The sequence below is a fragment of the Stegodyphus dumicola genome, chromosome 10 (genome assembly GCF_044657685.1).
Source record: "Stegodyphus dumicola isolate Sdum_Otavi_A_Nest chromosome 10, ASM4465768v1".
Lineage (NCBI taxonomy): Eukaryota > Metazoa > Arthropoda > Arachnida > Araneae > Eresidae > Stegodyphus > Stegodyphus dumicola.
This window is the reverse complement of record NC_140777.1, coordinates 117,939,779-118,074,920: the sequence shown is the minus strand read 5'-3', so window position 1 is coordinate 118,074,920 and position 135,142 is coordinate 117,939,779. Positions and strand designations below refer to the sequence as shown.

General features: G+C 33.8%; 2 protein-coding genes and 1 long non-coding RNA gene across 3 annotated transcripts in view; 2 read left to right on the top strand and 1 right to left on the bottom strand.

Moving 5' to 3' along the window:
- The window catches only part of LOC118182975 (techylectin-like protein), a 25,137-nt gene extending 11,264 nt beyond the window's left edge, over nt 1–13,873 (top strand). The window contains exons 3-6 of the mRNA XM_035352369.2: nt 1,044–1,207; nt 8,973–9,078; nt 10,006–10,170; nt 13,118–13,873. Of these exons, the coding sequence (XP_035208260.1) occupies nt 1,044–1,207; nt 8,973–9,078; nt 10,006–10,170; nt 13,118–13,371 (689 nt within the window). The 3' untranslated portion in view covers nt 13,372–13,873. The remainder of the gene's footprint in view (nt 1–1,043; nt 1,208–8,972; nt 9,079–10,005; nt 10,171–13,117) is intronic.
- Nucleotides 13,874–65,326: 51,453 nt separating this feature from the next.
- LOC146995080 (uncharacterized) lies at nt 65,327–73,417 on the bottom strand. The gene is made up of 2 exons (XR_015043522.1): nt 73,267–73,417; nt 65,327–66,323 (listed from the first exon to the last, which is right to left on the bottom strand). It is a non-coding gene; the product is annotated as an uncharacterized LOC146995080 (long non-coding RNA).
- A 473-nt stretch (nt 73,418–73,890) lies between these two features.
- Nucleotides 73,891–129,047, top strand: LOC118179443 (transmembrane protein 64). The gene is made up of 3 exons (XM_035348618.2): nt 73,891–74,943; nt 83,520–83,681; nt 115,398–129,047. The coding sequence occupies exons 1-3, from the start codon at nt 74,314–74,316 to the stop codon at nt 115,614–115,616; spliced, it is 1,011 nt and encodes a 336-aa protein (XP_035204509.1). The 5' UTR covers nt 73,891–74,313; the 3' UTR covers nt 115,617–129,047.
- The last annotated feature ends 6,095 nt before the right edge of the window (nt 129,048–135,142 follow it).

Sequence of the window (135,142 nt, the reverse complement as noted above, 5' to 3'; positions counted from 1 at the left end):
TAAGGAGGGTTCCCCTGTCGCTTAATTACACATGCCTCCGACTTCAGCAGACACTGCGACACAGTGCAAGGCATGCCCTGTGTCAACAATTTGTTTTCTGTGATGAATCTCGCTGTAATCTGGAGTACAATGATGGAAAAGTACACGCCAGACATTACAGAGGGGAACGTCTACTCCCATAGTGATTTATCCAGCGTCATACCGCACAAAAGCCTGGCATCATGGTCTGGAGAGCCATTGGGTATAAATATCGATCCCATCTAATGCAGGCTGCGGGCAATCTCAACAGTGTTTTCTACATAAGGAAAGTTGTGGAGCCAGAGGACCTTCCCATTCTTCGATGCATTCTGGGCGCTATATTTCAATAGGATAATAGGCGTGCGCATGTTTCTCAGACTACACAAGCCTTCTTATAGAACAACAGTTAACTTCTTCCATGGCCTGTTTATCCTCCAGATATGCCACCCATTGATCATGTTTAGTAATTCAGCGGTCGGCTACTCGCTGTTACAAGGAAGGACAGACACTAAGATTAAATTTTGGCGTCAGGTTGAAGATATATGGCATCCCATTCCCCAGGATTCCATTCAGAACCATGATTCAATGCCACGACGTGTATAGGATCTGATGGCTCAGCGTGGCGGACACACAAAGTACTGATTTCCGATGTTTGTTTTTGTTTTTTGTCTTGTAAATTTCATCGTTTGTTTGTGGAATTACGTATATGGAATAAATTTCCTTCATTTCCGGTAATTCCTTCACGGTGTTGCATTTTTCGCAATCATTAGTGTATTAATAATAACTGGCCTCCAGATTTTCATCAGTTTATTTGCGACAGAAGTGCCTGTGACTGTTTTTGTACGTTCATTGTAAATTATAGTAATCCTTCATAATTTTTCTAAAACTATTTTCTTTAGTGTTTATATTTTTAGATTGTGCGTTATACTTACTTCTGTCAACCCCATGTAATATTTTGTGCTACATGGGGAAATGTTTGTGTTTTTAATAAAAAATTTATAAATGAATGTTTTACCTTTGAATAGATCCGTGTCCTAAGCCTCCCGAGAGACCAATGGATTGTGCTGAAGTTCTATTGAATGGACATAATACTAGTGGAGTGTATACCCTTTGGCCTAAGAGTAGAATTTTGAGTTGCGAATCGGTGAAAGCGTACTGCGACATGGACACTGATGGGGGTGGCTGGACGGTAAGGTATTCTGAATGCTAAATTTTTACCTAAAGTAAATCATCTACTGACCATAACCTACCATAGATGAAATTCTCTGAAACTGACTAAAAGTTTCGAATGAATAAATAAAAAAGCCATTGGGAACTATAGTAGTACCATTTAAAATGAACCTTCTCTAATCCAGAGTTTCTTAATCTTTCAGATAAGTGAAACCCTTTATAATGTTTACTTAACAGTGGAACTTCTGGTTTGCTTCAATTATCAGGCTTTAATGCAACATTTCGTAGGTTATTTGCAACAGAAATGAAAATTATTTCAAATAATACTTATTTGCTTCAAAGAGTAATATCAAAATTAGCCTAAAAGTTTTTAAAATAATTTAAAGTATTCAAACAGGACTTTTAAATTTTAATTTGAAGGAGATGAGTAGTACTGCTTTGTATTACCGCAGATATACCTAATATTAGGCTTTATGTATAAAAGTTGAATTATTGCCGCATAATAATGCTGTCCTGGTTCAGCATCACCTTTGTTGCAGTATTTAATTTTTATCGGCCTGCTGAGAATCTCGTTTCTCACATATACGTAGTTGCAAATGATAAAAGTGCCAGCGCGACCTTCTGTAATACTAGTTGATTTTCATCTTTTAGAGTGCGCCAGAATATCAATAACAACGGTTATTTAAATTGCTAAGAGTGAATGTCATATCTTTTCAGTAATAGTTTTGTATTCTTCTGCTGACATATTCGAAGGTCATTCATTGACGATAAATGGGATTTTAATCTGCAATTCATTTTAATATTTAATCTGCTGTGCATTTGGAAAATACTGATTAAAAGCTTCACTCAAACCTTTGAAATGCTAATTTCGTCAATAGATATCTTCCCTATTTCAACCGTCTCTTCTTCTAAAAAGCCTTTTATATTATTGGGAAGCAATCCAAATCGTTGAAGCACACACAGATTTTTCTAAAATTCTGTTTTGCTCTTGAAAGAAGAATTGAAAGCAGAAAATGCATTTACGTTTTTGCCTTGAATAAGAAATATAACAATATATAAAAAGAATAATTTTAGTCCGTATAAGCCTCTGTATTTCTTCTGAAAAACTCAGAAACGTTTTGGAATGATCACTGTTTTTTTTTTTTTTTTTTTTTTTTTTTTTTTTCCGAAAAAGACCTACTAAAGCTTCCCATGCAAAAGAACGCCGAGGAGACACATTTCCAGTTTATAAGAGAACTACTGTAGTGAGTGCTTTATGACGGAATTAGTAGTGCAGATACAATGCTAAATACTTGCATACCCTATCAAAATCTACGCATAGTTAAAACTTCGAGCCTAATGAATGCTTCACTTTAGGAATTTCATTTCAGATGGACATGGTCAATTGTATAGTATCTGGATTAATAATTCTAAAATTTTAATCTTAGTAAAATTTCCCATGCAAGTTTGATTGAACATATATGATACAGCATCAAGCATATACGATACTAATTAAGCATATATGATATTGATTAAGCATATATGATATTGATTAAGCATATATGATATTGATTGAGCATAATCTGAGTCGGCACTGAGACTCAGATTTTGGACATTATTTGTTTTATTTTATATTTGCTTTTTTTCTGGCCAGTCCCATTTTTTGATCATATGGCCGGCTTGGGCCGGATAGGAGGATCGGAGTTGTGCCCTTATAATGATAAGGATATAGCATTAGAATGTTTCAATATCATTTACTTTTTCTATCGTTTTTATTTATTTCCTTATTTCCTTTAATCAAAGTCAAGTGCTGCAATGCCATAAAAAGATTTTATTAATTATGATTTACAGTTCTTAAACTACTAATGCATTTATAAATTGCATTCGTTAGCTTTTGGCGTTACCATTTCATTTAACTTACTATCATAAAATGATACTCTAACTGGCGTGTGTGAGTATCGTAAAATGACGGCTGTGTTTGGCATAACATAACATTTCATAACATGAAGCTACACCAGCACCTCTGCAGTATCATAGGTGACTGAAGAATCCCTGAGCCCAGCTAATGTTAAGGGAACGACACCCATCAGGAAACTCACAAGAAACCAGCGCCAGGCGTCAGCCACCAATTCGCACCAAATTCCAAGGCGCCAACCCGTGAACCACCAGGAGCCCATGGAACACCCGTACGAGTACCGGATTCCAGCATCACTCAGCATCATTTTACTGAAACTTGAATTCTATACTCATTTGTATATACTTTAATCACATATTTGCTATTTTGAAGTATTTGCTTTGTTATATTGCTATTTTAAGTGCCTTTATATAGATCTGTTCCCGTGTTCTGAAGTTATTGAATTACTTTGCATATTTTATTTTCTAGATATTTTGCTTTTAAAGTACCTTTTTTGAGTACCTGCATATTTGTTGATGGATGTATAATGCGGTGATCCTTTGCCAGATTACAACTGTATATTTAATTATCAGGTCCCCCCCTTTTCCCAAAAAACGTATCTTTGAACTGGGAATTTCCCTGGCATAAAAAAATGAGGGAAAGGGGCCGTGCCGTGTTATAGAAGTTAATATAAAGGTTATAGAAATTTGCTAGCTTGTTTATTTTGAGGATTATTTCACGAAGACGAATGCCTTGTTAAGAGTGGTTTATTGCCGTATTTTATATCCAAGTTCTTGAATTTTTTAAGGGAGATTTTTTACCATGGTATCTTAAAAATTTCACTTCTTGGGTTTGTAATTGAATATTCAGCAAGAGAATCTTTATTAAGAGACATTTACATTAATAAGAGAACCTGCTGCTATGATTGGCATATGCCAGCGAAGTAAAAGGACTGCTCTAATTTCCTTTAACCGAGTATTATTAATAGATCATATAGAAGCTCTGATTTAGAAATTCCTTTGGCAGGTGTAGGAGAAACCATGAATGATGTATAGAATAAAATAGGTGACAAGATGAAAATAAGATATAAAGAAATGTTACCAGTTATTAACTACCTATAGGCAAAATAGAGAAAAATTAACTTCCTGAGACCACCAGCTCTGAATAAAGTCAATATTCATCAGACAGCAAATAAGCATGGGTAATAGAATTCACTTTTCTAATACCAGAACATTTGCATAAATCTATTTAAAATCGTAAATGGTTATCTTGATAAGGTTTTACTAATCAAATAATAAATTTTAGTCCTAATAGCAATTGAAATTTAGATCCAGGTCATGCGTTATGTACTGAAATAAGCATAAATTTCAAAGCATTACGAAGGTTTTAAAACAGTATTTACTTAGAAGAGAGATATTTTTGAAATACACATAAATGCCTTTAATTCTCATGAAGAGAAAAATTGTAAAATATTATTTTTTAAACAAAGTTATAAAGGGATTAAGGATAAATAAATTAGATCGTAATCTAGGGTAAAACGTCGTTGATTTACACTGAGAAGTTTAAATTAGGCTTAGAAAAGACAGTAGTTTTCATTTTATCTTCCAATTCTTCTACGTATTACGTTCGACCAGAAAAGTAATATTGATGCTTTAATGAAATTTTCAAACTTAAGAAATTCAGTCTTTTATTTAAATTCCTCTAATGTATGTTGCGTAATTAGACATAAATTAGTTACCGATATTTGTAAATAACAAATTAAAAACTAATTTAAACGCTAGGAAGATGTGAGTTAATTCAAAGTTGAAATGCATTAACGGCTTCACGAGTCTATGCGCTTTCATCAAAACAGTACCTTTACAATATTAAAAATCGGATGTGTACAGCACATGACTTCCTTGAACGGAATATCAAATTATACGCACTTTTTCTTGCATTTAATTTAATGACGATAAGAGTGATAAGTTTAATGACGATAAGTTCTTGCATGACTATAAGAGTTTCCTAGCATGGTAATCTGTCTAAGGAGAAACGGAGGCAACGAAAAGCAAGAAGGAGAGCCTTGAAGCCTGAAATCAGAGAAGCGATCTAAGAAATGAATAAGCTAGGATCTTATTTGAAGAAGACGAGAAGAATCAAATTATTACAGCACGGCTGATGTTACAAATAATAATGCAAGTTGAACAATAAAACACAAATAATGCAGAAACAATGTGAAAATATGTACACTATTATGCAATTTGAACAAAATTCATCCCGTGAAGCAATGTTTAAATAGTTAAATTTGGATCGCTGTCAGTGAAAAGGTGAGCATCCAGAGGTTTAGTAAGCCTGTCTGCATGCAGGTTTTCGTAGTTGAAAATTTGTGAGTAGTTTATGTAGTCACTAGTGGAAACATTGTTGAAAAACCAATCATTCTTTCTTCGTAGGTAAGTTTCAAGTTCTTCAGTTTTGAGGATCTTGTGTAGAAGATCATTTCTGATGAGATAATGTCATCTGTAATAATTCTAAGAAATTTTTATTTTGTATGATTTGTAGTTGGTGAATTTGATGGTCAGTGGCTGTATTCCAAGTTGGCGGCGCATAGAAGGTCTAATACAAGCATTGTAAATATGTTTCTTAATCTTGAGACTAAATTTAGAAAATCATTTTATAACTCAGAACGCACAAAATTTACATCATCTGAAGAATTATCTAATCGTTGCCACATGTTCTATTCAAATACTGTGATAAATCTAAAAGGATGTATAAAAGAAATTAAACAAACAAAAAGAAAAAAAAAAGAATCAGTTTTTCTCAGACGATTCAGTATTTCTCATTCAATTAATTCAGTCCTCACTTCGCTACAAGGCTAAAATAAACTATATAAGAACTCAAAATATCTATATTAAAAATTACGAAATAAATCTTAAACACTTATTTCCGCGAATAAATTCCAGAATGGATTAAGCATGACTTATTTCGCAATAATAAAAGAAGGCGTTATCTTTGTTGTTACGAAACTTAGTTTCTCTAGATTGGCAACAAATCCACTATTCTGCCAAGTTTTAAATGTAAACAAACATGGCTGCCATGGCAAAAATAATTAGCACCCCCTTTGGTCTTTTCGAATTTCCGTTTTTAAATTTCGGACTGTGCGGAGCAGCTCAAACCTTTCAAAGGTTTATGAACGAAATTCTTGGAGATCTAAAATTCGCCTACGTCTACTTAGATGATATTTTGATATTTAGTGATACGGAAGATGAGCATAAATCTCACCTACGTACTGTTTTTGAAAGATTAACTTCATATGGATTGACAATTAACGCTTCGAAATGTGTTTTCGGCGTTCCGGAAATATCTTTTTTAGGCCATATAATCAATAAAGATGGTACCAAGCCTCTGACGAACAAAGTGGAACCGATACTTAACTACCCACTTCCTAAAACGGTAAAAGATTTGCAGAGATTTTTAGGATTTTTAAATTTTTACCGTCGATTTTTACCCAACGTAGCCCAGAATCAAATACATTTAACTTCGTATTTAAAAGGGGCTAAGAAAAATGATAAGACAATCCTGAATTTGTCTGAGGAAGCGCGGAGTGAATTTCAAAAGTGCAAACAGCTAATCGCTAATGCTGTTCTTTTGGCACACCCGAAGAAAGATGCCCAGTTGGTTTTACAGGTTGATGCGTCAGACTTCGCGATCGGTGGAACGCTATCACAAATAGTTGGTAGAAATTTACAGCCTCTCGCATTTTTCTCACGAAAGCTTTCGCAGGCGGAAAGGAACTATAGTGCGTATGATCGAGAGCTATTGGCAGCTTATGCTGCTATTAGGCATTTTAAGCATATGTTGGAAGCACGGAACTTTTCTTTAATCACCGATCACAAACCGCTCACGTATGCATTCCGAAGAGTTTGGATAAGTGTTCACCTCGTCAGGCTAGGCAGTTAGACTTTATCTCACAATTCACCACTGAAATTCGCCATATAAAAGGTTCGGAGAATATCGCTGCCGACGTACTTTCGCGTATAGAAGCAATAAGCATGCCTAACCCTATCGACTATGAGGAAATCGGTAAAATGCAAGAAATCGACCCAGAATTACAAACATTGCTTAAAGAGTCAAAAGTTCTACATCTCAAAAAACTTACCTTACCGAATTGTAGCTTACCGATATATTGCGATGTGTCAACAGGTAACGCCCGCCCTTACATTCCTCCGGCATTCCGTGAGAAAGTTTTTGCCACCTTGCACAATTTGTCTCACCCCGGCATTCGCGCATCAACAAAGTTAGTATGTTCACGGTTTGTTTGGTCTTCCATCCGCAAAGATTGCGCGAAATGGGCACGGCAGTGCATTCCGTGCCAGAAAGCAAAAGTAAGCAGGCATACTAGAACCCCGTTAATGAAGTTTCCAGACCAATCACAGAGGTTTGATCACGTCCACCTTGACCTTGTTGGTCCCCTACCTCCTTCTCAAAATAATTATTACTGTCTAACTATGATAGATAGATTTACTAGATGGCCCGAAGCAGTACCCTTACCAGACATAACAGCACGCACAGTAGCACAGGCTTTCTATGACCACTGGATTACTCGATTTGGTTGTCCGACTGTTATTACTACCGACCAAGGGCGACAGTTTGAAAGCGGCTTATTTCGAGCCCTTTCCCAATTATTGGGAATCAAGAGGATCAGGACGTCTCCGTACCACCCACAGGCGAATGGACTGATCGAGGAATTCCACCGTCCTTTGAAAGCTGCCTTAAAAGCGCACGATACCAGTGACTGGGTGGCTGCCCTTCCAACGCTGCTGATGGGTTTCCGCGCCGCTCTCAAAGAGGACATAGGAGCAACCACTTTTGAACTGGTGTATGGAAAGACTATCCGTCTCCCAGGAGAATTTTTCAATCCGACGCCTCCGGATGCGTCCCCCAAACAGTTTGTGGAGGATTTAAAATCTCACTTTGCCAGTGTCCGCCCGACCACGACTTCTAGCCACGGCCAGCGAACATGTTTCATTCATCCACGCCTTCACAAGTCCACATATGTGTTTGTTCGACACGACGGAGTTAGAAAACCACTTCAAACTCCTTATGATGGACCATTTAAGGTGCTAGAAAGACGAGATAAAACGTTTGATCTCGAAATAAAAGGGACTAAGCAAACGATCTCCATAGATAGACTGAAACCCGCTTTTGTAACCATGGACTCTTCTCAAGTTGCTTCCAAGAGTGTGAAAAAATCTTCGGACAATTGTATCACCCGTTCTGGACGATTAATCCGACCCCCGCATCGGTATGTCACATTTCGTTGACACTGCGGAGGGAGTATGCAGCGGCAGCGCCAAACAGGCGATACGGACTTAAAAACTGTACAGAAAAGCGCCAATTGGCGAAACAGTAAACCCGTTTGGCAAACCTACAGGCTGACGGAGAGAGAAGATTTTCCCCCGGCAGTCAAGTGGAACTACTTCAAAAATGTGTGCGTCTCTGTTTTCGCCGAGATATGTAATCTTGTGTACTCGCATCTGTACTGTGCTCTGAATTTCTTAAGCCGTTATAATGTACCCGGCAACTGTTACTTTTCCTTATTAAATTTGATTATTAATTGTTACATGTCTATCTTAACTAAGATTTCGGCTTTCCTAGTTAATGTTAGGGATATTTTCGTATGCACGTGTTACTCACACGTACATCAAAGGGAATGTAACTAGCCATTTTACACATTTTAATTCATCCGCGTCTTTTTTAGATACTTTTTCCTAAAACTTACATCCCCTGAAGCAACAGAAAAAAAGTTCGACGATGAAAGAAAAATAAATTTTTTCATCATTATTGAAACTTAGTAGGTGTCAGTATATATATATATATATATATTGTTGTTGTTGTTGTAAATAATAATTAGATATTTTATTTTGTTATTCAGGTAATTCAAAGAAGAGGAAATTTTTCGAGGCCTGTGGACTATTTTTACAAGAACTGGAATGAATACAAAAGAGGATTCGGAAAATTGAATGAAGATTTTTGGTTTGGTAATATAGAAATTAATACATTTTAAAAGAGTATTTTAATAATTTCGTACCTGAACGTTTTTTATCCTGTTTTCGTTCTCGCAAATGTATATTTTTTCGAATTATTTATTATGCTTTTTAAACACCATTAATCTGTTTTTGATATATATTATGTTTTTTTAAACACCATCGAACTGTTTTTGATGTTTATTACGTTTTCTAAACCGCATTAAACTGTTTTTGATGTTTATTATGTTTATGAAACTTCATTAAATTATTTTTGTTATTCATTATATTTTTTAAACCTCATAAAATGATTACTAATTTCAACTTTAAATGCGATAAATAATAATATTTTCTTGTTGATAATTTAAAGTTATTTCATAACTCAAAATATTTTACTGTTGGTACCTCTATTAACGGAAGAAGGGAAAAAGAAAATATAAGCAAAAATCTGACGATTTTCATAACTTCGCCCCAAATTCAGAAATTAAGATAAAAATTTTTAAACAAGTTTCGCTGAAAAGCTTTCTTTTCAGCTCGATTCGATAGTGCAGACAGTGAAATTCTGACATTCTTAGCTTGTTCTTTAAACGAAGATATGTGCGAAAAATCGCTTAAATATAAAATAAAAAAATCGAAATCGAATTTTCAAAACTTCGCTTCACCACATTGCACTGTCATGGATGAACAGTATGTGCACAAAATTTGAACTCAATAGCTTATGAGAAAATATGTTAAAAACGATGACAAAATTATACTCACAGTGAAACATCATGACTGAACTAAATAAAAGCTTATATTTACACTTACTTAGTTATGCACAACTTGAAACTATAATACAGTATTTATTTAACGATTAGTAAATTATGTAGTAATTATATATGTTTAAATTCTACAAGAATAATTCCAAACGCAATACTAATTGCAATATATCTTTCATTTCAGGAAATGATAATATTTTTGCTTTTACTAATCAAAAGCTGTACTCTGTTCGCTTTGAGCTCTTGTATTACAATGACACCCGAGCATATGCAGCATATGATAAGTTCTGGATTGACGACGAAGATCAAGGTTATCGCTTACATATCAACGGATATTATGGAAATGCTGGTAAGCCTAGTTTAATTTGATAAACGAATATAGAATCAAAATTCGCTTGAATCTAATTTCATAGATTTGGATTTCACGATAGATTTGGAAGATATAGAATAGTCCATAGTAAAGTTAATAACAGAAAGAAAATCTACACACATTTAACCGTCTGCCAAATACCATAATCTATATCTTTGGAAATGCGAATAAATAATGATTTAAACATTCAAAATTGAACATATAATGTTATATTTAAAAATTAAACCCTTATAATTCCAAAAGTTTTAGTTCAAATTACAAAATTTTATCAATTTCAAAATTGCAAGTTAAATAGTAATTGCATAAACTAAGAAAATGATTAAATTAGTTGCGTTAATTATTAAATAAACGCTTACCTTTGCCCTTCTTAGGTACTGTGGTGTAGCTGGAAATATGTCTGGTTAGCAATCGGGAGGTCTGGAGCTCCTGTTTCGTCGAGATTACTGATTTTTATTATTTCCCCCAGTTTCCCAACAACCTGTTGTAATAACTACTTCTTTTTTTATAAAGAATCTCAACGTTTTGTTACGTTTTGGAATTTTATACCTGTTTCAGAATTCCGCTTCCAACTGCTTTTATTTTTTCAAGAAATTTGAATTAATATTTTTCTCTATTTCACTATGTACAGTCATAGATGGCTCTTTTTTCCAATGACCATTTTACTGTTATAATCAGGCAACTTCTACGGAATCTATGTTTTCTTAACTCTGTTGTCTTCTTTTCCTTCTTTTATACTAATAGTAGCAATATTAGAATCTATGTTTTCGGTGAAAGCTAGGTATATTTACCAGTTATAAATCTTCTAATCACATACTCATTTACCAATTACCTTCAAGACCTAAAACATTTTTCTGAATGTCACATAAACTGAATTTGTATGATGTGTTTGTATTATTATTCACATCATACTCAATATTCTTATAAGAAACCGTGCATGTGAAAAGCACTGTTTAATTACAGTCTATACACAAACTATCAAATGTTGAAAAGATACGATGATGAGCTATATTACTTTCATACCGTTGAGTACCGGTGAGTAATATTACTTTGAATGCAAGAAAATAACTGTTGCTCTCATTAACAAATAACATTGCAAAGCAATTAATAACAAGTAGCATTTCAAAGAAATGTTCTCATACCAAATATTCAGCATTATGTTAATGGCGGATATACAAATTGAACCTCATCTAATAAATCGCTGTTGAATATATCTGATGGTAGCCGACAGTTATAAAATATAAAAACCATTCTAACCCAGAAGGTAAGAACATTTTCAAAAATGCAAGTTAGTGATATAACGCCTTGCTATAATTTAGAATGTAGTCGCAGTTCATGGAAAAAAGAGCGGTTTGAACGAAACACTGGCAAAATTTCACATCACCAAAATACACTTCGTCTGATTTAGTCAAAGAAGTTCTAAAACTTAAATCAACAAGGAGCTATAAGTTCTACCATGAGTTTATACTATTTTATACAAAATATCAATATATCTTATGAGTTTTGTCAAAAGATACTGATATCTGCCATATAAGACATGGCTATGGCCTTTGCTTTAGGCGCATTGTTATTTGTAATTACATAGAAATATTTTACAAAACTATTGGAAAAGAATAAAATACTTGTATGATAATTTTCCAAAATTTATCAAGAATAGAAATATCAGTATAGCAACAATAATTCTCGAAATTGCCTTGTAGAGTTGCGCGCCTCCAACTTGCACGTAGCCAAGAGGTGACTGTTGAAACTGGAAAATAGACAGAGTCTTGCTAAGGGTTTAAGTCCCTTTTTATTCAACTTAAGAAATTACAATTGCGTGCTCTTGACGCTCACAAACTACGCCGACCCGGCGGTAAAATAAAAATAAGAACCTGAAAAGAAATAATAACAAGACTCTAACTACGAGGCTCTCTAAAAGTAACTAACCTCACCGCGTTTTACAATACCGCTGCTAATTCAGCAAACTTTGAATATCACGTTGAACGATTAACAATTCTCCGAGGCAAGCACACAGGTCGAAACGCGGGGTTCTTTAATTTCTGGCTAACTACCTCCGCGATCGTGAAGTACGAACAACACACCTCGAACTCGTTTCCTTTCTATTTAACTCAGAATACTTCCGCTGATAATTTGAATCCTTGCGCGTTCTACTAAAATTTACATACTCTGGCATTGGCAGTTCCAGGGGAAAGTAAGGCTTGACAGGAAAGATAGTTTAAACTTAAAATAAATGTTAGTTAAAATAAATATAAACCCTACAGCCTGATGGCACCCTTGTTTCCTAGCAGAAATATTAACGCAATAATTTGTATTATGATATTACTCGGGGCCATTACAAATAAATGTATTGTTTGCAAAGTCACTATATGTAAAAAAATATTATTTATAAAGAATTTGCACTTGATTATATGTATTACAGATTATATGTAGAAATTCTTTGGTATTTTGTTTGCATACCGAATAACTTGGAACTATATTTATGATAATATTACGCTGATTATGGGGATATTAGATGCTTTAAAATCTCTGGAATTTCTTTAAGAAGCTTTAAACTGTATCTTCGTTTTTACATATTAAACTAAGTTTGTTTCAAATTGTAATTATATTTAAATATAATTTACTTACCTTTAAGAATGCACAATTAATTTCTAACTAATACGAGTAAATGAATAAATTATTTTTGTTCTGTAGTTTAAATTACAAATTGTTCCTAAGCAAAATTAAAGTCAGAAAATTCGCCACCAAATCGCTGTAAGAAAATATTAATCATGTTAACAGAGTCTTCATTTATTATGAAATTATTGCTGCTTAAAATTTCTGCTTATACTTTATTAGATAAAAGATTTTCATTTTAAGTTGCACTAATTAGTTAATATAGAGATAAGTTTTTTCCAGCTTCACACTAAGTTATTTCATGTTCTCTTTCTAGGAGATGAAATGGCCGATAACAATAATAACAAGTTTAGCACTAAAGACCGAAATAATGATAACTCTACACTACTGTATATTTGCGCAGAATACATGAAAGGAGCTTGGTGGTACAATGTATGCGGAACTGTCAATCTTAATGGTCTTTACTTAGGAGATTGCACAAATCATACTGGGATTTTTTGGGATTCGAGAACAGAGGGTTTAAAATCAACCAAAATCATGATAAGACCATACGACTTTTTAACGACGTAAGCACATTTTTAAACGTGAAAGTGTCGCATAATTTTATGAAAAGCCCTACTGGACGTCAAGAAATGTTTTAATTATTTTAAGTTACGAGAGACAGGAATTTTACCTCAAATATCTAACTTGCAGAGCTGATTATCTTAACACAGAGCCTGATATATAATCAACTGACACAAAATTCTCTTTAATTATTACTTATTGTAGATATTTCGGAGCTACAGTTGGATACATGGAACTGCAGATCTATTATTTACCTTAAGTATAATTACGATTAGTTTGTCTGGCAGAAACTTGCCATACAGTTTTGTATTTTAGAATTTAAGAGAAGAAAAAGTGGACTTTCATAAATTTCATTGTTTTTTGTATAATTTTTATCACCATGATTTACATATTTTCATAAAATTTGTTTTTTTCTCAGAATTTATGAAATATTTTTATATTTTTATTTTTAAAAATATTGCATATTGAGTAAAACATAAGCACCTAATAAAATGAATATTAAATGAAATGTATTCTCTATTTATCTATTACCACTTTGCTTGAAACCTTTGCAGATGTCGATGTCGATTTTACACCTGTCACTACGTATTTAATTATGTGTTGCAAAAGATATCCTAGAGCTGTTTATGTTTTAATTCGCCGAAGCTGTGGAACTATAACTTCAGTTCAAAAGCTCGCATCTTTCCTTTCTAACTCGTTTTGTCATATGTTTGGAATAAATTCTTTTGCTGATAAAGCAACTTTTAGAACTTAATATTGCTTTCAATAATGTTCTTTAATAACGAATGTTTAATACAATAAACTTTTGAAATACCCTCTTATTTAAACACATAGGGTATGTAATAATCTATTACTTTCACAGCATCTTAAATTGTAATTCATTCATGATCTTCAGTGGCGCAATATGTCCTGTTTGTGCCTTGGACTTTATTAAGAGATTTGTGACTGATTCTGTCGTGTCACTAGCCTTAAAATTCATATATTTTAAATATTTATTAAATATTTTTACATTATTGAAAAAGTATTACCTATTCCCTCAAAGCAGCCTACTAGCGACTCATCCTGAATTTCAACAAAGACCGTGCTGCTTACACCAAATTAAAATACATTTATAGTAAATATTATAAAGCGACCAATTACTTCTTATGGGCTTTGGAATTAGAGATTCATGGGAAAGAACAAGAGCTTCTATAAGATCCAACCTCTATATCCCACGTATTTTATTTGGCCTTGTTATTATAGACAATACATCCATTATGAACTGACACATTCAGGAATCTCTTAAAATTCTTTGTACACCATTTTGTATGCCATTTTCTTTCAAAGAGATAAGGCATTTTGATCCTTCACATCTACCCCACCTATAACAAGATTATATTCCACTATACACTTTGGTTTAGCTGTAGCTACACCCTTCTTTTTTTTGTAACAAGCGAAGAATCATGAAACGTAAAAATAAAGATAACGTCTTTGTTGTCTTTCCACTTAGCACCATTTCGTCACTATTACACGGAATTATACGTATACGTCGAAATGCATCTAAAAGCATTATGAGGGTACGTACAACTGGAAAGACAACTAACCACTATATTCACAGCACACCACTATATTCGGCTGCAATTAACTCCCTTCTTTTCCGTTGCTACCCGTTTGCTATTCATTCTTAAAGTACGTGCAATATTCACGGAGAAATAAATCTTAATGTTGGAAAATTGTAACAATAATCCATCCGCAGTGTGTAGGTTTTCCTAACAAGAGGTTCCATCAGTTTCATAACTATTTCCGTACTTTTCAAATCATCTGTGACATCATTACTGATAACCCTTACCTGTAACCCTTACCCTTGTTATATGATGAAATCCCATAAGTAGCCTGACGATGATTCACTACGTTCAAAAGTTTTGATACCAAATTTCGCTGCCTTGTTTGGAACATATTGCGTGAAACCTAACCTATTCCTCCACAAAGTAAGTGAATCATCTATTGCTATATTTTCCGGAGGCAAAAATGCACTTTTGAAATGTTCTCTCAGCATTTCAGCAAAGCCATGGAGTTTGATAAGTTTTTTAGGCTCTGGAAATGAATATTGTTTCTTGTTATCAACAAAATGTAAGATTTTGCATTATAAGTTCAAACCTGTCCATTGATATCGTTTTAGGAAATACTGGCGTCTCAATAAATGCTAAAATAACTCTTAATAGTTGGTTCTTGAATTATACTCGTAAGCACAAATATTTCCAGAATAAGATATATTTCTTACACGTCAACTGGTTGCCATTTGCGCATTCGTGAATGTGATATCAGTATGCAACGTTTACTAATATAAGTGTAGGCATTGAAGTTAGTTTCACTAACGATAATTTCTACAATTGCTTTCTCAAAAAACAAAAAAGGGCGTCAAGAACATTATTGAGTGCTATTTGGGACTGCACACTACATAAAATACAAGATTATTTGCTTTGAAATAGCCATCTTCTTCTTTCTAGTTCCAGGTTTAATTCGACGATGCAAGAGGTGAGGATGTAATGCTATCTAATTCTCTTTCCACTAACAGTATCTACTTCCTATTGTACGTAGTTTACTTCACGTTCAATTGTAGTTTGAAATAAATACATTCAGCCTTCAGTGTCATTTTCCTCTAAAAACGCATGAATTTCGCCCGTTTCGATGCCAATTCTCAGATTTTCTTTGTACGTAATAAAGTATTGCAATCACACATAATTTCATGTAACTGGAAGAAAAACCAACAGATGGCAGAACAGTGAAATCTACTCTTGAGTTTTCTGTTATGTGTAAAAATAATAGTTCACAAAATATGCATCATTTCGTCACTATTACACGGAATTATACGTATACGTCGAAACGCATCTAAAAGCATTATGAGGGTACGTACAAGTGTACGTCGGACCGGCTTGAAGTGTTAAGGTAAGGCCGTTTACCCAAGCAATATTTAAGACCATAATAAATGCAGTTTCCATTGTTATATGAGTCTCTTTCTTAAACTTTGACATAGCCTTAGTTTGGTTATTTAATTTTGCTTTTAAAGACAATATTTTAATTCATCTTAACTTGAAACTAGCAGAAAATTGTTGGCTGAAAGTATAGTGACTTGATTCATAATGCCGTTTAAGATGATTGGCTTTAAATTTTGACAGTGTTACTTGACCTAAAAGACACACTGGTTTCCAATTTTTCTCCACAAAAGAAAATTCTTCTTCCGGCTCCGCTTTAAATCTCCTGTACGTCTTCATATTTGCATTTTCCAGATAGCGTGATTGTTTACTTTAAATGGTAATTATAAAAAATAAGAATAACTTATGGGCGGCGGAAAACTCATTTAAAAATATACCGTGAGTTACGGTTCCTCACGGAATTAAAAGAAATACTAGTAAACCACACCCCTAGTAATCTACACCATCTGCTGCGAATTAACCAGAATGAATTGCAACAAATCTCAGCACAAGTCTGAAAATTTTTACAAAGAACGTGGGGAGAAAGTTTAAAACGTAACAGCAAATGTTTTTATGCTTGAAGAAATATTGTGTCAGATATGTATTTAAAGATTGTTACAGAAAGGGTCTGCCAAATTTCTGCATCATTAGTTGCGGTAAAAACTAAACTGGGGTCTTACATAATGCATCAGAAACATTTACTTACATTTAATGAATCTGACACAAGTTAAAAATAATTTAGAAATTCATTCGACGTCCGAATAAGAAATTCATGGCAACTGGAAATTTTGGGAATTTCTAATAAATCATGACTTCAGAAAATTTCGGGAATCTGTAAAATTTTGAGAACAACAGATGTACGGCTTACTTGCTGTGGAACGGAAATGCAGGGGAATTATGAGATGATTTTGAGGTAGTGTAAAAGTGATTTTATTCGCTGGGCGCAGATTTAAGAAGAATCCAAAATTTCATGAGCATAACGAAACTGTGATAGATGAGTATTTTATAAGAAAGTATCGCGGAAGGTACGAAGTATTTAAAACCTGTAAGTATATTTTACCACATCAGCTGTAACAATTTTCCAATTGGAAAATTGTAACAATAATTACGTTTTAAATTTTTCATCTTGCCTGCTTCCAAAAAAATACCTAATGTCTCCACAGTGGCGCCCTAACTAAAAGGGTGTTGGATGATAATTCTCCTCACACAGGATTTAGCAAAATGGGTCCCCTAAAAACCCCAGTTGCCCTTTAAAAGGGGGAGCATATAAGGTATTTCTCCCGTCTTCCTACGTCCCTTCGTGTGTAGTGGCTCTGCACGCTGGGCCGGTATTCCAGAGGACCGTGGTTCGATTCCCGGTGAAGGCGGTTGCTTATTTTTCCTCTTGCCTGCTTCCAAAAAAATACGTAATATCTCTACACCTTTGTAATTTTGATTTTCTTAGATAAAGTTTATTCTCATTCATTAGATATTTCCCGTGCAATTAAGATTCCAACTTCGCCCTGTTTGTGACCTCAGGAAATGGTCTTAATAGTGCAGCTTTAGATACCTCGATTTTATAATTGTCACTATCCGGTTCACCTAGTAGATATTTACTTTTCAATGTCCTTGCAGAAATTCAACGCTTCATCATCGGTTGCTATAGCAAATGTTGAAATTTGTACCGTGTATAATAAAAACTTTTGAACCAGGTACAATAAAAAATAGCCACTTGAACTTTCTGTGAAATTTAAGACTGATCTTCTACCGTCGAAACTGATAGTTGGCTTCATCGACGCTCGCATACTATCTAAAATAAACACAAATCCTTCCACAAGACTTACTGGTGTTGAAGAAATATTTGCCTAAGGGTTCATTGGTGTTTTAGAAAGCTCGCTTTTGAAATACTATATACTGATTTGCTAGCTCAAGAAAAATAAAGAATATTTTGACACTCATTTTTTGTGATTTTTGAAGTAATTAATAATGTCTAATTGACACAAGAAACACCATGCATCCTAAAACTGAAACTATTAGGCATTATTACTAAATATAGCATTCAAGTGAATTTAAGTAATTAGCTATTAATCCATTTCATTATGATTTATAAATAATTTTTCTTACAAATGCACAGCGAGCATTCAGTAAGTTCTAGGTATGCTTATGCTGTAATACTTATGTTAAATGACTACAAAATATTTCCATCATTCATTTAAAATGAAATAAAGGAAGGAATATATTCAACATTTACTCTTCTTTGCTTGTTGAGACGTTGCTAAATATTGACAACCAGTTATGCGACTTAACATTGAAATTATCAGTGCCGATATAGCAAAAGAAGGCATAGTAGGAAAAAGAATTAATAAACGCATATGTGAAGACTATGGTAATAGCGTATCTTCCTGTGTCATCATCCAAAGGTGAGCCCTGGTCAATAATGATCGCAGAATAGGTCGACATGTAACTGAAGACATGTGAGCGTAATTGAAAGAAAATGCTTGTGTGTAGCGTGTTCAGTCAATCGTTTGGTTGTTGAACCCATCAATTACGAAACACATAAAATATTTCTGTAGAAGCAGAAAAGTTAACATTATGGGTAAAAGGAAGTTAATCAGTATTTTCAAAAAGAAAATTAAAAGACTAAAACTCCTTCCTCCCCCCTATATACACATTCTAATAAACTTACATTCCAAATTTCCGGGAATTATGATATATGTAATTGAATTTAAAATGCTTAAGTTAATTAATTTGTAAAATAGGAAGTATGAAGTATCTTATTTAGTTCATTTAACTTTCTCAATGTAATGTGTAAATTTCTTTTGCTACTCTTATATCTAAATTTTTAGTTTTGGTTTACATTGGTTTAGCAAAACTTCCATTCAGACATAAGCTTGTATTTTAACTCTTATTTTTTACGTAACTCAGGCAAACAAAATTAGAAATTATTAAACTCTGCTCCAAATTTCTACACTGTATGAAGGAATATTTAACTTGATGCAATTGTAATTTTGTAACTTATTAAGAAGATTTAACATTAAGAGATCTCATAACTTATAGCTGGTCATTAGAGAGGACGGTGCAGATGTTTTTGGGCAGGGCTACTTTTGGTTTTTCGCCTTTTCGCTTAATAATTACTAATATCAGGTAAAATTTTCGTTACATTAGGTCACAGTACATGTGTTATTACAATCAACATCATAATCAATAATTTGCCGATGCTGATACAAGTGCATTGAATTTCTACATCCATTTTTTTCCTCAAGAAGTATCTGAAAAATATTTCTATGCGCAAATGGTAATCGAAATGTAAGTTTTTGGACACAAATGTAACTTATATATTCTACAGACGGCTTTGAATAGTTTCTAAACTGATTCATTGCCTAACAAAACATCAAACCTACGTTATGTATTTAGCCCAATTCCGCAAATGGGAGATATTTAAGTGCATCTGTTACATCACGTAAATAACCGTTAATACCATATATTGCCTTTACGCTACTAAGCCTTGAAGTAGAAAATATTTGTATGATTTTGTTTTAAAATATAAAATTCGGAGCAAAAAATTAAAACTTCAGATTAATTACGTACCTGATTTCTCTGATTAATCTACAGTTGTACTTTAAAGTGTGGTGTGTATTACTCTGATATTGGCTCAATAATGTACATCTTCATTCAAGGCCCTCTGTCTCAGATCTGTACTTAGAGACCCACATTTACATCACACATTAGAATTAGAATTATCAAAACTTCCATACACTATCCTAAGGATGAGTCATGCATTTTCCAATTACTTTTCATGCAAACAGTATTTTGAATTATAACACTATTCTGTCTTCATTAGAAAAAGAAGTTTTTAAAATAATAAGCTAATATTTCATTAAAAAGAGTAATTACAAATGCATTGAACTCGCAAACAATGTGGATATATGAGACAAAAACTGCCACAGATAATAGAAATTACATCATGCATTTGAAAGAGGAACATGTTCACGTCTTTACTTTCCTCTTGTTTGTGCAAAAAGTGTATATTCGGTGTTCAGATATGTTGAAAAAATAACGTACACTTATTGAAAATTCAGGAAATGAAATATTAGCTTATTATTTTAAAAACGCCCTTTGCTAATGAAGATAGAATAGTGTTAAAATTCAATATATCGTCTGCGTGAATGTAAGATATTACTGGATTACTTTACAAATATAAAGGATAAAATCCACAGTTCTTGAAAGCAAAATAAAAATAAAATCCACAGTCCTTAAAAGTAAAATAAAAATAAAATCTACAGTTCTTGAAAGAATAAAACTTACAGTGCTTGAAAAAATAAAATGCACAGTTCTTGAAAGAAACCTCATTATTCAGTGAAATTCTTTCTGTGTATTTTTCGTGATCTAAGGTATTATGTTCTCTAACCATTAGTTACATTGGAACAAATTTTTATCTATTCTGTTATATATCATGAAAAATAGCATTTGAAGAATGAATGTAAATTATTTTGCACACAAAATCTTTTCAAGAATAAATTTAGCAATGAAATTTTTTCATTGTTTTGAATTTCTGCATGCGGCATAAACAAATATTCAGTAAATATAAAACCATAAATACAGCGTTTTGGTTCAAATAAGAACGCTGGTATCCAAGTACATTTTGCGTTATTTGTAACACCTAGTTGCAAAGAACAATGAATCTGTAACTTACTTATACTGAAACATCTTGATGCTCAGATTTCAAGAATGCAATGGAGTTTATTGTAAAGTAATGTTACTTAGATATACCACTTCTTTATATCCATTTCAAATACGTGATTATGATACATTTATTATTTAAAACAATTCTGTAGCTATGATAATTTGCTCAATCTAAATGTTTCATTTAAAGTATGCAATCCACTTGTACTTAGAAGGTGAAAATGAAACTGATGTACGTAGGGGAGTCAACTGAAAACCATAAAAGTAGAAATAAAAATCCGCATATGGCGCCAGTGAGCTGTAAGTTGGCATGCCTGTTTGCGATAGTATGCCGGATGTCTCCTAGGTGGCAGCAGCCGGCAGATGCACAAACACCAGCGCAACAACAGTTCTAAAATGGCAGCACCACTAGCCACATGCACCAGCGAGGAGCAGCGTTCTGTGATTCGGTTTTTGCGAAGTGAAGGTGTGAAACCGATTGACATTTTTAGGCGAATGAAGGTTCAGTATGGAGATGCGTGCTTGTCACAGCCACAAATCTATGAATGGTGCCGGAAATTTGCAAATGGTGTTACGCCCGTGGCCGATGCTCCACGCCCCGGCCAGGCTCGGCGCGTAGTGACTCCAGAGACCATTTCAGCCGTTGAAGCCATCGTTTTGGAAAACCGCCGTGTGACAATAGATGAAATTGCAGCATGTGTTCACATGAGTCATGGATCGGCACATCATATTGTGCATGATGTTCTCCAGTTTCATATGGTGTCTGCAAGATGGGTGCCCCGACAACTGACGCCTGAACTGAAACAGCGAAGTGTTGATACGTGCGAAGACCTTTTGTGGCGTGCTGAACGTGACGGTAATGCCTTCCTGTCAGGAATCGTCACTGGTGATGAAACATGGGTGCATTACCATCAGCCTGAAACAAAGCGAGCGAGCAAGGAGTGGCGTCACTCCTCATCACCGAAACCCAAAAAGTTTCGGACACAGCCGTCTGCAGGGAAGGTTATGCTGACCCTCTTTTGGGACGAAAAGGGCATCATCTTGGAACACTACACGCCGCGAGGAACCTCTGTGGCGAGTGCTACGTACTCGGACTTCCTAAAAAATCATCTCCGGCCTGTCATCAAAACGAAACGACGTGGATTGCTGTCAGCCGGTGTGCTGCAGCAACACGACAATGCACGGCCCCATACGGCGCGTGCAACGGTTGCGACCATCACAGACCTGAAATTTGAATGCCCCCACATCCCCCTTACTCGCCAGACCTCGCACCGAGCGATTTCCATCTCTTTGGTCCGCTCAAAGAAGCAATGGGTGGCAGGAAGTTCCACTCCGATGAAGAGGTACGCAACGCGGTGCACGAGTGGTTGCGACGTCGCCCAAAAGACTTTTTTTCTGCAGGTATTCAGGCTCTTTCGAAGCGCTGGCGGACTTGCATTGAACGAGTAGGGGACTATGTTGAAAAGTGATTTACATCTGTACCCTGTGTGACCAATAAATAATATTAAAAAAAATAATTATGGTTTTCATTTGACAACCCCTCGTAGTTAATAAGAGATAATGATATCAGGTATTATTTAATACCTTTCTGCTATTACTTAGACTTGTTTGTAAAGTGTTAGATAACTTTTAATCAGTTATCAGGTGAAGTTTTGTTAGCATTATTGAACAATAAGAATTAGTTTGTCTGGCTCATGAAATATCTAACACATGCTTATATGTATGACATTTTCTTTAATATGTAGCTACACACATTAAAAAAATTCTGATGTGTACACCACATGACTTCCTTGTATGGGATATTAAATTATACGCATTTTTTCTTGCATTTCGTTTAAACTTACTGGATTGAATTAAATCTACTTCGCCGACAGCGCATAAACCACAATAGAATAAATGCATTCTTTAAAATTCACTCTATTTTTTTATCATAGCGACACTCTGGCGCTAGGTTCACTTAACAGTATTATATTTCGTTCATATTATAACACAGAATGTACAAAATTTATATCATTTAAAGAATTATCTAATTGTTGCCACATGTTCTATTCAAATACTATAATAAAGCTAGAACGATGTATAAAAGAAATTAAGCAAGCAAAACAAAAAAGAAACTGTTTCTCAACAGACGATTGAGTACTTCTTATTCAATTAATTCAGTTCTCACTTCGAGACAAGGCAAAAATACATAAAAACTCAAAATATCTGTATTAAAAATTACGAAGTAAATCTTAAACACTTACTTCCTCGAAAAAATTCCAGAAAGGATTAAGCATGATTTAATTCGCAATAATAAATGAAGGCATTATCGTTATCTTTGTTGTTGCGAAGCTACGTTTCTCTAGATCGGCAACAAATCCACTATTCTGCTGTTTCAAATGTAAACAAGCAATGGCCGCCATCAAAAAAATTATTAGGCTTAGCGGCACTTGAACAACTTTAAAATTGTTGATAATTCTAAAATTATTGCATACAGATTTACTAAAGGCATAAAAACCTTAACCGGAAGATAAGAACAACATAATTCAATCATTTTTAAAGCAAAAAATGTACAATTTACAAACATATAAGAGTAAAGAAACTGAGATCACTGAGCCGCGTAACAGAGTGGATATATATATAAATATATTTATATACTTTTGGTGCGGCCGATTGCAGCCAAAATACGAGATGCACATCTATATGTTATAGCAGTTCTATATACAAAATTTCAACGTTCTGAGGCTACTCGTTTTTGAGTTATGCGAGATATGTACGTACGTACATACGTTCGTACAGACGCCACAATAAAATTCTCTTCAAAATTCATTTTAAAGCAGTTTTATATTTATTTTGGAGGAAACGATTTTTTTATTCTGTCCTTACGTACAGATATCACGCAAAAACATCGTTAAATTGCATTCGATAGTGGTCAAAATAGATATTTTCTTTGAAATATGCTGCCTGAAACTTTTCGCGATTACTTAATTATTTCTTATGAAAACAATTGCCTGTGCTAGATTAAACACTAAACTAAATCTCCACTTATCCTTTTGCTTTCAAACAGTATTGTGTTTATTCTTCAGAAGATCTAAATAAAACTGAAGTGTTACTTATTGTGATTTTTGCATAATTACGCCTATTATAGAAAAGAGTTGTTACTTCAGAAAAAATGTCACCATCTTGTGACCAGCGTTCAACATTCTAGATCATTCTCGTCTTCTAGAATTTCAACATTCTCTTAGCAATCAATGCAGATTTCTTCGCATAAATCTTCCACTGGTCCATTTGATTCCAGGGTTCGTTAAACTTTTACACTTATTTTACTGAAGCTTTCTTCAAAGTCCTGAAAATCGCTTCGCATATTAGTGTCAAAAACCAATTACTGCTTCTACAAAAATCAACTCTAAATTAATACTCAACATTTATTAATGAGGTTAGAAAAACCTATCGAAAAGAAAGATACTAAATTATTCTCTTGCTTTAATCAGAACCGTATCCTTGCTCCACCTTGTTTAGTTACTGCATGTCCGGATTGTATTTCGACACTTCCAGCTTGACACATGCTTCTGAATATGAAGTTATCAGGTGACTTTCTGTGTGAGTTCCAGAAATATTTCATGATTGTAGAGAAAACCTACTCACATGTGTAGCTGGATCCGAAAGCAGAAAGGAGAGTAAATTCTACCTTCTTCAAACACGCAAAAGTCGCTGGCATATTTGCTTAGCACTTAAGGATAGCTGCACAACTTTATTAACTATCCTATTCAAGATGTTTGCGTAACTGTAACAATTTTGTTGTCCACAAATCGGATACCTTACATTCTGTATGGTCCATCTCAAAATCATCAGCGTCATTCGTTAAAAAATGGATAGATGAATTTCATCAGAAGTAAAATTCATCAAGACAGGTTTGACGGGGTAAGAAATGAAAGTTCCGTCTTCGCTTTGTAACTTTGTTTTGTATGTCTCTACCTATTGAAAGACCTCATCTGTATTACATTTCAGGTTCTGTGTTACATTTTAGCTGAGTGAACGTGTACTGTCGGGAAATACTTGCAATTTCTATTGATGGTATTCCCCATAAATATATCTAATTTTGATATGAATCCACGACAACATTCGTAAAGTTCGAATACTCTGTAGGCCTTTACCTTGGAAACACTTGTTCAATCTATTGAGATGGGTTGTAATATCAACAAGAAACTCACAGGAAACCTTCGTCATTCATTTCTGCAAAATTTGATTATTTTTCGTCAAGGAACACCTTGATTGCATGAAACAAATACGTCCAGCACCTAAACACGGCTAAGTCAGTGAACATTTCTATGTAAACAAAGGTGACCATGTTTTCTCTGCATTTTTTTTCCAATAAGGAAATGAAGTATCTGTGAATCAACGCAGAGCGAAATACAGTGGAATTCACTAGCCTAACAACAGTTACCTTCACAGCATTCAATTGACGTTCAAAGAGCTAAAGAGCTTTGAACACTAATTCTGTTGATAGCAATGTAATTTCAAAATCTGACGACCTGATCTCCAAGAAGCTTGGTAAAACCTTTAGTCGAGTCAACTAACGCAGGAGCACCATCAGTGATAGCACAAAATATTTTTTAACCTCACCATTTTACTTAAGTTACTTATTATGTCAAAGTAACTTATAAACGCAAAAGTTATATATTATGTCAAAGTAACTTATAACGCGAAAGATATGTCCATGAAGTGAGATCAAGCGGCACAATTCAAATCGTTCACGTCAGTGGTTTCATCAACAGCAACACACTGAAAACAGAAACGTTTTGTACACAGCTTGTTCGCTTTTCAGATATATCTTTTGTCACCTCATACATCTTTCCACTGATTTGGCAGAATGAAGGATTTCCCAAATACGAAACAGGTTTGTTTGTTTATTTGGTAAATCATTGCTTTTTTTTTTTTTTTTTTTTTTTTTTTTTTTTTTTTCTTTTAACAAATTCTCTGTCTGTGAACGGTTTCTCCTTTAAAGCCCAGCAGGAAGCAGTTTTATAGGCTACATTCAGTGGCTTTGTTTTTTGTATTAACTACCCGACTAAATTCACCAGTTTTATTTCTAATACCTGGAAATAACCAGGTATTGTGTTTTTAATTAATGATGGTTAATGGTTTCGGTTTTTTCCCTTAGAATTTGTATACGACGCCTCATGTAAGTTTTGAAAGTGTTTTTCCACATTTTATCATCACACACTGCGCGATCTTTTTTACATAAATCCATATGAATCAGCCGTATAAACTTGTGTTGTACAAATCACTCATCCAGGGAGGCTTGAAAAGAACAAACATCTCATTTGAGATTTCAGTGGACATTGCTCTTAAACTGATACAAGGACAAAGGATAAGAAAACACACTCGCTAGAATACTGAAAATCAGATTCCCTCTGTCGTTGCGTGCATGCGACGCGCTGCGTCAGAGTCTGTGACTTCTTTGAAAAACAAGCGCAGCAAAAAAAAAGGGCTGTAAGCAGCATGTAATAATTTGCACCGTTTGAAATTTAAAGCTGTGTAGTTCCTGTTGGTATGAAGCTTGTATTAATGTCCTAAAGAACCTAGTAGATTTGAAGCAAGTTATCGCTAAGTCTGAAACAAAGCATAAAGTCAAAGAAAGGTTAAAAATTACCTTCTTTTTGAGTCTTAATTTAAGAGAAAAGCATAGTTAGTGTTAAAAACGAATTTCCGGCCTGACCTTTCTAAGGGAGAATTTCAAATTTCTTCAAATTAATAAATATTCCCAGGTATATTAAGTTTTTATGGGGGGAGGGAGATCGTTTCGCTTGCCTGGCATGCATGGCTGAAAATGGCCCAGCTTTAATATATCTACTACAAACTACTCTATGGCTCTGCTTTAATATATCTACTACAAACGAAAAAGGAAAATGTGATCAAAATCTAACTGCCACTTAGGAGTTAGCATGTCGAGAAGTAAACTACAACTTTTTCCTTCTGTATGGCCATACTGTTGTTTCATAAATGCAAATGTTATCGCCATTAACAACTCACAATATACGACGTGTACTTTATTGGCACGTTTCCTGTGTCATTTTTTTTTTTTTTTTGGACTTCTTCAAGTTCCGGTTAGTTATTAACTACAGATATGCAGAAGATAGATAATGAAGACTGATGCAGGTATTGCGTACATTCTTTTTCAACATATTGTTGCAAAATTTTCTGACGTTTCACCTATATATTATTGTGAATTTTGTCTCTTGAAAAGAGTTCATTTTGGGCGCAAACACACCGAAACTGATGGTCTCTGGAGAGTAACACAAGAAGAATAGAAGTCAATATCCCTGAAAATTTACGAAAAGACTTTCTGTGATGGAAATCACGATGCAGATTTATAGTCAAAAAAAGGCTATCAGATCAAACATCTAAAAATATATTCTTTACATTTTAAACATTAACTAAATGGCTCTGAAATCGTTCTAGAAATGTGTAAACATCGTCTGTATGTTTAAAATATTTTTAAATTTCGTCTCTGATTCGCATAATGTGATTATTGGCATAATTATTGACAAATGAAAATACATTTTACATTTTAAACGCTAATTAAGTGTCTCTGAAATCGTTCTAGAAATGGGTAAACACCTTCTGTAAGTTTAAAATATTTTTAAATTTTCTCCCTAATTGGCACAGAAAGTAATCTAGATCAATAAAGTTTCTCTTCAGTGGCTCCGCAAACTTTGTGTGTAAGATTGTCAAAATATTTATGTTTAACTGATTAAAGCATGAATATTTTGGTATTCGAAGTTTTTCTTCGCAGGCACCACAGCGAAAAATATTTTTAGAGAATCGAGTCACCTAAATATTTAAAACTATTTTCATAAAATTACCTAGCTTAAGTTAAGAGTTTTTATAACTGGAAATATGTCTCTAGGAATGTAGCCATTTTTACTGGTGTGTATTTAATTATGGCAAAGCACACGAGGGCTATCTGCCTAAGAGGAGGGATGCCTTTCGTGGAGGACTTTCTAAGGGAAACTGGCTCGTATACACGTTACACATGGGGAAAACCACGAAAACGCCCATGCAGCCAGCCCGTTCGCGGGATTCGAACCTCGGACCGAACTACCAGTGTTCAGCGACTTTACCGCTCGGCCGCTGGTGGGCCTGTAGCCATTTTTACATATATCCTTATATTTTACACACAGTAAGTGATATACTGTCTTTCTGAATCATAATTATTAATAAGCACCCAATTCTTGCATTTTTAGGTACGAATTATTTTTGAATTTCGCTTTTTTTATCTCCTTTGAACCTTCGAATAGGCTGCCAATTGTTCAGTATTTTACGCAACCGAGTATCACGAATGGTACCCAATTCTCTTGGTTTACCATATATTTGATATTTCTCTCTTCGCCTCTCTCCTTGACAGTGATCATTTAATTGCCTCATTGTTTATAAGAAATTCCTCCCTGTTCCTCTACTATTAATTTCAGCCGCTGTTTGTGATCTTCAATACTTGAGAAGAATAACTTCTTTCAGATGAATGATAACCAAATAATGATGTTCAATGAGAAATTTAACACTAATAAGTACAAATTAAAACATAATCAATATCATCACTTTCAATGGTTTCAATGGTGTTTGGATACTCCATCTATATGCGGAGTCGGGATCTATAATATGCATTATAAAGGAATGTTCATCATAACTTAAATTGCGCCGCAGCCCTGTAGCGGTACTTCTCAGTGTTTGAGATAAATCATAATTTTAGCCGGAGCCTTAACTATGTTAACTACAATCTCAGCAAACAAATATTTTAGTAATAAATATCCCTTAAAATCTATTCTAACTTAATGCAGGCCTGTCTTTCCCTCGGGCACAAATCTTGGACAGAGATTGAGACTTCTCAAGGGGGAAAAAAAAAAACCACCCACATACTAGGCTTGTTTTCAAGGAAATTCAATGAATTTATGAGAGCGGGTTAATTTTCCTTTCCTAAAAGGGCTAAAAGGCATCACCATCACCATCGGTAAAAAGTGCGAACGGCTGTCTCATTGTTCCAATGTGGGCAGGAACCCAATAGGCTTTTACCCTGAAATCTGTTTGCCATAGCAACGAGATTATTTGAATATGGTTAAACACAGGTGAGACTAAAGAGAGGAATGATTTTGTGGAGGATTGATTTTCTATATGGTTTATATAAACGATACACATTGGGAAGACCACGGAAACACCCATACAGTCAGTTCGCTCGGATTCAAGCCCGGGTCAAACTACTAGTATTTCGCAGTCTTAACCGTCCGCTTATTGGTAGACTGTCATAGCAATTAGAGGATTCTGTATGACTTTGATTATTGGATTTTTTTTACCGTTTACCTTGAATTTTCGCTGCAGGCTAGAAGCAGAACCTGTATATATGCTTTAAAATTGGCCATTCATAGACGTATAGCAAAGTGCTGCTCTCAAAGCAACCAATTCAGCTTGAAAGACGGAGTTGTGTGGAACTATCTTGTCCAGGCTCTGACAAGTTTATCGCCATTAATTATGCAATAACCGCTGTCGATTCCATGCTTCCTTTTGGAGTCACAATATACAATATACACAATAATCCCCAACGCCACCCGCGAGTTACAAGCAGCAATGATATTAAATTCTACGTGAAAGTAAAACAGCTGTGAGACACAGGATTCATAATCTGTGTGGACACAAGCTTTATGACGAAGACACGAGTTTTCAATCTGCACCACGTGCAACGGTAAAAGTTTTGCCACAACCCTGAAGGCATTAGTAGGCGATGTCCGGTATCCTCAATGAATGCTTACAAGACGAGGTCTTTAGACCGAGGTAAAAATGTTCTGCATCCTAACGCCCCATAGCTAACGGTACATACGTACCGTGTAACGCCATTCGCTCGGCAACTGCTCTGGACCAAATTAAGGATCCGCGAGGCACACACCTTTCCCCCACTCAGGGTGTATTCTGAGCATCCAGTTAGATATCTTCTGTATTCTTTCCTTCAGGTGAAGAAACTAAGACAGAATATTGTCAAAAATCACTCCATGATATTTCATCTTCCGCACTATCTGGATATTTTTATGACAAAGACTGTCGCATGGTGCTCATACATGATGTGTGCCATGACAAAATAACATTCCTTTTATTTTGGCGTAGGGAGGTAACGCGGTTGTGGTCTTAAGTACAGCAGGCTATCCTATTCAGAGCATCTGAATACGCTTCCCCGGTACTTTACTATACGGATAGAGATGATAATCTGCTGAGAATTATTCTTCTGACCCTCTTTAAAAATCAACCAAATTCTGGTCAATGACGATAGTTACTCGATTTGATGATTACATTTTCAATTTTTAAAAGTTTTTCAATTTATTTATAATTCATATCTGATGTTTCATTTTTAAAAAAATTTTCAAGATTCATTTTTAAATATGCTTATAAGTTACTTCATTCCACTAAAATTCTCTTTCTTTTATCAAAGGAGATAATATACTAAATAATCTATTAGTAAATAAATTATTATCTTACTAGCCCCTACGCTGCCAGCCTTCGTCTGGCTTTTAAATGTACCGTAAAAATGCCTAAAGGGAACACCAAACATTAAATTTAAAATCTGCACAAAATTTTACTGTGTAGAACAATCTTATTAAAAAAAGTCAATAAAAATGTATCACATATAAATATATTACAATGAAATAAGCAATATCCTTTAATACTAATATTAATTATCCTAACAAATAAATTAACCAACCTCCCGTTGCAAAATCTTAAGAATTCAAATGGTATAAAGGAAGTTAAGAAATTTGTTTCCTAAAAAACCATGCAAAACTTTTTATATAATTAAAATATAATATAAAAATTTACAATGAAATAAGCAATAAATTTGATATTTTCAAGAGAAAACAGTCAGCAGTCCAGTATCCAAAGCAATGAATGAAAAACGTTTGCCAAAACCACATTTCTAAAAGAATGAAACTATTGAAAATGATGCGATTTCATCAAAAAAGATAAAATAAAAAAAAATCTGATTCGAATTTTGAAAAAATCGCTTCAATATGCACTGGCTTTTGTCTAGATGCACATGTATCAAACTTCGTAGCCCTGAGTCTATTAGTTTACGCGTAGCACAAACAAAAGACACACACAGTTGACAGTTGAGAGCAGAGTCTGAAAACCCGTGCGACTTACTTAGATTATTCGGGTCTAGTCCAGGCTCCGCAACTATCCGGCCAGCACCTCATGGGCCCCATAAGTGCATACATTGATCTTGCATCATAAAACATGCTTACATAGTTCATACTATATGCTTACGTAGTTGCATAGTTCATGACAGACATAGTTCATAGTACATGCTTATATACTAGTAGTTCATAATGCATGGATCCTGTTTCATAATATATGCTTACATAGTTCATACATACCCATGTTCACATAGTTCATAATACATTGAGCCCGTTACATAATACAGGTTTACATAGTTCATAATAATTTTCATTAGCCATAATACATACATGTTTCGTAATATATACAGTACTTACGCAATGTTGATTTCCACTAAATCTGCAGGGGGGGGAGAGAAAGAGAAGACAGATTGACTGGGATCTATTCCGCACTGCACAAGTCTGTTCCCAATTCCTCCAGTTGATGTATTATCTTGCACATTTTGCTGCGAAATGTTTGATCAGATAACGCTGAGACACTGCCTGTTTCGGAAGCTGCACATGCCACTGTGCGGTTAGAGGGCATTGGGTGAAGAAATGGTCTGGTTTACTTATGGTTCCACAGACAGATCTGTCGGTATTTGCAATTCCTCGCTCATAGTAATAGGAAGGGAAAGGCCTGTCCCCGTCACAAATCTCGTTATTTGTGAGGATAACTCAAGGCGATCGAGCGAAACTTTATGGTAGTATTCATAGGTCCTCCTGCTTTGTTCGGTAGTGTCCCATTTCCATTGCCACTGGTGCTGAGCTGCTGTCCTTGTCTTTTTTTTAAAGTGAGACCACGGGAGTTTGGTTATAACGCTTTGAGCATCGATATTGTGTGCTGTTCCTTTTGCTAGCCTGTCGGCTTCTTCATTACCTTGAATGCCGGTATGCGCCTTTATCCACGATATGAGGGTATTTGTTGTCGGCGAACGCTCTTTCAGCATATCCTGAATATCCGCTATGATAGGAGAAGGATGTCTAGGATTTCGTAAGTCATATATGACCGACAGGCTGTCTGTAAGAATATTAATAGTGGATCCTACTGGGAGGCTTGTTAACTCGATAGCTTTGCGAATCGAAATTGTTTCAGCCTGCAAAACTAAATTAATCTGCCCTATATGACCTTTCCATGTTATCAGCGTTTCCTTGTTCTTAGTTACTTTGAGGCCACAGCCTACTTTTGCACCATCCGTATAAATATAGTAATGATCCTTTATGTCAGAGACATTTTTCCGTGATGTGGGGGCCGAGACTCCTTTTCCGTAGTTAGACGAATGAATGACATTTACTGCCTTTTTTCTTCATGGGGGATGTACTGAGAGGTGGTGTATGTTATAATTCCTTTTCCAGGGTGTGAAGGACATGATGTGACACACACACACAGACATAATCTTTCTTTTATTATATGTAGAGATTACTTTGCAGCTTTTACACAAATATTAGGCAATTTATTACGATTAGCGCTCCTGCCATCCACTTCAAACACTTTTTTTTGCCACAGATTAGCCGCCATTTCGTCACAGATTAGCCGCCATTTCGTTTTAAAAGTTTAAATTGCCTGAAAACGTCAATGTAAACACAGAACTACTTTGATGAAGTAACAGAAGCAAGAGAAATGAGGATGAGAGCAAGAAGCAGGCGTGAGCAAAGGTAAAAATGAGATGTGGACAAGCAACAGAAGTGAACAAGAGTGAAAACTCTTGGAAAATGAGAAGTTCCTGACATGATAGAGATCTGTTTCCCATCAAAGAAACCCAACCTACTTTGCCAAACGCAAGCTTCCATAAAATGCCACGTTTTCCGAATTGGCAAGAAAATACTACCGTTTCGCAATTTCTTGCGTGTTACATTCCGTTTGCATTGAAGCAGCTATCAAGGATTAGGTCGCATCATGAACTTCTTCAGTAAAGAATACGCTAACATTTTCTGACAATCACATACAAATACTAAAAGTTTCACACGTGTTACGTGTTTTCCACTCGAGTTTGTGAGCACAAAAGTATTATATTTTTATTGCTCATTGATATCACGATATATAGGGGCCGCACAAACGGAAAAAAGGTTAGTGACTCTGCCGTACCGAAGGGCCGGGTTCGAATCTCAGAGAAGGCAAGGATATAATTTGTCCGTTCCTTCATAAAAGGCAACAGTGGCCCACCTATTAGGTGCCTCCGTAATCAAGGTACAACCGCTTTCGGCCTTAAGTAGTGACCAATGCCTATAAATGGCTAAAAAAAAATAGATATATGCATCGAAGGCAAAGATCCGGACCCACTCTGAAGCATTCGATTCCCTGCATTGCTCCCAGAAGTACGCTACATGACGACAATCGGATCAAATCAAGAGTAAATACAAGCTATTCGCAGCTAATCAACAGAACTGTAAGAATGGAAAACATAAAAGTGCAAGTCATGTAATATTATTTTTGAAGACAATGCCCTCCGTATAGGCATCTCGAAATTTATCATGGCAAAAATCTACAATAAATGACAAAAAGTGTGGGATATAACAAGTTCTTTATGAATTAAAGCATGTAAATCCTTTTATCGAGTATTAAGAATCGAACAGAAGTCTTAAAAAGAAAGTTCTTTTACATCATCGCGCGCTGAAAGAGGACAGTGATTTTTTCATGTGTAAAGAGTTAGTTCCTTTATCTATACACAACACGTAAACTATCTGTCAGGTTTTCCGTCATCTTCGTACATAATGTTTTATTTATTGTAACTCTTCCTTGGAAGAAATAATTAGGAAAACCTCTTCGGAAGATAATTTTAAATTCTCGTAAGCTGCCTTATGTACAAATTTATATTTATTGTTAGCACATAAAAACCGTTATTTTAAATTTGATTTTAAATTTAATTTTAGATATGTTATGTTAAATATGTTGTTCTGTACATAGTCCTTTAATCTGACTTTATCATTACGATTATTTCCGTATAATTTAATCTTAACTCATTTTACACCTTTGTGATATTTTGTACCACAAACCAGGCGCAACATACAGTGGGTAAAAAAAAGCACTGGAAATTGCCTATAATTGATCTATTTCTTAACAAAGGAAATGCTTGATAATTTTAGCTGGACATCACGAACACAAGAGGAAATAAACACACAAATAATAATAAAACTTTCAGTTTAATATGCCTTTTACACAAGATATACAACAAAAACGTAAATTTGCATGTCAAAAAGTATTGGTAATTTAGTTTAACTGGTAATGGTAATTTGGTTCAAAGGTATCAAAATTATACTCTTAATGGCCGAATGCAAGATAAAAAATCTGATTTGTAAACCACATGACTTCCTTGTACGGAATATTAAATTATACGCATTTTTTCTTGCATTTCATTTAAACGTATTGGATTGAATTAAATCTACTTCGCCAACAGCGCATAAACCACAATAGAATAAATGCATTCTTTAAAATTCACTTTATTTGTTTACCATAGTGACACTCTGGCGCTAGGTTCATTTAACAGTATTATATTTCGTTCATATTATAACTCTGAATGCGCAAAATTTATATCATTTAAAGAATTATCTAATCGTTGCCACGTGTTCTATTCAAATACTATAATAAAGCTAGAACGATGTATAAAAGAAATTAAGCAAACAAAACAAAAAAGAAACAGTTTTTCACAGACTATTGGTTATTTCTCATTCAATTAATTCAGTTCTCACGTCGCCACAAGGAAAAAATACATAAAAACTCAAAATATCTGTATTAAAAATTACGAAGTAAATCTTAAACACTTATTTCCTCGAAAAAGATTCCAGAAAGGATTAAGCATGATTTAATTGGCAATAATAAATGAAGGCGTTATCTTTGTTGTTGCGAAGCTAAGTTTCTCTAGATTAGCAACAATTCCACTATTCTGCTGTTTCAAATGTAAACAAGCAATGGCCGCCATCAAAAAAATTATTAGGCTTAGCGGCGCTTAAACAACTTTAAAATTGTTGATAATTCTAAAAATATTTCATACAGATTTACTAAAGACATAAAAACCTTAACCGGAAGATAATAACAGCATAATTCAATCATTTTTAAAGCAAAAAATGTACAATTTACAAACATATAAGAGTAAAGAAAATGAGATCACTGAGCCGGGTAACAGAGTGAATATATATATACATATATTTATATACGTTTGGTGCGGCCGATCGCAACCAAAATACGAGGTGCACATCTACATGTTATAGCAGTCCTATATATAAAATTTCAACGTTCTGAGGCTACGCGTTTTTGAGTTATGCGAGATACGTACGTACACACGTTCGTACAGACGCCACGAAGAATTCTCTTCAAAATTCATTTTAAAGCAGTTTTATCTTTTTTTTTTTTTTTTTTTTTTTTTTTTGAGGAAAAGAGTCTTTTATTCTGCCTTTACGTACAGATATCACTCAAAAACATCGTTAAATTGCATTCGATAGCGGTCAAAATGGATATTTTCGTTGAAATATGCTGCCTGAAACTTTTCGCGATTACAATATTTCCTTTTTACTTCGTACAAGGAAGTAAAAAGTAGCTGTTGACAAGATCTTTTTTAGTAAAATAAAATTTTGTAATTGAATTTTAAATTTCCCTTGTTAATGTTTATCAAAAAACTACATATAAATAAGAATAGCAACGTGAAGAAGAAGATAAAATTTATATACACATATAATGAAATCTTAAAGTTAGTAACTGCAAGGAATTACTGCTGATTACGAGGGTTGCTATTTATATTTCTGGCCTAATAAAGATAAATATTTATGATCGAAATCGGTTTTATTGTTTTTCAAAATATTCTCCTATGAAGATCAATACACTTAAGCTTGCGTTTGAACCAATTTTCAAACCATTTTTTCCACTCCGTTAGAGTAAGTCCAAAAACGCGCGTTTTGAATGCATCAACCGCTTCTTCGGATGTCATAAATCGCTGATCACATAATATATTTTTGATGTGCGAAAATAAAGAAAAACTCTCGGGCGCCAGATCTAGGCTGTATGATAGATAACCCATCAATTCGATGTTTAGGCCCATCAAAAAATCCTCTGTTACAGCTAATGTGTGAGGGCTCCCATAGTCACGATGATGAATAAGTCGCCTCTTCTGTTTTTTTCGAATTTCTCCGATGACTTCTGGTAAACAAATGGTCGTGTACCATTCCGAATTGACCGTCCTGCATTGCTCTAACGCCACTGTCGCCAAGTGACCGGTAGTGCCGAAGAAACAGGCAACCATTTGCTTCGATGTGCTTCTTCCGTGAACAACCTTTCTTCGAATTGGCTCGTCTTGGAAGACCCAGAGAGTCGACTGCCGGTTTGTTTCGGGATGATATGTATAAATCCATGATTCGTCACATGTGTAGATGTTATACACAGCCTTTGATGCACCTTGAACGTATTCTCCCAACATTTCCTTGTGCCAATCGACACGAGCCTTCTTTTGAGAGTTTGTCAGATTATGCAGGATCCAACGCGAACAAATCATTTTTACAGCCAAATTTTTATATAATATCTTATTGATGCTTGTCATACTAATGTCCAAAGATGCCTCAGTCTCACTGTATGCCACATGACGATCTTGCTTTATCAGTTTACGCACAGCATCGATATTTTTTGACACAACAGCCGATTTCGACGAGCTTCACAAAATTCGTTCCTGGAGCGAACGTCGACCACGGAGTGAATTCGTTATAGCAGTTTTTTTACAGTGCTGTAGGATGATGCTGTATAAAGAATGAAGTTCATTAAAGCACTCTTGTCTTGATAATCCACGTCGAAAATTATGAAAAATAATCGCACGAAAATGTTCGCGAGTCAATTCCATTTTTTGCACGAGGTGAATTTTTCAATTTACTGTAAACAACACAAATCACGCTTAAAATGTCAAAACGTTCTGAAGAAGTTATGGTTAAAAATATCAAACTTTCGATTGGACTCTGCGGTCGCCTAGCAACACTTACTGTTGCCAAGGCCAGAAATATAAATAGCAGTCTTCGTATATTTTGTAGTTCAAGCATAGTTGACAGTTAGATATGTAAGATATTTTATGCTAATTAACCAATCATTATGATTTGAACATTTACTATGAATTAATCTTTTCGTATTTCTCATCAGAATGCAAATTGGTTGTTTCTGTATTTAAGCTGAGGGTATTGAATGTTTAGATTAGAGCTTCCGGTAGCTGCATCTTGCTGCTACGTATTATCGCCAGCTGTGCGTAAGTTGATTTCTTGCTTTAGCATCTTGCTAGCCGATGTTTAAATATGCGCCCTTACATATCATGGGCATATTTAAGAAGTTCATTTTAGTCTCAGACTATGTTACTTTCATTTGAATTTAAAATTCTGTTATATTGATTTAAATACCAGCAAACTGCAGAGGTTCTTCTGTCCATTTAAGACTTAAATAAAAAGGTTAATTCTCTTCAGATTTGGTTATTTGTTTCAGATGAAGCGTATATTTTCTACATGACTTTCACACAAGCTTCTAGATATAGAAAAACCCTACAAATATTAAATTTTCAGACTAACATTTACATCAAATTATTCTAATATGATCAGAATAAAGTTTAGTATTATTCAAATAATAAGAATACACTTATTATTATGCTAATAATATATTTAATATTATTAGAATTATATATTTAATATTATTAGAATTATATATTTAATATCATTAGAATTATATATTTAATATTATTAGAATTATATATTTAATATAATTAGAATAATTTTAAATTCTATTGAATTAATCACTAAATAAGTTACATTTAACCAAAAATAAACAAACTATGAGAACTATCCAAGTTTTCCAAATGGGATAAAACCTGAAAATAAATAGATAGCCTCTTTCCTTTTATTTATTTCATTTTTGTCATTATATTGAGGAAAAATCATATATGTTTATATGTACATAATTATAAATTTCTATTTCTTAGCATAGCTTGATCTTTGATAGCATTTTGATTCTGACAAATTTAGTAGTCTTGCAAAAAAATTCGTGATGACACAGATTGTAGATTCTCATCCGTCAATCGAGTTTTTTTCTTAGACTTATCAATTTTTGATTGAGAAAGGAACAACAGAAATAAAACTCTAAAGCAAGAATTCCCAACTTTGTTTTGCTTGCATATTGGTCACATTTAAATTAAATACATTATTCTTATTTCTTATGACACTGTTCGTGTTTTCAAGCTGTATCATTCTATTTCTTTTCTTTTTTTTTTTTTTTCTTTTTTTTTTTTTCTTTTTTTTTTTTTTTTCATATATCTAATTTTAAAAACATTCTTTGTTTACATAATTTTTATTAATATGTTAAAATATAGCTTAAGTTTTATATGCATACTACAAAAATATGATTTAAAAGAGGTTTTAAACGGGGGATATGCAACAGTTCTATTAATGCAGGGGTTCTCAACCAAGGTGAATTTCATAGTTTCAGGGAAAGAATGAGGTCAGCCTTTTATTTAGCTGTTATGTATTTTCTATACTTTTTGTTGTTTCATTTATAAAACATATCAAAAAATAATCTAAATCTAAATAAATGTATACATGTATATTTTTTTAGTTTTGGAAGAATGGGGGAATGATCTTCTAACATTGGTGAAAGCAGCGCGAGGGACAAAATAAGTTGATAACCACCGCTTTAGAATCAAAAGCATTCTATTATCATATCACATCAACATAATATTATGGTGTGCACTGGTGTCCAAAAATTAAGCATAGTTCTTAAAATGGGGAAGAATGAGAGAAAATATTAACTAAATTATTCAGAATCACTGCTTGAAGGTGAAAAAATTTGTACATGTAAAATATTTCAGTTGACTTCGGCATGTGCAAAACATGTCAGGAAGAGTCAAGGAAAAGTATAAACCTTTTCAGGTACGTGCTGTACGGAGATCAGCAAGTTACGTGCAGCTGCTGTGCTAAGAAGTAAGTTAAATGATCAAAAAGGCCAGACGATCGCACAGAGATGAAAAATGGACGTTTTCGAAAGGAAGAATTATTGGAATGTGGACAATCTCAATCTCAAATTCTGAATGTGCCTTGGTGTGTGATCTCAAAACTGTGGCAGAGGTTTCACAGTACGGATGATGTTACCTAACAACCAGTACAAGGTCAACCAAGAGCAATAACCATTCGTCAAGACCGATATTTGCCAATAGCTGCGTGATGCAACCAGAGAGCATGGTTAAGCACTCACAGCTGTTACAGAAGTGCGAGTTTTTGAGTCAAAACTATTTATAGGAGACTCCATCATGGTAGTCTATATGCCAGATGACCAGCCGTTTCCATTCCTTTCATGCCTTCGCATAAAGACACTCATCTAAACTGGAGTTCGAAACATCACCACTGGAATTTGCAAGAGTGGGCCAATGTGATATTCAGTGATGAGTTCCAGTTTACTATGAACAATGATTTTTGTTGAGAGAATGTGGAACTCATTTTCACCCAAGAAACATCACAAAAAGATCATTTTCTTTCAAAGGGAGTCGTGGTGAGGGTAGCCATAATGCTGGATGGCCACACAATCTCCACGTCTTTGATACGGTGTCTGCTACTGCTAAAAGGTACAGAGAATAAGTCCTTGAGCCTTATGTTCACCGGTTTTGCAGTGCTGTCGGTCCTGCAGGGTTCGTACACATTTCCTTATATGAAAATTAAGGACTTTTAAGGACCATCAAAGAAAAAATTAAGGACCTATCAGCAAACAAAAAAATGAATAGAATAAAGCAATTATCCATACAACCGACTTCATGCTTGTAATTTCACTTTAAAAAACTAACAGAAGTGTGTATTATGCACTATTATTAAATTCAATTTAATACTTACCATAAAACAATTTTGAAAATTAAACTAACTCCCTACACGTTATGAAGTAGATAACATTAAATTAGGAACACAATTTCTTGAAAAACATGTATAAGTGTATTTTACACTAATAACAGTCACTATTTTAGAGATTTACATGATTATTATTTAACTTATTTGATATTTATTTAAACACAGTCAACTACTATTATAATCACAATGTAAGAATATTTTGCAGATTAAAATAACTGATTTGTAAACATACAATTTATTTCCTTGGTTTTTTGAAAGATACTAGAATAATAAACTGTACAATAAAAGATACAAAACATTTGTGCTTTTTTTAAATCTGAAATCTTTTCAGCTATTTTAACATCTAATTTATTTATGTCTATTTCCTTTTCTTTAACTATTCTTATAAGTTCATTTGCTTTGATAAACAAATCAATGTTCCTGCTGGTCTCAGCTTCATCTGCTAAAGCATCTACTTCTTCATTAATATCTTTAATGTCCCTTTGAAGAAATTTTTTCTTCTGCTTCATATAATCAATTTCTTCCTCAATAATATTTCTTTTCCTCTTTGAATTTTCAGATTTAGTTAAAGATTTTTGTTCTTCTAAACACTGAAAGTTCTTCTAAATAACGAACTCCACTTCTTGCAGAAGCTGCTGCTGATCTCATTTCTTTATTAATTTCGATATTAAGAACACCTCCAGAAAATTTTATGTAATCAAATACTGTGCGTTGAAAAATGTATGATGAGTCACTTAAATTTTCAATTTCAATTGCTTTATTTACAGAGAAGCCCCTTTCCACAGAGGCCTGTTCATGTGACAAGATAAGAATACTTGTCACAGTGAATACTTGAATAGTGAAAATATACTTTTTTTTTTTTTTACTCTCTCTCTATATATAATTTATTTCCTAACAATATTGATTAATTGATTATATTATCTCCTAAGTTTAATTAAAATAGAATTATTTTAAAAGAGTGAATCCATACTAAGTTATATTTTGAAAGATGTATATATATATATATAAAGTTCAAAGTCCGAGATCCGGACATCTAATATCTGGAATGATCTAAAATCCGGACCTCAAAGCCCCCACCAACCAATTGCGCATTAGATTTTTTTTCCTCATCATAAAAAAGCATGTCGGAATCCCGATTCTTAATCTCAGTTTGGCGCTAAATAAAATATCTCACTATTGAAGAAATAATTATTTTAGCATAAATTTGTGTGATTAGTAACTTGACTCCATAGCTGCGTATCTGCTTGGCATAATCTCAAACCGAAACATTTGTTAATTTTACACCAACTAATATTTTATATCCTTGATGTCGAAATCGCGAATCATTATTTATTGTATTTTGCTATCATCACCGCATGTTTATCAACGAATGACAACTTGAATGATGAATCATGCAGCGACGCCAAATAACAGAGTATTATCCGATTACAGATTTAAGTTTAATACGCTAAAATGTTGACAAAGGGAGATTTAGCAGAAATTTCTTTCCTTATGCTAAAAATAGATTTTGTTAATGATACTCATAGGACAAACGATTATATTTAGTGCTATTTGAATTAAGAATAACTGATTTGTTATTCACATAAAGCCAGAACCAGCACCAGAGCTCGCATGGCCGCACCAGGCGGCAGAATTTAGCGAAGTTAAACAGAAGTTTTTCATTGCGATGACAGTGCCCAATCATCAATCAATTAACGGAGGGTGAAATCTGTAGTATGGTTCTAAATCCAGAAAATACAGCTACCGATAGTGAAGAAAGTAACAGAGAGGTTACTGAACGAGAAAAAATTTTGATTGACAAGTTATTCGGAATTCTCGACACAGCAATTACAGGACTTGAACAATGGAACTTAATAACTGAACAAGAAATTATATGTCTATAGTATTAGTCTAAAGTATTAGCAGAGAAAACAAATCAAACAACTCACATTGAAAGAAATGTTTAATAAAGTAAACATATAAATATTAAGCTCTTTTCTTTTGTAAATTTTGATACCCTTTAAATCATAAATGCTTCATTATTTCATAAATCACGATTTCATATTTTCAATTTTATAATTTCTACGTGCCATCTTAGTAGATTTAAAATGATCTAATATCCGGAAAAATCTCAAATCTGGGATCGCCGAAGTCCCGACCTCGGACTTTGTACTGTATAAATATATATATATATATATATATAATACGGAATGTATATTTTCAGTTAAACTTCTACCCAATAACTTTAGTAATTCATGAAAGTTAATTTTGCATCTAGTTAATTCAGGAAAATTAGTTTCAATTAGTTGTTTTCAGCTTTAAAAATATTAAAAAATTTTTAATTAGTTATTTTCAACTAATAATTGTGTCGCCATTAGCAAAAATTATGCATTACTATCAACAACATAGGTTTAAACCAAATACTTAATTGTCTATTGAAGCTTCAAAACGTATTTCCGAACTTCACTTTTTCTCGGCTAGCGTTACCGAATTTGCCCTTGGCGACCTAAAATCGAAATGGAGCCAACAGATTTCCCGCGAAATCGATAACAGACCCTCTGCAGAAATAAACTCATAATCCCGATATCCCATACGTATAGTATGTGCAAAAGAGAATAAACTCCGTAGAAGGTGATAAAAAATTAATTTATGGCTTAATTGAAACAAACACAGAAATTAAGCTAAGCAAAACCGTGTAAAAACAAATTGAAATGATAAAACGAAACTTAATTTTCATGTGAATTTTCAGCGCTGACTCTCCCATTCTAGAAATTTCAATTTGTTTCAGACAAAGACCACATTTAAGGATTGCCATCGATCAATATCTAGTATTTGTAGTCAGCTTGATGAAGCCACAGTTTATTGAAAATGCACTTTCCAGGCATCTCGTTCCTATTGGCGTCGGAAGGGTTGTGGTTTTGGCAAATATTTTCAGAATCTCCCCCCCCCCCTTTTTTTTTTCTCGAGCACCTTCATCATCACTTTCGCCTCTTAAAGAACTTCCGGCTTCACGCTTTCGTCACAGTCTGCCTAAATTTATGGATAACACCTGTTTCGAAAGATTGCGTGAATAGCCAATCAGACACCGATACTTTCGTTCGAGTAGCTAATTGTTTTTTTTAATCGTTTGCAACGCAAATCCGCCAACAGATTGGTTAAGAGCCGTGTAATTTTAATTCCATATTCATGAGAAATCGTAATTCACACTTAGAATGGCAATCATTAGAAATGATAAGAAATGTCAAATGAGCAAAATTAAGGGCCGTTTATTCAATTTGGCCAAAATTAAGGACTTTTAAGGACCAAAAATCACTTTTGAAAAAATTAAGGACTTTTAAGGATCGTACGAACCCTGTCCTGGTCTAGTCCTATTCATGTATTTTGTCACCATATGATCCTGGTGACAACTTCCTTGAAAGTGACATTATCCAGGCATGCAGCAGCCTGCTCATTCTCCTGATTTTAATCCTATTGAGCATGTGTGAGATATGGTCGGCTGACAAATTACCGCCCTTCTGCACCCACCAAACTCTGACAGAAAAGAGCTTTCCTTAATGTCTGGAACTGTTCGAAATCACAACTCATCCACACTCTCATAGCACCATATCGGCAATCGTTGTGCATCATATGTGGCTACCAGAGGTGACCACACACCTTATTAAACTGAAAAATAATCTTTTTAATTTTTTCACTAAAGTACAAACTATTAATTTGTGCTTTTTTTTTCCAAACTCTTTATATATATATATATAAAATAAATGTGACAGATGCCCTTCTTTTGCATGTTTTACTTATGGTATAACCATATTACACTCACATACCACATTTCCTGCTAGTCCAACTTAGATTTCCTTAAATATTCACATAAATATCAATTATGCTGAACTTTTGGACACCAATATATAACAAACAATCTTACGAGCAAAGGAATGTATGATTTAAATACAGTCTTTGCATTTGTTTGATAACAGAGAATAGTAAAATATATATGTAGTGTTAAACTATGAAATGACCTGCGACTTATTACAGTATTATAAGATACTGATTAACAAGGTAAATATCCTTTGCTCATTAACTCTTTGAAGGGCGGTGGTTACCTAAAGTAACCACCTTTTCTACTGAATGTCTTACTCACTCATGCAAGTGGTTTTCGAGAATGAACATTTCTGAAGTTCCCTTGTAGCTCACTAGATGCTAATCAAGAAACATAAGCGAGTAGTTGATGCAGCAATTCCTCTTCAAGAAAATAAGCATCAGCCATCGAAGACAACATCCCTGCGATGTGCACTCTGCAGCGCCATAAAAAAGCCTGTAAGAACAGTGTGGGAATGAAGCACATGCAAAGTTGCACTTTGCTTGAAAAATTGTATCCATGAGTACCATAAAGACAGATTTGTAGGGATGTGTTCTGTGGGCGGTGGTCATTGACACTAACCACCAGAAGTGATCATTTTTTTCATGCGTCTTGAACAAAATGTGTGTAATTGTTGCAAATAATTTCATTGTAACACCTGATATAGTAAATAAAACAAGAGTTTTTCTGAAAAAGTTAATTGCCTTTTCCTGCCCCTGAAAGAGTTAAGCTTTTTATTCAAATTTTTAATAATGAATGCCAAAACAAATTTATCATTGGTGCCTCTGATGCAAGGTCACACAAAAGTAAACTTGATTTAGCAAATTTTTGAAAATGGATCAAGCTTTCAACGAGATAGCTGCAATGACTACAGATATACATTAAATAAATACAGAAATTATGCAAAGTAAAACAGATAAAAGATTAACTTTTAATAAGCAAGCTTAAGATAACTACATATCAGTTTAGAATGCAAATACATTTATCACCTTATGAAACAGAATTAATAAGACAGTAACATGCATTTCATTGTTATTCTATAATATGAAATCAACAGCAGATTCAGCTAAACTATACAGTCAAAAGTCTTTCTTCGGGGACTCGGCAATTCCAGATTATCGGTTTTTTCTGGATTATAGATCATCAGTTTAAATCTGGGTAGATGGCATGCAGAAATTATAAAATTAAAAATATGAAACTGTAATTTATGAAATAAAGAGCAATTGTGATCTAAAGTGTAATTAGGGTAATCTTATGCTGGTTTTTACTAAGAACGTCCTCAATCTGAGGTTGACGCTCTTCTAAATCTCCCATCCATACTTGTCTTATATACTGGTTTCGTGTACAGTACAAAGTTCAAAATCCGGACTCGTCGGGACTTCGGCGATACGGATATTAGATCATCAGTTTAAATCTAGTAAGATGTCATGTAGAAATTATAAAATTAAAAATATGAAATCATGATTTATGAAATATAATGATTTTTGAATCATGATTTATGAAATATAAGTATTTATGATCTAAAGGGTATCAAAATTTACAAAAAAAAAAAAAAAAAAAAAATCTTAATATTTATTTGTTTACCTTATTAAACATTTCTTCCTATGTAAGTTGTTTCGTTTTTTTGTGCTAATAATTTCTCTTTAATTCTGTAGACAGACATAATCTCTTGTTTAGTTACATTGTTGAAGTCCTGTAACTGCTGTTTCAAGAATTCCGACTAACTTGTCAACTGATATTTTCTCATTTTCAGTAACTTCTCTGTCACTTTCTTCTTTATTGGTAACGGTATTTTCTGGATCTAGAACCATACTACAGATTTTGCCATTCATAAATTGACTGATGACTGAGAAGCATTTTCATTACAATGAAAAACTTCTTTTATATCATCTCCATTTATTACCGCTTCTCCAAATTTCTTTACAAAATATGTTAATTGGAAAATTTCACCTTTGTTTTGCGATAGCCGAAAACCTGTAAAATTAGCAGCAATCATCATCAAATTTAGCTATCTTTCACTATGCATCATGACGACAAGTTGTTCCCTTAAATTTTATCTCGCTTCTATCGCGCACTGAGACAATTAAGCCTGAATTGTATTCGTTTAGTTATTTTATACTTATGTCTATTTCTTGCACATGCTTAAGGCTTATCAGAGTTCTGAATAAATAAATTCCCACATATACTTAAACCTTTTTGAGGGATGGTGCTAGATATCTTACTGCCTGATGCAGTCTCTTTGGGCCCTAAATTCTGTGACTCGATGCGGCCATACAAGCACTGGTTCTAGATTTATGTTGTAGAGATATTAGGTATTTTTTGGAAGCAGGAGTCATGAAAAATGAGCAACGCCCTCACCAGGAATCGAACCACGGATCTCTGGAATACACGTCCAGCGTGTAGACCACCACACCAAAAAGGCATGCCAAGAAGGTGGGAGAAATACCTTATATACTCCCCCTTTTAAAGGGCGAGTAGTGTTTTTAGTTGACCCAATCGCCAAATCCTGGGTGTGCCACTGTAGAGACATTAAGTTATTTTTTTTTAAAGCAGGAGTCATGAAAAATAGCAATTCCTTTGCCGGGAATTGAACCATGGACCTCTGGAATACGTGCCCAGCGTGCAGACCATCACATTACGAATGCATGCCAAGAAGATGGGAGAAATACCTTATAATGTGAATAAAAATCAGTTATTCTTAATTCAAATAGCCCTTAATGTAATCTTTGGGTTTATGAGTATCACCAACAAAATCTATATTTTAGCATACGGAAAGAAATTTTTTTTCATCAACATTTTTAGTGCATTTAATTTAAATTTGTAATTATTGCTAAGCGTAATGTTAACATAGAAGGTTACCATACTCCTTTATTGTTCAATTACTAACATAAAAAAAATTGTTTAGGCATCGTCACGCAAGTCATTACTCAAGTTGTCATGTTTTGATAAACATGCAGTGATGAAAGTAAAGTATAATAAACAATGATTCGCCAGGTTGGAGTCAGATCAACGATATACACTGGTTATCATAAATTAAGGAAAAATCATGATTACTGAAAAAGTTACATGTAGAATTTAATGAAACTTACCCACAATATACAACACATAGTAAGGTATCAAATATCATAAAAGAAATTACCAGACAAATATGGCAGTATAGAAATTAGCACAAGTATAAAATGAACAAATCGAAGATGTTAGTTTGCTATAGGAAAAGTACCTTCAATATGGAATATAATCGCCTCTAGAAGCAATACAGCACATACAGTGATGTGTGATGCTTTCAATTATGCGATCTATCAGTTCCATAGGAAACAAGAGCCATTGCTCTTGCAAAGCAGTTGCAGGCATGACAAAGGTCTGAGGGGGCGGAATGTGAGCAGCTAGACGTCTCCCTAAAGCATCCCAAACGTACTCGATAGGATTCAAGTCTGGGGATCCACTCCATGCGCATAATTGTTTCCTGTTGAAGATAATCATCTACGATGCGAGCCCTGTGTGGTCTTGCATTGTCGTCCTGTAACAGGAAAGCATCACCTATTGCGCCGGCATATGGGCACACATAAACATCAAGAATGCCATCTCTATAGATCTGAGTATTCACGGTTCCCCTTGGAAAGACATGGAGGTCTGTGCGTCCACCCAAAGAGATGCCACCCCAAACACCAACACTGCCCCTTCCGTATGCATCTCTTTCATGGATGTTTGACGGATGATGACGGGTTCTAGGTTCTCTCCTATATCAAATAATGCCTACTATTGCTTTCTAGACTAAACCTGGACTCATCTGTAAAGAGAACCTCCCTCCATTGATCAGGTGGCCAATGGACATGTCATGCCCACTGAAAACGGTCCCTCCTATGGCATGATGTGAGCGGCACACAAATGCCTGGTTGCCTCGCATACAGACCACCTTTGTTAAGCCTTCTACACACAGTTGACGTTGACATGAATTTTCCAGTGGCTGCAGAAAGGGAGGATCTAAGAAGAGTCGGAGTAGCGGTTCTATTCCTGCATGCACATAATGTCAAATATCGGTCATCGGCGCTCGTCGTAGCAGTTGGCCGTCCTTGGCTGAACCTCCTAGATGCCAAATCTGTGGTTTGAAATTGCCTCCAAAGTCTATGAACCACAGAAGGACTCACATTTAGCCATCTGGCCATTTCTGTTTGACTTTGTTCTGCCTCTAGTCTCCCAATGGCTCTCCATCGTAGTTCTGCCAGCAAATGATGCCTGGAGATCATTGTTACGAATTGGCTATCTCAGATTTCTGATGTCACTGTTACAGTGAAATATGTGGGTTTGCTCTCAAACATGGACTTTTATGCTCCTCGCAGATGACGTATTCCAAAAGCAGCGCCACTAATTTGCATATCGCAGTTTTACTCAGCTACTCTTACTTGGCAACATATTCAAATTTTACACGGTTTGGCTTATTTTTGGGGGAGTTATCGCTATTTTTTTATATTTTTTCTTAATTTATGATAACCAGTGTATGTATGTGGAATGTTTCGATTTGAGATGTGTGCCATGCAGATACGCAGCAACGGAGCCAAATTGCTGACCGTACAAATTTATGCTAAAATGATTATTTCTTCAATAAGAAGGTATTCTATTTAGTGTTGAGGTGAAATTAAGAATCGGGACTCTCCAGATGTTTTATTATGCGCAGAGGGGGAATTCTAATGCACACGCATAAAGCCTATGAGAAAAACATTGTTGATGGTTTTGAGGTCCAGATTTTAGATGATTCCAGATAATGGTCTTAAGGATTTCGGACTTTATACTGCATCTTCTTTCGTTCATCCTCTCTATATGTCCAAGGCCCACCAGCAGCCGAGCGGTAAAGTCACTGAACACTGGTAGTTCGGTCCGAATCCCACAAATGGGCTAGCTGCATGGGTGTTTTCGTGGTTTTTCCCATGTGTAACGTGTATACGAGCCAGTTTCCCTTAGAAAGTCCTCCACAAAGGCATCCCTCCCCTTAGGCAGATAGCCCTAGTGTGCTTTGCCATAATTAAATACACCACATACCTCTATATGACTAAACCACGTTAACATACCTTTCTCAACACTCCATCTGTTTCCACTCCTCAACACTCCTTAAAATTAATTTAATACTTCAATTTTTAAGTGTTAGTTAAACTATATAGGTATTTTAGGTTAAAATAATACGCCGAATAATGATTATTGGAGAAGTCAAACAACAAAAATGAGCATAATATTTGTAAATTTTGAAGAACTAGTTTCAATGGTTTAACTACAAAGGCAGCTTCCTCAGCTGCCTAAAGTGCAAATGAATGAGATAAGATAAAAATGGATGGACAGAAGTTAAGCTATTGGTGTCATCTATTGATGAAATTAGAAAACTAAAACATAATTTCCTTAAAGGCTGAAGGTAAAGATGGATTGGAATTAAGGTTGTTAATTAGAACAGATTTTCAAGTGAAACACCTCTAGAAAATTTAATTCACCAAGGGAATTGTTTTTGAATAACTTTGGCTACAGAAAAATGTAAAGTGTGATTTTGGGACCAACAGTGCTGGGCACGAGGAGATTTCTGTGTTTCCTTTTTCCTAACATATCCCTCATTTAATGTGAAACTGTAAGGCTTTCTTAGTTTGACCAATGCATATTAAACCACATTGGCAGGGAATTACGTAAATACCCCTGGAATTCATATCCAGAATGTGGTCCTTAATTATGGAACTGGGAACTTTATTGATAGAAAAAAATGGCTCAAAATTTTAATTTCGGTAAATTATGTGCAATTTAACAGCTTTCCTAAAACGAGAATGTGTTTTTTGATGTGTCAGAATTTTTTAACTGTATTGTTAATAATGTTGGGTGAAAAGCCTATCAATAGAAGCTGCTTTTAAATAATTTAGTTCTTGATCATTTGCCAATTTGGAGGAGCAAGCGAAGCGCATGGAAAACAAAGGAATAAAATGAAACTAACTTCTGTGTCGGATGACATAACTTGAAGTGTGGTGAAAGACAAACTGAAGGTTTATGGTAAACAGCAGTACTGAAGTTGGATATGCTAAGTATGACCAAAATGTCGAGGAAAGAAGAGATTAGATGCTTCAAGTTCAAAAGTGAACTGAATAGCAGAATCAATGGAATTCACTATTGAAAGAATTTTACTTAAATCATCTTTATTACCCTCAAACAAGGTAAAAGTATCGTCTACATAGCGGAACTATACCGAGAATTTTACAGTTTCGAATAATTTTCATTCGTAATAATGATGCATGTCCCATGGTTAATTCCTCAGTTATAATGCTTATTCTGGAAAACAAAATGAGTTTGTTTTAAACAGAGTGAGCAAAATAAGCTCATCAGTTTCATTGCAGGAAAAATTCACAAAGTTTGGTTTCTAGCCATCTTAATGCACCTTCCACTGGAACATTGATGAATAATGATTATATATAAAAGAGTAAATTTCTAAGAGAAATGCTTTTTTTATAAACTCTATTGTTTTATGGTGTAAATGTTATCTAATAAAATTGAAAATCTAAAAACTAAATATTTAGCTAATGGGTAGGAAGCAGTGCCTATATTTGATACAACAGAGCAGGAAGGAGTACCACTTTTATGAATTTTGATAAGAGCATATAATCTGCCACAATTCGAACAGAATATATATAGATAAAACTTCTTGCATCTCCAGCTACAGCACTGAAATTGTAGCTTACATTAACGTCAAATTTTTTGTAAAATTCTAAAACACTGTTTTTTTCTTTTAACGAATTATTTATTATTTAAAAGCTAATCAATTTACTGGTACTCTTAATTTCATGTGGTTTTATTTGTAAATTGATAAATAATATTTTTTTAATCGTTAAATAAATTCTAATAATTGTCTCCGTAAACTATAACTGCTTGAGCTATTAGTTTAACACAATTCATTTTAATAATTTTGTCTGCTTTAATTTATTACATAATATATTGTAATAAATTTCTTGAATCGTAGATAAAAATAAATCATGGGAAAAGGTCATTCTGACAGAAATGAAAAGATTTTTCCAGCTTCTTTTAGGGAAATTTATTAAATCATAACAATATTTATGCAGACATTTTAAAATGAAGTTTAGTTTCAGTGAAAAAATGGTTTCAGTTCTCAGAAAACAATTTTGTTCAATGATCTTTAAAAACATGGCATGAAATAATGAAATATTATTTTAAATTTCATTATAAGGGCAACAATTAATGCATAATTATAAATGTTTTTCTTCAAAAATTACAAAAACTATTCAGCATTTATCAAATTTGTTTCAAGTTCAATAAATGAATAAAAATTTTTAAAAATTCATGATTTAGCAATTTTACAAATTTTCATAACTGGTGTAAATTACCTTTTATACGATAACCTACATAAAAATATTATATTACAAGATTCAAAATCAGACAGCATATGCTAAAATGCCTAATTGTTATTTTTTCAGAAGGTGCTTCAGATTTAATTTTTGAAATGTAAACTATTGCAATAGAAAAGTTTTTGCTAGTTTTTACTAAAAAACACATATAAAATGAAAAATACATTTCCGACTTCCATGGCATTTAGTCTTTAAGAATATATTCATTCCTTTACATTCTGAATTCAATGAAAATAATCTTTCACGTAATAACACTGTAACATTCATGCTATAACAAATATTAATTTAGGAAATATTAATGAAAAATATATTATTTTACTATGAAATGCAAAATAGAATTGTACTATGGGAAAGCATATTAAAACTGACTATCTCTGGAGATGGATGTCTTTTAGGAGGGTTTCTAAAAAAAAAAAAAAAAAAAAAAAAAATCAATTATGCATTTATGCTACAAATGAAACACATCACAGAATCATCATGCAACTAGCCTTACACAGTGACTAGAACTTCAAAGGAATTATTATTTTTGGTGTTAGCTTCTTGGATACTAATAGGCTTTCTTTGTATAACTGTTTGGGAAAATGCACATTAAAGTTATTCATTTTCAAATATGAACTTTGCTTCTGTATTGTTTCCAAAAGAAGTAAATATATGCATTATGAGATTAAGATATTTCTAGCTAAGCAATATCTATAATTCAATTTTTCAAACATTTCTTTTACTGGCAATTACTTTAAATCATATGTTGATTGGAAACATAGCAATATTTACTTAACATAACATACTGATATTGAACAGAATTAAAAAAACACTTACAGATTTTTCCTCACTGGCACGGTTATCAGCGTCTTCCAATCCTTTAATTGATTAAATAAAGTAATCTCTTCTCCCGATCACTTAATTCTTTTATACAGGGTGGCTCTCCTCCAGTTTTTTTTGGGGGAGGGGCGAAGCTGTTATTTCCACTGCTTTCTTTTTTACAGCACATTTCCAATTTATCCATGCCTAATTTTTTTTAAAAAGGAAATACATGAGTTTAAATTCTTTATGTAAGATGAGTTTTTATTTTAAAAATACAGTAAAATATTATTAATTGAAATAACTCGCTGAAGAAAAAATGATGAGCTTAACTAAAGCAATAAGAATCAATACAAGTGCATAAATAGTTTCAAGGGTTTTGACAAGGAACGTCTTCAGTTGTAGGAGGCCTACATTGACTGCTGTTACTTTAGTACTTCCAATGTGAAAATAATATTACTATCTTTTAATAATTTCACAGAATAAAATCTTTTGAGAAGGAAGAATATTTAAAATAGGCAGTTCTTATATATATAAGTAATTAAAATAACAGTAAAGTAATATTAAAAAAAAGTGTTGCTAATATATGTGTGGAGAACTCTTTATTATTATTATTATTGTTATTATTTGTCCACTGGCCCAAGAGAGGGCATTACCAGCTTTCTCCCTCTTCTCCACTAGGGCAAAATTTGGACTGGTTACTCTGTTCCTGGCTGCCGTTGGTGAAGCATGCACTCACCTCTCTTCTGCTTCACTTTCGTGATTTTTTTTAACTACGTGGACTTGCTAACTATAAAAATGCTTATCGTGCGAACTGCAATTAATGTGACTGTGCATCAGTGAAGGTGTGTTAAAATATATACCTTTTTCTAGTGTTAAATAAAAAATGTTAAAAATCATAGAGCTAAGCTATCATCTTTTTATCTGCAGCAACCCAAAAATGGCATCCATAGACAAAAGCCATAAATGATGACCCGTCAAGTTAGTGAACACGTGCCTCCTGGAACCTGCTTGCACCAACTTTTGTGCTCATAAAGTGCTGTGAAGTGAAAATATCGTCTGTTAACGCAAATGAATATCGTAATCCCTCATTATTTTTGTGTTATTATCAAAATAGTGTGAAAAACAGTTGTGTCTCCTTAACAACGTGCTTGTGAATGTGCCTCATGCAAAATGTCAAAGTGCTTCGAAGTGATTTACATATATATCCTACAACGTGATTACATATCACAAAATAAGTTTTTCGGAATATTTTTATACAAGTGAATTGTGCTATACTGAATCTGCCGCTGAGTGAGCAAATATTTCTTGTATAATTTGGAGGTAAGCCACGCAAATTCTTAGTTAGTAGTACTTTAAAACTTATGCTAATATTCGGATAGCACACCTACAAAAAGGGTTTTTCTCCCTTTAATGCTTGCATTAACTTTATTTATTTTGCACTAGTATCGTATGTGAACTTATTAGTGACTGATTTTTGTGTATTTATTTATCTCACATTTGGCAATATATATATATGTTTTTGTGAATCATGGCTCCACTACAAACCATCACAGACGATCTTAATATCTCACGTGTTTCCGTCAAGCCTTACCCATTTTGGAAGGTAAATCCTACTTTATGGTTTGCACAACTGGAGGCCCAGTTTGATATCGCCAGAATCACCATTGTCTCCCCAAAATTCAATCATGTGATATCTGCAATCGAATCCGATATTCTCAATAGCGTTTGTGATATGGTTTTGCATCCACCAGTGACTGGCAAATACGATGCACTAAAAACACGCTTAATTGAATTGTATTCTGAAAGTGAGAAATCAAAGATCCGTACACTTCTTCAGGGGCTAGAATTTGGCGATCGAGGCCCTTCCCAATTACTTTGCCGTATGCGAAACCTAGCTGGAGATACCGTTGGAGAACCCTTGTTGAAATCTCTATGGATATCCCATCTTCCGCAGAATACACAGAGTATTCTTGCTGCCTTAAGTGATTATCTCCCAAAACTCGCAGTTGTAGCTGATAAAATTACAGATCTCACAACTCTCCCTAACATAAACAGTGCTGCTATGGCATCTACTTCTCCCACTGAACAGCAAGTTGCAGAGCTGACGAAGAAAGTAAATGAACTTTAGCTAACCATCAAAAACAGCAACCGAAGAGACAATCATTCCCAACGCAACAGAAGGCATAATAGATCCAATGGATGCTATTGCCAGTATAAAAGAACCGTGCAATAACATTTGTTTCTACCATACTAATTTGGGTTCCGATGCACGGAAATGTGTTTCTCCATGCAATTTCCGGCAGTCGGAAAACTAGATCGGCGATCGCTTGTCGGCCAACGTTGCGATCACCACATTAATCGAATTCTTTTTGGAAGATCCATCTTCAAAACTCACTTTTTTAATTGACACTGGAGCCGATTTATCTGTCATTCCCAAGAATTACAGTCAGCACACTAAAAGCCCAGCTGACTTAGTACTCTTTGCTGCTAACAGCACCAAAATAGCAACGTATGGCACCAAACTTTTGACCATCAATTTAAACTTACATCGCTCATTTACTTGGCCTTTTGTCTTGGCAGACGTCAATCAACCCATCATAGGTATTGACTTTCTAATGAAGTTCAACTTACTTATAGATGTTAAAAACAACCGTTTAATTGATAGACAAACAAAATTATATTCTTGTGGTAGACTTCCCAATTTGAACCCGCTCAGTACTAGCATTCATATTTTGATGGGTAACTCAAAATTCTGCCGATTACCCCCAGTTGGACAAATCCTTCGCAAACTTTTGAGAGGGCACCAACGTCAACAATTTTCCATCACATTGAAACTAAAGAACCTCCTATTTTCTCAAAACCTAGAAGATTATCTCCACAATTACTTCAAGCTACATGTCAAGAGTTTGACTTTCTCCTATCAAAAGGCATCATCCAGCCTTCAAAAAGTCCTTGGGCAAGCCCCCTGCATATGGTTCGTAAGGCAAATGGCGACTATGCGGGGATTATCGTCGCTTAAACGTGGTTAACATCCCGGATCGCTATCCCGTACCCCATATTCAGGATTGCACTCAAATGTTTCCAAGAAAGAACATATTCTCAACTCTTGATTTAGCCCATGCCTATCATCAAATTCCTGTTAACCCTGCAGACATTCCGAAAATGGCCGTCACTACCCCTTTTGGTCTTTTTGGCTATGCCGTTTGGGTTACGCAACTCTGGCCAAACTTTCCGACGTTTTATACATGAAGTTTTATTTGAATTGGATTTTTGCATCCCTTATTTTGATGACATCTTAATTGCATCGATTAGTGAAGAAGAGCACATCCGTCATCTTCGTCAAGTGCTTCATTGTTTGACAAAATACGGTTTGACCTTAAACCCTAACAAACGTGTACTCGGAAAACCATCTGTTTCCTTTTTAGGTTGTCTCATTACTGCTTCAGGTGTAAAACCCCTGCCTGAAAAATAAAAAACAATTGCAGACTTCCTAAAACCTACCACTATTGTCGAGCTCAGACTTTTCTTAGCCATGATAAACTTCTATTGCCGCTTCTTACCAAAGGCAGCTGAGACCCAAGCTTCACTGAATGAACTCTTAACAGATTCGAGTAAAAATGATAAATGGCCTGTTCCTTGGAAAACTGAATCAGGCACTTGAAAAATGTAAACACGACCTTATTAATGCTACAACTCTCTCCTAACCAAAAGCTGAGTATTATGGTTGACGCTTCTGAGATTTCCATCGGAGCTGTCTTAAACGTTCGACGTGTCTGTCTGTCTTAAACGTGTCTAAACTCTAATAACTACCAGCCGCTAGGATTTTTCTCACATAAGCTATCCCCCACTGAACAAAAATACAGCACATATGACAGAGAGTTATTAGCTACTAGCAGCTTCGCTGCCAGCCTTCGTCTGGCTTTTAAATGTACCGGAAAAATGGCTGAAGGGAACACCAAACATTAAATTTAAAAACTGCATAGAATTTTACTCTGCAGAAAAACTTCATAAAAAAGTTATTACGTATAACAAAATTACAATGAAATAAGCAATATCCCTTAATACAAATATTAATTATCCTAATAAATAAATTAACCAACTACCCTTTGCAAAATCTTAAGAACTCAAATGGTATAAAGGAGGTTAAGAACTTTTTTCCTAAAAAAAATCACTCAAAACTTTTCAATATCTTAAAAACAGTGAAATGAGCAATAACATAAAAGAATACAAAAAACAAAAAATTCTGAAAAGCAAAGTATAATTAATGATATTTTATGTTATATTTTCAAGAGAAAAAAATTAGGTGCTACTTTGGTAGAGGGTTGCACAGATTTTTGGCGATTTACATTGGCGCAACTGTTGGCGCGGTTTTCACAGTCATCAGCCATCTTGAAAATTTTTTTTTTTTTACGTATTTTACGCATATAGTAAAGTATTTGAAACTTTAAAAAAATAAATATCGTTAAAAATAATGGATTAATTTTTTGTTGAAAACATCGTTTTTTAAGATGGCTGGCAAATGTAAATAAATACATTTACTAAGAGTATAAAATGCTAAAGTAAGGTAAAATTATTACTTTCATATAATAGAATAAAAACACCGCTATAAAAACATTGCACCAACATTTAACTGGATTAAAATATTACTTAAATTGAATATCGAATTAAAAACATCATACCAACGTTTAAAAGAATTAAAATATTACTTAAATACTTTAAAATATGTTTTATAGGAATTAATTATTTAACATTAAAACATATGTGGCAAAGTTGAAGTATACCTGTCGTATATTGATAAGTACCACAAAAACAACAACCCAAAAAAAAAAAAAAAAAAAGTCTTCTAACGATCTTCATCTGTGATCCACATCTCTCGCACTTCACTGAAGAAGCAATTAGCAAGGTTTTCTCCAAAAATTTAAAATAAATTTCCTCTGACGCTATTAACAATTTATAAATAAATCTTTGATTAGAAAAGCCAGGTTGGCCAAAATAAGGTCTCAAAGGTCAATTTTTTTATTCCGATACCACTAATTCTTGGCAATTACCAATAACAACATTCATCTTCGAAACGGACATATCCATTCCATTTTAAATCTAAGGAATTCGAAGAGATGAATAATAAAATTTTAAAATGGCGCGGTAATGCACAAATATTCAGTAACCAATCAGGGAGCTGATTACATCATGCATAGAATTAAAATTATTTAAATAATCATTCATAATAAAATCATTTTTAAAATAAATGCAAAATGAAATTGTATTTTAATACTTAACAGCCATAAATAATGTTTAACCCGGCGGAAGTCGCACCAAGAAAAGTTACTAGAGCGGGCGCATGGGGTATCACATACCCCATTATTTAAAATACGATAAAAATAGTTTTATTTAGTTTTAAAGCTGTTTTACTTGTTCTCGTGTATTATAAATACGTGAATAATAATTGGGTCTGAAAAAATTAATATCCAAAATAATCTTAGAGTTAAAATTAAGATAAATGAAAATATAAAAAAATAAACATCATGCCTCTAAGATTCATTGCATCTCTAAGACACCATGCTTATTTTATTTCTTCACACTTTGAACGAAATACATTCATGTGCTCTTGGCACAGAATGTTTTCACATTTTAAACATTGCATTCACGTTCTTTTGTCCTTGGCGCAAGGGCAAAAAATTTATCACATCTTTCATACTTAGTTGCTTCGAATTTCATGTATTCGTTTTAATTCTTCATCGAAACTTCTGCTTTTTGTTTTGCATGTACGTCAATTTCTTGGAAAAGTATTAATCTCTGTTCTTTGTTCAATAATTTTTTTCATTAATTGTAATGCTAAGTCCTTCAAAAACAGACTTCTGTTTCTGGTTGGTGGATTAGCAGTTGATGTAATATAATTCAAGCATTTATTACAGCAACATTCAGTGCAGGAAAGAAAATTACTATTGGCCACCTCCTTGTTATTCTGGCAATTGAATAATTGGCTGACATTTCATCCCCCATATCCACTGCTCCTTTAGTCATATAAAAACATGTAATTCCTGACATTTTATTTTCTCCAATAGTATCATCTATAGTATGATCGTTGTATAATGTTGAAAGCATAAGAACAGTTTTTCCTTTTTTAGGGACATTAGGAATTAATGTTTTATCTTTTTCGAAACCAAAACAGTGTAGAAAATATTCCTAGTTTCATCTTCAGTTTACGAAATGCAATCTTCCTCGCTTTCAAATATTTCTAATAAATCTCACAGGCGTTGCATCTCCAATTCATAGGAAGTCATTCTTTTTACCTTTACCATAACGCGGTTAGAAATTTTCAAGAATTTAATGTCAAGTACTTTAAAATCACTTGCGAGTAGAAATATTTAATGTTACACTCTAGAATTAAATTTCTGAACTAAATATTCGGTCAGAAAAACACTTACGCGAACAGGCGCGTGGGGTGTGTCATACCCCAGTTCCAACAAAATACCGATAAATCTTTTTCTGAAACACACAGACAAAGAAAAACCGGTTCTGAAAGTCAACCACAACTAGAAACTCAGCTACTGAATGCAGCACAGAATTTCAGTTTCTCAAGTTAGGAATATTCCACTTTTATGTAAGGGTGGGGTATGATACACCCCACGTGCCTTCCCGTGGGTTAAAACATTAGATTAAATTTATAGATATTAATAAAACCAATTACTTTTAAGTAATGTGACGTCATTGATTACATCATCCACAACATAAAATTATATAAAATATCATAAACAAAAAAATTTTTATTTCAAATAAAAATGCAAAATTAAATTGATTTTTAATATTTAGAAGCCATAAATAATATTTAAAACACTGAATTCATGCATAATAAAACACATTATTTAAAAAATAAAATGACAACAAAGTATCGGTTACCATAAGTCGTATTACTAGCCAAACGAAAAATCGGCAAAATCCATGCAACCGTCTACCAAAAAAAAAAAAAAAAAAAAAAAAAAAAAAGGACAATAAAAAATAATAATAAAATGAAATATGCCAATCTCTTAAAAACAATGACATAAGAAATACAATGAAAAATTATTGCCAAACCCGTATTTCTGAAAGAATGAAACTATTCAAAATAATGCAATTTCATCAAAAATCTATCAACAACAATAAGGAAAATTGTTGCCAAAATCACATTTTTAAAGATGTGAGATGTGAAAAGTGTACTCGGAAGCTTCTTTAAAAATTTTTTTTAAAATACAAAATATTATCATTTTTCCAAAATTCTTTTTGTAAAAGCAGTCGCAAGGATGAAAGTTTGTCCAAAAATCAAAGAAAAATAAACTGTACATTTTTAAACATAAACTTTTTTAGAAAAAATCCCGCTGAAAAGCTGTTAAGCTCACTTTGTTAAATAAATTCGTATTTAATCGATTTATTGAAACACAAAATTTATTTTAAGTTCATAAAATAGCTAACTCCTACGTTTCACGACGATGTGAAAATGGAGTGCGTAGAGTAAAATCTTGCTTTCCTATAGTCCATTATGTCTCAAAATGACGTGATTTCGTAACAAAACATAAAATAAAGAAAATTCTAATTCGAATTTCAAAAAAATCGCTTCGTGGTGCACTGGCTCTTGTCTAGATGCACCTATGTAACCAATTTCGTAGCCATGGGTCTGTTAGCTTACGCGCAGCACGAACAAAAGACACACACACAGAGACTCTTTGTTTTATTATATGTAGAGATTTATGCAGCTATAAAATATTTCAGGCATAATCTCGGTCAACACTTCACTATATTTACTGATCACCGACCTCTAACTTATGCATTCACATCAAAATCAAATTCTGCTTCCCCGACAAATTTGTCATTTAGATTACACAGCTCAGTTCAGCACAGATATTCAGCATATATCAGGTTCCAGCAATGTCGTCTCAGATACTCTCTCGCGTATTCAAAGCATCGATCCCAATGCACCGCCGGATTTCACACTTATTGCCCACTCGCAAGCCACTGATGAGTTAAAACTTTTGAGTGAAGACTCAAACTGCTCATTGAAATTCCAGTCATTACAACTTACTCAGGATCTCCAACTATTGTGCGATACTCCTAACAACAGATTTCGACCTTATGTACCACTTGACTTCAGAAAAAAAGTTTTTGACTGTTTCCACAACCTATCGCACCCAGGTATCCGATGTACCATAGTCGTATCTCTGTCAAATAAACAAGCCCTGTTCTAGGCTAAATATTTATCTTTACATACAACTATGTACAGATTACAATTTAGAAATACTTTAAAATACATTTTCACTTCAGTAGAGCGTGCAAGCCAGCATCCGCTCTTTTCTCTTTTACATCTCAATCTCTCTTTCTTTCTCCCACTTGCAACCAGGGGGAGAAAGTCCACTCCCCTCTTCCGGCCGAGGCGAGAAGAGGGTTCTCTGTCCCTTCTTTTAGGGTGGGTGACCAAGTGTTCTTCAAAGAAGGGGAACGTTACACCGAGCTCCCAAAAAGCTCATACAAGAAAGATTCGTTTGGCCATCCATGCTAAAGGATATTGCCAATTGGACTCGTTCCAGCATCATGTGCCAATGTTCGAAAGTTACCCAGGACACACATAGCCCTTTGGAAAAAATCGTGATGCCCTCCGAAAGATTCGACCATGTTCATATAGACATTGTCGGTCCTCTGCCACCATCTCATGGTTATCAATATCTACTCACCTGCGTTGACAGATTTACTCATTGGCCCGAAGCTTTTCCCATTCAGGACATCTCTGCTGACTCTGTGGCTCGACAATCCATCTCCAGTTGGATTGCACGATTTGATGTACCATCCATTGTGACTACTGATCAAGGTCGACAATTCCAGTCCACCTTTTCGCTTCTCTGACATCTATGCTTGAAATATGCTGTATTCGCACTTCCTCATACCATCCTTCCACCAACGGCTTAGTGGAATGTTTCCACCATGACCATAAGGTCGAAATCTGTTGTTAGAAGTATCGCACAATAGTTGGAGCAGCTCCAAAGTGCCATAATTACACCCATTGGACTACATCACTCCCTCTTGTGCTTCTTGGTTTACATTCTTCCTTCAAGCAAGACCTTGCAGGTACATCCGCTGAACTTGTCTACGACACAGCCCTTTGATTACCCATCCGAGTTCTTTCAGCCATCCTCTGCTTCAGTCAATCCAGCATCTTTTGTCCAGACTTTCCAAGAGGCAATGAAGAAGCTGTCGCCGACTCTTACATCATGCCACAACAAATCCACCCCATTCATACACCATGCACTGAGCACTTGCACTCATGTGTTTGTGCGAAACGATGCGGTAAAACCACCACTCACTCCTCCATACGATGGACCCTTCAAGGTCTGTGCACGTAACACTAAACATTTCACTGTTCTCGTGAGCAACAAGGAAACCGTTCTGAGAATAGACAGACTGAAGCCTGCCTTCTTCGAAGCTTCAAACACTCAGGTTCCTGTGACCAGCAATCCTCCTGCTTCCCTGGACCCAACTGTTTCTCAAGATGCTCCTCCTTCGATCAACCTTACGCTTCCTCCCAGTGCTCCACCAGTTGTCACACGATCGGGAAGACGTGTGCGCTTCAACACCAGATATTTGTAAACTGATTTTTTCATTGTACCTATAGTACTCGGTGGGGAAATACTGTGGAGAACTCTTTATTATTATTATTATTATTTGTTCACAAGCCCAAGAGAGGGTGCTACCAGCCTTCTCCCTCTTCTCTACTAGGGGAAAATCGGACTTGTTACTCTGTTCCTGGCTGCCGTCAGTGAAGCACGAGTTCACCTCTCTTCCGCTTCACTTTCATGATTTTTTTAACTACATGGACTTGCTAACTATAAAAATGCTTATCGTGCGAACTGTAATCAATGTGACTGTGCGTCAGTGAACGTATGTTAAAATATATATTTTTTTCTAGTGTTAAATAAAAAATGTTAAAAATCATCGAGCTAAGCTATCATCATTTTATCTGCAGCAGCCCATGTCTATGGGATGTCTATGGATGCCAAAAATGGCATCCACAGACAAAAGCCATATATATATGACAAAAATTGCAATACGAATTAATCATATATGCATAATAGATGATTATAATTTTATATTGAAAAATTATTTTCATTCATGTTAATTATAAGATAAATTATTTAAAATATAATACTTTAAAGCATGTATGATAGCTAAATGCAGCAGCAATCGGTCATACTGTAATGAACTAATAAATTTTTTATTTCTTTTACTTAATAATTTTCTTAAAAAAAGAAAATAAAAGAATGAAAGAAAAATAATAAGACAGATTTTTTTTTTTTTCTAATTTCTTACTTAAAGAAATATTTTTCTAATATTAATTGTAAACTAAATTGCTTGAACAACACAATTTTAACCCTCTGAGCGGCCACGGTTTTCATTAAGATAGCACAAATTTCACAAAACTACTATGAGAACAAATTATTTTTTTGATTTTAATGTAAAAACTCTCCTCATATTTCATACCTGGATTTGTGTACTTTTGATATATTGTCTTAATTTCTTTGACATATTTTAATATGCATGTTATATATATGTCCTTACAGATATCACAAAAACTATTCTAGGCCATATATACGGCCTTGACGCTTAGAGGGTTAATGTGTGCACATTAACCCTCTAAGAAAAAGAACTTAGTTTGCAATTAGATTGCAGTGCAAATTAATCATATTATAAATTTAAATATTTATTTTTTTTTTAATTTTAGAAAGATTTTAAGTTAGTTTAATTCACTTACTGTTATCTATTTCTCCATTGTTTCCATACATCCTCCTAATGCATTTAAGTTGTAAGCAATGGTATCCCACACCTCACTTTTTCCCTCAGCTGTAAACTCCTGCGTTAACTTTTACTTAAAAAAAAAAAAAAAAAAAAAAAAAAAAAAAAAAAAAAGATTTTTCCTCCATATAACACAACAGTATATTGGGCTGTGTTTTGGTCATAAAACTTTTTTGTGCCATTCTTTCGAACAACAAATGTGGTGTGCGAGTTGCTGAAATAATAGGATAATATTCTTAGAACTCTAGCCGACACATGCTACAATTGTGTCACTTGTCTATACTGTGATTGGTCTGAAGCTTCTTGAAGCCTTGTCCCCAGTCAATAACGTCAAACGGACCCACCTGCACATCAGCCAAGGACACAGAATGGTTTTTTCTCCTTTTTCACAGAATTCTTTTTTAAAGTTGGAGGCAGTAAATGATATCGGTTTTTTTGAGTCAATAGTGTTCATGAAAAGAGTAGATGGATCCAGCGATCGCAGAATAGGCATCCTGGTTATGTCTGAGGAAGAAAATGATGTCTTTGAGTTTTACAATACACTGGATTGTGGTAGGTGATAGGAAATTTGCATTTCTTCCTTGCAGATGGGCACTGCTGAGAATGCATGAAGTTCAACACTATATAGTCCCATTGTAGAAGCCAAGAAGATGTATTTGTGGGAAGACTGTGTAGAAGGTCCTGGTTATGGATGTGGCCAGTAGCTATGATTCTCTTCAGCAAGGTATGACAACCTGATGTATGAGAATCTTGAGATGGTAAGCAGCTGCCGAAGATTATAGTGGAAACAGGAATTTAGTCGAATGTCCTGGACAGCAGCACTGCATGGAATTGTTGCAGCCATGTACCTGATAACATACCAGCCAAGTTAATCATCCATTATTTAATTCTAATATTTTTATATGTTTATTCCTCACGTCATAGGTTAATATACCTTGTTCATCAGTTTTGTTAAGTTGAAAGTACCCATTAAAGTTTATGTCTAACTTACAGCATACATGCTCTTCTGGCAAGCAGCCAAGTTTCACACAATGCCAAAACACTTATCACCCCAAATTAAAATTCAACAGTAGGGTTACCAAAATAGTAGTCTGTAATTTGCTAGGTTACTAGAAACACAAGAGTCAAGTGCATGAAATTTAAAAATCATACTTGGGGGAGGGGAATCCTACATCTAAGCTATACCAAAAATTCATTGAACTTGGCAACGTCGTTATAAGAAAATTTAGCAATGAATTCCAGTCTAACTACACTGTATAGTGGATGAAAATGATTATAGTTTTGATATGTATCATTATCATAAATGCATATACAGAATATATAATAAGCAAACTTCAGTTATTTGCCCTATTACTTCATATGAGACAGATTTTTTGCCAGAAGGAATATAATTATTACAATTCTTTTAGCATATTTTCTCGGAAAGGATGTGCAGGAAAATAAATAACTAGACTTATGATACTTAAAACTCAAAATATTCTACAAAAATCAAAACATTTTAGCCAACATTTTGTTACTATTCAAAAGAACGAAATATTATTTTCAATTATAAAAAATTTAAAGATAATTTGGTTTATCTGATGATGAACAAACATATGAAGGCTATTTGCTCAAAAGGATAATTGATACTTTTCCATTTTGCCGGCGCAGGTGATAAAGTCGTCAAAAATGGTACAGCCAATGCAAAATGGAATATCCTCGCTGGTAACTTTTTCTTATCAGATTGATTGTTTCTTTCAACACTGGCATACAGTTACATATAATTTTTACCAGACAGTTCAATTTTATGCTCTAAGGCTATTCGCGGTAATTAAGTCAATTAGGATGCAATCACACCGCTCACCCGTAGGCGAAAATATAGAAAAGGCAAATTTAAGGGTTAAATTCATCAATTCTAATGAGAATGCAAAGTAAAGCACTGCAGCTTTACATAATTTCTGAGTAAGCTACTCGTACAAATTAATGTAGATAATTACTAAGAGAATTAGATTTTTGTAGCTTAGTTTACATGAGATGAGATCATTTGGGATCTCGTGATATGAACTGTTCAATCAGGATGTTGTATCATGAACCCACAGTAAATTCTTAAATTAATATCTACAAATTTATTGCCTTTATTTATTGTCTTTTTATAAAATTTTAAATTATATTAAACTGTTTATGGCTTCAAAATAAAAAATTCTTAGAGCTAACAATTGTTAACATTTTTTATGTGTATACTGTGTGTTGTCGCCGGAGTACTGGATAATTTAACCCACCTACCGCCGCCTGGTGAGAGAGAATTGTTAGAATACTGAAAGAGCTTTTGAGGAGAACCTTGGGATAAGCAGTTCTAATGTATATAGAGACAGAAACCATTTTATGTGACTGTGAGTTTCTGATCAGCTCCAGTCCTCTTACACCAGTGATGTTCCTTCCTGAAAACTCTGAAACTAAGGTGACTGATATTGATTTTTTGATGCCATGTGCAGCAAGCACATAACAGAAATGTACTAAATACACACACACACACACATGTATGTATATATATATATATATATATATTATTTACCAAGTTTCAACAACATACAGTTTTCTTGGTTTCATTGCAATTAAATTTGGTAAAATTTTAAAACAGACGTAAACTACAATTAATATGATAGCCTTAATGACAGAAAAAAGTTAAATCTAAATTACAGTACAAAGTCCGAACGTCCATTATCCGGACCTCAAAACAATTCTTGTAGGCTTTATGCATGCGCATTTAATTCCCCCCCCCCTCCACGCATAATAAAACATCTGGAGAGTCCCGATTCTTAATTTCACTTCAACACTAAATAGAATACCTTGTTATTGAAGAAACAATCAATTTAGCAAAAATTTGTACGATCAATAATTTTGCTTTGTTGCTGCGTATCTGCTTATCACAAATCTCAAATCGAAACATTCCACATAGATTCATCGTTGATCTGACTCCAACCTGGCGAATCATTATTTATTATACAGGGTAAGCACAAAAACAGTCCCCAGTTTCGAAAGGGGATAACTTTAATACTGAAATGACCATCTTGCCAAATTTTTAACATAGTTACATAAACTCAAACTTTTTGGTGGTGTTGATTTGAATCACAAACACTCAATGTGCGCGCCACCTGTTACGCAGGAAACATTGATGCGGTAATTCAGTTCCAACCACACGTGAAGCATATCCAGTGTGATGGAGTTGACAGGAGCACTGATGCTTTCTTGAATATCATTCAGAGTTGGGGGTAACAATTTCCTCCGAGACGGAAGGTCGGCCAGAATGTCCTTTTCTTTTATCACAAATGCACCCTGTTTCACTAAATGTTTTATGCCACTTCAAAATGGATTTGTGTGTAGGTGGATCAACATCAAAGCTTCGTTTGAACTCGCACTGCACTCTCAAAACACTGCTTGTTTTGCAAATTGTAACACATACCAGCTTCGTTGCAGCAGGGTGAACGCCATTTTCGATGTCACTGTCCTCTAGCAGTCGAAGTCATGCGTAGCAATTCTGTTAAGAAAAGAAACGAAAAATATTTGAGTTAACTGACTTGTGGATATTACATTTCTCAACATATCCAAGTAACTGTTAATTTTATGACACCTTGAAATCAGGGACTGTTTTTGTGCTCACCCTGTACTTTACTTTCATCACTTAATATTTATCAAAACATAGCAACTTGAGTAATGACTCATGTGGCGATGCCTAAACAATTTTTTTATGTTAGTAATTGAATAATAAAGGAGTATAATAGCCTTTTATGTTGACATTACACTTGGCAATAATTACAGATTTAAATTAAATGAACTAAAAATGTTGATGAAAAAAAATTTACCAAAAATTTCTTTCTGTATGCTAAATAGAGATTTTGTTGATGATACTCATAAACCCAAAGATTGCATTTAGGGCTATTTGAATTAAGAATTACTGATTTGATATTCACATAAACCTGGAATCAGCGCTAGGGTCAAGTCACAGAATTTAGGACCCACAGAAACCACATGAGGCAGTATGATATTTAGCGCCGGCCCTCAATAAGGCTTAAGTATATGTGCAAATTTATTTATTCAGAACTCTGATAAGCCTTAAGCATGTGCAAGAAATAGACATAAGTATAAAATAACTAATACAATTCAGGCTTATTTGTCTCAGAGCACGATAGAAGTGAGATAAAATTTAACGGAACAACTTGTTGTTAGTCGCCAAGCTCATAATGTATAGCCAAATATATATAATGAAGGATAGCTAAATCTGATGATGATTGCCGCTAATTTAAAAGGTTTTCAGCTATCACAAAACAAAGATGAAATCTTCCAATTAATGTATTTTGTAAAGAAATTTGGAGAAGCGAAAATAAATGAAGATGATATAAAAGAAGTTTTTCATTGTGATGACAATGATTCTCAACCATCAATCAATTAATGAATAGAGAAATCTGTAGCATAGTTGTAAATCCAGAAAATACCGCTACCGATAGTGAAGAAAGTGAGAGAGAAGTTACTGAAAATGAGAAAATTTCAATTGACAAGATAGTGGAATTCTCGATATGGCAGTTACAGGACTTAACAATGCAATTGAATAAGATATTATGTCTGTTTGCAAAATTAAAGAGAAAGTATTAAAACAAAAAAATGAAACAAATAAATAAAGCTTTTTTTTTTTTTTTTTGTGAATGTTGATACCCTTTAGATCATAAATACTTCATTATTTCATAAATCGCGATTTCACATTTTTAATTTTATAATTTCTGCATGCCGTCTTGCTAGATTTAAACTGATGATCTAATTAATATCCAGAAAAATCCCAAAACTGGAATAGCCGAAGTCCTGACGACTCCGAATTTTGGTCTTTGTACTGTATAGGCTAAAAACAAAGGGGAAAAAAATCATGTTAACAAGTTACTCAAGGCATCTAATAATGTTTTCTGGTCACCGTTCCAGACTATTGTGCTGTAACATTGATGACTGCTATTCAGTAAAACATCATGGATGGCAGCATTATATCTTCAAACTGCTGGAAAGGATATAAGAAAGAGGAATTCAGAAATGCTAGGTATGAATATTTAACTGTGAATCACAGTTGTAATTTTGTGGACCCTGAAACTGGATGCCATACCCAAACTACAGAGCGATTGTAGGGCAATGCTAAATGAAGAAATAAACAACAGCTGGGCAATGTTTGCAATCAAGTCATATTTGATAGAATTTATGTGACATCGGTTATATTCAAAAACTGAAATTTTTTCTGCAATAATGAATGATATTTGTAATTTTATGCTATATGTTTAGATTGAATTTTGTTTTGTTTTGATATTTTTTATTTATGTGTGGAATATTGTAGATTAAAAACTTGAAAAGGAAAATTTACTTTCTTTAGGAATTAAGAAATTTTAAAAAGTTTACATTTTACAGTACTAATTTTTTACTCTCTTGAACTCTTATTATCATTTCATAATTTTATACTGGGAACAACTGGCGGTGTGGCAAAAAAAAAAAAAAAAAAAGTGATGCATTTTTAACTGACGGCACTCTAACAGAATAGTACCATACTTCTTTAGGTATTTATGAAAAATCCCGTCGATCATTTTTTCCTATTAAAGAAAAGACGCCAAACTACAAGATTTTTCGCCAAAAATGGAAAAGTCTTCTTCAACTACTCTGGGTTTGCTGTAATCTTGATTACATGTGTTAGTTATTATTCTTGAGTACTCCTTTTATCTGCTATATCGCGCATTTTCGGAAAAAAAATTATTGAAATTTGAGACTGCTTACTACAGAAGAGCATGCTGCTGAATACAGTCAAAAGTCGTTAATCCGGACTCGTCGGGACTTCGGCGATTCCGGATTATAGATCATCAGTTTAAATCTGGTAAGATGGCATGCAGAAATTATAAAATTAAAAATATGAAACCGTAATTTATGAAATAAAGAGCAATTATGATCTAAAACGTATCAAAATTTACAAAAAAAAAAAAAAAAGCTTAATATTTATTTGTTTACTTTATTAAACATTTCTTTCAATGTAAGTTGTTTAAGTTGCTTCGTTTTTTATGTGATAATACATTCTCTTTAATTCTATAAACAGACATAATTTCTTGTTCAGTTACAAAGTTCTGCTGTTCAAGTCCTATAATTGCTGTGTCGAGAATACCGACTAATTCGTCAATCGAAATTTCGTTTTCAATAACCTCTGTGTCACTTTCTTCGCTATCGGAAGCGAATTATAATGACGAGGAATTTTATTTAAATCATATCAAAGAGGGAGTACATCGAGATGAAATACTACATTTAGTAAGGAATTATAAGCCAAATAAAATAAAAACATCTGCCCTGAAGATAAGGATAGTGCTGACAGATCAACTTCCAATTCATTGCGCGCCGCGACGTTACAGATAAACAAAGTTTAGATAAACAAAGGATATGCCTTTATCCATTTTTTGCAGCAATTCCACTTTTTGTTCAATGGACTTCAAAACATACTTTCGCTTTGTAGATCCTTTACATATTAGTAAATATATATCAAAAATTCTATTTGACATAATCGGCTTACTTTTATAAAACTGTTCTAAGTTCAAGCTTACTTTTATAAAATTGCTCTAACAGTCTGCAAAAAATCATAAGCCGAATCCAATTTGAAGATTAAGGAACAACGCAATCTGCAACATTAACTGAATTATATAATTTTAGCTTAGCTTACACCGCCCGTTATACATTAAACGCGCATTCGTAAACGTATTTTGCGCACGCGCACACGCGTATTCGCAGCCGTAAAGGTCAACACGACGCATGTGCAGAAAGTTTGTAGCTTTGAGGTCCGGATTATGGGTGTCCGAATTAATGACTTTTGACTGTATTTCAAAAGTTATGGAATCTTAGCGGCCTCAAAAAAAATGTGTTAATGGCCACAACATGGAGGCTAGCAAAAATAATTGCTTTTACAGTATACCCTATTAATAAAAAATAATGGAAATTTTTAATAAAAATTAAATATAAATAAATGATAATATAATAAATTTGAAAGAAAGCTAAGAATAGAACATTTTTTATTGTATTAGTAAATATTTTTTGGTTTGGCGCGATTGGCGTCGTCTCTTGTGGTCGATAGGATTTTCTGTAATTACCCTGCCTTATTATAGGGCACCTAAGATTGAATCGCTAATTAACCGAGATATCTTTCAAAAATCTCTCCACATATTCTTATACCTCACTGCATGTTACATCTTGGTTGATTACCAATTAAATTTTAAGGACTGTTATGATAAAGAAGTACCAATATTACTAAACATATCCAAAAAAGAAAATTATTTCATTTATTTTTAATACTATTTCTATTGACCAAGGTTAATATTTTGTTACTGAAACAAAACAGGAGACTAAAAAAAAAAAAAAGAAAACCAAATGTTGTGATGTGTTCTGCGCCGGTTTTTGGCATGATTGCGTGTTCTGCGATGGTTTTGTTTGGGAATGATGTTGTTTGTACGACAACCCTTTTGACGTTGAAACTTACTCTTTCACTGCACTAGTTTTATTTGCTCGGTGGTTCGTGTCGTGCGGAGCTGATATGAGAAGACGTACGAAGAAGGGCGTTTCTGATAGACTTGTGTGGGTTTGCAGGCAAATGGTTGCTGGTAAAGTATGTGGCTGTCAGCGGAGTTTAAAATTTGGATCGTGGTTTTCGTGCAGTTAAGTTAACTTTGGAGGCAGTTTTTATCGTTACCTTTGGAATTTTGAATTGCAGAAAGACATGTGATATTGCAAAATCATGGCACTTTTGTTCACAGACGTTGTGTGACTGGCGAAATTTTATTTACGAATGTATGCTGGATTTTGTATGCTCTTGATATTTCTGCTGTTCGAAGAAGCATTCATTATGGTAAGTGCATTTTATTTTATAGAATGTTATGTTCATTGTGTTTTTAGTATGAATTTCTGTTGTTATTGTTGTTTTTTGAATTGTTTGTAATTTATTTTAGTTTATTTTGTTGATTAGTGACTAGATTGTGCAATTCCCAGATTTTTTTTTAAAGTTTAAACAGAATGCTGTGTACATGGTATTCTTTGAAAATTATTGTTGTTATGTTAATTTATTTAAGCAAGGTGTGCATAGTTCGTAGATTCTTTTGCTGCATAGATTGTGCAATTCTGTGATCTTTTTTAAGTTAAAACATATCGCCGTGTACATGGATACTTGTCAAATATTTTTGGTTTACTTAACGTTTTTGCTATCTAAATTTTTTGTTTTTGTTTCGTAATTTTAGCTTAAATTGTGTGCTCAAAACATGGCTTTTGCAAGTGCGAAAACCGCTTTTTTGGAGACATTTTAGGCTTAAAGTTCGAAATGTACACAAAAAATTTATATAGTAATATGGCACCGTGCCGTTTCTCACCAAAGATATTTGGCGATAAATTTGTCGCCAAGCGAGGACGTATACGAGAGTAGTTCCAAACCAAGTTTTGACTTATGCTAAAAATTTAAAAGCATTTCCAATTTATATTTCTGATGTGCCATCAGAAATGATCAATTTGGAATCTAAGAATGTCTCTCCACCTATGGAGTTCAAAGTACTATGAATTACACTGTAGAACTGCATTGTATTAAATGATAAACTCTTTCACATGTTTAAAAAAAAATTAAATTCAGATTTAAGAAAAAACTGCCAATCTATATCTTTTATTTAAAATATCTATTATGCATAAGAAGACTGACATTAAATACATCAATTCCTTTCAATTTGCCACATTGCAGATTGACATTTAAATCTAATAGATATGTTAAAATTAACATACAAGTTTTGAATATGCATGATTTTGTGATGGATAAGAAGACCCTATATTTTTCAGAGCTTCACTGTCACTGCCAGCTTGCTCATTTGATTAATAGTCTACTCATTGGCACACAGATTTCTTTACATTATTCATTAATTTCATTGCCAACAACTGGTAAAGAAAATTGGCATCTTCATTTCAATATAAAGAAATGCCAAAAAAAAAAAAAAATTACTAGTTTATCACAAGCAATCATCTTAAGCCGAGCCCGAGCTGTTTCAAGACAAGAAAATTGTTTTTCGTAGGACTGGTAAGATGTGCTTCACAATAAAATGCTTGGATACAGAATGCCAGACGCACTGCCTGCCAGATTTAGCGAATTTTTATCTAGCATGGTAACCATGTAATTTGGTTTCATATGGCCAATCATTTAACCAGTTCAGGGATATTTTTGAAAGATTATTTTTCTTATTTCGTTTTTTTTTTTTTTTTTTTTTTTTGGCAGCAAATGAATTGTTTGTGTTTCTAGTAACTTTTTTAACACTGTTTTTCCATTTGCACTTGTTTTTACACTCTTTCAATTACTCAAGCTTTTTGTTTACACTTTGCACGTCTGTGAAGAGATTTTCTCCGCAAAATGTTTTGCTCATAACTTTTCGCCAATCTGTTCCAATGTGCGTAAAACCAACATGGTCAGTGCATAGTTATACATTCAACATGGCAAATCAGTTGAAAATGATCAAACCAACACATGTACTTTATGCTTTACTAGCATGAAAAAATATTGACTAAACTGTTGTTCAAGAGCTTGACTGATAAGCTATATGAAACCTCATGGTATTCTTCTGATCTATTACCTGCAGATTTTCACCTTTTCCTCCATCAAACAGCTTACGAGGCATTTTATTTCAAAGCAATATGGTTTAATGAATTTTTGAATTACCTGTTACTATTAAAACAATGCCATACTACCAAAACATTGGCAAGCAATCATATAATGAACAGAACACAATATTGATAGATTCATTAAATGCTTTATAAAAACAAGGTTAAAATAAATGGGAGGGACAGAGGACTAAATCTATTTATCTGACAAATGACGATATAAGACTGGAATTAACTAGGAATGAATATCTGCACAGTAAAAGAAACAAATTATATAACAGAAATGTTTATTTTTTTAATCATTTCTATCCATTTTATTTGATGAGAATGTTCTCTTGCTCATTCTATTTAGATTAAATATTTACAAATGACTGGATTTTAACTTTAAAGATAACATAATTTGGTACTTTTCTGCTATCAGGACTGGATTCAGAAATGTATGAATGTATGTGCACATATATGCACGTTTTGATATGTGTGTGCACATATATGCATATTCAGATATGTGTGTACACACATACATTTTTTAATCTGGTCCCAATAACAGAAAAGTACCCAGAAATTTACTAGGCAGAACACTGCAGAACCGACTTTTACAGTTTTAGGTTTTGGTTTGATTTATTTATTTAAATATGGGAAAGCACTGGAGGGCTATCTACCTAAAGGGAGGGATGCCTTTCTAAGGGACACTGGTTACACATGGGGAAAAACACGAAAATGGCAATGCAGTCAGTCGGTTCACCAGGAATCGAACCCTGGACCAAGTTACCAGTTCTACTTTTACGGGTATAAATTACACATACCATGCTGTTTTCTTGAATTGGCGCAATTAAATGACAAACAAAATATTATATGTTATTTTACCCCAAAAAATATAGCATTAAATAAGTTAAATAAATAACACATTCTTTACACTAGCACCTTTTCAAAATTTTTCATATGCATCCGACAAACGTTGCCAGATTGATCTTATTTTTCAAACATCAGTAGCATATTATGCATTTTAACGCATAATCGCAAAATACTTTATGAAAATGTAAGATTAGCTATTTAATTTACTTATCATTGCATTTTAGCATTTGCATAACATTAAACTTTTTAAAATCACTAGTTTATGCAGATATTAATTTTCAATTGAACAATTATAAATTATTAAACATGGCACTATTATTTTACATTATTAAATTTTTAATTTATGCTACCTGTATTACTAATACGTATTACATTTTTAATTTATGCTACCTGTATTACTAATACGTATTAAATTTTTAATTTATGCTAGATGTATTGCTAATGCGTTTTAAGAACTTCAAAATAGTGAACTCACACAGCGAACCTAGCGGAATTTTTACACGTTAAGCCTGTATTCTCATAGGTCACCATACACTTCAAATATACACTCTATGTTTATATCGGCCCACATGATTGCATTGTAGCTGTCATATACGCGGAAGAACCAGTAAAACTGAACTCTGCATTGTAATGGGACGTTCAATGTTTTGATGTTTACATTGGGTAGCGAATGTTATAGCCGTTAAGTGTGTTTGCTCAGCAATATGGATTTCGTGAAAGTTATGACAGCAGAAAACCGAGTTAGTCGTGTAGACTATTTATTAACTCGGTCGAACTCTCGTCAAACGAGTTGTTTTCGAAATATAATGCTCAGTTTTGCTTTAAAACTGTGATCTATCGGATGCAATGAGAATACTGTGATCTTGAGAGACTGATGAATTCTGCTGAATTCATTTCATGCTCTTTTGTAAATATTTTAAAATCTGTGATAAATGCATCAGAAAATAAATTGAATACTCTTTTGATAATTGAGAACTCTTAAAAACTAGTACATTTCAATGGCTGTTGCTTCAACGGTGACTATACCTAATTTGTTTACATTCCAGCAACCTGCAGTAACAAATTATACTACTCTGAGTAGTCCAGATTCACCTACAAGGAAAGGATCTTACGGTGTAGGATCTAATGCAGTTGTTCGAACACGTCGTCGTGCAAAGTGCCTCTTCTCCAAATTCTTTTCTCCCAAATTTGTATATTCTTGTATACCAGCTTGTGCTGTACTGGCAGCATTAACCTTTACTCTGTTTATAGGCAAAGATTATGTGAAATATGGACTCTTGTGGCTGGACAATCAAGAAGAATGGATAGTATGCATTGTGTTTCTAATTTTATACACAGCAGTGTCATTTCCTATGACATGGGGCTATGTACTTTTAAATTTGGCATGTGGTTATCACTTTGGTCTTATTGCTGGGACAGTTGTGACAGCTATTGCAGCTAGTGCTGGCATTGTGTTTGCTCATCTGCTAATGAAACATTATTTTGTTGGTACAATCACAGCTAAAATCCTCGGGCCAGATGTACTGAAAGCAACTATAGCAGCTTTACAGAGTGCTCATGCATTCAAACTCATTGCAATTTCTCGACTTACACCAATACCATTTGGCCTTCAAAATGCCCTCTTTGCAGTGAGTATATCTTTAATCCTATATATCTACTTATATATTTCTGCAAAAAATTTCTTTATTCAACTAAACATCAGAACTATCTAATATGAAACTAACTTTTTATTTACATTCTAAAGATGTTAATTGTTTATAGATAAAATTAAAACTTTCAGAATATGTTACGTATATATAATATGTGTTGAAATAAAGTATGCTGCTATATACCATATTTGCCGGTGTATAATACATATTTTTGACATTTTATACTCATTTTTGAAGGATAAAACTTTATTACTGATCATTAAAATGAATTTACAGTATTTTAAATATAAAATAATAGAAATACAAATACTTTCTGTAAATACTCAATCTATCTGGAAAAGAACACCTTTTAATCTTCTTCGTCAAAACCCAGACACTAATCTCCAGAGCTAAGTGAAGAGTCACTTGAAGCCTCTTCTAAATCAGCATCCGAATCCTCATACTACAAATTGTTCTCTGTATCCTGTTTCCATGCTCTTTAGCATACACAATCACACGTAACTTGTATGCTATGTCATAGCAATGTTGACGTTGTTTTTGAGCCATAACTTGCCAACAACTTTAAGAAACTTGAACAGTAGAAATTTCACACACTTAAAAATCGTTCACAAAAACTGGAAATCATCACTGATGAGGGCAAGTTGCATGCATAATTCAAAATCTGTAGAAAAATCAGTGGCATAACTACAGGGAGGGCAGAAACGACCCATACTAGGGTTGTGATGTATATTTAAAATAACACATTTTTTTTAGGCAACTTATAATAATGAGAGAATGAAGAATAATGAGATTGTAAATTGCTAAGAAAAATAGTTTTTCATTTTGATAAAATATTTAAAGAAATCATGCGAGTTTTAATAGCTATGTACTTTTGTTACACAATTTTCGATATATTGAAACTTTTGAATGAAAATAATGAATATCAACTAAATTATGATATTTATTTTGCATTTATTTTGCATCTAAATTATGATATTTATAATTTGCAGTTTCTTCTAAAATACACTATCCAGAACAGTTTCAGATATTGTACATGTGTTGTAATAATATACTTGCATACTAACGTAAACACCTTGGCACACTTTTGTGATATTTTACACATTAAAAGGTAAAAGTTACATATCGGGTACAAAATGGTGGTTTTCGAGCTTTTTTTGGGGGTGGGAGGGATCCTTAAACTATCAATATTTACCAAAAGTCAGTAAACATTGTCAGCATATGAAAAGAAAACATGCTTTAGCAATTTAAAATACAAATTTTAATAGTTAAATAAAGATTACTTGATACATTAAAAAAAATGAAATAATTTCATTCTTCTTCAAACCTTTCTATAATTTTTTGCTGTTGTTCTTCTCCTGAAGTACACAGCGATCTGTTTTTCCTCAAAAAAACATCAGAGAATTGTGGAGACTTGGCTTCAAGCCAACCTTGGCAACAGCAACTATCGAGGAAATGCATTTCCTTGATTCCTTGTTCCCTTTAGAAAATTTTTAGCAAAATTATGTATTCTTGTAGAAATTTTACTACAGTTTCTTCCATTGCATGCAAGCTGCACAAGTTCATATTTTAAAACTCAAGATTTGTTTATAAAAAAACCATTGGAATTTGGAATATAGCAAAAAAATGAACAAAACAAATGTATGAAAATGGTGGTGTTGCTCGACTGAAGAATTATTATGCACATGATTACAAGAAAAATGGTTATGTTCATGGGCACCAGGGTTTGGCACATTGTGAAAATTTGGTAACTTCCACTGAGATGGTTGCGTTAATACATAAGTAGTGTAGTACTGCTTATTGTATAAATATTGCAGTATTTCTGTATACTTTAATCATAACTAATGTTAATGTTGCTAGTTGTGAGAGGAATTTTTTAAATAAAAATTAATTTTTAATTAAGAAGTATTTAAGAGCTACAAATATTTATTTTCATGTAAGATATCTTTCTATTATATTATCTACATGAACTGCTGAAGCAATCAAGTAGACTTCTACAATGCTATTGATGGTTTAGTAAGCAAGTAAAATAGTAATATAATTTTATAATTAGGGGCATAGCTACAGAGGGGCATCTGTTGCCGAGCGCAGAATCCAAGGGTCGCCAAATTGATGTTACCACATTTTAGAATTAAATGTTTTCCATCCTTGGCAAGTAGTAGGGGGTGCAAAATCTTCAGTTGTCCCTGGGCGCTGCAAACCCTAGCTACAACTCTGTTTATAATGTTAAAATTAAAGTTTTTCTTCAAAAGTAAACGTAGACATGAAGTTAGGCAAAGGAATAACCTTGTGTTTGCCATAGATTTTAGTCAAGATTCTATCAGTTTCAAGGCAAGCAGATACACTGCACAAAGAAAAAAAAAAACATGGGACAGATCTATATCTTCCGTTTTACTGGGCCGATTCAAAATATATTTTTCATGGCTCAAAAGTGCGACTTAGAGTCTGTATTAGATTTATATATAGCGCTGTTCTATTATAGGTATTTTGACACAAAATCGGACTTTTTCTGACTTGACATGCTTTTTTTTTTTCCATATTTCAATTCTAATACTCAAATTATACAGTCAAAAGTCGTTAATCCGGACTCGTTGGGACTTTGGCGATTCCGGATTTTCGATTTTTACGGATTATAGATCATCAATTTAAATCTCGTAAGATGGCATGCAGAAATTATAAAATTAAAAATATGAAACTGTAATTTATAAAATAAAGAACAATTATGATCTAAAGGGTATCTAAATTTACAAAAAAAAAAGCTTAATATTTATTTGTTTACTTTATTAAACATTTCTTTCAATGTAAGTTGTTTAAGTTGCTTCATTTTTTATGTGATAATACTTTCTCTTTACTTCTATAAACAGACATAATTTCTTGTTCAGTTACAAAGTTCCGCTGTTCAAGTCCTATAATTGCTGTGTCGAAAATACCGACTAATTTGTCAATCGAAATTTTTTCGTTTTCAATAACCTCTGTGTCACTTTCTTCACTATCGGAAGCGAATTATAATGACGAGGAATTTGATTTAAATCATATCAAAGATTGAGTACATCGAGATGAAATACTACATTTAGTAAGGAATTATAAGCCAAATAAAATAAAAACATCTGCCCTGAAGATAAGGATAGTGCTGACAGATCAACTTCCAATTCATTGCGTGCCGTGGCGTTCCCCCTCGCCCACCCTGCCGCAGAGTAGCGTGAAATTGATAAACAGATTTCGGAATGGTTAAATAAACAAAGGATATGCCTTTATCCATTTTTTGCAGCAATTCCACTTTTTGTTTAATGGACTTCGAAACATACTTTCGCTTTGTAGATCCTTTACATATTAGTAAATATATATCGGAAATTCTATTTGATGTAATCGAAAGTTCAAGCTTACTTTTATAAAATTGCTCTAACAGTCTGCAAAAAATAATAAGCCGTATCCTATTCGAAGATTAAGGAACAACGCAATCTGGAACATTAACTGAATTAGATAATTTTAGCTTAGCTTATACCATCCGTTATACATTAAACGCGCATGCATAAACGTATTTTGGGCATGCGCACACGCATGTTCGCAGCCGTAAAAGTCTTACGCACATGCGCAGAAAGTTTGTAGCTTTGAGGTCTGGTTTATAGATCATTCCGGATTATGGGTGTTCGAATTAATGACTTTTGACTGTACTAAACTGCTAAGTTTTGTAAATTCGCACGAGTAGTTTTTAAAATATTAGCTCTCAAAATTTTAGCTCCTCAATGTTAATTGAATTTGGTATATCTTTATTAATATCTCTTTTTTTATTAAACTTATTTGATTATTCCTTTAACATTTCGAAATTTAGGTTCATTTCAAATAAAATGCGCACATTTTAAAAATTTGTATTTTTAAATAATTTTTATAAATTTTTCAAAAAAATTTTTAATTATAATTTATAAAATGTTTACCATCATCTTAAAATAGATGTATTTCTAAGCATACCTGCAAAAAATTAGAGTTTTTTATTCAAAATTTCCGAAGATATGCACCAAAATGCACCAAGATAAATTTTTGAATACCTCCGTAAATTTCGTACGAGATTTTACAAAATTTTATTAGTTAGGCATAATCTGAGTCGTAGAATCGAAATATGGAAAAACATGCTACGAAATTTTACAAAATTTATTAGTTAGGCATAATCTGAGTCGTAGAATCGAAATATGGAAAAACATTGGCATGTCGTTTAAAAAAAAGCCCTACTTTGTGTCAAAACACCTATTTTAGAACAATGCTATATATAAATCTAATATGTATCCTAAGTCGTGCTTTCAGAATATGAAAAACGCAATTTGAATTTTGTCAATCAGCCTAGTAGAACAAGAGATATAGAACTGTCCCCCCTTTTTTTCGCAGTTTACATTTCAGAATATAATCACAACACAAATATTTGTAGATAAATTATTTAAAAATAACAGTTATATTAATAATATAAACAAAAGTTTTAAAATGTTAGTTTTTTTTATTTATGTGTAATTATTTTTTTGTATTACTATTTTTTTTTATTTTTTTATTTTTTATTTTGCAAATATAAACAAGTTTTCACACTCAAAATCACAAATTCTAATTGCACAGGAAATCGAGTTTAATTAATGTGATGCCTGTGTTCGATGCATAGATGCATTTTTTTAATATTTGGCACGAACTCATTTAAGTCCCTTTATTCTTAACCTAAAATTACTTAATTTTTAATTTACCTCTTTCAAAAACATATTCAACCTGTTTCTTGTTTTCCATCGTGGTTTTGCGTTTTTCATATTTTATTGATTGTCTTTTCTTATGTTCTTACATTTTATTTTTTTATATTTTTAAATGAATATTATTGATTTAAAAAGTAGATTAAATAATTTTAGCTTATTTTCTCCCTTATAAAATTAATATAATGATTTTTTCCTTACTACGTGATACAGCATTGGTGCATATTCAGGCGGCTACTAGCCGCCAGTTGACCCTTGATCATCACTGACCCCTTTAAAATTTCGTTGACCGCTGTTGGTAACCCCTGTCATAGACACATACCTAAATAATGTAGCCTTCAAATGCTTCGAGTACATTGCCCATTTTCTTTCAATATTTGACAAAGATTACGAGACTTACCTTTGCATGATTTTAAGATAACAAATTTAATCATTTTTGTACAGAAAGAGAAGTTTCATTGTTCATAATTTACGTTGTGGATAGAATTTTTATTTTTTATTTTAGAATAATTTACAGACTTCCATCAAAAGTTCGATTTTTTTTTAAATTTATGTGTAAACATTGTGTTATTTCACATTTTAATTGAGGGTTGGGCTTCACAAATACAATTCTCTCGGATAAGGTTTCCCATTTCAAAATTGCTTCCCAATCACATGATACAGAAGTTACTGCTCCTGAAACTCAAAACGGATCAAGCGAAGACCAATCAAAATTTGCCTTACGCATCCAATTAGAAAACTCCGACAATTTTGAAGCCAGAAGACTTTTAGTACCCTAAACAAAGTGTTAAGTTGCGGCCCATCGTTATTAAGAATGCCAAAACAACTTTGAAGCAGTTAATGGACTTATTAGAAGACTCTGGATTAACTGACTTTCATGCTAAACTAAAGGCAGACGACGAATACGAAATTAGTTTTTGAACTGGACATTCATCGCAAAATTACGTCTGTACTTGATGCTAAGGAGATCTCATTTCACATTTATCTCCGAGCTGCTGACAAAAACCTTAAAATGGTGATCAGAAGTTTACCATAATGTTCTAAAATTGTTGGAGCTTGGTTAATCTGCCCTTTAAGTCGACTAACACACTAGAAGAAAAGGACCGGAAATTTTTGAATTTCCCCACTTTCTCATCACCTTATGGAAAACGGAACAGACTCATTCTATCCACAACCTCCATTACGTGATGTACACTCAAGAGCCAAAAGATTATGATCACCTGTCAATAACGAGTTGGGCCACCTTTGGTGCGCAACACAGCTTCAACCCGCCTTGGCATGGATGCCACAAATCCTTGATAGATGGCCGGAGACAGATTGTAGCAGATGTTGTAACAACGGTCACGCAAATCTGAGATATTGCGAATTGGTGGTCTTTGACCTCTGAGCTGCCGTCCCATGACATCCCAAATGTGTTCTATCGGATTGAGATCCGGTGAGTTAGGCGGCCAGGACATTAACTGGAAATCAGCATCATGTTTCTGGAACCACTCCAACAGAATTGTAGCCTTGTGACACGGGGCGTTGTCCTGCTGGAACATTCCATTACCAGCTGGAAAAACAGAGGCCATGTAAGGGTGCAACTGGTCCGATATGATGTTCAGATACCTTGTAGCATTCATAGTCTGCTCTACCATAACCACGGGTCCCAGAGACGCCCAAGAGAACGTCCCCAAAAGCATAATACCGCCGTCACCCCCCTGTGTATGACCTATTGTGCATTGAGGGAGCAACTGTTCGCCTGGAAGACTGCCTATCCTGACACGGCCATCGGCGTGATGAATGACAAACCGTGATTAATCTGACCAGGCAACTCTCTCCCACTGATTCATGGACCAGTCGCGATGTTCCCGGGCCCAGCGCAGGCGCAGTTGGCGATGACGCTTGGTCAGCAAAGGCACACGAGTGGGACGTTTGCTGCGTAGCCCCATATTCAACAGTGTCCGCTGAACAGTGTGCTCCGTTACTTTTCTACTTGGCCCTGCATTGTATTCGGCTGTCAGCTGAGCCACTGTCTGGCTCCGGTTTTGCTTCACCATGCGAGACAGTCTCCGATGACCTTTTTCTTTGATAGCGTGTGGACGTCCAACACCATGATCGCGAACAACCCACGAATCGCGCAGTTTCGGAAATACTTGTTTCGAGCCATTACAATCTGCTCTCTATCAAAGTCGCTTAGATCCGCAGCCTTTCCCATCACACTGAGAAGCAAGTGAAAGAATGCTTCTTCAGACTCTCCAGCAGCAGTTAAATACCACTTCCACCTGATCACGTGCCTTCCACGTTCATCGCAAAATGTAGGGCTGGTCATAATGTTTTGGCTCTTGAGTGTATATGAGGAATAGTCTTGAAACTCAGAGGACGGCGCGGATCTACTTAGTGCTTCCGTTGCCACTCATTTCATCATGCACAAGCAACGTGCGACACCCTCCACGCAGTGTCATGAGTGGATCCTTGGATTCACTTCATTCCCGTGTCACAAGGAATGAAGTGAATCCAAGGATTGTGCTAAGCCTCGGCAATGAGCCCCCAGGTGCGCCAACTGCGAGGGCCCATATACGGCCAGTTATCATGGTTCTAATTTTTATCCTAAACAGCGAGAAAGCAACCGCCCTACTGCTGGAACTTATGGAGAAAGTGTAATCACAAATGCCAGCGCAGATTTTTATCGCAAGCAAGACGTTGCCATTGTGAACCAGATTTCAGAAACTAAAGACGCATTAAGAGCTCTTACCTCTCTCTTGGACATGCTTAAAGATTTAGGCATTCAAAAGCTGGTCCAACATCTCAATATCAGTAGTGATAAATCCAATGAAACCGTCAGCCCAATCACCCATCATGAATAATACCCCTCGGGATTTTCTAGATGCACAATTCTCTTATGCAATGCTTGCAGCCTGTCTGTAATAGCTAGCGAAATTCCACAACTGTTCACATAGCTTTGGTTACTGAAACGCTCGTCAAGCCTCAGCATAGTCTAAGGCTTGCTAACTTCAGCATACACAGATATTACACAGTCAGATAAAGAGGAAATGGTGTCATTTACATTAGAAGGTTTTTGCCTCATCAGAACAAGAAATTCGAAAGGATGTGAACCTGTTAAAGTATGTGTGTTCTTACCAAAATTCAATAATGTTACGTTCTGATCCATTTACAACCCACCGGATAATCGTTTATTAGACTGTGATTTAAACGAATTATTCAATAACCATTATTCCATCTATATTGGAGGGAATTTTGATAGCAAGCACGTTGAATGCGGCTGTCGCAATCCCAAAAATAATGGCCGGATTATTAACGAATATATTCAAAATAAACCAATTTACCTGCATGTCCCTGCCGACATGATATTCTGGACGTTTACAAGAACCTGTAGTCTTGATTTAATAATATTTTATTTCTTTAAAGCTGCATGATTCTGTGCATAGTTAATTATTTTTTTCATTTTCATCATCTCCACTTTTCAAATTTTTATCTTCATTTCTCTTTTTAGGAAATTTCATCTTTCAATTTTTTTTCATTTTCATCTGAAGACTCAAATTATGCGCATCTACTCTAGGGAGAAATCTGATCTGTGTTTCAGAGTGCCCGTTCTTTTTCTGTTAAAAAAGCATTGGAGATTTTTAGAGATTCATACAATAGCAATCAGTGTTAATTTTTATAAATTTTCAGGGCTAATTTTGAAGGTTTGAGTACAAATTTTCTTCAGTTGCAGAAGTGAAAATACTGCAGCTATTTTTACATCTGCAGCCAAAGAAAAGGGAAAAAAGGCAGCAATGATTTGTTGGAGAAAATAATGCAGCTTGATCATTTGTCTTAGAAATTTTCATTTATTTGCAGATCAGTCCTGTGTGCCTGTGGCGATATGTGGGTGCATCTGCTCTAGGTCTTTTTCCTACGCAACTCATTAGTGTTTATCTGGGAACAACAGTGAGATCCATGGAAGAAGTTCTGGTAGATGAAAATACTGCCACTGTCGGTTACGGCGTTCTAATTCTACAGGTAAGCATTACATAAGCGTTAAATAATTACATCGTTATTTTTCAGGAACAATTTCTTCTTTCGGATATGGCTAACCAAACTTATCACGTTTATGGTTTATTTTTGCTGTTTTTTTTTTTTTTTTAAATTATTTTTGATGCTATTACTACCTAATAAAATGCTGAAAAGAGGACACCTTTTCTTTGAAGTTTAAATAGAATTAATGAGTTCGCATCTCACAATTAACCATCGTTATGATAAATAACATATTTCCTCGCGTGTTCTTTCGTAGCTTTTTAAGCCTAGGCTCTGAACATTTTAAACTTATTCGCGTAATTCCCTTCCCCCTCTTCTTCAATGGGTTCAGAGAACGAGCTCCGCTAAATTTTGAAATGGATTTGACCACGTAGTGATTGTTTTCCCTCTTACTAACAAATACAAACCATCACAAAATACCTGCGAAGGTCACGCCGAACCTTTCTCTTCTAAAGGGTCCGTTTTCATTAGTGCGGTATGACCGCGTTGCATATGCAGTTCTCCAGTCAGGGAACGAACTGACTTTGATTGATATATGTAACGCGGTAACGGAAAACGGATCGTATGGAGTTGAACCATGTTCAACTTCTGCCCGTATGTTTGCGAAAGCTTTTCTGCTCACTTCGTAAAAGAGTAATCGGATGGTGTCAACAAAATAAAATGGCGGAAAAAGCAAGCAGCGATGGACGTCCGATCAAGAAAAGAATGATTTGCTGAAAATAGTACTGGTACACATAATGTAATACATAAAAATATAGTCATTATAATGAGAAATTTTCGTATTGAAAGAGAGAGCAATCAACTTTTTGACTAAATTTTGTTTAAAAATAAATAATGAATAAATAACTGCTAGGTCGCATACAGCAGTGATCATTATCAGAAAATTCAGATAAAAAAGTATCTAATTCAAATCCATGAATTGACAAAATTTTCCCTGACAATTACTTCCCAGTTCTAAATTCCGCATATACATTTCCGTTTCATGAAAATTAACTTTTGACTGTCTCAAAACTTCTATAGCAAATGAGTTCTATAGCATTAGCAGTTCCCCCCCCCCTTTAAAACAGGTAAAACAGTAAGTCGATTGCCCTTTAATAGTCTGCTTCATTAAATTAATGTTAAATTTGTATTTCACTTTTGTTTAGAAATGCACCCTTTAATTTATAAATATTCATAAGCACATTTTTTTATTTTGAATATATTTTTAGGAATTAGTCTAACTTCAATCGGAACGGCGCTTTTAAATCCCCCCCCCCACTTTTTTTGTAGGAAGTGCACTATAATTAAGCTCAAAAACAAACCGTGACGAACGTTTTTAGAGGATAGCACATTGAAATGGGTCCAAAAAACTGAGTTTAGAAATTCATGTGTATATAAGTCAAATTTAAATAAGCTGTGTCATTGCGACAATACCTTGGAGGTAAAGGTAGTAATGCGGCTTGACTTCTGGGGTCGTGAGTTCGATTTCCTGCACTCTTTTTCCACCCTGTCTGTAACTATGTGTGTTCTAACTTGATCTGTATTTGTGTTTTATAATTTATTTATGTTATTATATGCATTAAATCTAATAATCTATTTATGATTTTATTTATTTATTTAAATTTTCCCCGTAAGAATTTATTTTGAGTTATATCATAACAGGAATATTGCCTATACTATAACAACATGCTGCCTATATACACTACTGGTCACCGTAAATGCAACACTCTGAAGGAAGCATACAAATAACATGAAATTTACAACATACATTAGCGGAGGTGAGATATGCAAGTGATTAGAATTTCAGCGCAGACGCACATCACTGTAGTCTGAATCACTGAATTTCAGCGCAGACGCCTGTAGCTCCTCTTCAAAGCGCTATTTAATGCTTGGAGTTTTCGACGATTTCCAGTTCGGCAGTTGTGTTTTTCTTGTGGTTTATTATGCCTTGTAGTAAACAGCGATCATCGTTTGATCAAGTATCTGAGTTCGAACAGAGGAAGGATAGTGGCCTATCGAGAGTGTGGATTATCTTTAAGGAAAATCAGTAGTCGTGTTGGACGAAACCAAACAACTGTAATGCGGATATGTGACCGTTGGATGCAAGAGGGTATGACGAAGGACGTGTTCGATCGCATCCACCTCAGTGCACTACTTCACGTGATGACAGGAACATTGTGCGCATGTCAATGACGGATCGCTCAGTCACATCACGAACCATAGTACAGCGCATTCAGTCTGTAACGCATCATCCAGTGTCTTAGCGAACCATTCGACGCCGTTTACAGCAGAGTGGTCTGTCCGCAAGACGTCCATTGCTTTGTCTATCCTTGACGCAGAACCACAGACGTCTCCGCCGCCAATGGTGCGATGAAAGAAGGATGTGGACGGCAAAATGGAATGAAATTGCCTTTACTGACGAGTCACGCTTCTGTCTGCAACACTACGATGGTCGGATTCTTCGAGTCTGGCGATACCGTGAAAAGAGGATGCTGAACAGCTGCGTTATGCACCGCCACAACTGGTCTTGCACCGGGTATTATGGTATGGGGCGGTATTGGATATCACTTTCGCACTCCTGTAATACGCATTGCCGGTGACATTGAGGTGTTGGGAGCCAGTTGTCTTTTCTTACCTTCAGGGCTAGCCCGCAGCCATATGTCAACATAATAATGCGCGACCACACGTGGCACGCATTGTCCAAGGGTTCTTCGTCAATCGCCAGATTGAATTGCTTCCCTGGCCGGCTCGCTCTCCGGATCTTTCGCCGATACAAAACATATGGTTCTTTTTTTTTTTTTTTTTAACTTACTTGATTTTTTTCTTTCACATTTTAAAATTTAGGTTCATTCCAAATAAAATGTGCCCATTTATTATTATTTATTTTTTTAATTTATATTTTTAAATATTTTAAAAACTTCGAAAAAATGTCTGTATTATATATAACCTACAAACATTTTAACATAATCTTAAAGTAGATATATTTCTAGGCTCACCTGCAAAAAATTAGAGTTTTTTATTAAAAAATTCCTAAGATATACGTGAATTTAAATTTTGGCGCGTTTTGATGTTTGGCATATTCGTTATAAGTGATAATAGCGCCAAATGTGGTTTACGCTCTTTGTTAAAATTATTTGAAAATATGAGCGATGACCTTTTTTCCGCTTGTGTTCAACGAAACAAAGGAAAGGAAAATTGAATGCTATAAATTAAGAAGTTCATTAAGTAAATTATTCTTGACGTAAACTGAAAAAAATGAGCCAGGCTAAATTTTTAATTTCTCCGTAAATTTCGCACCAAATTTTACAAAATTTAATATTTAAGCATAATTCGAGTCAGAGAATCGAAATATGGAAAGCAACTGGGATGTCATTTCAGAAAAAGTCTGAGTTCCTGTCAAAATACCTGTATTAGAGCAATACTATATGTAAATCTAAAGTCGCGCTTTCGAGACATGAAAAGCGCAATTTGAATTTCGTCAATCGACTGAATAGAACGGGAGATATAGAACTGTCCAATCTTCCCCACAGTGTACATATTTGTGCATTGACTTTTGGATATTTTATTTATATCGTAGAGAATGGATTTTTGCAAATGCATTCGTGAAAATTTATTATTCACAGATGTTCCTTAAAATATATGTAGAGAGACAGAGAAAAATGGGGATGGGGGGAACTTTAAAACTTATCATATAAAAAAGGTTATGAATTTAAAAATTATAAATAAAAAATTATATTTTATGGCTTATGCATAAAATATAACTGTGTATGATGCGCATAAAAGATGTTTCTAATAAATTATTCAGCTATGACAATGAAGAAATTTGGTGTTAAAATTCTGTGTTACATAGTCTCTCTCTTATTTCAAATTAATAGTATAAATTTGAGATTTAAGAAATTATCGTTGTAATCTGGTGTTACATATTACCTGTATTCTCTGAAATTTAGGTATATTTTTGAAATACAGAATCTGACATGGCAGTCAGTTATATACATTGAAAGGCATAGCAAATTCTGTGGAAGTACTGTGAGCCTTTCGTTATAGTTGCTCTGCATTTTTAAAATACCAACTATTTTTAAATGTGTTTAAAACATTTTTATTTGTTTTGCGTTAACAGTACGTTTTAATTATATATATTATTTCATAAATATTTAAAGGTATACTGATCCCCGTAATGTTAGTTATATTTGCAGCTATGAATATACCATTTAAATGCAGTCAGCAGGAGACATGATCAGGGCTTAATTTCTAAAATTAGAATAGAGGGAGCTCTATGGAAGACTGTCAGGAAGGAAGGAAACAATAAATAACTGCCCTTTCCAAAAGTTAAGGAACAGCGTGTTTTCTGTGTCTAATGTGAGAATGAAGCAACATAGAAACAAGAAATTTACAGGGCACGTTCACTAAACAGTTAATTAATGAATGCGATGTAAAATATTTCTAAAGTTTAACACAAACATGAATTACAACGAAAAATTGCACTCTTGGCAGAGAAATCCAGTCTTGGAGAAACATATTACAGTTTTTTGAGGAAAAATGGGGTGATAACATTGCAAAAATGGGTTCTAATAAGGAATGTGTCCACCGCTAGCTGCAATACATTGGCGGCAGCGACGTTCCATGCTGTCAATTAAGTTGTCGGTCAGTGAAATGGGAAGCAATGACCAGATACGGATTAATCCTTGTTCAAGCTCATCTAACACCTTGGAGGAGAATTTTAAGCAGCAATCTTTCTCCCAAGGTAGTCCTAAAGATAGTCTCTATTGGATTCAGGTCTGGGGTTTGAGCTGCCCATTCCATCCCCTCCGTACCATGACCCTCAAAATATTCTTCATCAACCCGAACTCGATGTGATCATGCATTGTTGTCCATCAGAAGAAATCCGGGACCAATAGCAGAGGCATATGGGCGGACATATTGATCAAGAATCTCGTCTCGATATCTCACATCGGTCAAAGTTCCTTCATGGAATACATGTAGTTCAGTGTGTCCACCGAGAGAGATCCCAGCTCAAACCATTATTCCACACTTCTGTATCATTTCACAATGTCGGATTTGTTGTATCTGGTGCGTTGATCCCTCCAGATCAGCTGACGACCTGAATTACTCTCCCATGTGAACTTGGACTCTTCTGTGAAGAGAACAGAAGCCCATTGTTGAATGGTCCAGGAGACATGTTCTCTTGCCCAACATAAACGTGCAGCTCTTTGTCCCCGGGGCAAGGGGACACAAACAACTGGTCGTCTAATATACAGGCTTGTATTTTGCAGGCGTCTGCGAAGTATAGTAGCTGAGATTTTTGTTCCTGTGACCACTAAATGATCTGCCATGAACTCATGCACAGTAATGTCGCTCCTCCTTCTGGCCGAAAGAGCTAAATAACGGTCTCCTGCTGGTTTTGTAACTTTTGGTCTGCCTGGAACATGTCTTCTAGACCCAGAATCACCGGATTCAAACTGATTCCATAGTCGCTGGACTACGTTGCAAGAGACATTGAGACATCTAGGAGCATCAGCTTGTGACATCCCCATTTCCATTCATCCGATCGCTCGCTACCTCAACAAATCGGGCAAACGAATTCTTTTGGGCACTGATAGATTCTCCTGGATATTGTCAACGAAACTGCTAATAGCAATTAAATATCAACACTCGTGAACAAAACTTACAATTTTTGCATTTTTTTCTCCAACTTCTTATTCTTTTTTGTAAAATAAAAGGGCTAGCTATTGTTTATATATATATTTTCTTAAACTTTGTTACTATCATGCATATAAATTGTGAATTTATATGTTACTGACATTTTTGTAATAATGAACTTTGAAAAACATGCTGTTTCTTAAATTTTGGAGGGCAGTGTATATTATGTACTGTTAATGTGTAGATTTTCTTTATTAAACAGCACTTAAAAAATAATTTTGTATCGAATTTTTTTATACGCATTGACAGTTAATGAGGAGCGTCTTTAAACTTCGGGAAGTAACTTTTTCGTAAACTTATTTATCAAAAACTTAGGATAATTCTGAATGCAATTTTCCAATTAAAGTTTCTGGAATCCGATAACTTTGCAGTGTATCTTCGCATAATTTTTAACAGAAAGTAGTATGAAATTATAAAAACTAAAAATAATTGAAAAAAACCAGACATTCGCGGATTTATCTCATATTTACGAAATTGTAGAACTCATGAAAATAATTCCCGCTGCAATAAAGTTACTACCTACACTTATAACTGTATTTATTGCTGTTTATAACCACATCAAATTTCCGATTATGCGACATAAAAGAAATAACCGATTTTCGGGTAATACGGAACTAGATATCGATAAATAAAGACGCTTGTGAATAAATCCTATCTCCGGGGGGGGGGCAGTGGTGCTATGAAAGGCAGATATATTTAATAGCATTAAATTTAGTACTTAATTTTATCTCATGATGTTTATGATCGTAAAAATATTTTATTTCCTAATAAAGATAGGTTTAGTATGGTACACATTACATTGTATAAAAATTGTTCGATAGAAAAGAATTATAATGGGTACTTTATTGTCCTGTTAACCGTGAAACTGTCGCCAAGCAGTACGATTCAGCGCCAGTTATGGATAAGCGTGAAGTAAAAACACAAAGTCACCTTTGGTTTTTATGAACGACGTTATAAATTAACTCTTACAGCATATACATATTAACAAATATTCTCTCATTCATATAAAGCTGATTTAAATGTTAAGTTATAAAAATTCAATTGTACACAAATAAAATATTAATTATTACTGCGAAATATATATATTTAACATAAATGAGCGTTAGCCCAGAAGGGCTATTGGTATCAAAACGGCATTTTACGTTAAATCATTTAATTTATCGCCCTGTATTATATTTAAAGAAACTAAATGAAGAATTTACATGAATGTATATATGTTTCTCGCATTGTGAAAAAACGACGGTACCTAGAGTCATCAAATTTTGAATAACATGGTCAACGTGGAAGTTGTTTTATTGTCTGTTTCATATTTTGTAAAACTTTAACGAATTTTTTATTAAAAAACTCAATTTCAAAGCGAGCAGTAGCAACACTGTAGGGAATATAAACATTTTTATCCCCAACGCGCGAGGCTACATATCGGAATTCTGAAGATGTGCTGTTTTTAAATGTTTTTAGCACAATGTGGCATTAGCTCAAATGCTCTCAAAACGTGTATGTGTCTGTAAATGGGAAAAAAAAAAAAAAAAAAAAAAAACGCCCGATTGGAGGTAATATAACTTATCTGTTAGAGTAGTTTCTAACCCTTCCCCCCTCATTTTGGGCCCACCAGCGGCCGAGCGGTAAAGTCGCTGAACACTGGTAGTTCGGTCCGAGGTTCGAATCCCGCGAACGGGCTGGCTGCATGGGCGTTTTCGTGATTTTCCCCATGTGTAACGTGTATACGAGCCAGTTTCCCTTAGAAAGTCCTCCACGAAGGCATCCCTTCCCTTAGGCAGATAGCCCTCGTGTAATACGGAACTAGATATCGATAAATAAAGACGCTTGTGAATAAATCATAATCTTGCCATAATTAAATACACACACGCCCCTCATTTTGAAAAATATGATTAAAATTTAGAACTGGCCTTCTACGAAACAGCAGTCGATGATTTATTGTTAAAGTTATATGATCCTACCAGCAAAAGAATTGCGTATTAATAGACACTATATGGCCGACAAAACAATAGATTGAAATATTATCTGCGAGAAATTTGTACTCATAACATTCTAAACAGAATTCCTGGTAAAACAGTAGGGCGTAACGAAGTAGTAGAAATCGACGAAAGCCTTTTTACGAAGCGCGAAAACGAAGTGGGGCCGAATACTGGCTGTTTATTAAGTAAAGAAGCGTTAATTCCTTTAGAATTCCATAGGAACTTTGGCGCATTTTTGGCGGGATCTCCGCCATGGTCGACGAAATAATACTTATATTATTATAATTAATATTTAAGGAAGTTATAATAATTGTTGTCTTAAGTTTAACTAGTTTGCGAAGAGGCTAGTTAATGTATCCCCTCCTCCGCGTATTTTAGTTGGAGCTGGGTTACTACAACGTTGATTATATCAATGCCATCGCTTTAATTTGCCGTTCATATGCACATAAGCCTTATACGTAGAATGTCAATTTCAGTACAGCGGGAAGGAACACATCGTAAGATAAAATTTTTGCAACTGAACTGACGCAGCACAACAGAGAACAATGTCGTAAAAACAGTTTAAATAATGGGCAAATACTAAGTGGGATAAGGAATTATTGGAAGAGATTTATGGTCTTGACTATAAAACGTCAGTGTTACTGTTCCTAGAAGTGTGATTCACGTAATGGCAATATTGATAATACAACATATCTTGAACAAGACTCTCGGTAAAAGTAATAACAATAATTCCGCAGTAGGGAGTAGTAACAATAATACCAGTTATTCGCATTTTTTTCCCCTTGCGTGTCTTCCTCTTAGCATTTTCAAAGTAGGATTTAGAAACTTTTGATTAAGGTAACAACATACAAGACATGAATATAGAGAATGTGTTAATTGAAAAAAGTAGTATTAATTGTAATTACTGTAATGAAAAAAAATTTTTCCCAGATATAAAATGTTTGCCTTTTCTTTTGCACATTTTAATCTGCTAAGTTCTTTTAAACCCATCTATCTGAACTGGTAATATTCTGTTCTTAATTTTCAAATGAAAAAAAAAAAAAAAAAAAAATGGTAGAAAAAATAGTGAAAATTCGCGAGTAAATTGGATAGTTATTGGTGGAAATTTATTATATGAATTAAGTTTTCGTGGTGCCTGGGATGAACGAGATTGTGCTGAATGTCGTTATTTCAACAAATCCTTTAAGCAACGGCTCAGTTTTCTTTTTATAAGCTTTCATTTAGTTCATTCGTGGTGTTTCAGTGTCGTTAGAATTTTGTTATCGATTTTTAACCTACTTCCTGATAAACTATCGTGTTCAAAATGTTAGCAGTTTGTCGATGACAATGAAATGCCAAATGTTTTTCTCAAAATTCGATTCATATTTTTCTGTTTAATGTTTAAACGACATAAGTATTATAAACGACATTTATTGTTTATTTGCACATATCTCTGTTTAACAAACGAACTAAGCTTATCAAAATTTTACTACTTGCACCATTGAATGCAGCGGGAAAAAAAAACTTTTCAATGAAACATGTATGAAAATTTTAACTGAATTTCTGAAGTTTCGATGAATTTTTGAAAATCGCCCGATTTTTTAGATTATTTGATGTTTGTGCTTTTAACATCTCAAAGCGTATCGGATATAAGTTTTGAAATTTTCGCAGATTATAAAACAAACTTTTCGCCCTCTTTTTTGAAACAAGAATGAGAAAAAAGTATTGATTGATCGCTTTTCTACAGTTTTTTTTTTTTTTTTTTTTTTTAATATACTGCAGTCTGAAGTAAACAGGAGCGGTAACAAAAAAGTCTCTCGCAAAAAAATTGCTTTTGAGTTCGCCACCCTAGCGCACTTCGCCATTTTGGCGCAATTTAATGGCAAGGTTTGTCATTTTGGAACACTTAATGACCGAATTAGGGACACACCTTTTCTCATTTTCGCTTCAAGTAAAATGCTTGTTGTAACACTTGTTATTACATCCAGTTTCCAAAACTGAATATTCAAAGCGGTATCTTCATTTTCTGAATGACGTTTTGTTATTTTCTTTATTAGTTTAGTTATAATTTATTGCTTGTCTTTAATAGCGACTAAAAATTTCATCATTGATAATGTCTAATTGAGATTAAAAAACAGGAAATAAAATGAAGTTTGAAAAAAAAGAGGTGTTTATATACAAAAAAGCTTTTACTTAAAATGAATATGATAATTAATGCACTAAAAAGAAGAAGAATTTATTATATAATTTAATGAGAATAATAGATTGAACACTTCTATTTATAAAATTCATCTTCAGTTTTATACCGCGAATAATAAAGGCGCGGGGCGTCTAAATAACGAAATTTATTAATTTGAGTGCAGTTCCAAATCTCTATCTTCTCTACATATAATAAAAGAAAGAGTCTGTCTGTGTGTGTGTGTGTCTTTCGTTCGCGTTGCGCGTAAGCTAATAGACCCATGGCTACGAAATTTGGTACATAGGTGCATCTAGACAAGAGCCAGTGCACCTCGAAGCGATTTTTTCGAAATTAGAATTAGAATTTTTTTTTATGTATAATACATTTTCCTTTTAATTTATCATTGGACGCCCCACACCTTTATTATTTGCCCTTATTAATATTAAGAAGAAAAAGAGTTCATTTTCGTTATATACAGGGGCTGGGTTATTCCTCTCTTTCGTGGATTAATAAGACAGTGACAACTTACTAAATGATAGGTTTTCTTGTATATGAACATACATGCAGAATTTGAATAATTTTATTTGAAATAATAATAATGTAAGTATAATACGGTTATTGAAGTGTACTTTAATTGAGTTTAACAATGAAGATTAATTCACTGAAAGTATTAATTAATATTTAGGCCATTAAACATACGGAAAGCAGTTGCCTCGCAGAGCTTAATTTCCTTTCCAATTAAAAAAAAAAAAAAAAAATCTTTACTTAATTCCTCGCAGCAGTAAACTTTGAATGCCCCTTTTAAATTTCAGTTAGCTTACGTGAGATGATCCAACTAGAAAATATTACAAACCTGCGATGGCTGTATTTTTTTAACTTTTATTAATTTATTCTTCCATATTATTAGGACGGAATCCGCAAATGACTTCATTCTTTACCATGACGTCAGGATTTTTCGCAAATATCAAATTAAAAAGTCGAAACTTGCAAAAATATGAGACTTAAAAAACACAAAACTTTTTTTTCTTATAATTTCTTCTGTTTTGGCTTATACTAAGCATTCTTATAGCAAAAAAGTTGATGGGTCCATTGAATCCCTTCAGTTTTCCAATAAAAATTGCTATAAATGAGCCTTATTTTCTACTTTATTGCATTTTTAGTCTAAAGGGGCAATTTGCCCAGAAAGACAATTTCGTTTTGGCATTTTGCGTCGATTCATAATAAGCGTTGTTTCACTTTTCAAATTGTTGCCTCTAAATATTATCGCTCTGTATTATATTTAAAGAAATTAAATAATGAAGAATGTATTTATGTTTCTCGCATTGTGATAAAACAACGGTACCTAGAGCCATCAAAATGAATAACATAATCTTCCATTGAATATGGAAATGTGGAAGCCCTAATTTGAATTTGAAATTTGTTTTAATCGATTTCATATTTTGTAACACTTCAACGAATTTTTGATTAACAAAGTAAACGATTTCAAAGCGAGCAATGGCAACACTGTACGGAAGGAAAAAAAAAAGTTATCTCCAGCATGCCAGTTTCTGTATCGGAAATTCTAAAGATGCGCTCATTTTAAAATTATTTTGCGATATTGCTCTTGAACTGAATTTTATGGCTTAAGTGCGAAGAACGTGATATTTAATAAGTAAAGATAACACACAAAGTGTTAAAAAAACGCCCTTTTAGACGTAAAATCTGAAACCTTTCTTTTTTTTCTTCTCCCCCCCCAAAGGGCGTTAGCACAGAAGGGCTATTAATTTCGTTTTGGCATTTTGCTTTGATTCACTATAAATGTCGGTTCACTTTTTTAAAGAAATTAAATAATGAAAAATTTTAATGTAATAAGCAACTTAAACACAACCTAGTTTTTTTTTTTTTTTTTTTTTTTTTTTTTTTTTTATGTGTTTAGGCTGGCCTCTCCTTCTCCTCTCCTCTAAATGTCCCTTAGAGAATCCACAAAACGTTTTTAGTCGAAGATAAAAAGTCTCGAGCCCAAAATGGGCTCCGAAAAGCTCTCATGGGTTCGAATGAAGTTGACCTTGCATCTTTGCTTATCAGATTAGGTTTGATGAGGAATCTGTTCAAGCCTTACCAGAAGAAGGTTGAATTCTCAAAGTAAGTAACTTTGAGAAATAATTGGAATTTTCGGAAAAAAGAAGCCTGGTAAGCCTTTAAAAACATAGTTACCAAGTTTCTAGGCAATAAGAAAGATCCAAACTGAAAATCAGTCACTAAGAACATGCTACAGAATTTCAAAATTTGATGGGACTATTTTTCTGAAAATCTGAGTGCCGTTAGGGAAGAAATGGTAAGAGATTTCATAAATGGAGAGGAGGTATCAAGTAAAATGGACTACTTCATTGATGGCTAATTATTACTGGATGTTACTTTGAGATGAAACTCATCAAGAACTAAAAAGGGAAAACGTGAAGCAGAACATGAGCAGTCCACGGAAAATAAAATGAAATTGTGATGTTATATTGTATAAGCTAAAAAAAGGGGAATAAATTCTGAGAAAAATCGTCTTAAGTCTATTTTAAAATCTGATATTTTCGCAATTTTTCGAATTTTTACATATTTTGAAAGCTGCGATTTCCCCCATCTTCCCCCAAAAAACCTAATGGGAAAAAATGAATGTCATTTTCGGATTCAGCGCTAAAAATGCATAATCAGTTAACGAAAGTTTAAAAAAAAAAAAATGATACAACCCAAATTTTGCATTTAAAATTTTTATAAAGAAATCTTGCTTGACAGCTTCCGTCTGCATCGACCATTTCCCTGTTCGTCATGCTGTAAATTCTTCCTGTCCGTTGTTGTTGATCATTGGATAAGATTAAATGCCTTTTATATTGATTCTTTTACTAGTTCAAATCTTTACGTCCTATATTTATTGCTGTGGTTATTATGCGAGCTGTCTTAATGCTCGTGTCATATGTTGAGTTTTGCGAGCGGCTTTGACCATAATTTACTCCAGCAGACAGTGGAAGGTTCTGCTGTTTATTACGAAATCCATAAAATGGAGAAAGCTTGATTTACAAATCCGGACTTGAGTTCTGACTTCCAAATGGGTTACAATTCTTCACCCATGTTCATAAATCACGAAGGTCCTAGAAGCGTTTCAAAGTCAACTACGTTTATAAGGGAAGATCGAAAATTTAATTGTGAATAATGTGAGCAACAATACGCAAAATTTTACTTCTGGAAAAAGTTCATGCAACATTTAACGCTAATTCTTGTAATTTAATTTAGTTTTATCTTGACTTCGAATAGTGAGAGATTGTGGATTCTAAAATTTTATTATGTAATTCCCGTACAATTAAAAAGAGTACTTTCGTATTAACGCACCCACAAGGGCGCGAGTCGGCGGGTTTTTTATTTTTACAAATGAAAGGGTAAAAACTACTTATCGGATGCAAGTTGGTGAGCTTTGCGAACTTTTTTTTAAAAACATTTCCAAAGTATCGGCAAAATTACCAACATATCAAAAGAAAAAGCACTTTTTAAAAAATTTTTAAATGCAAATTTAAGTTATTAAATAAGAATTACATAAAAAAAAAATAAAACACATTTTTCTCATAATTCTTTTCTAATTTTTTACGCTAATCTGCTTTCCATTCATACAGCGATCCATTTTTGCTTTCTACTTTCATCTCAGAGTAACATCCAGTAAAATTTCAGAGAATTGCAAAAACTGAGCATTGCGCACCGGCTATCTAGTAGATGCATCTCATCGTTGCTCCTTTTAGCGATTTTGCAAGAAAATAGTGTATTCCTAGAGCTCTTACCAGAATTTCTGCCATTGCTCTCAAATTTTGTAAGTGATATTTTAAAATTGATTTGAAGACAAAAAATATCATGCTTTATCTATAAAACTTTGAAACTCGGAATACAACAAAAAGAACGCATACGAAAATGGTGACAATGCTAAACTAATGCACTGTTACGAGCATAATTGCCAAAATTTGGCACATTCTAAAAATTTGGCTAGTTCTACTAAGGTTGTAGCGATAGTACCTTAATTAGTATTCAAGTGAAATGAACATCCATAGTTAATTTTCATCCTTATTCTTAGTTTTAATTTATCTGTAAGTTTATATTTTTAAAATACAGATATAAATTTTTAAATAAGGATTATGTAAAATATAAAACACATTTTTCGCGAAATTCTTTTCTAATTTGTTAGCGCTGTTCTTTTCCCCATGCACACAGCGATCGTACTAATTTATTTGTAGGTTGAACATTTTAAAATACAAATTTAAATCATTAAATGAGGATTATATAAAAAAATGCAAAACTTACATTTTTCGCAAAATCTTTCTCTAATTTTTTAGCGCTCCCCAGGTATACAGGAATTTTTTTTATCACACTGTGTTTCAGTTATCTGTTTTGAGGAGTTTCCAAGTTTTACCTAAGAGAGAAGGCTGGAAAAAAAAATTATGATATGTTAGTAGGTTAACTAACATTCCTTAATATATAATCAGCATTTCCTTTTTTGTTTCTTGAACTGTCGATTTCTAATGAAGGATTGAATTTTGAGTTATTATTTCTTGAGCTATTACCGTTATTTTCTCGTTTATTGCCTCCCTTTTTTTTTTTTACTAATTTTATCGTGCGAAAATCGAGAGGGGAAAATTATGCGAATAATTTAATATTCGAAGGAGGCAGTTACACTAAGAACATAAAAAATAATAATGGATAAACTATTGGTAACCATCACAATATTATTTTTTAAAGGAATCTGCATTCCAATTTGAATACATAGTACTATAAACTAAACTATAGCTAATTAAGATATCTCCATTTCTACTTCCCTCTTTCTTGAATCTCGCCCTTCTTATAATCCTGTATGCTGCTTCATATGCCTCAGATCAATCCATAAATATTTAGAGAAGCTGAATGTGCAGCCGACTTAAATCGTAGATTGATTGTCAATTCGGGTTTACTTTTCTGTGATGGATCAATTCTTATATTGGACTAGCATAAAGCTGAACAGTTATATGGGAAAGGTTCGGTGTGATCTTTCCAGGTACTTTGCGACGGTTTGTTTTTCTTAATAAGACGACGACAATCAACTACGTGGACGAACTCATTTTTAAAATTTAGAAATGCTTGTGTTCTTTTACCCGCTGAGGAAGCGGAAAATTACGCGAATATTTTTAAAATTTTCAGAACTTAGCGCTAGAAAGCTAGGAAGTGGAAATACGTTACTTTGTACTAATAGAGCAGATACGCCGTCGAAGAAAACAGGTTATAAAACGCATGGAGTATTTTCACGTTTGGTTTTCAAAGAAATTTGCATCCATTTATGTCTGTGATTGGAATTAGGGGCAATCGAACATGTGAAACTATCGTGATTTCTTACAAGTAGCGTTTGTAAAACCCATGCGGTATCATTACCTTGACGTACCATTCAATTACCGTGAATGACAATGTAAATCTGATGATTCAAACAACGCGGTGGAGTGTTTATGTTGAATAACGGCTTTTGTGATGATAGAACTAGTGTTCAATTTGTTGAGGTTGTTCATGCGTATCGTATTACATCAACAAAATATGTGTGCTTGAAGCAGGTTACTTGTGTATTGAATGAGGAAGTTAGTTCAGCGAAACGTGTCGAATGATAATATCAAACTCATTCAGGAAAGACCCATTGTACGGTCTTTCTTGAGTAAGTTTCTGTTGTGACGTATCCCATTTGTCTGACATTTAACATTCAATCCAAGTCCATGAATTTTAAGACGCAAAGTCGCCTGTAGTTGGCTTAGACCCTAGATTCTCAACGTGGGCGATAACCCCCCCCCCTTGTGGGCGTTTGAGCCTTTCAGGCAAAAATTAGGGGGCGTTGAGATGGCACGGAGGGGCGTGGTCAAATTAAAAAGTATTGTCTAAAATGATTTAAAAAAAAATAATCATGTATTAACTAAAGTAAACTTTAATATTGGGGCGCTAGTTCAACTTTCCTTCCCCCTATACATTATATAAAAACTGATGTGTACACAACATGACTTCCTTGTACGGAATATTAAATTATACGCATTTTTCTTGCATTTCATTTAAACTTATTGGATTGAATTAAATCCATTTCGCCGACAGCGCATAAACCACAATAGAATAAATGCATTCTTTAAAATTCACTCTAGTATTTGTTTACCATAGCGACACTCTGGCGCTAGATTCACTTAACAGTACTATATTTCGTTTATATTATAACTCATAATGCACAAAATTTATATCATTTAAAGAATAGAATTATCTAATCGTTGCCACATGTTCTCTTCAAATACTATAATAAAGCTAGAATGATGTATAAAAGAAATTAAGCAAACAAAACAAAAAAAGAAACAATTTTTCACTCACAGACGACTGAGAATTTTTCTTTCAATTAATTCAGTTCTCACTTCGCGAGAAGGTAGAAAAAAACACATAGAAACTCAAAATATCTATATTAAAAATTACGAAGTAAATCTTAAACACTTATTTCCTCGAAAAAATTCCAGAAAGGATTAAGCATGATTTAATTGGCAATAATAAATGAAGGCGTTATCTTTGTTGTTGCGAAGCTAAGTTTCTCTAGATTGGCAACAAATCCACTAGTCTGCTGTTTCAAATGTAAACATGAATGGCCGCCATTAAAAAAAGGCTTAGCGGCACTTAGACAACTTTAAAATCGTTGATACTTCTAAAAATATTGCATACAGATTTACTAAAGGCATAAAAACCTTAACCGGAAGATAAAAACAACATAATACAATCATTTTTAAAGCAAAAAATGTACAATTTACAAACATATAAGAGTAAAGAAACTGAGATCACTGAGCCGGGTAACAGAGTGGATATATATATAAATATATTTATATACGTTTAGTGCGGCCGATTGCAACCAAAATACGAGGTGCACATTTACATGTTATAGCAGTCCCTATATACAAAATTTTAACGTTCTGAGGCTACTCGTTTTTGAGTTATGCGAGATACGTACGTACGTACATACGTTCGTACAGACGCTACGAAAAATTCTCTTCAGAATTCATTTTAAAGCAGTTTTATAATTTTTTTGAAGGAAACGAGTCTTTTATTCTGTCCTTACGTACAGATATCACCCAAAAACATTGTTCAATTGCGGTCAAAATGGATATTTTCGTTAAAATATGCTGCCTGAAACTTTTCGCGATTACAATACTTCCTTTTTACTTCGTACAAGGAAGTAAAAAACGTATGTAATTTAGTCTAGGGCAGTGGTCGGCAAACTTATTAGCCAAAGAGCCAAATATAAACATTACAACAATTTTAAAAAAACTTCGGAGTCAAATCTGCTTGATTAGTAAACTTTTAATACACTAAATAAAACTAAATTTAATACTTAATAAATATTTCTTAATGCAAACTATGTGCTTGCATCTCCTTGAAAAGTTTGAGTAAGTCAGGTTTGTATGTTATTGTTTTTAATTTTAGGCATGATTATAAGTTCTCATCAATAAGACGACTTCTCAGTTTACTCTTCATAATGTTCATGCTTGAAAAAGATTGTTCGCATATATATGTAGAACCGAAAAGGGAAAGAACAGCAAACGCGAGCTTTTTCAGCTGATCGTCAGGAATACTATTCCAAACGTTTGAAATGATCATGTATTCCTTCTCCAAGGTCATTCAAAGCAAACCACTTGTGTTGTGAACTAAGATCACATTTTTTCTTCTCCAATATTTCCAATTCAACACAAAGACGTTCGAATTTAGAGCGCCATATTTCCTTGTTTTTTAAATCCAGAAATTGTATTTCAAAGCTACCAATTTCAATTTCAAAAGGAGAAAGTTTCAACTCGGTTATCGTAGCATTAAAAAGATTTTTGACAAATGCTAATGTTGCTCTGTTTTTAAATTCCTGAAACCTGCTGAGAAATGCTTCCCTCATATTTAAAATTATTGTTTTAAAATGGTGTTTTTCAATAGAGGAATTATTTTCTTGGCGATGCTTCAGCAGGCTGGGAAAGTGAAACAATTTTTCCCTTTCAAAATCCTGTGCAAGAATGGATAATTTGTTTTCGAATGTTATTACTTCTTCTAACATCGAAAAATATTAAGTTTCCTTTCCGTTGTAGTTTACGATTAAGCGGATTTAGATGAGACGTAACGTCTACCATGAAATAAAAGTTTTGGATCCACTGATCGTCTGTTAGTTCTGGATAGTAAACGCCCTTCTCAAGTAAAAATGCTGTAATTTCCGGAAAAAGGGACGCGAAACGTTCTAAAACGTTCTCTCTTGATAACCAACGTACCTTGTTATGAAGCAGAATATCAGCGTACTCACTCTCCATTTCAAATAAAAATTCTTTGAATTGGCGATGATTAAGAGCTTTAGCTAAAATGGAGTTGATAATGGTAATCACTAATTCCATAACTTTACAAATTTCTTCCGGAAATGTTTGCGCACAAAGCGCTTTTTGGTGAATGATGCAGTGGTAAACAAGTATCTCGTGATTAATTTTTTCTTTCAAAATAGCAACAACCCCTTTTCTTACGCCGGTCATACGTTTGGCCCCATCTGTTGAAATCGATACAATTTTATCGAGGGAAATATGATGTTTATCCATACATTCAATTACAGCATTGGTGATATCTTCTCCACGCGTCTGACCTTTGAGTGGCAATAATCCTAAAAGTTCTTCTTTAGGGCCTGAATGAGACATAAATCTTACAAAAAGTGAAACTTGCGCTGTATCATTTATGTCACAAGACTCGTCAACTGCTATTGATAAAGCCGAAACCAATTTCAGATCTTCGATATGCTGGGTGTTTATATTCGAACACATTTTAATTGTTCTATCTTTAATGGTTTTGGCAGACAATGGTAACTCATTAATTCTTTTCAGAATATCTGCTTTGTTCTTAAAATCCCGAAATAGCTCTTCGGATGCATTTATAAAACAATTTTTTATGTATTCGCCGTCTGTGTACGGTTTTCCTGTCTTAGCAATCTCTTGGCTACAAACAAAACTTGCCATATTAATATTGCTGAAAGGTTGCATCCAGTTATTAAACACAGAAGTTGACGACCCTTGACTCTTCTGAAGTTCCTCAACAGCTTTCTTCTTTGCATCACCGGTAGGATATTTAGTGCTAAATGACACGTGCTTTTTTGTAAAGTGTCTCTCTAAATTTGACTTCTTGTTGTGCTCGAATTTCTCCTTACAAATAAGACATGTCGGAAGTCCATTCAAGTTTTGAATAAACGCAAAATTCTCGGTCCACTCAACTTTAAATTCGAGATTTTCATCTTCCGTTTTTCTTTGCTTTTAAAACTTTTAATATGACCAAAAATGGAAGAAAACTTCCAACATTTGGACAAATAGAAGTTATCGAAAAATCGATTACAAATTTTGTACCGGAACCACACACATACATAGCAGGTGTAATAAAATCGTATAAAAATACCTGTAAGATGTGCAGCTAGATTAAAAAATACAACAACTTTTTAATAAGACAGGACAACGGCAGACACGGTATATAAGACAAAACTGTTTACACTGCAACTGCTGCTCTGTGATGCCAATTTGTGCCTTCACTACTTTATAAAAAGCATGCACGCGCATGCCAGTAGCTTGTACATGGTTTATGTTTACGTTTACGAAAACTAATAAAATTAAACTCGATGTTCGTTACGTATTTTTACAACAATATAAAATTTTAATTACCTATCTATCTTTTTACTCAAACTAAAAATTATACATCTTCTCGATCTATAGCTCTGGAGCCGCACTTTGCCGACCACTGGTCTAGGGGGGTAAAAAAAGTAAGCTTAATGTCAATTAATTTTTTTATACCTCCCTCTTCCAAAAAATGGAAATCATGTTGGAGGAGCTTGCAAACTTGGAATTGTTTGATAAAATTTTCGTAGTTAGTGGAGGTTATAACAAAAGAAGGTTACAGACAATTTTTTTTTTTTTTTTTTTTTTTTTTTTTTTTTTTTTTTTGTAATAATAAAGAGTTGTGCTTAGTTTAACATTGTGTCTCATGGGTTCCTTTATACTCAGCAGTAGTGAGAATTAATAATTTAAGCATGATTTTGTTCCTGTATCTGGAATACAGACTAATATCTTTATAAATGTATGATTGTAGTTTAAGCAACTATACCTCGCAAGAGGAAGTACTAACCATAACCTAATAACCTAACTTCATTTAGAAAGCTAATTAAGTATATAGGAAAGGTTGTTTTATGGCCACTGTTAGACTTTATAAATGATTTATTTAAAATTCTGCCTTTTAAAAAGTAAACCAATAGATTTTGCTTAAATTTTTACTTTTTTATTTGTTTATAAATATTTGAAGGGGGTAGGAAAACTGAACTAGCGCCAATATTGGTTAATTAGTGCTATTATATGTATTTTAATCATTTTTATCACGTGTGCGAAAATTCGCATATTTCTGTAGTTCGGAAAGTGGATGGAAATTGAACTTAAAGATTCCATTACATTCACATCTACATTAACTTGGATGATATAAAAACTTTTAATTTTAGATGTGAATTAAAAATTTTCGAATCATCCAATTTCACTTGAAATATCTCATATATAAATATAGGCAAAGTTAAAAAAAGCCTCTTAATAGAAAATGGCAAAAAGTATGCTGGTAGAACTTCAGATTATAACAAGTTAAATAACGTGATTTGTGGAATCCTATAGGAATTGACAGTATTATCTATGCTTGTTCTCTAACCCGCACTCTGCTCCTGTATAACCCTTACCCCCGGGCTTAGTGTTATAAACGAGTCACCGCATGTTTATCTTATTATTGTCGATGCGTATCATATGTCTCCAACCTATATAAAGGCAGTGATTGTTCATTTTATTTTCATTAGCATTATCGCGCGCATTTGATGACAGGGTTTTAAAAGTTAATCTTCTCACTGTTGAGAGATACCTCTCTAGTATTGCAATGTCGCCGAGTTTTCCGGAGATGGGAGAATAAACAGACAGGTTATCTTTTTGATTTTTTATGAAAACTTAACAAATTAATTCTTGGTTATACAAAAGATGAATTATGTTAAAATTACCATTAGTGCATTGAATAAAACCGAGGCTGACCATTCGCTTCCGCGGGCGCAATCTTTGCACCCTATTCACAGCACATCCATCAATTCTCCGCGCATCTTTTAGTGTTGTCAAAGTCTTCCTTTTGTGTCTCCCTGAGCGGATCTCCTGCAGGGTGCTTAACACCGTTTTTTCCCATGAGAAAAAGAAATACCTTGTTGAGAACTTGCGCTGTTTGTCACGTATTTTTGGGTAATGGAAATAGTTAATTGAGAATAACCGTCTTTTGGCATGTATTTTTTTTTTACCAGCTTGTGACAGCCAATTGACAACACTCTCTGAATGTCACGTTTCTTGTCACAGTATATAAATCCATAATAAATAACCCGTAACTTTGATATGTCTAACATTCACTACTACGGCTAACGTATCTGTAAAGTAAAAACCATGTCGGAAGCAAAAATGAAGAGACGGCAATATAGTTTGGATTATATTAAATACGGATTTACCGAAAATCCCACGAATTTGTTCACTTATTATTATTTTTTCCCCCTTTGAGAACATACAGACTCCCCGTGCACCACATATGTACAACACGGGGCTTACAGAAGTAAGTTAACTAGAACATTAAAGGTTACATGTATAAATAAACATTAAAAATTACATACATAAATAAAGCGAACAAAAGCAGAGAACAGCAGTCTGGACTTCACGAAAACAGATAAGTTCACTGGCCAAGTCACTCCGAACATTTTCAAATCGTTCTGTAAGCATAATCTAGGGCCATCAAATGTAGGGCACGAGAAAATCGAATGTTCCACATCCTGAGGAACTCTTTTTTGAACATTCACATAAATTGTTCGATCCTAGATTAAAACGAAACAGATAACTTGCAAATTTACCGTGATCAGATAAAAACTGAGACACTTTAAAATTTAACGAGAGGAAAGACTCGGAATTCAATCTATGGTAAATATCAACAGGCAAGAGCGAAATACTTCGCTCTTGCCTGTTGATAAATTGGGAGGGTCTTAGCTGGAAGGTTTAGTCTACGCTCAGTCTTTAACCTTCGACGTAATGCGCGACATTGCCTCTGCTGAATACGAAGTTCACTACTCCACCAATTGATCGTAGTCAGTTTTTTAGTACTACGCTGTGGCAATATGTCATCACACGCTTGCTGTATACACTTTTGTAGAGTCACTGTGAAATTCTCCAATTCGTCTCTAGAGTTCGCTTGAGTTAGCTGTTGTTCAATACCTTCAAACAAATTCTTGACTCTAGTAGTAAAAGCACGTTTACGCCTACCAGGTAGGTTGTAACGACGAATAATATTAATTGTCGTCGGTTGCTCTATTGAGAAAGTAATGTAACGATGGTCGCTTAAGCTAATTTCATCATTAACCCTCCAGTTTTGTATTAATGGCGCAGCTGAGGCTGAGCTGACCGTCAAATCAGGCCAGCCTTGTGCGTAGATTCTGTCATATGTCGGAGGAGCGTCTGCTGTGTTATGTAAAACAAGATGATTAGCTGACAGAAAATCCTCCAGAAGGCTTCTTTTGTCATTCGTAGAAGCATACCCCCAAACCGTGTTGTGGGCATTATAATCGCCTGTAATTATTTTAAGAGGAATTTTAATCTTTTGCAGGGTATCTGTAAGAAACTGTGTAGTAGCCAAAATATCTGCAGAAGGAGGAGAGTATTGTGAGATAAACAGTAAAAATGCTTCTTGTGCTTCTATAATGATTGCAACATTATCGCGTTCAATTGCTACGATAGCCGGAGACCATTTTTTGTTGCAGTTAATAATAATGGCCCTAGGAGGATATTCTACATTTCCTTGTTGATAAATTGTCCATTGCAATGGAAATCCCACTGCAATTCCGTCTCGCGTGTAAGGTTCCTGAGCCATTATCAGGTCAGCACCAAATTCTGCTGCAAATTGTGCTAGTTGAGCAACTGCTGCTTTTGCTCGCTGTAAATTTATTTGTATACATTTGATAGATAATGTACTGCATATTGTATCTTTATTTATGATGTTTGATAAATCAAGATTAGCAGTATTCTGTATTATCTCGGATTGACTGTACCTTGCGCTGGTATTGTGGGCATTCTAGAGCATAGGCTGAATGGAAGTAGCTGTATTTGGTGCCATAGTGGGAGTTGGCCTCACCACAGTTGATACACTGTGGTTGTTGGGCTGTGCAATCACGGTTCCCATGTTCTTCTGCACAGTAGGAGCAATATTGTTTTCTACTTCTGCAGTCAACTTGCTTATGCCCATATTGCTGGCATCTAAAACATCGCTGGAGGCCAATATGCTCTGAGACTCTATGAGTCGAGGAAGATTTTTCTGTGCTGCATGATGGCTGCAAAGCCTGTCGGCTCACACTCAAAAGCCCACTTGATTTTGCCTTTACGACGTTCTTGTAATCGGAATAGGGCTTTAAAGGTGGTGCTAGGCATTCCAGTGACGCCGCTGAGTTCTGCGAGTACTTCTTCTGATTGTGTGGATACCGGCAAGTCATGGACGGTGCATCTTGGCTTACGTTACCATGGACGGGTGACTTCCGCTGGGATATCTTGTTGTTGAAGCTGTTGTTCGAGGATTTCGACATCTTCAGTGGATTTACATACAACCTCGAAACCTCCTTTGTTGAGCTTAGAAATTCTTTCTATACCTGCCTGTAGCTTGGAAAGTGGTACTTTAGCGTTTAGCTGCGCCTTTAGCTCAGTCTCTGTGACGTCCGCTTTGGGACGTATGTATAGACTTGTATTTTTATGTTTCTTTATAATCTCTGCAAAAGTTGGTCGAGAAGCTGTTGGCAAAGGTGGAGGTGCCTGTAAATCAGGTGGTTGTTGTGCTATCGGTAGAGGCTGAGAGCGAGCCAATTCACAGCAAAGCACTGTTGATGTATTAACACCTGTGTCTATCTTTGTTGGCTTGGCTGCTAATTCTGCACCTTGTAAGGCCAGCGTCTGCAACGCAACCAGGGAGTCTAATAGTCTGGTGCGAAGAACTGTAGGTAAAAGATATTTAGTACTTCTGGTGGTGGCCGCTACCTGTCTAATATCCTCACACAAAATAGCTACTTTCTCTGCGTAAGGCAAATCAGAGGTCAATAAATTAGTGGCGTCTACGTCACTTTGTGAATGCGCGGAATCACTGATTGACAGGACATGCTGTCCAAGAACTTTCTCAGAGTTGCAAATTATCACACTCGTAGTGTAACTCTTTATCAAATACTTAACGTAAAATAGCTATTGCTTATTGCTGTATAACAACCAATATATGATATAATTTGGTAACAATAGGTCCCTTTCACACCCAGTAACAAGAAATTACAGTAATTAAAACATGTAGTAGAATAAGTAAGATGCTAAACATAATTAACAGATGAACTATGCCTAAAATTTCTCTAAATACAATCAAATTGACTGATTTTTAAGTGCAAGTAGAAACATAAAAACACAAGTAATTAAAATACAGCAATTAAAAGATTAAATAAACATTTCAAGTAATTAAAGGTAAAATACAGAGTGCATAAAGATCAGTTCTCATGTAAAACACATCAAAAGCACGCAACTAGAGCTTTAAAACTAAATTTTTAGAGTTTGTCGAATAGTGTTCAAAGTTATCGAAAAGTTATTCGACGACGAGAGCTATAATGTCGAAACTGAAGATGAAAACGATGGAATTAAAAACACTATGCAAATCCTGTAAAAATGTTAAACATTTTGAAAAAAAAATAAACATACCAGTTCTTGAAATTCCTGGTTGCAATAGATCCGAAGATATATACATATATTTTAATTAAAAATTAATTTCTGGACATGGAATATTTGGCCGATTTCCTAGGCCTACCAGGGGAACCACGTGGTAGCTAGGGGGGACCCTTCCGTTGCTGTAGCGGCAGAAGTGGTGAACAAAAACACGGTAAATTGCGACTGCCTATTTTCTTTTGTTAGAAGCACTAAAACACAAAAATCTGGAGAAATATCACTCAGACACACTTAAACGATGTATCCAAGGATGCAGGAGATATTCACGCACATTTTGATATATAATACACACGTCGCACTCAAAAACTTCCACTGAAAATTGGGCAAAAACCAAGAGCTCGGCGTGATGGCGTGCTTCCTCGTTGCATGCTCCGGCGTCTCTCCCCAGCATTTGGTTGCGAAAAATTTGAGTGAACGCCTCCATACATCACTGCAATATGTTATCAGAGCAGTTAATAAAATCATAAGTAACTCGTTGAATGACCGATTATTTAGTGAGCTTTGCATTGCCAATGATGAAGATTTCAACCGATTGCTGCTTCACGACACGGAACTGCACGACAACCTCATCTCATCAAAGAACGATATTGCGTACTTGACAGACCTGTATAAATTGTTTAATGATGTCAATCTCCAACTTCAAGGCGACGACTTAAACTTGATTAAAAAAAAAAAAATAGCGTTGCTGCTTTCGTGTCAAAACTGCTGTTATACAAAAGAAATATTGTCAGGCGCGAATTCAATAACTTTCCAAATTTATCAGCAGTATCATTCAAGCATGACAACTTGCTTGTTTACTGTCAACATTTGGAAAAACACAGTGATTTCAAGGAACGATTCCAGGGACATTCTAAACAAGGACATACCATACTGGGTTTTGGATCTTTTTTCAAATGTCAACACAGCAGGATCATCCCAGTTAGAAGAACTAATAGAAACTGACTATAAATGAAGAATTAAAAATTAAATTCAAGAATGGCTACCAAGAATTTTGGCTGCAGAAGCCGGTTTTTCAACTGTACCCAGGATTATGGTCGGTTGTTCAACGATTTCTGATAGTATTTCCCATCTCCCTATTTAACTGAATGTGGATTTAATGCTGTAGCAAACTAAAAAGAGAAATCGGCTCCATGTTACTGTGCGCGGCGACCTACGGTTGTTTTTTAAGTAAAATAGAGCATGCTTTTAACAAACTCCTTAAAATATATCGAATTCAACCTTCTCATTACACAAGTAATAAATTCAATATTTTTTTTAATGTTAATAAAAATATGTGTTAATATAATTAAGTATGCGTTTTTAATTGTTCTCATTGAAACAGTCTTCTTTAAACTCAGAATAAGGATAGGGTCATTTCCTATCTTATGACTATAGTATATAATATTACAACATGTTTAACTATAATCGTGGCAATAGCGGTTTTCAGTTTCGCAAGTAAAAAAAAAAATTGGGGGGAGGGCCTTTAGGGGAAAAAAAAATATTCTCAAAGTGGGCGGTGGGCAAAATAAGGTTGAGAACCTGTGGCTTAGAGCAGTGGTTCTCATCTCTTTGACTAACGCGTACCATCTAAACAAAAAATTGAAAATCTTTAGTGATAAAACTACAAAATACTATTACCACCACCACTCTTGAACAAAGCTCAGATCGCATAAATTTACGAGTGTTAGCGAAAAAAAACTCAATCAGGATGTTGGGGGGTTTTAATTTTTGAATTTAATAGTTAAAATACTTTGCTTCTTTGTGTACCACCTATTTTTTCTCTTGCGTACCACCGGTTGAGAACTCCTGGCTTAGACCTTGGGCTCTTTACAGGCAGTGGCAGACGAACAGCTATTAAGGCTCTGGGCGTAAATCTCCCTGGAGCCTCTTTGTTAGGATGATCGCCATGCAAAATGTTAACAAAAATATATAATTAACATTTATTTAATTAAAAGGATATGGAAAGCAAAAAACGTCTGATTAAGAAATAGCTTGCATCCAGCAGATAAACATGTATTTAATAAAGAATGAGTAATCTGCCATTTTTGATGATTTAAAAAAAAATGCTTTTAACTTTTCTATCAATAAAAAATCTGATAGAGACACTCCATGACTTTCATGTACGGCCTGTCAAATTATACACATTTTTGCTACACTCCATTTAAAATTATTTCCTAGAATAGATCCTACTTAATTAACCGAGCCTTTAAGATAAGTTGAAAATGACATCAAAAATTAAAAAATTTTAAAATTAAGTGTCCCGGTAGTTTTTTTTTTTTTTTTGGGGGGGGGGGGGGTCATACAAGAGTCAAACTTCTTATTTTTTTTCATAACGAACATAAAACGTTCCCAATTCAGGAACCGGGAGATCGCATTAAAAGTTCATATTTTTGTTATTCATTCATTCTTTGGGCTGTTTTTTATCGAGAATATGCACCCTGTGTTGTATATGAGTAAAAAATATCCAGTTGACCATTAAAGTGTACGATCCGGATAAATGCTTAATTTTTTCATTAAATGTATTAGAAAAACTATGTGACATACTTTATTTTCTAATTTAGTATATTATCTCCTTTGACAAAAGTAGTTAGAATTCTATTGAAATGAAGTAATTCATTAGCATATTTAAAAATTGACGAAACACTTTCGCATTTATTAATTATTGTTAATTGATCCAGGGTTAGTTTGTTCCCCTTGAAGAGTCAACTAATTTCCGGTCAATGACGATATTTGCTTGGTTTCTTGATTACATTTTCATCTTTAACTACGCCTTTTTAAAGTTTCCATTTTAAATTTATTCAAGATTCATTTTTGTTGTTTCCATTTTAAATTTACTTGAGTTTCTATTTTTAAATATGAGTTACTTCCTTTCAATAGAATTCCAACTACTTTTGCCAAAGGAGATAATATATTAAATAACGTATTAAAATAAATTATTATTTTATTACTCTGTAGCTTTTGCGCAATTATTAGGCAATTTATTGCGATTAATTATATTACGTAATATACTGATGTAGTATATAGTTGTCACGAAAGTGCAGTGTTCAATTGCGCGGTATAGATTATTTTCGATTTTCTTTTCTTCCCCTGTCTGATAAGTGTCTGATGTTTAGGCAGACAAATCATATTTGTAAACAAGTGATCTTAATTCATAATTTAAATGGTTACATTTGAGAGACAAATATACCGCCGAATTTTCTGATTAAATTTGAAACATGAACATCTTATTCTATGTAGAGTGGTAACAAAAAGCTTTAACCGATGACACAGTGTCTTTACCACCTTATATTATAGATTAAACTCGTTAAAGAACTTATTTCCCATCAGATAATTTTACTCTGTTAAACATACTCAGCGCACGCAAAATATTTCAAATCTAAAACATTACGTAAATTAATGTAAAAGTAGTTTGTGTATGGAGTGAAATGAAAATAATTGAATGTTTCTTTTATTAGCTTTTCGGATCGGATTATGTGTTTAAGGCATGCGTCTTTTATGCGGGTTCTTTCCAAACCATAACTTTGCGTGAGTAATGTTATGATAGCAACGCAAACATACGGGTATTTGCACCTCGACAGATTTCTGCTTCGGAATGCTTTCTGACAGAAATGCATGTAATGTTGCTTTCTTTGTGTTCGTTTGTAGCCTGCCGTTTCGAATTAGAGATTGTTATTTGGGTTGTGACTATGCACGCAGGGAAAGTTTGTCCGGAAAAAAATCATTAATAAAAAATAATTTTTTTTTTTTTTCGTAAAGAGAGAGGGGGGATTGAAACACCTGGGCATACGTCGGTAATCCTTTCCAGATCTTTAGATGTATACGAACTTTTCCAATACGAAAATAAAGAAAAAATAACGAATCCATTCTTCATAAAATAAATCCTGTTGTTATAACACAATTTAATACTAAAATACAAATACAGTTGCTAAAATATATAATATATAAAATACAGTACATAAATGAAAACATAAATGTTTCCTGCGGTCCAAATCAAAAACAATATTTAAACGTGTTCTGATTCTTTGCCCGGTAATCGATTTCACCCCCTTCACAACGTTAACCTATTTAATAGCGTCTTTTGGTTTTACATTCGCAGATGCCGTCATTCTTGGCCTATAGCATGCAGTAATCAAGTCCCAGATTCGCATGCCATCTTCATGCTTTTCAGCTATCTCTTTTTTCACTTCAGTGGTAATCCTAACTATTTTCTTCGTTGCTTGGCACTTTACATTAACTTTCCTGAAACTCATTGTTAACGGATTTACGAAAAATATTATTCGAACACAAAATCATTTGAAAATTCAGAATTATAGCGCGAGGTGTATACTGAATATTAGCAACAGGTATATTGACACTCATGGGGAGTCGTAGCATTTGTCTCGAAAGAGGTCAGCAGGTATAATGCTCGCATTCGTGACTTATTGAACTCAGTCGTATTTGAAATAAAAAGTCGTACACCAAAGCACAAATTTCGCGTCCAGATAGAACGTATATTAAATTGGATGCATTTCAGAACGGAGGTATACCAAGCTACAGCACTGTAAATCCATATTACTTTGGTCTATTTAATTATGGCAAAGCACACGAAAGCCATCAGCCTAAGGGGAGGGACACCGTCGTGGAGGATGTTCTATGAATCACTGACTCGTATCCATGTTACAGATGGAGAAAACAACGAAAATACCTATGGAGCCAGTTCGTTTGCTGGGATTAGCAACCCAGGTCGAATTTGCAACGTTCAGTGAGGTTACCGCTTGGCTACTGGTAAGTCAGTCCAAATTAGAAAGGAATGTAGTGTTTCATTTCGAATTTTCAGCACTGACCTAAGAAAACATTTTTGAGGCAGAAGGATTGAATGCTTAGCTACAGTAGATGCTGCTTAATGTGATAGCGGTTAATGTTACTTACCGGTCCGACGAGTCACTTATCGATACTAAGTCCCGTCTGTTTGTATGCGCTAACATGCGACAAACATTGCTTATGATCAACAGTTCAGTCAATGTTGTCAAAATGTTGTGAGTCAATTTTTCTAATCGAAGTAAATTCTCCGAAGAAGATCAAAATAAATTTTAAAAACTGCCAAATGACTGAAAATGTCACCAGAAAGAGATTGAGTCAACAAACTGCTTGATTGTTATTTAGTCGACCATTTAAGATTAGGCAAAAAAGCAGCCTTTTGTTTAGTTTGAAGCACATTTTTAATAAATGTGTTATTAAAAATCCAGAACAAATGAGATCGATGAATTCCCCATCTAAGAAAAACCGAATATTAGAGGTAAAGCATCGATCAAATTATTTCTAGAAACATTAGACTCTAACTTTTGCATAATGCTTTCAGACAGTTCACTAGTAACAATTTTTTTCCCAATTAAAATTCTGTGAAAAGGAATATTTATATATTTCTCCGTATATTTATATTAAATTAGTTAAGTTTTATCGCTGTTCTGAAGGATATTCTTTCTCGTCGTTTAATGTTATCATTCGGTTGATGTTATCAAAATAGTCACACATGTTTACATCAACCAGCATCTACTGTACAACACGGAATCGGTATTTTATCTTAGTTGAAAGATAGTGTGGCATTTCTAGAGTGATAGAAGCACGACGTACCAATATTCATTGACGATATCTTGGGTGTCTTATTTGCCTTTTTGCTAACACAATTACGGAAGCGAATGTTGAGGGCTGTAAAATTTTTCGGCTATTAAGTATCATGGTCTCAAACGTCAAACCTTTACGGGATGAGATGTGGACCAGTCCTGTCGGATTCTTGTGATAACTTGCTAAAATGCCTGTCGTTTTTAGGCAAAGTATGAAATATGTATTAGAAATATTATACATACTTTCCCTAGGCATTTTATAGAATTAAAATTCTATTTAGGCAAAGTATGAAAAAAGGTCATAAGCATGGAGAAGGGTCATGATAAGGCTATTATTTAAAACACGTGCATTCCTCAAAAATATAAATGTTATTTTAAGAAAATGATGAAAGAGCGCCATTAAAAAACATTTATTCAGAATGCGTAAAGAAAAATTAAAATTCTGCAAAACAAAATGCATGCCTTCTTATTAAAGAAAACGGTGTATGAAAATATATGAAATTTATGGTATGAATATATTAAATATATGGATTTTGTATAAATGCATTAAATATATGGATATTCGAAACGAGTCGGAGATGTATTTCACACTTTGCCGTTTTGTCATTTGACACTCTACAAAATGCCTATGAAATGTATGGATTGTTAATTATTTCATACGCTGCCGGCCAGTTTTCGGCATTCAAAAGAATGCTTAGGTATTTTACAGATTGATTGCCGGCTTTCTTACATTGCCAGTAACATTTGCATTATATCTGTTGTATCACTCATTTACTAAGTATTCAGATCTCATTGATGTGTTATTTATTTATATATATATATATATATATATATATATATATATATATTTTTTTTTTTTTTTTTACATTTTTGCAAAGCGCAGAGGCGCATTCAAAAAGTATTGCCTGTTTGGTAAAGTTTGATTTTAAAAAAAATATTGCCCGTTTGCATATAAAAAATGTAGTAAATAAACCTTTTCATTTTGAGAATAAAACCATTATTGAACCATTACTGACCATTATTATGCATAGCAGTGGCATTGAAGGACCGGCAGATAAGTTTTTGTGTATCCTGTAGTGCAGTTTTACCACCAATCCTTTGATAAAAGCAGTTACTGTTCGCTGGAATTTTACGTTAACATTATTAGTTAATTTAATTATAGCGAAGCGAGCGAAAATTATCTGCCTAGGAAGGGTTGTATTTGAAGACGTTCTAAACGTTTGATTTAGTTTTATAGACCGGAGAATTAGCTTTCCTAATTTTCACAAAATTGACTTCTTTAAATGTTAAAATGCCAAAACCTGAATCTTCGCGTCATTTAAAACATTTTTGTAATTGGACGTGTATGTCTACGATCAACATTGCTAAACTAAAGGCTGGTTAAGTTTGTTTGTGAACATGGATGTATATTCGAATCAAATTCATTTTTCTCGCGGCATTATCAACGGTTTTACTATTGGTATAAATTATATGTATATATTTTTTTACTTTTGTTTTAGGTTGTGCTGAGCGTTGCCCTATTGGCCTACATTCTGAAAAGAGCAAGACAGGAACTTAGCAAATCAGTGAAGGGAGATCTGGAGGAAATTATCATCGGTGGCAAAAAGCCAACTAACCAGATGGGATCCGACTTTAATTTCAACTATATCTCCCAAAAGTTGCCTTATTCCTGCTCCGGAAACAAATCTGCTCGCCTTTGCCTTCTGCACAGGATCTGATTTCACTGCAGCTATCCTTTTACATATGCAATTCTTACAAATGCTGTTCCATACGGGATGCGAATTGGAAATCTCACAAATTCAGTGTGCCTGAAATTTTAATGTTACTTAACGTATTTTCCCTGTCGACCGTGAACGTTGGCTAACATCGAATCTTGAAAGCTGACGGAGGTATCGCCAAATTTTGTTTAGAACGCTGTCAGTAAATTTCCCGTGATAAATGTTTCAGATCTATTACTGTTTTATTGGCCATATTCAGCTAACCATGTCGTGTCCATTAATGCACATTTAATTTGACGATAGGATTCCATAACTTTGAAAATAATTTCCTGCTTCTAGCTTTGTAAAAGAAAGGTCTCAAACTTTAAATTTTTTAAATGGTAGAAAAGGTACAGCAGTAATAAATTATTCATAAATTTGTTCGAAAAAACGAGAAGTGGCTTATCGAGAATCGGTTGAATTTACGTCAGACGTAAGCGCAGATGTTATGAGTATATTGTTTCGAAACACTCATTCATAAATGGCGCGAAACTGTACTGCTTGGCAACGGTTTCACGATCGATGGGATAGTACGTTAACCCTTTTTTATTAGTACGTAAATGCGAATAAATTTAATTTGAAAGTGAGCTGAATTGAATATAGTACGTGAAGTAAAATTTAAAAAAAGAAAAGAAAAGAAACTTCTGTTGGTCTGTTCTTTAAAATAGTGTACTCAAATTTTATTTAAAAAATTAAACTCAGTGCTTCTTCTTGGTAAGTCCGTATACATGTAATTTTGTATATTTGTCCCTTTTGATTTTCTCTCATTTTATGAAGATCAGGAAAGAAGTCATCAGCGCAGTCATTATTATGAAACATAAAAAATTTACTGTGCAAAGATTATTTATTATACCAAAGAGGAAAGTGAATGCTACGCAGTAAATGATTTATTTATTGTTTTTTCAGGCACTGTTTTTTCTTTTAATTTTATAGTAACCGTATAGTTTTATTAATTGGTATGAAAAATCAATTATTTAGATCTTTCTTTTCTGTTCTTTTGTTATGCCTAATAAAAAAAAATTAGAATCGCTAAATGAAATTCACTCGTGTATTCAAACACTTATTTCTATTTTGTAAGGTAGGTAAAGTATATAATAAATGAAAATTCGTAATTAGTAATACTCTTCCTTCCGAAATTGTCATCTGTGAAATATGTTGAGAATTTAGTAGTTTTCTCGTTATAAGAACATACCTTGTGTAAAAACAAATTAGTAATGAAAGGTATTCACCTGCAGATTTGTATTCTTAATTGTCATGAAATTTTACCTAATTCTCATTTCATCCAAATTTAACGTTATTTTTTTAAATTACTATGTAGTTTATTGAACAAAGCACCTCATTGTTTAATTTAAGTTTCTCTATTGCCGTCTAATTGACAATTTCTCTTTTCGAAATATTTATGAAAATCTAAGATTTAAGTTTTTAAAGAATTCTTGTTAGCTTATTAAAGAATTGCCTTCAGGTTCGTTTTTCTTAAATTTAAATATTGATAAGTCAGAGTTTTTCTTTTTCTTTCCCTTCCTCCTCCCTTTCTTTTAATGTTTATTGTTTAGTTTCACTGCGGGTGATTCTGAGAAATGTTTTAGTAGAGGATAATTGCTTCTTCTGATAGATTTCTATAGGAGTGTACTGAAATGTGTAGCATTTTCAGTTCGAATGCTTTTAAAATGTTATATCAATTTGATAATCGAAGATTTAAATAACGGGAAAAAAAAAATATTTCACAGATAAAATTCTTCCATTGATAAAACTCGTTTGAACCGGATGGTTCTAGTTGGCATTACTATCAACAATTTTAGAAGTATGTATCGCTTGGCTGGAATTAGTGAGATCGTAGTATACCCATTTATGATTTTCGTAAGTGCCTTAGATCTTGGAATTCAATTAAATTTGTAAATTTGTTAATTGAACTGTTGAGACTTTTTAATAATTTCTAAACGGACTTTCACATTTTAACTGCATTTTAAAACTCAATATACTAGATAAAGATATTTTCTACTTTTTATGTTTCATAATAAAATTCTCATTTTCCTTAATTTTTTTATTTGAACTTAGGAAACAAATATGTATTTTAAAATTCTAGTTTGTTCAAAAATATGTGAAAAATGAATATTTCATTTGTTAATTTGGAGTGCATGTTTAAAATGTTTTATGATTATTTTAAATAATAATACTCACTGTAAAATTTCATTTGATCGAAAAAAAGAAGTTAATTTGCAAAATGAACTTTCGGGAAAACCCTAAATTACAGCAATTACTAGTTAAAAACTGAAATTGTATTTTGTAGTGAAAAAAAAAAAAAAAATAACTCATATTTTTTTTTTATTATCAATTGGGATGCTTCATCATAATTTTAATATATTACTCAAAGCTGCACATTAAAAACATTTTTTCAAATTTGCTGCACCAAAATTGGTATTTGAGGGATTTGCGTGAAAGAACTTGAGATCATGATTAGCTGCATTATATGAGCATGTATCAAAACTTTTGCACCTACTAATTTGTTGTTGTAAATAAGAATTATTAATGTAGTATTTCTATATGTATGTAAAAATGTTAATTCGTGTGTTTAGAAGTTAATATTTTCCTTCTTTCTGAAAATAGTAAATGCCTTATTATGACTATGCAATCATCAAACATTCCAATATGTAACTATGCATAAACTGCTCGATTTTGTTCTTCTTCTTCAAAGAAATATTTTGTATATAGATATATAAATGTTTAGATTTATGAAAAGGCAGATTATTTTATATTTGAATTTTTATTTAAGTATTTTTATGATCAAAGTGTTTAATTTTACAGACTTACGTTATTAAAATTATTTCATTATCTCTGTTTTAACTATTTATGCCTGAATTGACGATTTATTCTAAAAAATGTCAAGTTATTTGCTTTCAGGAGTTTTTCAATATGTTACGATAGCCTTCTTGTGTAACCAAGCAAAAATTTTATTACTTAAAACATGATATACAAATTAAGTTAGTCAGCTTCGAATGGATAATTTATTTCAGATTGTGAAAAATTAAACATTGTTGATAATGTATCAAAAGCAACTTTAGGGTTGTGGGAATCAATTAGATAAGAAATGTTTTTACAAACACAAATAGATAGAAAATCTTAAATTTTCTAGAGTAATACTAACATTAATTATTATTATTTATATAGGGGTAACTCAGTTATGTACATAAAAATTAGCTTTGAACATCAGTTTCCATAGCTATGAAACATTGTTAAATATCAGATATCTTTAAAATATAATATTTACCTAATTTTAAATTTCCTTGCACACTGGGTAATTGTTCTTGATCGAAAATGTTAATATTTTTTCTCGATGTTTACACTTCCAAAGAACTTTTTTTGCTGGGGTATTTCGAATTTAAAATTATAAAATTTTACTGCGTAAAGTTGTTTAATGTGAATGCGTATAGAATTTTCTTTTATTTTCAGAGATCTAAGATTAATTCTTGAATCAGTTTTCGTTAAAATCAATAGATAGTTGACTTTCTGGAGCAGCTTTGTTTCATATAACTTTTGTTTAATTGTCAAAAGAATTCATTTCCATCTATATCTTTGTTATTCAAAGCGATGACAATCGGTAACTATAGAAACCCTGAAAGAAAAAACTGTGTGACAAAGCGTTAAGATTTTCCTTTAACGAGTTTTGGTTTCTTGCCTCCGTTACTTTTCTTCTTCTTCTTTTTTTTTTTTTTTTTTTTTTTTTTTTTTTTTTTTTTTTTTAATTAAATTGCTTTAAAATTATAGAATTATTTGTGTGTGATACCTTTGTTAAGTTGTGAAATTTAACCTCTGCTATTTGATAATTCTGATGCGAATTTCTAAATATAAATTTTGTGATACTGAAAAAATTTTGTTTTAAAATTTTCCTTAAAAAAATGTCATTTTCTTCTGGGCTAAGCATCCATTTTAGCTTTTATATTTTAGGATAAAAGATTTTAAAAAAGTAAAGTAATTTTATACTTAAAATTCCTGAATGGTGGAAGAAAAAATATTTTATCCCCGATTTTCTAAGGAATCGAGCCAAAATACTGATGTCATTGTTAACGATGGAAATAATGTAACCATAAATAATAACTAAAGTAGGCAACTGTTGCCTTAAAGCTCACTCATCTTATAAGATCTTAAAATTAACATCAAAACAGTTCGCAGAATTCAAATCATAAAATTAAATCATAATAATAAAGCTTATAATATCTTATTGACACTATTATTGGAATCTTAAAAATTAACGGTTTTATATGTATAAAAGTAACATCTTACCTGCTTTTCCAACTAAAAGTTTTAAAATTTAGCATTCCATTTAAAATTGCTTTACAAACCGTTCCCGGTCTCACCTTCGAAACAAAAAATAATTAATTAATTAATCCCAATGTATTCAAACACTGAATTAGTATTTTTCTGTGTTAATAATTCGTATAAACTATGTGAATAAACATGCCAGACGAGAAAAAATATTAACCAAAAGTTTTGAAACTTTTTTACAACTTCAAACAGTAACAGTTATTATAAGTGAAGGTACAAACAAAGAGCAAATCCGGATGTTTTCATCAATTTGCATCCTAAATATAAATAATATAGCGAATATAAAAATTGTATTGCAACACTTAATACTCCATAGACGTAAACATTGATCAGCTGAGTGATTATTTTTTTATATCTATATAACGCCTAGTATATTTTTTTTTTTTTTTTTCTTTTCCGATTTTCTGATGTAAGATAATCAGAGAAATGCTATAATGTGTACCTTTTTAAGCTCTAAAAATAAATAAATAAGAGTATTCGATGTCTAAAATACTTGTAGTTTTCGTTAAAATTCTAAGTTGCTTTTAGTCATTTGGATGATTGGCTTTATGAGATTTGGGGGGGGGGGAATTCACGGATCTGGTAACACTTTTTCACTATTATCAAATCTCTTGAAAAGACAAAATGGCTTTATAAGTAGTATAACTAATCATTTTTTACTTTACATTAAATTCTAACTAATTTGTTTGGAATACCACTAATTATACTATTTTTCAGAATTTCATAATGTATTTAAAATATTTGAATTAATAAACTATTTATTTTTGTGAAATTGTAATGTTATTATTCAGATACTGGATTTATAAATTGCTGAAGGAATTTTCATTAACAACATTAAAAATTTCGTTTCGTATGTGTTTATACGAATGAATATAGATAAAAATAATCTCTCTTCAGAATGAATTTTATATTAGATAAAATTGTTGAATAATTTCTCAAGCAGAAAACTTTTTATCATCTAACATTCCAAATTTCGTGAAGCATTAATAGACTCTTTACATGTTCAATGAAGTCTTGCAGATAAGGACTCTGATTTTTCAAGTGTGTCTGTATCAAGAATTTTTTTCCTCATGTTATTTTTAGTTTTCTACTTGAACTCTCATCTGGTATATTATAAGTAGTTACGTTTACTTTTTGTATTATTATATTTGAAGAATTCTTCTTTGTTCCTTACTCATTATGTAATTTCTGCTTTCTATGTACGAGTAATTTTTAACATCTGGTCATTCAGATTTGAGCACCAAATATGTAGCTAAGTTCTAAACGTTCTTTAATATGTAAAAAGTTTTTTCCCCCCTTCTCTTTCTTCATTTAGGCGCTGCTCGAAAATGCTTCATGGAAAAAAAAAAAAAAAAAAAAAAAAAAAACCTTTTTTCCCCCTTATTATTATTTTAAGGTTAAGTTTTTATTTTTCCCCCCTTATTATCATTTTAAGGTTAAGTTTTTATCATATGTCTTCGAAAAAGATGTAAGAGCTAAAGCATATTTGACACTGAAATTAATTACAAGATACGGTATTGATTCCATCACTATTTCAAAAACGTTTCTAGAAAAAGGTTTTCTTAAAGCTTTAAAAATTCCTAATATTGTTGAAAGCTGGCAGTAATGCTATTTTTGTTGTTACTCTGCGTAAATTTTAAAAAGAAATTGCATGAATTTATTATGTTTTAATATATATATAATAAAACATTTGTAATATTTTTCATTAATCTGAAATATGAGTAGTGTTAAAAAAATGTTAATGTATTATTGTTAATAGTTAACACTAGTATTCTAATACAGTACCTTTTTAAATTCGTGCATTATGAATCCAGTTTTTGTATTTAAATATAATTAGATTTACTAAACATATTTTCTTATGTGTAATTTTGTAAAAGAATTTCACTTAATTTAAAATGTGTGAAATATGTAATAGAAAAATACTTATTCAGCGATTTATATTATCATTTGCTAGTAATATTTTTAGACCTGTAGGAGAAACGTGCTTCACACGGCTCTTAAAAAGTTCAAAAATTATTTTGCATTGTCAAAATATCGAATATTTTCTTATCTTTATTTTTTAACTGAAAATTAGAAGTTCGTGTTTCCTAATCTTATTATTATGAATGCATTTGCTAAGCATAAATAAAACTTATGCTTATAAACATATTAGTAAAAAATAAGTATCCATGCAGAGACATACATAAAGAGTTCATTTATATAAGCTTCTTCACTTTTTATGCTTCATTAGATTCATTTTAATAATTCAACAGTTATAAAAATAGAAAGTTTGTTGGTAATCGTTAATCTTTGATAGATGTTTTTATGTATGTATATTTGTAAATGATTTGCTAACAGTTATGTTTCGTGTTAATGGTACCTACGTATTAACCCTACGACCGTGAAAGTTGGGTGCCATGTAACCATGAATACTGGCGGAGATCCCGCCTATGTTGTGCCACTCGTTTCTGGGAAATTCTGTAGGAACTAATACCTCTTTATTTAATAAACAATATTGTTAGTCTAGGAGAAGAACAGTACCCGCCACAGTGTCTGGTGGGTGGCGGTCGCTAATCAACAGGGCAAGTATATTTCAAATAGGAGCGAACAAGGGTTGCTTTATTGTGCGACTGTTGGCTGAGGGAAAAAGGGCTATCATTCGTCTTCAAAACACCCCTACGGAAAATGGGTCAAGGCTCGTTTCTACGGCAACAGGCAGTTGGAGACTAACTGGCGAGAGCTTATCTTATGATAGACAGACTGTATTCGATCCACTTTGTTTTTGCGATTTGCAAAAATGCTTTGGTCGATTTCTGCTAGCCCTCCGATCTGTTTAGAAAGCTCTGAATACAGATTTCGAGCAGATAATTATGCCATTGTAATACCTTTTTTTCGGCCACGTTTAATTGATCATACCGTGTCCATTAATGCTACACTTAGTTTTGTGGTAGAATGCCATAACAAATATAAAATATTCTGTATTCTATTCTGTAGAAGGCAGGACCCAAATTTTATTTTATTTTATTTTATTTATTTATTTTCCCCACAATGCAAGAAAATAACAGTTAACTTATATCGTTGTTTATAAAAATAAAAGGTGGCTTATTGGAAATCAATCGGGGTTACATCAAACAAATGCGGAGATGTTATGAATGTGTTGTGACGTCACGCTCATCCATAATTGGTTCTAAATCGTGCTGCTTTCCAACAGTCTCACGGTCAACCGGGTAATAGGTAAGTGCTATATTAATTTTCTTTTGATTGAATTTTTAGAACTGTTGGATACCTTTTTTTTTTTTGGAGGGGCGGTAAGTTTCTGCCAAAACGGTACCCCCAAAAAAAGGAATTACAGTTTTTATCAAATAAGTTAGATAAGGCGCTACGTTCGAAATGACCGTGCTTGAAATGACATTATGGAAAATTGTGCTGGAAGCGACCGTGGTACATTTTACCTCGAACAAAGCGATTCTGTAATCCAGTTCTAATAGTTATTACCAGCGCGTTCCAACAAAGGAATATCCTTTTTTTCATCACGGTTGATCAATACTTTGGCATTTTTAAAATTTTATTTATAATTTGTTTATTTATTTTATTATTTTTGGTTTCAGTTACTATTTAACTGAAATTTTTTAATATTCGAATTCAATGAAAGAATCCCGTATTTTAAAACAGTGTATTTTGATACTGAATTTTATTAACATTTACATGAGATATTTTGTTTCTCAGAATAAATAATCTTAGTGTTCGATTCAAATGTGAATGGCAATCGTTATTGTCCGAACAGTGCCATTAATGGGAAGGAAAGATCTTGGAATTCATATTAAATAGTGTAACAAAACAAAATTGAATCTATGAATTAATCAAATGCTTTAAAGAAGAAACAAAACGCATAATTCAAAAACTTTATTTAAAAGAATTTGGAGAATTAAGTCTCAAGAGAAAATTATGTGTACAAGTTTCTGAGAATGTATGCAGCATCGTCGTGGAATTTAAAAATTCTGAAGTCCTTAAAAAATAACCTCAGTGCATTAAATTTTAGTTAAAAAGTAACACGTCGAATATTGATTATCGGAGGAATTAAAGCAACAAAATTCAGCGCAACATTCATAAGTGATTCATTCATAATTTTATTAATATTACACTGATCCATGTTGTTTTAACTCTTTCAATACTCAGTGCATTAGTTAGGCTATATATCAAAGCAAGACTAAAGCTAAATGGACTGACCAAGAATTAAAAATTTAGGCATAGTAAATAAATCTGTCTGTGATATTTACATACGTATACAATTAATAATTCTTAGATTTGTATTTTGATTTTGTAAAACTGTGAAATAAATGTCTGTACATATTGCCTTTGACATTAGAGTTTTTTACAAAACAGCTGTGTAATGTACACGGGTCACGAATGTAATTCATTCCTGAAGGCCGTTTGTCATCTGAAGCATTTGGTAACGAAAGAATTTTTCCCATAAGAATTAATGTAAGATAAATTAATTTCTCTCCTGTGGTTCATAGAGGATTGCTTATTTAAAATTTATCACAGTATTTTGTAAACAATATCGTAACATAAAAACAATGGAAATTATTAAATCTGAAGAGAGGGGGAAAAAAAGGTAAATTATTTGTTTATATGAAACGTCTCCTTACATGTAACTGTCTTTCTTGACCATCTTCTTTTTTCTTTGTCACTTAGCATTAACCGACTCTATCTGAGACTCACCTTACCTTCGTCTTACTCAAAATTTGCCCACCGTGATTTGGTATCGTCTACATTTTAAAATGTTTCTAAAGTGAGACATAATATTTTCATTGATACCTCTAGAGCTATACCTTGTTGCTTTAGCATTGCATGAAACTTTTCACCTTGCCCCATTTTGCAGAAATTTCACGGACTTCAAAACTAGGTTTTTTTTTTCTTTCTTCCTCTTCCTCTAAAAACACTTCCTGCACATTCGCCTTTCATTGTTGTTTCTAGGGGTCGCAGTTCTTTCTCGTTGAGCTGATTTTTATGGTCCAGTAATAACTCTTCCATACCTTCTTCATAGTTTACTTTCAAGCCCATTGTTCAAGATACAATATCATAAAAAACCAAAAACAACAACAAAAACAAGTCTTCACGATCAAACTCCTAACACAATCTGGTCATATTTTCCAGCTAGAAAAATTGATGATCCTGAGGCCGTCTACTAGCGTGGGTGACATGGGTAGCCCTGTCGGCAAATGCTTAAGTTTCGCAAATTTAGCTAGCGAAGTTCAATAGTACGCAAGGTTTGCGCAAGGCTGGTGCAATCTCAACGGCTTCTTCATCCTGTAATACTGCAGTTTAATTCTGTGGCTCTACTGCATAAGCAGTACTTCCCAGAGCAACTACATAGTTCCTTACGGAGCCTAGAAATGAATGGTACACTGCGCAAGAAAAAGGGGGGGAAGTTCAATATTTTCTGTTTAACTGGGCGGATTGACGAAATTCAAATTGCTTTTTTCATGTCTCGAAAGCGCGACTTAGGATATGTATTAGATTTATATATAGCATTGTTCTAATGTAGGTATTTTAACACAAAATGGAACTTTTTTTGAAATGACATGCCAATTTTTTACCAGTGTACATAAAACGTGTCTTTCGTAGGAGGTCTTGAATGTTGAAAAGAAAAGAAGAGGCTTCTTCCTCCTGTAGCAGCTGGAGCCGTTATGCATCTCGTGCGATCTATAGCACTAGGAGAAAATTCAGGTAATTGGTTGTGAAGTTGAGTGTTCCCAAAAGTGAGAGTACTGTCAACTTCCAGATTGCTGTGTCCAATCCAGACAACACTCGAGATAGGAAAATATAGAGTATTTAAGAATTTACGTCATGACGCGTAACACGTAGTTTAGCTATGTGTATATGAGGAGAGAAACCGCATGTCATATGACAACTCCTTCTTGCCGTAAATAATGTGCAGTGTACGACGAATGAAGAAAATCATCATCTAAATTTTCATAATTTAGAAGTGCAACAAAGTTTGTAGTACTGTTGGCTGCTGCCTTGTTGTAGAATTCCACATTAAGTTTATTTAGGGATTTCTTTATTGGGTCAATTTTCAAATCATGGTGCAAAATTTTATTTCATATGAAGTAGGGCCGCCAGTAATAATCCGCAACAATTTGTTTTGCAGGACTCGCAATTTCTTGAGTTAATTTTCTTTCGCAATTTCCCTGATCGGTAACGCATAAGAAAAGATCGAGCGCATGACAACCTTTTTAAGGACGTGACTTACGGACAAGATTGAGTCCTGAGTCTAAATTCTGCCGCTAAGAGCAAATTTAGGATAAATTCCAAAAATTTTGCCGCCTTGCACGGCCGTCCCGATTGCACCTGTTGTAGCACAGGCCCTGACAGCATATTAATATTTATAACCATAAATACCAATATGATTAGAACTGTTTAGAAGGCAAGCGTATTGAAATCATACTTAATGTGAGAAAGCTGTTTAATATTTAGTATAAAATTAAACGTTAAGAAGCAGTAGCGATTGATAAAGATATAACTAAATCTAAAAATACGAATCGCTTCGGATATTATTTTCCTAAGGTCACTTCAAACACTGTCGCTGCATTTGAGCAATGTAAAATATTTGTAATTGCAGTTGTGAAGGAAACAAATATTTCAATAAAAAAATAAATTGATTAATTGCATTTTAAAATTTAAGATAGTATTTTAAGTTCTTATATTGATTTAAACTTTTACCTTTATTTATGTGTACTTTTATACATTTTGGGTTCTGTCTGAGATTGAATTTCTGTTTTATAAAAGTAAACGGAAGCTATTGTATTAAATTTCAGCATTGTATCTTATTAAGAGATTCTTTGCGTATGCAGATATCGCTTTATAGACGACATTTCAATTATATATTTGTTGCAAATAACGGTGTTTCAGAAATCTAAAGATTTTAGTCATTTGAAGTCCAAGTTTACATTATTTCCATTTCCATTAAAAACGAACAGGAATAATGCAATTTAAAATCTATAAATGAAGGTAATTAATTTACGCTTTGCTGTAAATCCTATTCGAAGGTTTGAGGATTGCAGATTTGATTAACATTTATGCGTACTTCTCAAAAAATAAAGATGCTCATTTACGAATTTTTTGCACTAAGAATAATCGCCTCGTTTGGGAATACATTTATATGTGAACAAAATTTTTTCATTTATGAAAATGAATAAGAAAAGCACTACAATCCGTGAATAAGCACTACAATCTGTGATGAAGATAATTTGTCAGGTTGTTGTAAGAAAAAAAGAAGAGCATAATTATTTACATACAAGCATGTGTATTTTTATTTATGCTTCGAAGAAAAATTTAATAAATAAGAGAAAGATTATATAATCTTTCTCTTATTTATTAGATTTTTATTATTTATTCTCAAGTTTTGTCCCACTTGGTGAATTTTCTCTGTAAACTTAGAAAGTTTTCTTGATTTATTTATTTTCAATTTAACTTCAAGTAAGTTATTTAATGATTAATTAGACATGTTAGAATTATCATAAAGAAACGTCAGTCTACCAATTTAATATTTCTTTTGAATTCTAAAGTGTAACCAACAAAAGTGTATTAACTTTTAGATTACTACACTTTAGATTTTAGAGAAGAAACAAATGTAAATTTGATTTTTTTCAACTTATATTATTATTACTGTTTGTGAATGTTTTGATCAATATATAATGAGCGAATTTTAAATTTATTAAAATTTTTTATTAAAAAAATTTGGCCTGTCGACTGTTTCAAGATGTGCCTTCCGCCCGCATGCGATTTGAGTTTGAGACCACTAATTTGTAGTAGTGACTAAAATAATGAAAACGTTTTTTAATTTTTATTTAAAAAAATTGAAGCTTAACAATAAATGTGCATAATCTTTCGACACTTATATCATAACTAATATCTTTGTGTCTATGAAATTCTTTTAACGTCCCCCCCCCCTCAAAAAAAAAGTTACTTTTAAGATATGACGAGTTCTTTCTTCAAGTAAACCACCTATTGTCAAAGTACAGCTAGGAAATCTTTCCCGGAAGCAAGGCGTTGAAACTGAAGCTGAAAGAAAATGGACTGAGCGCTTTCTTTCGATTCGTGCTTAGGTCCTCCCATCATTTACCCCCCGCCCCTTCCCAAAAGGTAGTCCTGATTCATCCTGCGAAACTGAAGCGGTTACGAGGTTAAGGTTAAGTAGAGGGCAAAAGAGCCATTCTCTACTGGTAGGAAATGTTACTACCTATTTATAGATGAAAACAGAAACAAAACAAGAGCGCTATGTCCCCTAATGCCAGTCTGTTACTCAAACCACTTATCAAAAAAGAATCTCTCTCGAAATTTGTTTAGTGTTAATTAATGGGGAAGAATTTGTTATTTCAATAAAAACTTAACCGAATAAAGCATTTCTTTTATTTATGTGTACTGCATTTTTAGCTATTGCACTGAAAGAATTATTTTAACTTTCTCACTGTTATGATCTATTTAATGCATTTAACATTCAATTTTTACAAATTTGTGTAACTGAAGAAGAAGAATAAAAACAGTTAGAAATAAACTGAATTAAATCTGTTTTTATAGCTGAAAAGCAAAATATAACAAACTGATTTCTTTTTCATGAATACTAAAATAAGATTCATGTAAAATTGGTTTTCAAATTTAATTTAGAATTCTTTTTAAAATTTTAAGAATGCAAATTGCAGGAAATTGTGATATTTGAGATGTGAAGATTTTAAAAGTTGTTTTACTACTGATATCTTTGCTTGCACAGTGTATATATTTTTTCGTATAAATATTTGGAAGTTTGTAGATTTATTCGTTTGTTAACTGAATTTTGTAAATGAGATTATACGATTTAATGTAATTTATTATTGGATTAGTTCCTAATGTATATTTATGATAAATATTTGTCAAAAGTGTGTAGTACGTGAAAAGGATTTTCCGTATTTTATCTGGAACTTTTCGCTTGTTCTCTTTATCTGTTGTACTGTTGTAGCCTCAGACATATTCTGATGTTTGAAGATTTATGTTTAGAATTGTTAACTCAACATGGCACAAAAATTTACAAATAAAATATTTACTTTTTTCCTATATTTTTGTTTTGTATTTCTTATTTCCTTTTAAAAAAAAAAAAACTTTATTCATGAAGCTAGTTCAGTTTATTTACTCTGATCGTCATTCATTTAAGCTCTGAAACATGCGGCTTTAAGTCATTTTACATTACTAAAAATGCTGATATTTGAGCCATTTAAAGTTCCATTCACGTATTACTACGCTTTTAAAAATATTTAAATTTTAAAATTTAATTCTATATGATGCAAATTCAATTCATACACAAATTAGGTGTCTACATACAGTATTTCCCTCTCTTTTTCTTTAATAAATATATTAAAGCCCCAGGGGCACCTCACATGAATAAGTCTTGACCGGAGTTCCTAAGAAAAACGCTTGGAGAAACTGAGGAGAAGGCGGACGAAAAGAGACCCAGATTTCGAAAATTGGAACACATCAGCAGTAGAAAATGAAGTTTGTTTGGAGCTAAACGGATCTCAATTAAAATAACACGTTGAAAAACGATTATTGGAGATGTTAAGCCAACAAGAATCAGCTTAATATTCATAAATTTGCAGCAATAATGCGAAAGGTTTAAATACAGAACCTTCTTCAGCTACAGAAGGCCAAAATCCGAAGAAGAGGGTTCTATATTTAAATCTTCGACAAGTAGTTCTGCAAATTATTGTACTTTTTTAACATTTCCAATAATATCAGCAGTAGATAAGGTTACAATGAGCTAGACTAAGAAACAGAAGTATCGTGAAATCACACCTTTGGAAAGTTTCGCAAGTGTGAGAAGACCTGCCACGTCCGGGTAGCTTAACGATGAATCTGCACCAAATTCGTTTCATATAATAAGTACAAAGGGAAATAAAATGGATGAAATTCTAATACATAAATACAAAAACACTAAATAAAAATAAAAATAATCAAGAGAATATGATTTACTAATAAACTAGCTCTCAACTATAAAAATTATGTAGAACAGAGGGAAGGGAAAATTTTCATAACGTAGCGCTATAAGCGCAGAGGAAAAGAGGCAATGAAATACGGTGTATCTAGCATTTTTCAAACATATTGTTATGATCTACGGGTTCCGGCAGACCTATTTACAACTATGCCACATGACAAAAAAAAAAAAAAATATCGATAATTTATTGTTGACCGCAAAACAAACAGCTGCAAATAGCTTAAGGAGACCACAAATATTGAACAGATTCTCGTAAACACATGAGAAATATCTCAGGTTACCGATATCGCTAGCAGAGTAAACGCTAAATTCACAATTCATTAAGCTAACTCATAGAACTGGACCAAGTTTCTGAAGTAACTGACTTATTAGTTTTCGAAGCCGTATTTGTATGGAATTACTCAGCCTTCTGCAAACTTCGAGAAAAATCTTTCTTAAAAACTTCATCAAAATGCGTTTTCGCAATGTTGCCAAGTTGGTGAGAAATATAAAATATTGCCCATCACTCGAGTTTCTCCTTACATTTCAGCTTCTGGGTGAACTATTCAGGATCTAAAATTTACATAAAAAATAAATGCTGATGATCGTCTCCAAATTCAATTACGCAAAAATACGTTCCAATATTATTACACAAAATGCAGCAAATAAATAGATAAAAACGCTACATAACATGATAACACTATTTAAAAATAAAAAATTCAACCAAATGGATTTAAAATATTTACGGAAATTTACAACAGGAGCATTTGTTTACATTTAAACCCTATATATCTTAGTTGCTAACGTAGAATTATTTCTGATATGTCAAACATAATTAATCAAAAAATAACTTCGAAATTGTTAAAGTATATTTGAGTTTCAATGATTTTCAAAACGAATATTTCCTAAAATAAATAATGTGCGGTGTATTCATTTGATCTTAATGAAAGGTACTCACAAAGGCACCGGATTTAGCATAGCCAATTAACGGCTTTATTCCTAGAAAATGGAAAATAGTTTTACCTGCTTACAGCTGATAAATAATAATAAACAATAATTAAATGTTCCAATTTAACCGTTTGGTAGGTAGGTTACTGAAGACGGGGACGCCTGGTGTCTAACAGAGGTAAAAAGGCATATGTCACACGCCCTCTTCTACCTAGAGCAACAGCTCCCACGAGGCTGCTCCGTGAGTTTATTGAGGCTGTCAAAAGAAAGTATATGGTCTTACAAGGGCATTAGTAGGATGGTATTACAGATAAGAAATCTGGGGTGTTACAGATGGTAAGTAGTTAAAAATACAAAAAGACATACACATAAACAAATAGTACACAAAGTGCATAAACACACAACACATAAAACAGGTACATACACTTAGTTACATTAAACACAAAAAGACGTACATACGTATTAATACGCATGAATACAGATGGGAATGCACAGGTCCATAAAGGCGCGAATGGCACATGAGAATATAGCGTAAATGATATGACTGCATGTTTAGAAATGGAAGTATAAGTATAATGTATAAAGGACATGTGGTCATGTGATGGCCTGTTAATTTCTCAATTGGAGCACAAGAAGTTACGTGAAGGCTGGAGCACGAAGTTAGTATTGGCCAGTTCTGCAGTATATAAACACGGGTACACCTTAAATGATGAGTTCGTGAATACTCGTGTGTGCAGGTGAGTGCAGTTAGTTTGCGTATTCAGTTGGTGTTGAGGTACATTGATTTCGGTAACTTTTCTAAGGCACTTATTATTGTGGCATTAGTCACTAAAGTAGCACATAGGGAAAGTACTGTTTACGATATCATTGATAACGGTTACAGTAATTACTGTGGCACTTACTTAGAGACACTCAGATCATTCACTGGCTAGGCACTGCACTAGATCATACTTATTCAGATACAACTGCAGAGATGACATATATCTTGGAGGGTGTAATGCTCAGTTGTAAAGCACTGATTGCTATGTACAGATGTAAGGCGTTGATTATTGTAGCGTCAGCCACTAAAATAACACTTATTAAAAACATTGATTAAAAATAGCACGAGGATGCTGTAGCACTAATTACTGAGGCACTGCACCGTGAGGCACACAAACGTTCACTAACGCTGCACTAGAAGATGCTTGTCCACATGCTGTTGTAGGGATTATACGCATATCATTAAGAAGACATTACACATTTCACTGAGGAGATGTAATGTACTTGCGAATTATTAATATTGTACACTTAAAATTAGTGGGAATGGGAGCTTAAACTCACAAAGTTGTTATGCGCAGATATTGTAATATCCATTGGACTAGTGGTAGAGCTTATCGTCAGTGAACCAGAGCTTGGAGGCCGAAGTCTGCTTGCCTGCGTCATTTTAGCACGGTTGGCAGAAGATTTGTACCCAATGCTGCGACGGTATTAATGATGCTGGAGATTGAATTAACCGTTCCTTTATGCGTTATAAGGAACCGGTGATATGCGTCTCTGGTTATTTGCAGGTACCGGGAGATGGTGTGTAGCCGTCAAAAGACATTTAAAGGGTCGGTCGGTCCTTGACTGACTGACTCTTCGCCGTCGAGGGAAGAGTTGGTTGAAGGTTCGTCTTCCTTTCTGGCATTCTGTAAACTCTCTTTGCCATTGTTTCATCCCTTGATCTCGTACGAGGCTCTTTAGTTAAGAGGAGGGTGCAGGTACGGTGATGGGTTGGGCTATCGGGTTGGAAATTGCATTTTTGACCAACATGTTTGGAGCATCGTCGCCCTCATTATTCGCATGGGCTTTAACCCAGACCAGGTTGAAATGGTATTGAGGGTCTTGCATAAGGAGATGTTGGAGATTGAGTATGAGCGCTGAGACATGCTAGTGGTTCTCAGGTATAAGCAAAGTTGACAGGCTATCAGTACAGATGGTTGCTCACGGGATGTGGTTATCTATGAGCTATTGTACTGCAGTCGTAATTTCCAGCACTTTTACCTGGAAGATGCTATTGTGAGTGTCAAGCAGTCGAATTCAATTTTGCCATTCTCATAGTGCACAAATGCGCTGCCTACACCATTATCCTGCTTTGAACTGTCTTTGTAGATTTGTGTCCCGGTCCGTGTTATGTGCGTTGGGGTGTGAGTCTTTTGCTTGTCAATTGTGATGCGGACTCCACTTCCTCTGAGAGCTGGATGGGTATGAAAAGAAGTGAAGGAACGTTCCAACTGGACTGGATAGTAGTTGGCGTTTGCGAAAGTTGCAATCAGTTTAGTGAAAGTTGCCTCCATCTCTGTTTTTATATGGAGTAGTAATGTGCCAGCTAGAACTGTCGCTGCGCTAGTCGCGGTTGAGGGGAGGCTTTGCTTAATCGCAGGCGTTGTAGCGTTGTAGTTGCTTGAACTTGCGAGCTTCCATAGGCTGCGCCCAAATCACAACAGCGTATAAAGCTATTTTTTTCTGCAAATGGGGGTTCTGGTCCCAGTTGCAACCTTGAAATTGTGTTGCTATGCAGGCGATAATTGACGTTTTGTTTCTGATTTCCATCATATGGGTAATCCAGGTGAGACCTTGGTCCCATATTGCCTCTAGATATTTGAGATTCCGCACCATTTTGATGTTTCTGCCTAGGAGTTTGATGCCTGGACGACGCGTTGAATTGGTACCTCGTCTGGGAATTATAATTGCTGACGATTTTTCTCTGGAGATCGTGAACTTTAGTTAGCTGCATGCGGTGACAAATAAGGTGCAGGCCTCTGTGCTGTTGAGTTCCACTTATTCCCTGGTGCGTCTTCTTACGAGCAGAGCTACGTCGTCTGAATAAGAGTGATATTTGTATGCGGTGGCCAGTTGTTTTCAAGGACTGAATTGAAGGTGAGGTTCCAGAGTATCGGTTCCGCACAGGACCCCTGCGGACAGCCTCTTTCTTGTACCTTGGTTGCCGTTCCGTCGTTATTTACAATCTGGAGATGGCGGTCTAGGAGGTAGCTATTGAAGATATTGAATAAGTTCGAAGGGTAATGTGCTCCTCTGAGGGCCTGCTTTATTGCAGTCCACCAAAAGATGTCGAACGTACTCTTTAATTCTATAGAAATGAAGGTCGTGCATGTTGCTGTTTTTATTGCGTCGTATTAATCGTTTGGTAAACAATAATAAATGTTTCGATTTAACTGTTTGAGTGCAGTGAAGCGCTGTCGCACTTCTCTTGTGTTATCCCAAAAATGCGTAAGCGCAATCGCGCCTTTTTTGTGTTATGCCAAAAATGAGCAGAAGCACTATCGTGCTGCTGTTTGTTACTATAATTTTCGCATTAACGCAGATCAGTTGCATTCATATTAATTGCGGCTGTTATTAATATCATCACTTTTGGTTTTTAATAAGGATTAATCTCTTAGGCATGAGGCGCTACTGTATTGGCTCACGCTAATGGGTCACCGTGTGAATTGAATGATCGTTTTCCTATGTTGTATTTCACACTTTTTTTTTACAACGTGTTGTAACACTGTAAAGAGTATCTGGACAGAATATCCAGTTTTTGTTTTTGATGCGCCAGTGTCGGGTATGAATTGTTGCTTTTCATACATTGTACTGCTGTATTGTTTATACACATAATTCGCATTGAACTCTGCCGTACAAAGAAACAACCTCGCGCAAAATTCAGCCGTACCCTAAGAGGTTACACAAAACGTTTTCGTTAGAAGATCTGTCTGAGTGGACCTTGCGACAGTAGGAGGTATGCAGTAAAAAAAATGATAATGGAATGAAACTCTCCAAGTTAATATGCGCTATATGTGACATAGGAGTTCATGGAATTTGTGCCGTGAAATACTCTTGTAATAAGCGAGAATAAAAAATATTTTTGTTGGTTAAAATTACTTTTTATATAATAATTAGAGTTAATTATAACCGTTTCTACTATTTTCCAGAAAAAAAAAAGATAACTACGCATTTTATTCCGCACTTTTAGCATACATACAACAAGAAAATTTTTCAGCACTCAAACAGTTCAAATTAAAAAATAATGCTGACACGACCTACTCTCCACTATTGCACTCTTTTGATGAAATTCGTAATCACATTTTCACATATCTGCCTATAAAGAGTGGCTAATGGCCCACTGAATTTCTTTTTTTCTTGAGTTCTTTCGTTGTTAGTCTTTCTAGAATTCTAAGTTTGTTTGTTTTTTTTTTTTTTTTTTTGCGACTTGCAA

What these genes read in the sequence shown, in the direction of transcription:
- LOC118179443 (XM_035348618.2), top strand. Translation starts at nt 74,314, where the DNA reads ATGGCTGTTGCTTCAACGGTGACTATACCTAATTTGTTTACATTCCAG. An exon ending in TTCAAAATGCCCTCTTTGCA is followed by an intron (nt 74,944 to 83,519) that starts GTGAGTATATCT and finishes ATTTATTTGCAG; the next exon opens with ATCAGTCCTGTGTGCCTGTG. An exon ending in ACGGCGTTCTAATTCTACAG is followed by an intron (nt 83,682 to 115,397) that starts GTAAGCATTACA and finishes CTTTTGTTTTAG; the next exon opens with GTTGTGCTGAGCGTTGCCCT.